This window comes from Giraffa tippelskirchi, chromosome 11 (assembly GCF_054371585.1).
Source record: "Giraffa tippelskirchi isolate mGirTip1 chromosome 11, T2T-mGirTip1v1.2.pri, whole genome shotgun sequence".
In the NCBI taxonomy this organism is placed as follows: domain Eukaryota; kingdom Metazoa; phylum Chordata; class Mammalia; order Artiodactyla; family Giraffidae; genus Giraffa; species Giraffa tippelskirchi.
The window spans coordinates 61,747,064-61,891,242 of NC_137285.1; the positions used below are offsets into that span (position 1 = coordinate 61,747,064).

At 45.0% G+C, this 144,179-nt stretch overlaps 5 long non-coding RNA genes and 1 pseudogene across 7 annotated transcripts; 4 read left to right on the plus strand and 2 right to left on the minus strand.

Moving 5' to 3' along the window:
• Positions 1-23,780: 23,780 nt before the first annotated feature.
• On the minus strand, positions 23,781-63,894 carry LOC145525324 (uncharacterized). Its single transcript, XR_014068107.1, has 5 exons — positions 63,753-63,894; positions 53,654-53,805; positions 36,476-36,570; positions 24,981-25,060; positions 23,781-24,059 (listed from the first exon to the last, which is right to left on the minus strand). It is a non-coding gene; the product is annotated as an uncharacterized LOC145525324 (long non-coding RNA).
• Positions 63,895-63,997: 103 nt separating this feature from the next.
• LOC145525323 (uncharacterized) lies at positions 63,998-71,158 on the plus strand. The gene is made up of 4 exons (XR_014068106.1): positions 63,998-64,027; positions 64,758-64,897; positions 68,713-68,816; positions 70,855-71,158. It is a non-coding gene; the product is annotated as an uncharacterized LOC145525323 (long non-coding RNA).
• Positions 71,159-81,172: 10,014 nt separating this feature from the next.
• On the minus strand, positions 81,173-83,509 carry LOC145525325 (uncharacterized). Of its 2 annotated transcripts, none has more exons than XR_014068109.1 (3): positions 83,280-83,509; positions 82,011-82,422; positions 81,173-81,587 (listed from the first exon to the last, which is right to left on the minus strand). It is a non-coding gene; the product is annotated as an uncharacterized LOC145525325 (long non-coding RNA). The 2 variants fall into 2 exon arrangements; XR_014068108.1 differs by having other exon boundaries at positions 82,011-82,209; positions 83,280-83,487.
• Positions 83,510-84,036: 527 nt separating this feature from the next.
• On the plus strand, positions 84,037-97,645 carry LOC145525321 (uncharacterized). The gene is made up of 3 exons (XR_014068104.1): positions 84,037-84,211; positions 92,094-92,274; positions 96,855-97,645. It is a non-coding gene; the product is annotated as an uncharacterized LOC145525321 (long non-coding RNA).
• Positions 97,646-102,904: 5,259 nt separating this feature from the next.
• On the plus strand, positions 102,905-103,878 carry LOC145525320 (non-selective voltage-gated ion channel VDAC3-like; annotated as a pseudogene). The gene is made up of 2 exons (XR_014068103.1): positions 102,905-103,256; positions 103,486-103,878. The product of XR_014068103.1 is annotated as a non-selective voltage-gated ion channel VDAC3-like (transcript).
• Positions 103,879-114,659: 10,781 nt separating this feature from the next.
• Positions 114,660-124,774, plus strand: LOC145525322 (uncharacterized). Its single transcript, XR_014068105.1, has 5 exons — positions 114,660-114,838; positions 117,210-117,308; positions 118,685-118,985; positions 119,664-119,787; positions 124,598-124,774. It is a non-coding gene; the product is annotated as an uncharacterized LOC145525322 (long non-coding RNA).
• Positions 124,775-144,179: the final 19,405 nt, after the last annotated feature.

The window sequence follows — 144,179 nt, forward strand, 5'->3', positions numbered from 1 at the left end:
GGGCTGTGTGGAAGTGAGAGATCTTGGTGACCGGAGTTGCAGCTCTGAGTCCTGGCAACACTAATGAAGGAACTTGGGCTGATCACTTCACCTCTCCAAGTCCTGCTTTCCTCATCTAGATGAATCTCTTTTACTTAACGGGTAGTTTTGAGAACCAAAGTAGACAATGGATGTGAATGTACTTTGCAGAGACTGTGGTTGACATCTTTGCATGAAATGAGGGACTCACGTGTCTGGAGGAGAGGAGATGTGAAGGGGTGTTCCCAGCATGCCCCACACCAGCCCCGTGGGTGCCCCGCCCACTGCCCCGCCTCTGCACAGCTACCCAGAGATGGCTCCCCCCCACCCCCGATTGGTCTGGGGCCTCCAGATCCTTTCACGGCGCCTCCTGCCTGTCCTTGGAGGCACTTATCAAAATTGTAATTTAGATAGCTATTTCTGCGATCCTTGATTTGTTATATGCCTTCTCCGCTAGACTGTAAACTCTTTGAAGGCAGGGACCACTAATGTCTCACTTACTATTAGAACCTGTGTAGCTCAGCGCTGGTGCATAGTAGGTATTTGGTAAATATTTCTCCAGTGAACAGTGGCACACAGCTAGTAGGAGGGTTTCCAACCAGGTCTCTAGTGTCTCAAAACCACATTCTTTTTCTGCTCTGCCTTTGAGCGTACAAAAGTCTTGTTTATTTATATTTAATGTTTGGACAGTTCTGGAATTTATGTCTCGAAGTCAGTTTTCTGCTGACTTGTTATTTATGCCATACCTGGTGTCCATAAGGAGCCTGCTATAGGAAGTAGCACTTTGGCCCTTTATCTCCAAACCACCTCTTTCAGGTTTCAGAATGTGCCCCCTTTGCACAGTTTTGCAAGTTTCCATGAGCTGGACTCAGTAAAGGACTGGGAAGCCTAGCATGCTGCAGTTCATGGGGTCGCAAAGAGTCGGATGTGGCTCAGCCACTGAACAACAGCAATGACATTAGCTGGACTGTCTCCTTCTTTCCTTCCGTCCCCTTTGTGATACAAACCCTTTGATCATATCCTTCTTAGCCATTGCTTCCAGCTGAAGAATTCCAACTATTTTAGTTTTTTTCCTTCAAAAACTACATTCTCTTGATCATTTCAGTTCTTTTCTTCTGGACATTTCCCAGCTCTGTCTAGCTTTCCTGAGGAAAAATCCAACGTTAGCTGGACTCTAGGTAAGCAATCCCTTTGCTGATCGCCCATTGATTCTCTAGTGAAGGCAGGAGAGGGGCAGTTGTTTCACACCCTGCAGTCTCCTCTCCAGCCCTAAACTCCCCCCACCCAGCAAACTTGGTGGCTAACAACCTTTCACCCTTTGCTTGCCAAGAAGATCTGATCTCCTTAAGAAGGCCCTCAGTCCTGGTGCCAGCCTCTCATCCTTTCTTGTGCTTCCAAGAGAAGAATTGTTCTCCTTTCAAAACTTTCCTAAATCCTACAAATGCTGTTCCCAGACTTAGCCTTTCCCTGTCTTATCTCATCCTTTCCTTAGAATAATTGACATTAGCTGCTGTACCAGACAGCAACCTAAATTTCAGAGGCTCAACACAGCACAAACAGACGTCTCACTTCCACAAAGCCCAATAACAGTTGATCAATAATCTCTAGGTCCATCCACGTTACTGCAAATGTCATTATTTTGTTCTTTTTAATGGTTGAGCAGTATTCCATTGTATATATAAATATATCATCTTCTCAGCTCTTCTGAAGCAATGCTATCTGGAACATGTGGCCTCCAGGGATGCCAAGTGGGGGAAAGCGTGATGGAGAAGGCTCATCAGCTATTGCTACTTTTTAGACTATTAGCTTTAGCTAATCAAATGAAGCATCATGTTAGTGACATACTTTAAAATACTGTCTTTTTCATCTTTATCCTCTCTTTATTTATTTAGTTATTGAAGGATAGTTGCTTTACAATGTTGTGTTAATTTCTGCTGTACAACTAAGTGATTCAGTTACATACACATAGGTGTGTGTGTATCTATATATATATCCTTTTTAATATTCTTTTCCATTCAGTCTATCACAGGGTATTAAATATAGCTCCCTGTGCTACAGAGTAGGGCCTTGTTTATCTGTTCTATATGTAGTAGTCTGACTTGCCAATCCCAAATTCCTAATCTATCCCTCCTCCACCCGCCCTCTCCTCGGCAACCACAAGTCTGTTCTTTGTGTCTGTGAGTCTGTTTCTATTTTGTGCATAAGTTCATTTGTGTCATATTTTAGAATTCCATATATAAATGATATTATATGGCATTTGGATTTCTCTTTCTGACTTGTTTCACTTAGTATGATAATCTTTTAAGTCCATCCATGTTGCTGTAAATGACATTATTTCATTCTTTTTTATGACTGAGTAGTATTCATTTTTAATTTCAATTTTTATCTATGGTTTGTAAAGTATCTATTATGTGTAGTAGTGTATGCTATGTAATTTAAAAATAAATAATAATAATAAATGATGGAAAAACTGGGGGCTGACAAGGTTGTATGATGAAAATATTTGAAGACCATTGGTCTAGAAAGTGCCTCTAGATCCAGCCTAGTTGCAGCTCCATGGCTCAGCATTTTGGTATCAATATCCTAAAGCCACTCTGAACCCAATAAGTTCAAGATGGAATACATATTTTTCCACTAAGAGAACATATTTTTGACAGCCCATTTTCCCTCACTGATACTCCATTTTCCAAGTTCAAGGCTTTTAAGAGAATTCTGACTTTGTCTATTTTAAGACTCTTCCCCCCAGTACCCACTTATTCTGCAGGCTTCTTCCTCCTTCATTTCCCTCCATCCTTTCCATTTCCCTGGCACTATCTTCCTCCCGCCTCTCATCTCATCTCTCCACACTTATTCCAGTAACTTCCCAACAGTGCTCCCTCCCTCCAACACCCCTCTCCTCCACACACTCAGTTAGTACACTTACCTTTCCAGACTGCCCCTGTCCTTCTGCCCCTTTCCCAGCCTTAACTCGAAAAGCACAATAGTCAGTCTCTCATATCTTTGAATCTGAACATTCTTGCAAGTCTTGAAGAAGAATTGCAGGATCTTCTATAATCTGAGCCTTCCCTTTCATTGATTTATTTAGTCAAAACAATATTGATCAAGTATCTCCCTTACTCCCAGCACTGTGTGGATCACTAGGTATATGTTAGTGAATAATAGAACAATAATGATTTGTTAAGTGTCTACTGTGTGACACATAGTACTGAACTGAACACATGAACTGAACTGTGACACATGCTGTGCTGTGAACAAGATAACCAAGTCCCTCTTCACAAGGATTCATGTTTTCTATTAGATCTTATATTTGACTTTTCCCCCATTTAAATCCTTCAGCTGAAACTTGTCATTCTTTACGAACATGCTAGATTGATTTCGTAGTTCTGAGCCAGCTCCACCACTCCCCTCCTACCCTCCACCGCTGATCTCTGTGTTTCACCGCTCTTTAAAATACTACCCATTCCCCACGACCTTTGTGGGGTTCTTCCTGACTGCTAACCTTATTCATTTCTTCCCTCTAAAGACCTATGCCAAATACAAACCATACTGTGCACCGTCCCATTCTACCCATTTCATTTCTTGAGTTATACACACATGTAGGGTCTTCCCACCTCGTGTGTGAGGCTCTGACTTTATGCTTTCGTTGCTATAGTTGTTTGTTGTCACCACGCTGCATCTGTTACTGTAGATGCTCCTTAAATATTGTTAGTTACACCAAGATTGATACAGTGGTCTTGTGAGGGCAGGGGATTATGGGAGTTTTTTCCCAATATATTTTTCATATTCTCTATAACGTGGCTATATTATTTTCATAATGAAAAAATTGCAAATAAAAACAAATAAAATACTTCTTTAATTCAATTTAATTGAAATCCAGAAATAATTGTCCTCATTAGGTAGCTAGACCTTGGCAAGTACTAAAGCTAATTTAGACCAGATTGGAAAAATTCAGAAGTGGTTATTAGCATTCACCAGTTCCTCCTAGTGTAAATTGCTCTTTTCTGATGACAGACCAGCTTTTCTGGGTCACAGCTAATTTTTCCCTAGTTCTGGATTTCCTAGAACACCCTCCAGGGTCAGGCAGGAGTGTCTGTCAAAAATGCCTAATATCAGGACTTGCTTATAGCCTGTTAAGCCTATAAAAACATATTCATATAGGTTTCCAGAGGTTGCCAGATGAATCTTGAAGGATTCTCACTTTCAGTGTCTCCTAAAATGATAGCTGGGAAAATGAAAGAAACTCAAATGATCAGCAATAGCTGGGTTGGATGCAATGCTGGTTTCTCCCACTGCCATCAAAACAGAGAGGCATGATTTGCATAGGATGATGGATGTCCTTGGTTTAACTGGCTAATATTTTAAAGTAACAGAAGTGGGAGTTGAGATAGCTAGACCTCCTATGAAATTAACCACCAGCCTGAATTTTGCAGCTGAGCCAAGCAGGTTGGGATGACAATGTGAAATGAATAGGATCCCTGCAGAGCAGATACACACTCTTCCTCAACCACCAGTCCCTTCCACCTCCTATCTCTCCCAGTGACTAATTGAGCAGTGAGTTTTATTGCTTGGATCATTTATGTCATATCTTTTTATCTCTCGCCCACTTAACTCTCCCTGGTCTGTGAAGGGCAGTTTTGACACCTAGCTGTGTTGAAATTTGCTGGACTGATTCATGCATCATGTATGTGGAGTATGAAATTGGTGGTGCCTCTGCCCATCTTGGTTTGCTGAAAAGCAAAACACATTTTCATCCCACTTTTCCGATAAAGAAAGCCCACAATATGCAGCTGTTTGGGGATGTAGATAATAAATAGGGGAGACAGAAAAACTAAGAGGATGTGAAGACTGGCTGTATCTCTGCTTAGATGTTCTTTGCTTTAAGTTCACATCATTACAGGGCAGATGACGGGTTAGGAATTGAAAACTTCTGGAGAGTGCAACATAATTGCTCCAAATGCTCCGTTTCTCTGAAGAGGTATAATGATCATGTTTGGGAGGGAAGCTGTATCAGATGATAAATGTTCATCCTGTTCCAGCTTCCAGCTCTTCTTACTCCCACGGAAGAGGAAATGTTAGCCATACTATACTGTGCAGCCCTATAAACACCTCTCTGCAGTTGGTTCCAATTGCAGAGTGAACGATGGTGAGAAGAAGATAATACAGGGAAATCGGATGTCCAAGGACTGATGACTTCAGCATCTTCCCCAGGGCCATCTGAGCAAAAGGGCTTCCAGGGGGCAGAGAGGACTCCAAGCGTGAATCTGATTCAGGAAAAACAAGGCAAGCTGCCAATGGCCTCCCCTTTCCTAACAGGGTTACACAAGCACCTTCCCACTTTTTCAAATATTAGAAACTCTATTGATTTAGTGCTCACCGAGCCTCTGTGTGATTTATGACCCAGAAGATGTCTGATGGGAATCAGGCAGATTTGTGAGGTTCCAGGCCAAAAACAAAATGAAGAAATGTAGAAGGTACTCTGCTCACTTACAGATAAGCCTCTGAAAATCATCCCTGTCTCTGAAAACCCCTCTGCTTTGCTTAAGGCCTCCTTTCAATAAATCGTGGGAGAAATTAAACTTCAAATTTGACCACTTTCTCTGCAAATGTTTATCTCCTTGGAACTGAAATACCATGACAGCTGCCTTATTCTGTTTTCTGATGGTCTCTTCAACCCTTTCCAGCCTTCTGGTTGAGATATTTAAGTTTTGATATACTATTGCTTATTTCAACATTTATTGAACATCTGTTTCATGCCAGCATCATGATATATTTATGAAGCTAACAAAAATGAATGCATTACAACTTATAGTCCTCCCTGCAAAGAGGTATCAATACAGTAGATGTATAACAGAAATGGATAGCATAGCTATTCAACATATTTCACGCAACCCTTGCATATTGTAGAATGTCTTTGGGGGGGTATAAGGAGTTATGTGACAGTTTCTAGTTCTAAGTGTGAGCAGAAGTATTGGTTGTCTTCCAGCCCTGGCCCATAACCTGCATACCCAACCCCACCTGAACATACACACATGTGTGTTTATATGCATATATATATATATATATATATATATGTTTCCCCATGTTCTCTTCCTCGGCCATCTGAGAAGAATGAAGATGAGTCCAAGGGAAGCCTTGAAAACCATCATAAAAGCTAAAGTTCTTACTGCAGTTTACAAGACCTTACATGATCCATCTCTGCCTTTTCTCCTACCCTACCTCATGCCGTAATTAGGAGTTCAGACACTGGATGAATTGTTTATCACTGTATCCTAGCACTTCAGAAATAAATTTTGAAAACATTCCCTAAACTTACTTAATCAAGGAATTCTAATTTGAAGAGGATCTTGGAAACCAGCAGTCTATAGAACACGTTTTAGAAAATGCTGGTTTAGAGAAAGCCCTAAACCTTTCCCTGTAACTTCCTATGAAGTCAGATATACACACAAACAGAGGGAAGAACTGTACTTCATCTTATCAGGCACTGGTGATAAAGAAGTATCCTTTGGTGCCATGTGGATGACTTTGGAAGCAACTTGACAAACACTTTTATCAGGTGAAGGGGAAGTGGAGAGCTAGACGCTCCATGCCTTCGTTGCTTCTCTCCTCAACTGCCAAGATACAGATGAGGGGAGTTTTTGCCAAGTCAAGGAATTCCTACTGCGCTTAGTGGCCAAGTGTCAACAGCACTTAGCTGATTTAATCTCTAGTAATTCAACAAAGATCAGACTTACTGGTTGATTTGGAACCAATTTAGTTCTTATCAGTGGCTTTGCTATGGTGAAATTGGGTAGGTTCAACTTTGGCGAAGTCCCACTTTGCTTTTCCACTTTTACAGATTTCTGCCACATTCCACAGTAGATAGGGCTCACCTTCCCCATGTATTCTCCTGCAGGGAGTTTGGCATTTGCTCAGAAGTCAAGTGAGTTTCATTAGCAGCACTATCATCCATTGAATGTTTGCCGCTCACTTCTTCTGAGGCTCTGCAGGCTATACGTCTCGGCATAGCAACCCCTCATGAAGCTGGCATCTTAAGGTCAAAGAAATGAGGGAACAGAGCAGTTAATCATGTGCAACTCCCATCTGTTAATAAACAGTGTAAATGGGACAGAATTCATCATTTGTTTTTGGAGACACAAAGGTTAAGTGCTTTGTCCCACGCTACAAATCAAGACACTGTCAGAGCCCAGAATGGTCTAGGGAGAATTGACAGGGCTCTTTTCAACCCACCAACACTTCCTCCCTCCACAAGAGTGTTACTTGGTTAAAATACCTCCATGGAGGAAATCAGCAAACAGCAGCTACAGGAAAACCTAAAGCACCCAGAGCAATTGATGAATGTTTGTGGTAAAACTGAGAGAGAGTCCAAGCAGAAATGTTCAGTCAACAGATTCCAATGGAAAGGCAAGTTTGATTTGCTAAATTTCATCCCATCCAGCCTATAAAACAAATGAGTGCCATTTAAAGAAAGGGTTTCAAAATTCTCCAATAGTATAGACTCATTTACTTCTCATTTCCAGGCTTGTTAAATAAGGCAGAATGCCATCTCATCACATCTGAAAGTAGTTTGGGCAAGAGCTAGAGAAAAATATTTCCTGGACATTATTCTTTATATGACTTTTTTCTTAAAGTGCCAAGGAACAGAAGGAAATATAAAAAACAAAACAGAGTATATTAGTTGGCTATCAACCCACTCCTTTACCCCTAGTTTCTGTCTTACAAGTGTCATATCATGTGATTTAGGGACTCTCCTAAGAGAGAGATATAGTCTAGGTTCATGGGTTTCTGATGTAGGAACCTCAAGTCTCTGAGGTTAGAAAGATACTTACCTACTCTCCCCACCAGAGTTTGTATTTCAAGATTCTAACTTGGGACCAATGTCTCATCTGATTCCTTTTACCTGATAAGAACCCTTCTTTCCCTGGTGGCTCAGATGGTAAAGAATCTGCCTGTAAAGCAGGAGACCCAGGTTCAATCCCTGGGTCAGGAAGATCCCCTGGAGAAAGGAATGGTAACCCACTCCAGTATTTTTGCCTGGAAAACCCCATGGACAGAGGAGCCTGGTGGGCTACAGTCCATGGGGTCAAAAAGAGTCAGATACAACTGAGCAACTAACACTTTCACCTTTACTTTCTTAGACCACTACATTATTTTCCAACTCAAAGAAACTGCTGCAGGCATGGATACATAGGCCAATGTCAAGGACAAGACTTCACCCTCAGACAGATACCTTAGCTTCCACCTTGTCTGGGAACAGCGTGTGCCATCTTGGAGTCCCATTAATGGAGTGAGCAAGGGTGAGTGAATGAGGAAAAAGAGAAATTCCACTAAAGCCTGCTTGTTATCTTTCAGAGTAAACCCAAATCCCCCAGTGTAGCTGGCAAGATATACCATGACCTGGCCTTAGTCAATATGTCCAGCCTCATCTTTTGTCTGTCTCTCATAAAACCCACATAGCTCCAGCCTTGTTAACAGGCTTACAGTTGCCAGAATGTTCCATGCTGTATCTTCCCCCTCTGACTTTTACATATGCTGTTTGTAGTTTCTGGGAGTTCCTCAAGGAATGTACAAATGTCCTTTCCTCTGGGAAGCATGTGCCAGGCAGAGTTCCAACTTTGCGCACTCATGGTGCCTTGAGATATGCTTCTCTGTAGCTTAGCCTATTTTGTGGAATTCTGGGTCTGCATGTTTCTTTTCCAGTAAATTGGGAACTCCTGGAGGGGACTGGGTTTAGTACAATACAGGTGTTCAACAAATGTTTGCTAAATAAGGGATTCGACTGTTAGAAATGCAACATAAGTGTATTCCCTAAGGATAGAAGGCTGAAAGTTTTATCTCTCTTGCATAATTTTAACTGTGGCTCTTAGATGTTGGTGTTGTCCATCCTTCAATCATGTCTGCTAATGACTCTTTGGAATGATATGATACAGTCTCATAAATTTAATAGAGAAAAAAACTGTTAAAAATTCCTATGCAACAGTGTTTCAAATTACTTTATATTTGCACTCAGTATATCTTATTAGCAAAATTGCACCAAATTACTGCAATCCCAGTTTGTTTCTGTCCATCAACCAGAGGTCCTAGGGGAGGAATTCACCAAGAAAAGAGTGGTAAGGTAAGCTGATGCTACTGCATACTTTTATTAAGCTGCAAATATGGAAGAAAGAATGTTCCTCGATGTGTTATTGCATGATTTATAATCCTCTCTGTCCTTAAAGAGCAAATTAAAGTCTAGCAGATGGTTCTCTGAAGCCCTGTAATGCAGTTTGTCTGTAGCCATAGTTACATGTTTCTGGAGTCAGAAACATCTTAGCGAATTGTTACTGAATTGTAGAGCTTCTCCAAGATGTGGAAAGGCTTCTCCACCCAGAAGTGCTGGGCAGAGAGAAAGTGTGACTCCGAGGCAGCCATCTCCACCAGCTCATTTCCTGACAAATATTTTCCCAGCCCTTAGCAGGCAGCGCTAGTCTCAAGGAACAAACTGCATAACTAGCCTTGGTCTCCTCTGATGGATGAGGCTCAATGTGGAGTGAGGGATCCTCCTAGAATGTACTGATATGTTCTACAAGGAGACAGGTTTTGTTGGTTTTATTCGGTGAAGTGCCACAGGCCCTGGAACAGTGCTGGCACACAGTAGGCCTATAATAAGTGTTTACTGACGGAGGGAGGGAATAAAAGATTCTGAGAGTCTGACCCCTGGGGAGGCCTCTGTGTGACACTGTACTCCCCTAAGTAAGCACTGCAGAGCCCTTGTCAGACGGTAAGTTTCCTTGATCCTGGGGGCTGCTCCTCTCTCCCCACCCAGTGCTCAGCCTGGCTCTTGCCTGAATTCCCAGTCGAGTTTCACTCACCTGATGGACATCTGTGTGCTGTGCTTAGACACTCAGTTGTGTCTGACTCTGCAACCCTGGACTGTAGCCCACCAGACTCCTCTGTCCATGGGGATTCTCCATGCAAGAACACTGGAGTGGGTTGCCATGCCCTCCTCCAGGGAATCATCTGTACACCATTTTTAACTCCCTGAGAAAGTCATTTGCTTCTCAGTGGCTGGGGGTGGTGCTGTTTGCTTTGCCTACTCACTTGACTTCCATAGTCTATCATCCATGCCTCTGCTATGCAGTGTAATGGCAAGTCCTGGTCCTTCCTCAAAGTTCTGCCTCCCTGAGAGTAAACAGCCCTACCTCTCCAGTAAGTCCAGAGATCTAATAAGTTCTGAGAGAAAATAAGAGGCCACTGATGCCCAGAACTGAAGCAAATGAAGTCATCTGAAAGAATTATGGATGCATCTATAATTGGACACTTGAGCTATATCTTTACATCGGTTGGTTTATTTTTTCTGATTCAAGCCTCCTTGCTTGAAGCATAAAATCGCAAGCCCCAGAAGATTCAACTTCTTCTCAATGGTGCTTTTCAGACAAGAACCTTTGGAGATTACCAAGGGTCATTTTCATCAAAATGAAAGACATGTCTGATTATGATGGCTTTGCTGACAAATAATTAAGATGAATCACCGGCATATACTTGTCCCAGCTGCCTCATTGGTGTCCATTTGGAGCTCGCATGGGAAGCTCATAGTCCATGTCTCAGCTCTTTAAAAGCAATTTATAACCTAACTCACCATCCTAACTACCTGAGAAGATTTTAATCCTAAACCTGTCACCACCCATTATTTTTACTGGGTCCTGACAGTTCTACATTAAAACAGTTTATACGTAGAAGTTAACAAGGCCTACAGAGAGAGATTTATGTTTCAGTGTGTGAAACAGTCAACGTTCTTTCCCTGGTCAAAGATAGCCCAGAGCTCTCTGTGGACTGAGAGAAGAAAATTATCTCGCCAAGATGAATGGCCCCTGCCTTTGGGCAGTGGCTGACGTGTGATGCTGGGCCTGAGGCCCCGACATCAAGCAAAGCTCCTGAATATAAGGAAGAGAGTGCAGCCCTGTTTTCCCCCATCCCTCATCCTTTCCAGCATCACCACCCTCCTGGGCCCGTGTCACTTCTCAGGGATTTGGTAGTTTGAAGGAAGCATGAGTTTTTGTCTTTACAAAATGTTGATGACTCAGAAAGTATCCTCGCTTCATTGAAGCCAATGGCGAGGCGTTACAAAGCTGTCCTGCTTGCCATGGGCAAGGATGGATGGCTGAATCAGAGGAGGCAGAAGAGGTATTTGTGAAGCAAACACTTTTCCCTCCCACCAACACCCCACACTTCAGGGAAGGTAAAACAACTGCTGCTTCTTCAACCCTGACCTCCCTCCCCCATGAGCTGATATCACATTTTCTGAGAAGCTGCCCTAAAATGTAAGAGGATGGCCACTCCCACCCCAGTTGCATGAGTTTTCTGGGGCTGCCATAATATTCTACCACAGCCTGGGTGGCTTACACAGCAGAAATGAATTTTCTCACAGTTCTAGAGGCTGGAAGTCTGAGAGCAAGGTGTCTGCAGTTTTGGCTTCTTCTGAGGCCTCTCCCCTTGGCTTGCAGATGGCTGCTGTGTGCTCACACCTGGTATCTCTGTGAGTCCACAGCTCCTCTTCGTATAAGGACACCAGTCAGATTGGATTATGGCCCACTCTAGCAGCCTCATTTTAACTTAATCACTTCCTTAAAGGCTCTTTTCCCAAAGAAAGTCACATTCTGAGGTATGGGGGTTAGGCCTTCACCACGTGACATTTTTTTGCAGGAGGAATGGTGGGGACACAACTCAGACCATAACACAAATCAATTCCAAAAGCCCTCCAGCTGCAAATACCTTTAGGGAAGTACACTGAGGTTTCTCTGACTCAGCAGGGTGGAAATAATCCCATTCTGGGGCATCGAGGACAACCCATCTCACCAACGGAAATGGAAATGCCATCTGAAGGAAGCTATCAAAGGAAGTTTAGCAAAATGAACTCCTCCCCAAGACATTAATTGTTTCCTTCCTTTGATGCATCGTTGGTCAAATCTCTCTTTTTAAAGAAGGGAACTTGCCCTTTCTGATTTTCTTCAAGTATATCATTAGAGCAACATCTTCTCTTTGCCACAACTGCATTCCATTTCAGTACCCATGTTCTAAATGTGACCAGAAGCTAATTTACAGTGTTCCATCTGAGGATGGTATGGTAGGTATGCCTCCATCCCTTACTTCAAGTTATGAGAAGCTGGTGTGATTGGAGCTGCTCCCAAGATAAGCAGGCCATAATATTTTCACAGTCACCATGATCACAGACTGAGATAACAGGCACATGTGCTATATTTACTCCCTATTTTTTTACTCTTGGTGTTAAATACAAGAAGAACCAGTGAAAACCACATCTCCTAAGCCCCTGCAGCAGAATGCAACACATTCAATCCTCCTTTCTTTTTTCAAGTAGGCTGGGATGTTCCTCCAGGATGGCAGAGATCCTATTGAGGTGATTTGGTGCTGAGGAGATGCTTCTTAATTGTGTTTGCAGCCCAGAGCAGAAAGCATGCCCATTCGAGGTACTTGTATCATTTTTAAATCAAGGCCATCTTTTTCTCAGTGGTAAACGTGAAATGTTTTTAAAGGCCAGACTTAGCATAAAATCTATTGGTTGCCATGGATACCACTTACCACACAGGACTGCGCTCTGTGTTCAACTGTGTGATTTTCTCTATTCAAAGGTTCAGCATTGTCAAAAAACAAATTACTTTTTCTGTTGTTTATCTCTAAGTTCATTATGGGGAAGGCAATAAATAAGAAGATATTCACGTATGTAGGGGAGCGATGTGGGGGAGTCGCTTGGGCTCCATGCTTTCAAATTCAGTATTTTACAATAATTATAGCCAAATTGGCTATTGTTAGGAAATAAAACGCATTTTGATCTTTTTTGTGTGTGTGAATATAAAGTAAAGCAAGTACTTGGAAGTCTGCTCCCAACAAAATTACATGGTAATAAGGCTTTTCACACCTACACAGCACTTAGTAACGAAGCTCTGAAAGAGGGAGATTTAGCTGTGATAGGCTTCAAACTTGGTACCTCAGGCTCCTGGTTTTCTTCTTTATGAGAGAAAATGTGGGTTCAGGACCTCATGCTCACTGAATTATTCATGCTGTCTTTCCACCGTGTATCTCGAGGGTTGAGACCTGTTAGGCTGCTATTATTAAGTGCACTGGTCCACCCCGCTCCCACCCCGCCCAGACGGCCTCCCCGCCCTGCAGCTGGTGCCCTGCTAATTAGCTTGAATGTTTGTAGCTGGCAACTCCTTCCAAGCCCCACCTCTTCTTTCATGTCCCAACTTCTCTCCTCAAGGAAAAGAGGGAAAAAGACTTGACAGAAGTAGCAAGAGGGAGTTTCTCACATTACTAGAGGATATTCAAAGATGATTTGGTGTCAGCAAGTTCCCATTGGCTGAAGCCTGTGGTATTTTGCTCTGACCCCCAATTAATCAAGGAATGCCCTGAACATTGACTTGTTACTTATTTAAGACGCTCTCCAGTCACCTCACCGGCACTTTTTAGACTCCTTGATTCGGGCTATTTGCATGACAATGAGGTAAAGGGGAGACCTAATGAAGGCATCGGTTTTTGAATGTGCTCCTTGGTGTTGGATGCCTGTAATAATAGCCTGCGGGGAGGTGGAATTCTCCTTTGGGTTCACTGGGAAGCAGCACACTGATGCCCGCTAATATGCAAATTCTAACTTGTCACCAACCTTCTGCCTGTAGCTGGTGGAGATGTCGAGGCTGCAACGTAACTGTCAAATCGCTGCCCAGGAAAAACTCACTTGTAAGATGCACTGCAATTCATTTACATACTGCAAACATAGCCACAAGGCAAAATAAAAGTGAGCCCACTCAAGGAAAGCACCAGTGGTATTGAAACAGAAAGTCCCCTACATACGAACCTTTAAGCTGCAAACTTTCAAGATGTGACTGTGCATTCACATAAGTTAGTGCACGGGCATACACTGTCACTGCTTGCATCCTCTCCAAGCGGCTGTACTTTTGTGTACTTTACTGTATAGTACTGTATAGAGTACTGCTGCTGCTGCTTCTAAGTCGCTTCAGTCGTGTCCGACTCTGTGCGACCCCATAGACGGCAGCCCACCAGGCTCCTCCGTCCCTGGGATTCTCCAGGCAAGAACACTGGAGTGGGTTGCCATTTCCTTCTCCAATGCATGAAAGTGAAAAGTGAAAGTGAAGTTGCTCAGTCGTGTCCGACTCTGCTACCCCATGGACTGCAGCCCACCAGGCTCCTCCGTCCATGGGGTTTGCCAGGCAAGAGTACTGGAGTGGGGTGCCATTACCTTCTCCGGTATCAAGTACAGGAGTACAGTATCTTTACTTCAAGCCCAGGATGTCTGGAAGCAAGTGTAAAAGCAGTAGTGACATATCTGGTACTGCTAAGAAGTGCCAAGTGCCAAAAAAGGATGAAGAGAGACAAAAGGAAGAAGAAGTGCCTGAGGAATCAGAGATCTGTGACACAGGAAATGGCAGGGGGCTTTTCTTTATCGGAAGAAGCACCGGTTAGCTTTTGTGGCACAGGACCGGAATGTAGGATGCTACATGGAGGTTGCAGCAGCCATTCAAGGGGACAGATGGGATTGAACCCAACAAGGAACCAGAACCCGTGCCATCAACCGTCAGGCATGAGGGAGATTGCAGCTCGCTTATCTCCTACTGCTGACGACCCTTTAGCTCTACCATCTCCCACCTCCTCCCCTCCTCCAATCAGTAACTCTTTCTGCCTGTTCTCTTCATGCCAGCCCTTGTATGTCAGCTGTTGTTCTGTACTGCTATACTTTTCAAGGTACTGTAAGATTTTTTAATTTATTTATCTATTTTTTTACATTACAATATTGTATTGGTTTTTCCATACATTGACATGAATCCACCATGGGTGTACATGTGTTCCCCTTCCAGACTCCCCCTCCCACCTCCCTCCCCATCCCATCCCTCTGGGTCATCCTCGTGCACCAGCCCCAAGCGCCCTGTATCATGCATCGAACCTGGACTGGCGATTTGTTTCACATATGATAATTTACATGCTTCAATGCCATTCTCCCATATCATCCCACCCTCGCCCTCTCCCATAGAGTCCAAAATACAGTTCTATACATCTGTGTCTCTTTTGCTGTCTCACATACAGGGTTATCTTTACCGATTTACTAAATTCCATATATATGCGTTAGTATACTGTATTGGTGTTTTTCTTTCTGGCTTACTTCACTCTGTATAATAGGCTCCAGTTTCATCCACTTCATTAGAACTGATTCGAATGTATTCTTTTTAATGGCTGAGTAATATTCCATTGTGTATATGTACCACAGCTTCCTCATCCATTCGTCTGTTGATGGACATCTAGGCTGCTTCCATGTCCTGGCTATTATAAACAGTGCTGCGATGAACATTGGGGTACATGTGTCTCTTTCAATTCTGGTTTCCTCAGTGTGTATGCCCAGCAGTGGGATTGCTGGGTCATATGGCAGTTCTATTTCCAGTTTTATGAGGAATCTCCACACTGTTTTCCATAGTGGCTGTACTAGTTCACATTCCCACCAACAGTGTAAGAGGGTTCCCTTTTCTCCACACCCTCTCCAGCATTTATTGCTTGTAGACTTTTGGATAGCAGCCATTCTGACTGGCATGAAATGGTACCTCATTGTGGTTTTGATTTGCATTTCTCTGATAAGGAGTTATGTTGAGCATCTTTTCATGTGTTTGTTAGCCATCTGTACGTCTTCTTTGGAGAAATGTCTGTTTAGTTCTTTGGCCTACTTTTTGATTGGGTCATTTATTTTTCTGGAATTGAGCTGCAGGAGTTGCTTGTATATTTTTGAGATTAATTCTTTGTCCATTGCTTTATTTGCTATTATTTTCTCCCATTCTGAAGGCTGCCTTTTCACCTTGTTTATAGTTTCCTTTGTTGTGCAAAAGCTTTTAATTTTAATTAGGTCCCATTTGTTTATTTTTGCTTTTATTTCCAATATTCTGGGAGGTGGGTCATAGAGGATCCTGCTGTGGTTTATGTTGGAGAGTGTTTTGCCTATGTTTTCCTCTAGGAGTTTTATAGTTTCTGATCTTACATTTAGATCTTTAATCCATTTTGAGTTTATTTTTGTATATGGTGTTAGAAATTGTTCTAGTTTAATTCTTTTACAAGTGGTTGACCAGTTTTTCCAGCACCACTTGTTAAAGAGATTGTCTTTTCTCCATTGTATATTGTTGCCTCCTTTGTCAAAGATAACGTGTCCATAGGTGCGTGGATTTATCTCTGGGTTTTCTATTTTGTTCCATTGATCTATATTTCTGTCTTTGTGCCAGTACCATACTGTCTTGATGACTGTGGCTTTGTAGTAGAGCCTGAAGTCAGGCAGGTTGATTCCTCCAGTTCCATTCTTCTTTCTCAAGAGTGCTTTGGCTATTTGAGGTTTTTTGTATTTCCGTACAAATTGTGAAATTATTTGTTCTAGTTCTCTGAAAAATACCGTTGGTAGTTTGATAGGGATTGCATTGAATTTATGGATTGCTTTGGGTAGCATACTCATTTTCACTATATTGATTCTTCCGATCCATGAACACAGTATATTTCTCCATCTATTTGTATCTTCTTTGATTTCTTTCACCAGTGCTTTACAGTTTTCTATGTATGGGTGTTTTGTTTCTTTAGGTAGATATATTCCTAAGTATTTTATTCTTTTCGTTGTGATGATGAATAGAATTGTTCCTTAATTTCTTTTTCTGTTTTCTCGTTGTTAGTGTATAGGAATGCAAGGGATTGGTGTGTGTTGATTTTATATTCTGCAACTTTACAATTTTTAAAAATTTATTTTTTTGTGTTCATTTGTTTTTATGTATTATTTGTGTGAAAAGTATTGTCAACCTATTACAGTACAATATTATATAGCTGATTATGTTAATTGGGTACCTAGGATAACTTTGTTGGACTTGTGAATAAATTGGACTTATGAATGCACTCTCAAAACAGACCTCATTCGTGTGTAGGGGTCTTACTGTAATCTTATTGAGCATTTGCCTTTGTGGGAAACTTGCTGAGTCACAACTGGAGTTTCAGGCTCCCACCCAAGAAATAGAGGAGAGATCCCCCAAAGCCAAGAGCTTTGCTTTCAGGAAATCAGAAGAGGTGGCTCAGTGAGGGCAGGGTCCTGATCTGTTTTACTTAGTGATGTATCCTAGTGCCTAGAACATTGTCTAGCACACAGTAGATGCACAAGAAATCTTTGCTTTTTAGTTAAGCTGTAGGTGGTTCCAAGAGGTAGTTATATCAGTTGCATCTTTCTTGCAAATAATGAACACCATCTCTGGTTAGCCATAAGCAGAGACAATACTTACAGAGGTGCCAGAGGGAGATGTGAAAAACTGGTCAGGAATTAGGGCAGTTCCAGGAGTCTAGCTGGTAGAAATTGTCACCAAACCAAACTTGGATCTGCTCACGTGCATGCAGAAAAGCCAATCTATTGACACTGGGTTGTACTGAAGGAAAGTGCAGCATTTATTGTAAAGGTGACAATATAAGGAGAATGGGTGGCTCATGCTCTAAAACCCTAAGCTCTCCAAAGGCTTTCATCAAGGCAGTTTTAAAGGACAGGGGAGGTGTTTTAAAGGGGGGCAGGTGGTCACAGGGTATGTGATCAGCTTGTTCACAATTCTCTGATTGGTTGATGGTGAGGTAACAGCGTTGTTAACATTATCAATCTTTAGGTGCCAGTGGGTCTGGGATGATCATCAAGTAGTTAATTTCTTCCATTTGGTGGTGGCTTTAGCATCTGTAAAACAACTCAGGGGGTGTGCATCAGATTCTGCTATCTGGGTACTTTAGAAAGGAGCTATAGCAGAGGAAAAGGGGGTCTGTCCTGGGAAGGCCCCACAGAGTCCTGCTTAGTTACAAAGTCAATGCAAGTTTTCTGCCACTGGGATGGATTGGCTTCAACCATTTGCATTCTTCTTGCTTTCTGCTCAATATTAAAATTTCTATGCTTAGGAGAGTATCCTTTACCAAGGTCGGATTATGTGCTTGCCTTTTGGCTGATAGTTCAATTGGTAAAGAATCCACCTGCAATGTGGGAGACCAGGGTTCAATTCCTGGATTGGGAAGATCCCCTGAAGAAGGGAAAGGCTACCCACTCCAGTATTCTGGCCTGGAGAATTCCATGGACTGTATAGTCCATGGGGTCGCAAAGAGTTGGACACGACTGAGCGTCTTTCACTTTTGGCTAGAGTAATGGCTAGAACACATGGAGCCTGGCTAGAAACTTCTACTAGTCCCAGCCTCCCTTGCAGCCAAGTGTAATCAAGTTTGCTCCAGTGAAATATGACTCTATATGACATATAGCCACTCACAGGGCCACAGTTCTCCAGGCTCCCTTTCCTTTCTGCTGGGTGGACAGGACAAAGATGGGGGCAGCCTTGGAAACCACGCACTGAGAGTGGCACATCTACCCTGCTGGCCAGGTCCCTGGATGATGGAGGAGCGGATCCTGACTACTGGCTCTGGATTGTTCTGTGAGAGAGAACTTAACCTTCCATGTTGTTTGAGGTTTGAGACATGACATCTGGAGTCTCTTTGTTACAACTTATAAAACTTGCACTTTATTACCAGAGATGAGAAGGGAAGCATCATCCTCTCCAAAGCAATCTGTAAGGTCAGTTTCATCAGAAGCAGGAGAAATGGTCACATGCTCATTGCAATTGTTGCTATTATTGGCATATGATCATCGTGCAGAAGCTACATTCAGGACAAGTATTCACAGCTCCTGTCTGGTGTGAAATCCGTAACCAGTAAGTGCCTCTTTTTTTGCCCCTCAAACCCATGATTTGCCACAAGTGAGCAGCGCTCCTCCAATCATAGAATTGAAATGCCAATCATAGAATTCCTAGTTGAAGGAACTGGTGAATTCAATCACAACCCACTGTAAAAAAGAAAAGGATTGAAGTTTCGTGCCTGCCATCTTATCTCTGTGGCCATACCACTCAAGATAGGGACTGATCTCTAACACAGATTAGTATAGGTCCAGCCTCAACAAGCACTGTTTTGTACTAACAATCCCTAATGAGAAGCCGTCACTAGAGAAGTAAACAATTCGTTAGTCTGGGGAGAGAATGGTCAGCAGAGGCTGGGCTCCTAATTTGTATTTTTATTTTGTGATTTACTTTCAATCAGTCAGCAAGTACATATTGATTGCTGACTATGTGTTCATCACTGCTTTCATTTTGAGTAGAAAAATGTATTGTTTTCAACATGAGTATTGACATCAGTGTTTAATAAAGAAAAGTTATTGGATTTTTTTCCTAGTTAAAATACACACACACACACACAGACTTTAACTCTTGCTGCATTGTTAAGGGTAACTTTCCAATTCCATGTTGAACATCAAATGGAAAATGGGATTTATTTAAAATAATCCATTCTAGAATAAACTTTTTTCTGAAATGTACATATTTCATTGGTAAAGCCTTAGTTCTTTTCTCATGTTTCCATTTGCTTGTAGCCCATTCCCGGGTCAATCTTTCTACCCACACTCAGGCATCACACAAATTTCAGGCCTTTCCTCACTAACTGGGCTGGTTGTTTCACCAGCTCAGAGTTTTCTTCAAAATAGGGAGTTGGACTCACTGACTACTCTGTTCACTAACGTAAGTAAACAGAGTAGTCAGTGAGTCACACTTTGCCCAAGTACTCGGTTCTGATTAGCCCAGTTCAGATCATCAGTGTCTGGCATCTTGTCCAACCTTTAGATTCTATGTAGACGTAGATGGCTCCATTCAATATAGATGGCTACACTGTCTTGCTGGCCCCCATGGGAGCTAGCTTGCTCTTCTTCCCCCAAAGAAAAGGAGAAATTACTCCAGTGCTCCAGCACCCCCATGGAGAGGTGCAATTCTGATCAGAGGGGGAGAGCCGGTCTTTCGGTGTAGGGAAAACCTTTGAAGGAGCTTTCCTTATGTAGAGATATGTGGAGCCCCCTCTAGGGAGAGGTCTAGACAAAAATAAATTTTGGGTTTTTGTGTACTATAAAGGAATGTTTCTACAGAGGGAGGAGAGTTTGGAGCTATCAGAGTCAAGATAGAAAGTCTAGACCAGAAATGTCTGCAGTGATGGAACTCTTTCATCTCTGCTCTCCAACATGGTGGTCAGAAGCCACAAGTAGCTATTGAACACTTCCAGTTTTATCTAATTTTAATTCGTTTACATTTGAATAGTCACATATGTGGCTGATGATCACCCTGCTGGACAGCATCCGTCTAGATGGAGAAGTCTTTGCAAATTCAAGTTAAAGTCTTAGAAACAGCCAATGAGCAATCACCTGTGGTGAAGATGGCTGAAGATCTTTGGATTTGTGTCCTGTGTTGTGATAGTCTACTGTGCAGGTCTGCGTTGGTTGGGGGGGTGGCGGTTTATGAGACAATGGAAGAGGAAGACAGAAGGTTGGTGTAGCGCATGGGAGGGTGAACAAGGAGACTCAGGCTGACAGCTCTCCCCCCATATGGCACCTGGTTCTACCTCATTTCTCCAGGCCCCTGATGCTTGCGAGGCACCTGTAACCCATCACTGCCCTCGGCTCGTCTGTGACCTGGTGGGGCTGGGAAGGAAGCCAGCACTCTCGGCAGCCCACGGGCAACAGGGACTGGATGAGGAGATCAGAGGCAGAGTTTGATGTGCTTTTTACCCTCAGCCCTAGGACCTGTGCTTCCAGCTAGCCTGGTGCTATCTGAGCGTGAAAGAGAGCAGAAGAATGTAAGACTGTCAGGAACACTAGCTTCACTCTGCTGTTTAGTCCTCTCTTTTAGCACAGATCTTGAGTGGACACCAGAGGTGAGACTCTGTGGGTTCTTGCCAGTGTAAGCAAACAAAATGTGACACCCCAATCGCTCTCTTTGGCAAGCAGATTATTTTGAGTTGAAAACAACCAAGGCCCCAAAGATTGCTGCTTAAAGAATATAGATAGAGAATCTGTCCTAGGAAAGGAGCTAGCGTTGTAGGTCACTATAGTATGAACCACAGCAAAGTCTGTTTGTTTAAGCTCCTCTCTGAGTCCCATTTTCTCTGCAGGGCCCAGCAAACACTTATGTGCCAAACATTTGCTTTTCCACCTCCCTGTCAATTGCCTTCCCTCCCTTGAAAACCCACAACCACTATCCTAACATCTTCTTTTGTCTTAAGTTGAAGATGGTATTTAAGGTGAGGGTTTTGGCTACTTGGGCAAGTTATTCAGTTTTCCTGGATCTTTCCCTTGGATCCATGCTAGTAATTTTTGGTGTGATTTTCCTCTGTTAATCTGCCTCATGCCAGTTTAATTGTTAATCCATCCGGAAGAATCCAGAAGTGGGGAGGAAATTTTCTTCCTCCCCAATACCAGTCATCATCAGAGCTCATCCTAGGGACTTCCCTTGTGGTCTAGTGATTGAGAATCTGCCTTCCAGTTCAGAGAACATGGGTTCAGTCCTTAGTTAGGGAACTAAGATCCCACATGCAGTGCAGCAACTAAGCCTTCACATCAAAACCACAGAGCCCAGATGCTCTGGAGCCCACCCACTACAACTAGGGAGAAGCCAGCACACTGCAACAAAAGATCCTACGTGCTTCAAGGGAAATCCTAAGTACTGTAACTGAAACCCAACATAGCCAATAATAATAAATAAATAAATAAGAAGGACTGATGCTGAAGGTGAAGCTCCAATACTTTGGCCACCTGATGCGAAGAGCTGACTCATTGGAAAAGACCCTGGTGCTGGGAAGGATTGAAGGCAAAAGGAGAAGGGGGCAGCAGAGGATGAGATGGTTTGATAGCATCACTGACTCAGTAGACATGAATTTGAGCAAACTCCAGGAGGTAGTGGAGGACAGAGGAGTCTGGCGTGCTGCAGTCCATGGGGTCTCAAAGAGTCAGACACGATTTAGCAACTGAACAACAATGACAACAAATACTTAAAAAAATAGAAGCTCATCCTAATGTGAACCCTCACGTTCATAAACTCCATCTGGTTCCAGAGACACAGGGCATCAAAGAGGGGGCACTTGGAGGTGAGAGGGGCTGTAGAAAAAAGATTAATCTGCAAGTACAGATGAAGCAAAATCTTTAACTTTTCACCACTTTTGGGGGCAGAAGCGTTACCCTGAGCTGGGAGTCACAGTGAAAGCAGCTCTTTTGCCCCTTTCCTGTTTGCCTATTTCTGTTCTCCTCTAACCTTAAAAGAATCTAATTATAGGCATGAGATCATTAGGTAATTTAACCAAACGCCTTAATTATGCTCTTTCCTGAGTGCACATCATGTCTTGCCTAACCTGTTGATTCTTTTCCTAGATTACTATAAGAATGAAAAATTTAGTAGTAAAGGAATGATTAGCTCTTCACTCCCAATAGCCCCCTTAGCAGTCCTGCAGGCAGACCATGAAGTGATGAGATGCCATCTGAAGAAAGATCATGAGGAGTCAGCCAGCCTGCACATGATGGAAACTGATGTAGAGCTTGACCTCCTGCCTTGATAATTCATTAAGATCCTTCCCCCTTTTCCCTTTAAAAACTGTCATGGCTGACATTAAAAAGAATGAAGTAATGCCATTTGCAGCAACATAGATGGACCTAGAGATTGTCATACTAAGTGAAGTAAGTCAGACAGAGAAGGAGAAATATCATATGACATCCTGTATATGAGGAATCTAAAAAGAATTGATACAAATGTACTTAACAAAACAGAGACAGACTCACAGATTTAGAGAAAAAACTTACGGTTGCTGATGGGGGAAGAATGGGGGGAAGAGATAATTAGGAAGTTTGGGATGGACAGGTACACACTGCTATGTTTAAAATGAATAACCAACAAGGACCTACTACACAGCACAGGGAACTCTTCTCAATGTTATGTGGCAGCTTGGATGGGAGGGGAGTTTGGGGGAGTATGGAAACTTGTATACGTGTGGCTCAGTCCCTCTACTGTTACCTGACACTATCACAATATTGTTAATTGACTCCACTCCAATACAAAATAAAAAGTTTAAAAAAAACAAACTCATGGCTGAGCAGAACCTTAGGCCTTGATCTCAGGACGTGAGTCTGCCTTCTCCTCAGATTGCCTACTTTGCTGTTTGAAACAACTTTCCTTTCCACCAACACTTGCCTCTCAAGTACTGGCTTTTGAGTGGTGAGTAGCCAAACCCGAGTCTGGTAACAGCAGATGCAGCTGGAAGTTGTTGAATCCAGATAAAGAAATAAGCATATCATTTAGAGTTATGATGGTGACTACAATAATACTGAGAATCTTTGCTGTGAGGAAGGGATGGAAAAATGGAGAGAAAATTTTCCTTTTCATTTTATATCTTTTTACACAGTTGGAACGTGAATAATTTTTTCAATAGTCTGGCCGTGTTTGTAATCATGGTGATAATGAGGAGAGGCAACAGTTCGGAAAATAGATAATTTGTGAAGCCTCTTTGGGTCCGAATGGATAGTTGGAAGTCTAATTTTTTAGACTAATTTTTTTAGACTTCCTTTAGACATGTTTTTCTTGTCTAATAATGAAGGTCATGTGCCAATGTTTCAATGAAACTGTGGATTCCAGTGTGAGGAGGAATTCAGTTAGGGGCAGTCTGGGAGAAAGATTCCTCAGAGCCGCCAAGAGGGTTTTAGAAGAGATACCTTCAGATGCGTTCTCTGAACCTTAGTATCCAAAGGGCTGTGACTTAAATGTAGCCAATTCAAAAAGAGGGTGGGGAAATTTAGTAGTGGACCTGGTAAGGACTCTGAACATTTGATCTGAAGGTTAATGTGGTGAAGATAGGCAGGCTCAAGTAATGAGACTGAATTTATATCCTATCAATAAAGTTTATAGGAAGAAACCCCACACAGCAGACCATGGCTGAGCTTTGGAGGGTGTGATGGGGAGAGGAGGATCTTATTGACACCCACTGGGCAGAAGCACCCCCCCACACACAGTAGTGGGAACTGGAGTTACCCCGGCAGAAGTTGAGAAGTCTTCCCTTCAGATGTTGCCAAGCTTTGCTGTCATCCCAAAGGTCCTCTCCTCTTAGGTGTTTCATTTCTCCTTCTCCTCCTCCCTTTCTGCCTCCTTCCTTCTCACATCCTAAACGGTTACAGAGAGGAAATGAGCAGCCTTATTCACCTACAGGTTGAACTTGCAGCTACAGTGGTTGCCTGATAAATCTGGAGGTAAATCAATGTGAACATCCACTGATAAGGGACTGAAGGCCTGAAAGTAGTTCAGAGCAATGTGAGCCACCCAGGTGCTCCCTGAGCGGCTGGACAATCCAGACACAACACTCTTTCACAGGAGGCCGAGGTCAACCTCCAAGACAAGGGCCTCAGCTCATCCTCCTCTCCTTGGGAAAATACATTTTCTCACCCTCAGTCTCCAAGATGTTCATGCTTGATTCAAAATGCTTACACAGCTTACTTCCTCCTGGGCCCCGATGCCAATGAACAGAGGGCTCTGCTCTCCCAGGCTTCCTTCTACCGAACACTCCATTGGCTTAATTATTTTGATTTAAAAAAAATAGACAATTAATAATAATTGTGTCTCTCTTGCTGCTTCTGCTCCTAAGCCGCTTCAATCATGTCTGACTCTGTGCGACCCCATAGACGGCGGCCCACCAGGCTCCTCTGTCCCTGGGGTCCTCCAGGCAAAAACACTGGAGTGGGTTGCCATTTCCTTCTCCAGCGTCTCTCTTAGCCGATACATAATGAAACCACAAAGCTAAAGGACCTGAAGTCCACTCTGAGTTTTTCAAGTCATGCTGCTTCAGAACGGCTCCCATATTTGACTTGGAGCAGGGGCAATTCCTAGTCCTTTGGGACGGACTCCTTAACATAGTCAGTGTCAATTCATTCCTTCTTCTTTTTGTGGAAAACCCACCCCACAGCTCTGCCTGAGTCAATGGGGCTCTGGAGTGCCTATGATTTCTTGCTCAAGAAAAAGAATAGCTTTTTGCATAATTCTGAGAGCAAACCACATGACTCTACCACATCCTGGAAAATTCCGCGATACCTGATGCATAAAATGAATAGAGGTCCCAGCACGCAAGCCGTGATAAGGAGGTATGTGGCATTCCACAGCCAGTCTCCTGCCTGTGAAGCCACATAAAAGCCCAGTTAGTGCTGTGTAACAGTTGTATTTTTCTTGTCTACAAATTTCAGTTGTAGGAGAGTAGCATGCAATGAGGAAACACTGTGTCTGCCAATAACGGAAATTGTTTGAGGTTTCTGAGGAACTAGCGAATGGGCGGGAGGGCAGAGGTGGCTTTGGGAGTTCATATCTTGGCTTCAGATTTTGGGTACAGGCATGTTGCTCTTAATTTAGCAGCCCCCAAGAAGGGTGAGAGGAAAGTCAGTATGAACGTGGAGTAGGGGGATGTTTGGGCGAGGAAAGTGGAATCTGAGGGTGTATAGAGGCCAGAACTGCAGTGTGAGGAAAGATGTAGAAGACAGACGTCATGCCCAACTAAGGATCAGGACACCCCGCAGCAGAGTCTCCCCACCTCTGCGCAATGGCCACCACACCCTGAGTACTTCTGCTCAGAGGGCCGTAGAAGGGCCAGAGCCGGGACACATAAGTAAGAAGCCTCTGGATCAAGCTGTCCCCCAAGGTTAATTGTTCTATCACCTGCAGCTCTAGGACCTTCTCCATCTCAGGTTTATGGTGACGAGAGTCACATGGTACGGTGTCTCACAACCATCTGTGAGATGGCCATGAGTGGGTACCACTATGCTCAGCTGGACAGATGAAGAAGTAGGGACTCAAGAGCTTTAAGTGCCCACATCTGTGCACCTAGCCCAACACCAGGGGAACCAGAATCAAATCCAAGCTTTTTGAAGTCAAGCTGGTTTCTCTTTATTATCTGTACTGCCTCTTCTGGGGGTATGCTAATTTCTGACCATCGAGCCACTTTTTCGGCCCCTAACTTAACTGCCTTTCAACGTGCCCATCTGGCCCCTTACAGCCTGCTCACCTCAGCATCCGGATCCACCCATGCTCCTGTTTCTGCTCACCCGACTGGCTTCAGAGAGTTTGCTGGTTTCCCAGGCTGCCAAACTCCTGGGAATCTATCTGTCTGTTTTCTGACCCCCCATTTCAGCCTGCTCCATGTTTAACCGTCTCAGAGTTTTGCCCTGGGTATGCTCCATTGGTCAGGTTTTCTAGAGGATGGCCCATGAAGCTGGGCTGTATTTGATGGGAGCTGGGCAAGACGAGCAGATCATTAGCCAGTGACTGCTCCAACGATATGCTGGACCAGATGAGAGAGGCCAAGTCACCTCAGCCATGAAGTGGAGCTGGAGTGCATTAGGCGCAAGCCCTGTGGGCAGAGGCAGCAGACCGCGTTCACCCTGTGACCCCTGGGCATCTGTCCATGGAGTGTTTCTTGGAAACATGGACAGACAAGTTTTACTAGTATTTCAACCATATTAACCTGGGTAAGACATGGGGGGGCCAGATGCACATCAAGAGAGAAAAGCTGGGAAAGAGTTTTACAGTTGGTTATACTCAGAGCCGAGTTTCCTGGGAAGAACACAGTGCCCTGTGCAGGACCACGCAGGAAAGCACCAGGGTCAGCCACAGGAAGAGAGAGAGAGCGAAACTATGGCCAGAGCCATTACTATCATTTCCTTGGGAAGGAACAGGAGTCGTGAAAAGCGACCTATGGTACCTGGCCCTGGGGCAACTAGGGGAGGTGGAGTGGCCTAGCGTTGTGAGAGCCCCACAAAGAGGTGGCTGTGGGTGTGAAATTAATTGGCTGTTCAAGAAGGAAAACTGACCAGCCTCTAGCCAGGACCTCAAAACTAGGGCAAGACGGGATTTGTACAAACCAATATTACAACCAGGTTGGGAAGCATTCTTAAGGAGACTTTTGTTTGTTTATAATTATTAAAGTACTACACAGAGATTGAAAATTTCAACAATACACTGAAAACTGACTTTAAAAGTGACTCTCCAACATCACAAGGAGAGAAATTTAATAGATAAATATGCATTTTTCCAGAATGTTGGCTCTTCTCATATAAAATGTTTCTCCATGAATATATGCACATAAACTAAACTCATGTATATACAAATGTTTTATAATTTATAATAAAGAATAAAATGGAATTATACTGTGGCATAAATTTCTTTTTTTAAGTGCAGTATTATAACATGGACCTTCTTCTATGTCAATACATGCAAAGGAATACCAGTCTTTTAATGACTGCATAGTATTCCACAGCACAAGTCAATCATAATGTATTTTGAATCATTCAACTATTAATTAATATTTATGTTGTTATCAGATTTTTTCCTATTGTATTGACTCAGTAAACATTGTACACACTTGCCAGATTTTTCTGTGGAATAAATTTCTATAAGTGCATTTTCTGGGTCAAAAATTATATGCATTTTGAATTTAATTAGGTGCTAGAGAATTTCTCTCTGAAAATATTACGTCAGTTTATATTCCCACAACAGTTTATGACTAGACATTAGACATTATTGATCTTCATTTCTCTAATCTATTTGTAGAGAAATGTATTTCTGTTTTAGCTTTTATGTATCTGATCACTAGGGAGGTTTGTGGGTTTTCTTAAATATTTATTGCTGTTTGAATCCCCCTCTGTAAATAAACTCTTCAGGTCTTTTCCCAATGTTTAAACTTTATTTTTGTACTTTAAGAATACTAACTTTTACTAATGTAGATTATAAATATTTTTATGAGTTTATCATTTGCTTTTAATTTTGCTTGTAGTGTTTTTCCTGTGTAAAAACTTTTCTGTTTTACATCATAAAATTTGTCTATATTTTCTTTTATGAACTCTGGGTTTCCTGTTTTGCTTAGGAAGTCTTTCCCACTGCGGGTAGACTTTCGAGGAGACTAGGCTGTGCTGGGCAATATTCCTACCACTGATATTATCCTGATGTGGAGTTAGTTCAGCTTTCCCAGAAGTTTCCTGGTTGCTAGGGTCTGGGGAGGGATGCCACACACACAAGTCACCGATTAAGTGGTCCTTAACTTTCCAAGTGCCATTAATACCTCTTTATTGTTGTTGTTTGGGCGCTAAGTTGTGTTGACCCTTGCAACTCCATGGACTGTAGCCTGCCAGGCTCCTGTGTCCCTGGGACTTCCCAAACAAGAATACTGGAGTGAATTGCTATTTCCTTCTCCAGGAGATCTTCCTGACCCAGGGATTGAACCTGCATCGCCTGCATTGGCAGGCAGGTTCTTTACCACTGAGCCACCTGGGAACCCCAATATCTCTTTGAGATTCTGATAAAAGCTATGGACCACACCTATGATTTTGACAATGATTTCAGAGGTTTTGTAAACTATCTAAAATCTATCGTGAAGCTCTGTTTATTCCTGCTCGTTTTAAGAGCCCATCCCTACTGCATTTGTTAACATCTGATCTAGGGAATTCCTTGGTGGTCTGGAGGTTAGGACTTGGCACTGTCACTGCCCAGGTTCAATCCCTGGTCAAGGAACAAAGATCCCACAAGTCATGTGGAATGGCCAATAAATAAATAAATCAGATGATGTTAAAAATAAATAAATATCTAATCTAGGAAAACATTTCAAATGATTTCTGCCATCTAACATATGGTCCTGATTGTCTCCTCCTCTGAAATTTTACCTAGGAAACTCTTTATGCAACCCCCTCTTGTCCACTCTGGAATATCATGACATCCTCATGGCCCCAAAAGGGCAAGTGTCACCCCAGATCAGGACTAGTGTCCCAGTCCCTTCCCTGGAGAGCATCCTCCTCACTCTCCCCTTGGATCACTCTGATTTCACACCTGAGTTTAGACCCGTGCAGGTGACACTGGGGGCTTCTACACAGGACACACTCTGATGGCCGTGGGCAGGGATGGGCTGAGGGGGAGGTTTGCAGGGAAGAATGCCAAGGACTCCAAGAGAGTCCTCTAGAAGATTAGACTCTATCTACCCTTAGAAAGACCATAATGAAGAACGATCAAGTTAGCAGCAGGATCTTACAAGGACTCTGCAGGGGAGAAGAAAGGAACTTGGAGGTTCAAGGCCTCTTCTGGGAAAACCAATAAATTGTCATTGAAGAAAAAGTTTCAAGGACCTCTCCAGAGAGTTGGGCCTCCCCAAGTTCCAGGGGGGAAAGGAGGTCCATTATGGAGATCTCAAGTCCTTGCACGTCTAGGAACTTATAAATAGATGCAAACATCCTCTGCAGTTGTCTCTCCCTCTGATAGAAAACTTCCCTGGGCAAATCTAATCAATACTTCAACAGGAGCACAAAGGAGCTGCTCTCAGCTTGAGAAATGTCAGTTTTAAGTGGTTCTGATTGCTTTCCATGGGACTTTGGTGGCAGGAGTGTCAGCTCAGAGCATAAAGGTCAACTCTCGAATTCAAGGAGATCATCTGGATGCCTGCAATGGGAATTCAAATCCCATTAGAAGCTGGCCCCAGCTCTCTGTTGATCTGTTTCTCCTGGACTGCCCTTCTCTGGGATTCCCAGTAGCTCAGTGGTAAAGAATCTGCCTGCCAATGCAGGAGATATGAGTTTGATACCTAGGTTGGGAAGATTCCCCTGGAAGAGGAAATGGCAGCCCACTCCACTCTTGCTGGGAAATCCTATGGACAGAGGAGGCTGGCAGGCTACAGTCCAAGAAGCCGCAAAGAGTCAGACCCGACTGAGCATGCACATGTGCCCCTTCTCTACCTTGACTTTCCTTTCAGTATCTACATGCAATGAATAAAATGTTTGTTTGGCTGTTTGTGCCTCCAAATGTAACTCCGCTTGATCATAATCCTCCCAGAGAAATAATTAGCCAGGATTCAACTCTTAGAGAAACATGGAGAATAAACTACCCAACTCAAAGGAATGCAGGTCAATCCAATTTCAGCCATAGGCTTTATTTCTCCCAATGGGCTGTATTTGTTTAAACTTCCATTTCTCATAAAGCTTTTCAAGTGAAGAGGAGGAAGATTGCTACCCACAAAGGAGATATGGATGAAGTGGTGAAGAGCTGCTCGGGTTCCAGGCACCAAGAGGTGGTTGCTAGAGAGTGTGTTGTGCTGGTCGCTTCAGGGTGTCTGACTGTTTGCATAGAAAAGCCTGAGCTGCGCCTAATTCCTGCCCTCCAGGAACTTTCCATTTAAGAAGTCTCTTTTGACAGAAACATATGGGTAAAATACTGGCTAAGTGCTACTCAGTGCACTTTGAGATGAAGTTTTCTCATGCCCCCATCTACCACAAAGCAGCTGGTACACAAGTTAGCCCTGCTGGGGACATGGTCTGGAAGGACTTCTGCTTCCCTGTGTCTCTGGGCACTGAATCTTGACCACAATAGTCTGAATGTAATCAGTAATTTGAGTCTACATATTCATAATCAGTAGCACAGGTGGGGTTTTTTTTCTTAGAGATTTTTTTTAAAAATGTGGACCATTTTTAAAGTTTTTATTGAATTTGTTACACCGTTCTTTCTGTTTTATGTTTTGGTTTTTTGGCTATAAGGCATGTGGGATCTTAGCGCCCTGACCAGGTATCAAACCCACACCCTCCACACTGGAAGGTAAAATGTTAGCCCCCGGACCAGGGTAGTCCCCTGAGGTGTGTTTTTTTTTGTTGTTAATTTTGAGATTTTATCCAAAGACAAGAAGACAATCACTGGACCTACATTCTAGATCGAGAACGTTCTAGAAATACCAGCTTTACTTCAGTGTTTATTAATAGGCAGCTCTGTATATCATTGTCTGCCTACAATGTGGGAGACCCAGGTTCGATCCCTGGGTTGGGAAGATCCTCTGGAGAAGGAAATGGCAACCCACTCCAGTATTCTTGCCTGGAAAATCCCATGGACAGGGGAGCCTGGTAGGCTACAGTCCATGGGGTCACAAAGAGTTGGACACGACTGAGCTACTAAACTTTCTGTATATCATATCTTGGAGATCTGATAGCAATTTCCAGTTTCACCTTCTCAAAGAATTCAGGTTCTGAATATACATTCAGATGTGTAGTCCAAACGTCAAAGAGAAGCATCTGTTCCGGTTTGAACTTGATCCCTCTATGAGGAGATGTTGCCTTTTCCCCTTTCATAAGACCTATGATACTATCATTTTGTAGGGACTGAAGATAGTCTTTCTTGTTCATTTGCAGGAAATTTTCTTTTCAGTTTACATTCTTTATCAACCATTATAATTCCTTCAAAGGTAGTCTTTCTAAAATCCCTTCAAAGGGCTGTTTGCCTGCAGCTCATACATCTCTCTTTCTCTTTCTCCAGCTCTGTCTCTCTCTGCCCCTTGCTATCTGCTTATATTCTCTTTTCATTCTCTGCTGCGAACAGTGTTCTCCACACTGTGAAGATGGAAGGAGAATTTTACATTTCTTTTGGTGGAAAGAGTCACTTTCTACCGGAGATACAAAATAACAATTAATTTTCAGCTTCCTTTCCTTTTGGGGCAGAAATAAGAACATTTGGTGACTCCAGTGTAACACAATTCAACACACACTCCTGCAAATATACACAATTACATAAAACTACTGTTCTCTAAGAAGAGTTCCTCCTTAACATTTTACACCTTGTTGTATAAGCCAAGGGGCAAACCTGGTGGGCAGTGATTTTAGCAGCACAGATTCCTGAGGTCACCCTGGACCTTTAGAATTAGAATCTTTGGGGTAAAAGCCCTAAGAGTCCTTATGTCTAGCTAACTCCTTTGGTGACTAGCTTGGCACAGATGTAAAAACTGGAGTTTTACAACAGCAAAGAGTAAGTATATAAAGGATGTTGCATAATTATGCAAAGTAAGAAAAGCAGAGAAACCCCACCCCCCACCCCTTTCTTGAAATTGGGGAGCAATTCATGGAAGACTGGGCATTTCAGACCAGCCTGAATGAAGACAGCTGCTGGTGGCATCGGGCATTCTAGGCAGAAATGCAGGGAGGGAGAGATTCAGAAGTGGGCTGGGAATAAAGGGGAATTTAGTCTTCTCCTGGGAGGAATAACGAGGACAGACTGAATGACTCCAGGATTTGGGATGCTCCCCTCTTCTGGAGCCCTCAGTCTTTGAGGAGGAAGTATTTTCATCCCCAAAGCCATGAATCTATGTAGAAGACTGTGTTGACAGTGATGAAATCCCCAAGCCCACACATCCCCTACTACCTCGGGAAGTCTGCACCTCCTGCCTGAGCAGCCCACCACTGGGTCTCCAAGCCCCCCCTAACCATCATCGCAGTCACACGGGAGCTTTTGCAAACACCAATGCCCACTCCCTTCCCCAGTAATCTGACATGACTGGTCTGGAGTGGGGTCCCAGCATAGGTATTTGTCAGAGTTCCCAGGGGTCACCAACGTGCAGCCAGAGGTGAGAACCACTGAGTTGGCCGGTAACAAGCCACCAGTTGGGAAGCTCTCGTTTGACCTGGTGCCTCAGTTTCCCCATCTGTCCTGAAGGATGTGCCAAGGTGCCACTCGCCTTCAGAGCTGCTCCGCCTCTAGAGGGTCCTGCTCTCATCCCAGGCATCTGGTTCTCTGCACTACTCTGCTGCTTCCAGGGGTGTCTGCCTGCCATCTTTCCCCTTTCCCATCTTATCTGTTCTGTTTAGTGTCCTCTGGACCCCTGTTCTCTGCTAAGTGACAAAGAGTGCTGACTGCTTAATCAGAGAACTAATCGCTGCTAACACTACCTGGCCAAAGCGTTCTCCAAGACAGTTAGAATTCATTCCCCTAGGGAGCTGTCCCTACAAGAAGAATTTCAGGCAAGGCCAACAGTAAAGGGACCTTGCTTTCATTCCTACCCCAGTGGGGCCATATCTGTGCAGAGAGGAAAGAACAAGCTGTGTGAAACTGGGCCATGATGGAGGCTTTTCTTTTTTTTTTTAATTAATTTTTATTGGAGTAGAGTTGCTTTATAATGTTGTATTAGTTTCTACTGTACAGCAAAGTGAACCAGCTGTACATATACATGTGTGTGCAGAAGACAGATGCTCAGTCATGTCCAACTCTTTGCAACCCCATGGACTGTAGCCCACCAGGCTCCTCAGTTCATGGGATTCTCCAGGCAAGAATACTGGGGTGGGTTGCCATTTCCTTCTCCAGAGGATCTTCCCAACCCAGGATTAAACCCAAGCCTCTTGTGTCTGCTTCATTGCAGGCAGATTCTTTATCATGGCACCACCAGGGGAAGCCCACATATACATATATCCCCTCTTTTTTAGGTCACCACAGAGCATTGAGTAGAGTTTTCTGTGCTATAGAGCAGGTTCTTATTAGTTATCTACTTTATACATAGTGATATATGTCAATCCCCATCTCCCAAGTCTTCCCACCCCCCTTTCTTCCTTGGTATCCATACATTTGTTCTCTATGTCTTTGTCTCTATTTCTGTTGTGATTCAAGGGATAGTAAGACTTATCTTCTAGAATCACCGTAAGAGCCCATCAAAGAGTATGGCATATTGCAGGTGTTCTATAAATATTAGCTTCCTTTTCCTTCCTGTCAAAGGCCAGATCCAATTACATCTTCTCTGAGTCACTTCTTACTTTTAACACGTGGAGATTAAATCTGCAGCTAAGCCATGGCTCTTTGATCCTGCACTTGTGCAGTTTGCTTTTTAGATCTAAGTATTGAATTTTAAAGTTTTTCCTGTTAAATTTTCTCTTCTTATTTCTGTCCAGTATCTTCACCTTTCCAGGACTTCTGGTTCCTGATTCATGGTAGCTAAAATTCCTGGTCTGTGCCATCAGTAGAGATGGGCAGAGGGTTCTAAAAGTCTTCATCTGAATTATGGATAACATTATTGAACAGAATGGAACAAAAGATAAAGCCCTTTTACAGCCCCAAGTTCCTAGCTTGGTGCTGGCAGATTAACCCTATCTTTAGCTTTAATGTTGGTTTCAAATGAAACAAACTGCATCTTCATTCAGTTTACATGTCCACATTTCTCCACTATTGCACTTGTGGCAGAAACTAGTTTCTTGCCCCAATATCCAAGCTTTCCTTCCTCCTTAGCAACAGAATCCTATGTTATAGCTGCACTGAGCCCAGCCTCACTTGTAGCTAGGTATGGCCATGGGCCTCCATTCTAGTCAATGAGTTTAAGTAGAATTGCTTTGTGGAACTTCAGGCAAATCTCCTTAAAAGTGATTCAGCAGGAAGAAGCTAGTCCTTCTTCCTGGAGCTTGAATGTAGATGTAATGGCTGAATCTCCAGCAGCCATTTTGGGATGTGAGATTAAGGATGACAGATAGACAGAATTTGGTCTTTGCTGAACAGGGAACCATGACAGCAACCCACGACTGCCTAAAGATTTTCTAATAGGAGAGAGAAATAAACTTGTATTTTGTTTTTAAACTGTTGAATCTATTCCTAAGGAATATGCCTTGTTAAAATCCAAATACTCTGTGTCATGCAAGCAAGAAAGAAATTCTAAATGTTCTGATGAGAATCTGGGGTATCTTCCATATCTGGAAGAGTTCTACACATCCACAGCCTTTCCAATCTTTGGAAAATAGCTTGAGAGGTCATTATAAAAGGGAGAAAAAACAAAAAGGGAAATTTGTCAGCATGTGCTTGAGTAGATCTCCTAATGTTAAGAGCTAGAAAAGGCTTTCTTTAGAGACCTGGGCCATTTCTAACAGCTTCCTTTGAAATCACTAATTATGCTCTAAAAGAGAAGGCATTACTGGAGCCAGAACCAGCAGCCAATTACCCACAAGAAATCACTCACTGTGTGGGCTGCTTTCTCTCTCTGTTCGCATAATTTCAAAATGTAATTTCTAGAATCATGCTAAATACTTGTAAACAGAGATTGGTTTAATTGCAAGGAGGAACAATTTCAGGGGATAAAAATGAGAGTCGTTTCTCATTTGGCAGATAACAGAGCAGTCCTCTTTATGTCCTATGTGCAGTTCCCATCTGTCTTCCCACCCAAGTCAGGTCCCTCTGTCACTCCCATGAGAGGTGCTGACTCCAACAGAAGGTAGAGGTTGCTATGGAAAGGGTGTAACACGTGGACTCAGAAGACATGAGTTCAGATCCCAGCTGCAGCACCTACTAGGTTGTTATCATCAGCAAGCAAGTTAACTTTCTTGAGTCTCCATTTCCTCATCCCCAAAATGGGACTGCCACCTGGGCTTAGGAGCACAGAGCAGGTGATACACACCTGTGAGGTGCTCTATCGGAACGTAGGTTCCATGAGAGTTGTGGCTCAGGTTTATTTCCTTTTACTTTCTCCAGGGTTCTGAACAGTTATTGGAAGATAGTGGGAATGTGTATCATCTTGTACTGCCACAGAACTGTGACATGACAAAACTTGTGTATGTGCTCAATACTGTCTGACTCTCTGCAATCCCATGGACTGTAGACCATCAGGCTCCTCTGTCCAGGAAATTTTCCAAGCAAGAGTACTGGAGTGGGTTGCCATTTCCCACTCCAAGGGATCTTCCAAACCCAGGGATTGAACCCGCTCCTCTTGTATATCCTGCATTGGCAGGCAGATCCTTTACCACTCATGCCACCTGGGAAGCCCATAACAAAACTTAAACAGCAGTAATGGCTATCACCATCAACACTGGCTCTTCACAGGTCTGCAGGGTCTAGTTAATTTGGGCTGGGCCTGGTTTGTCTTCACTGGACTGGTTCATGCTTCTGCCTCAGCTGGGGCAAGCCTGACCCATGGTTTCTCATTCACCTCTGGGGCCTAAGGGCTAGTCCTTCTCATGGTGATGGCAGAAGCACAAGTTGAAGCAAGATGGCACGCCTGTGCCTTGTCTGCTGTTGTCCCATTGGTCAAGGACCAAAGGTTACACCCAAGGGTGGGAATTTCACTCTGTCCACAGAACAGGAAGAGACTGCAGAGTTACAAGCCAAAGGGCATGGATGAATGGAGGGCAAAGAATTGGACCATTAACGCAATCTGCCACAAGATGCGATCAACTATTGGGTTAGCAAAAAAGTTCATTTGGATTTTTCCATAAGACATTGCTTACAAATGAACATTTTGGCCAACCTAGTATCTACCACTGACATGAATATATGTTTTTTAATATAGGAAGACAAAGGTGAGATAGTTGAGGTTCTTAAAGCAGACCCTCTCCTTGCCCATCAAGGGTCTCCTTCTCCCATGCTCATACTCTTTTCATTAATGATAGGAAAACCAGCTACACGACCTGACAAAGCCATGCAGAAATAGAAATTCACTGCATCCTTCTCTCTTGTTGGAGTTCCCTCCTTTCTCTCTACCCTTTCCTGTTTGCTCCTCCAACTAAGTGTTTTCAGCTCAGTCTTGACTAATTGTTGCTAAGATTGAAATTCACTCCAACATGCTACCTAGAGACCTTGCACCAATTTAAAGAGTAGGGGGACAACCAAAGTGGAGAATATCTTTCTGTCTTTCCATCACAGGCAGTCCTTAGATAGCTTCTTGAGTTGAAACTAAGAATCATTTAAAATCATAGTAATTATTTTTAAAAAACCAAAACTGAAGCTGTTCATGGTGGCTCCCTTGAGGAGTTAGAAAACAGGTAGTCAAGGGGTAAGAAACCTACTTTGGGCTTCCCAGGTGGCTCAGTGGTAAAGACTCCACCTGCCAATGAAGGAGACACAGGTGACGCACGTTTGATCTCTGGGTCAGAAAGATCCCCTGGAGAAAGAAATGGCTAAGTTCAGTTCAATTCAGTTCAGTTGCTCAGTCGTGTCCGACTCTTTGTGACCCCATGGACTGCAGCATGCCAGGCCTCCCTGTCCATCACCAACTCCTGGAGTTTGCTCAAACTCATCTCCACTGAGTCTGTGATGACATCCAACCATCTCATCCTCTATCGTCCCCTTCTCATCCCACCTTCAATCATTCCCAGCATCAGGGTCTTTTCTAATGAGTCAACCCTTCACACCAGGTGGCCAAAGTATTGGAGTTTCAGCTTCAGCATCAGTCCTTCCAGTGAACACTCAGGACTGATCTCCTTTAGGATGGACTGGTTGGATCTCCTTGCAGTCCAAGGGACTCTCAAGAGTCTTCTCCAACACCACAGTTCAAAAGCATCAATTCTTTGGCACTCAGTTTTCTTTATAGTCCAACTCTCACATCCATACATGACCCCTGGAAAAACCATAGCCTTGACTAGACAGACCTTTGTTGGTAAAGCAATGTCTCTGCTTTTTAATATGCTGCCTAAGTTGGTCATAACTTTCCTTCCAAGGAGTGTCTTTTAATTTCATGGCTGCAGTCACCATCTGCAGTGATTTTGGAGCCCCCTAAAATAAAGTCTGTCACTGTTTCCACTGTTTCCCCATCTATTTGCCATGAAGTGATGGGACCGGATGCCATGATCTTAGTTTTCTGAATGTTGAGCTTTAAGCCAACCTTTTCACTCTCCTCTTTCACTTTCATCAAGAGGCTCTTCAGTTCTTCTTCACTTTCTGCCATAAGGGTGCTACCCACTTCAATATTGTTGCCTGGAGAATCTCATGGATAGCCTGGTGGGCAATCCATAGGGTCGCAAAGAGTCAGAAAAGACTTAGCAACTGAATTGGTGAAGGACAGGGAAGCCTGGTGTGCTGCAGTCCATGGGGTCGGAAAGAGTCGGATATATCCGACTCTTTCCGAATTGCCAATATCCGCTGGATCATCGAAAAAGCAAGAGAGTTCCATAAAAACATCTATTTCTGCTTTATTGACTATGCCAAAGCCTTTGACTGTGTGGATCACAATAAACTGTGGAAAATTCTGAAAGAGATGGGAATACCAGACCATCTAAACTGTCTCTTGAGAGAAACTTGTATGCAGGTCAGGAAGCAACAGTCAGAACTGGACATGGAACAATAGACTGGTTCCAAATAGGAAAAGGAGTACGTCAAGGCTGTATATTGTCACCCTGCTTATTTAACTTATATGCAGAGTACATCATGAGAAACGCTGGGCTGGAAGAAACACAAGCTGGAATCAAGATTGCAAGGAGAAATATCAATAACCTCAGATATGCAGATGACACCACCCTTACGGCAGAAAGTGAGGAAGAACTAAAGAGCCTCTTGATGAAAGTGAAAGAGGAGAGTGAAAAAGTTGGCTTAAAGCTCAACGTTCAGAAAACGAAGATCATGGCATCTGGTCTCATCACTTCATGGCAAATAGATGGGGAAACAGTGCAAACAGTGTCAGACTTTATTTTTGGGGGCTCCAAAATCACTGCTGATGGTGATTGCAGCCATGAAATTAAAAGACGCTTACTCCTTGGAAGGAAGGTTATGGCCAACCTAGATAGCATATTTAAAAGCAAAGACATTACTTTGCCAACAAAATTCCGTCTAGTCAAGGCTATGGTTTTTCCAGTGGTCATGTATGGTTGTGAGAGTTGGACGGTGAAGAAAGCTGAGCAAAGAATTGATGCTTTTGAACTGTGGTGTTGGAGAAGACTCTTGAGAGTCCCTTGGACTGCAAGGAGATCCAATCAATCCATCCTAAAGGAGATCAATCCTGGGTGTTCATTGGAAGGACTGATGTTGAAGCTGAAATTCCAATACTTTGGCCACCTCGTGCGAAGAGTTGACTCATTGGAAAAGACCCTAATGCTGGAAAGGATTGGGGGCAGAAGGAGAAGGGGATGACAGGGGATGAGATGGTTGGATGGCATCACTGACTCGATGGACATGGGTTTGGGTAAACTCTGGGAGTTGGTGATGCACAGGGAGGCCTGATGTGCTGCGATTCATGGGGTCGCAAGGAGTCGGACACGACTGAGCGACTGAACTGAACTGAATATATATATATATGATGGGTTTCCCTGTAGCTCAGCTGGTAAAGAGTCGTCCTGCAATGCAGGAGACCCTGATTTGATTCCTGGGTCAGGAAGATCGCCTGGAGAAGGGATAGGCTACCCACTCCTGTATTCTTGGGCTTTCCTGGTGGCTCAGACAGTAAAGAATCCACCTGCAATACAGGAGACCCGGGTTCGATCCCTGGGTTGGGAAGAGCCTCTGGAGAAGCAAATGGCTACCCACTCCAGTATCCCTGCCTGGAAAATCCCCACAGACAGAGAAGCCTTGTGGGCTACAGTGTACGGGGTTGCAAAGAGTCAGACATGACTGAGTGACTAAGCACACATAAAATGATGGAGGAGATATTCCCTTTGTATTTTATGCCTTCCTGTGCTGTTGGAGGTGGGGGGAAGTCTAACATGTTATTTTTATAATACTTGTTTTTTTAAGAGGCTTGAAGAAGCAGTTTGTGAAACGCCCTTCTTGGATGCTTGGATGTGTGCTTTCAAGCCCCAGAGAGATGAAGCAAGTGCTGCAGGAAGCAAACCCTGTGTTGAATGGAAGCTTGCCTCCCTTTCTCACAGGGCCTCTATTTTGAACAAGAAAAAGAGCCATTCATGCTATTCCATAATAATATGGAAGAGAGCATGAACAGAATTAATATTCTCATCTGCTCACCTAGAGTGAAATGTCACCGAGTGAGTAACAAAGCAATGACTACCAACGCTGAATGAGCAAACTAGTTAGGCAGATGGGGAAGTCTTGTTGTACTACTGATTTGGGGGCTATTTCACTTGTCTTTTCCATTTCTTCCTGCCTCCTTCAGGCTTCCTGTGGGCCTGGGCTTGTATAAGGAGTGTGTTTGGAGGAACATATTCTGGGAAGGCACAGGCCTCTTTTTAGAATTTGCAATTTGGTTTTTAAATGTTGCCATCCAGCATGAAGGCACAGTAGGAAAAGGCATAGGAGATAAAGAGAGATTTTTTTTGGGAAATGCTGTTCATGGCTCTCATTTGGGTAAGGCTTGGATGGCTCTCTTCTCAAGGTTTATTTCTGCTGCAGAGTTTAAGACTGTGGACAACAATCTGCTCACAGTTTTACTTTGCATAATGCTGGATAGGGTCCTTCGGCTACTGAGTCCAGCTCTGACATCACAGCTGATCTGAAAGCTGCTGACTTTCTCCTGGGGAGAGACCAGGCCCAGCCTCCTCTGAAATGATGAGAGAACAGACCCCAGGAGTCTGAGTTCCTCACAAAAACCTGGTGAGTGTGTGCACGTAGTTGTGTGTGCTGGAGTGGAAGGCATTTGGGAAGAGAAAATTCTGGAGCAAAATGACTTTTCTGAAGAATCTGCCTTGTGTTCTCGTAGCTCAGGCCAGAGTGAACAAAGCAAACCATAAAAAGGAAACCTCCAGCCCCCAATAAACTAAGACAAATTGAGACAGGCTGGGACCTGGGACCGTTTGCTGCAGTGCTACACTGCTCACACATGCACACACCTTTCCTCTAGCAACAAAATACAAAGAAATTATATGAGACTAAAAATAACTGCTTGCATGGGTAGTTGGGGCAAAAATATGGACAAAAGATACAAAGAGACCAAAAAACCCAACTGCTACTTTTGAAGAGCCAGGAGCAAAAGCAGGGTACTGCGCATGCCCCTTGCACACAACACCACCAAAGGGATGCGCAAAGCATCTAAGCTACCCCTCCTGCCAGACCCCTGGACACACACCTACCCTTACCCCGTACAAGGAACAAGCTCCCTGCTCCCTACTTCCTTGATTTTGCTTCTAGAGATTTTGCTCCTTGCTGCTGCCACTGGAGGGGAGGGGATGTGAGGGGGTGGGGGTTGGGGAGGGGTTGGGAGGTGGTAAAAGCCTTGCCTGAATTTCTTGTCTGGCCTCGAGTCAATTTCTATTGATTGCAGAAGGCCAAGAACCCTGGTTAGTATCAAAATGACCACCTGCCTCAAAGTCACTCTGACCTTGCGGCCACTCATAATGGGCCTGGAGTGCCAGGTGACCTTCAAACTCACAACTTGGCCAAAATCTTTTGTAAACTGGGAGCCACACAAGTGTTGGGTTGGTTGTCAGTTGGTCAGGACTTGCTGTCCCAGGCTCAGGGCCTGGGAAGGAGACAAGGGTTTGCTTGAGCCCAGGTCACAGTCCCCGGGGTCCTCCCCACCCGCCTTGCTTACTTTCCTTTGCGGAGATTTTCAGTCTATTGCAGCATCTCCCCATTAAAGTAAATAGTGCTTTCCCAAGAGCACATCTTCGATATTTCTGCAATTGTGCCATAGCCAGCTAATGTGTAATGCTGTAGTTTAATAGTCTATTAAAACTCAGCACTGCACATTAAAATCTCTACTGTATCACTGCAGATCTACTTAACAAAGGCGAGGTCCCCAGAAAGCACTATTCACTTGCTGGGAGTTGCTGCAACAGAACAGAGGAAGTCTTTTAGGGCAGAAAAATTTAAAGGGGAAATGGGGTGGAGAAAAGACCAATAAACACCTCCCCTCTGCTCCCTCCCCCCTGAAGAGCAACCCCTTTGCTTGCCTAGAAGGAACACAGTCTGCTGGTACTCTGGATGGAGGCTGGAAATTCTTAACAGTTTACCACCAAATCCCTTCAGATCAAATCTCATCACTCAGATCTTTATTTGGAAGCACTTCAGTTTCCCTTCTCTCCTTCTCAGAAAGAAACAGGGTTCAGGAAATCTGCCCCCGGCTGGGAAATTGCACCAGCCGTTCCTCCCTCCAGAACAATTGCTGGGGCGGAGGAATTCTTCAAACAGCTGTAAATTCTCCCACCAACAACTCCCTCCTTCAGAAACTACAACAGCCCCGCATCAAAGCCTCCCTTCAGCTGCCAAGAGGAAGAATCAATAGTTTAACAGAAAGGAAGCTGGGTGTGTGGTGTAAACACCTGTATTGCAAATAACCCAAATGTCACCTAAGAGACAGGAGAAGCAGATGCCTGGTGCTTTGGATTCTGAGGAGCCCCAGGGAGGAGTTCCCACCCCACACGTGAGCAGTCAGAAGACCAGCAGGCAGTGGCTTTGCTGCAGAGGTGGGAAAGCAACAGAAGATGGAGAGAAGAGGATGTGTGTTGAGAGTGGGATGTCCACAACCAAAGGCCTGGGGAGAGAAAAAAAGTGGAGAGATGTGGTGAAACCACACAACTCAGATGGGACTTAAACCCATAGTCTTTTAGTTGAGATCACATGCCTGGTCTCAGGACTTAATGAAGCCTTGGTTCTTCATGTCTCATCACAGAAAAAATTCAGTGAGAGACAAAGTGATAGGTAAGAAGTGCATTCATTTAGAGTGATACACATTCCACAGACAGAATACAGCCTCTCAAAGAGGCAAGAATGGCCGTGAGAGAAACACACTTCACAGACAGAGTGTGGGCCATCTCAGGAGGCGAGAGGCCCTGAAATATGAGGTGGTTAGTTTTTATGGGCTGGATAATGTCATCAAACCAGTCAATCCTAAAGGAAATCAGCCCTGAATGTTCATTGGAAGGACTGAGGCTGAAGCTGGAGCTCCAATATTCTGGCCATCTGAGGCAAAGAGCCGACTCACTGGAAAAAACCCTGATGCTGGGAAAGATTGAGGGCGGGAGGAGAAGGCGGCGACAGAGGATGAGATGGTTGGATGGCATCATTGACTCAAGGGACCTGAGTTTGATCAAACTCCAAGAGATTGTGAAGGACAGGGAAGCCTCGTGTGCTGCAGTCTTTGGGGTCCCAAAGAGTCGGACATGACTGAGCAACTGAACAACAATGAGTGGGAGGCTTATTCCAACAATGTTGGAGAAGGGGCAGCTATTTCCAGGAACTGGGCCACTGCCCACTTTTCGGCTTTTTGTGGTCAGCCTTGGAACTGCCATAGCGCTTGCGGGTGTGTCATTTAGCAGCGAATGGATTACAATGAGCTTATAATGAGTTTCAAGAGCTACTGGAAGTTGAATCTTCTGTCATCTTGGATCTAGTTGATTCTAACCAGTTTATGTTGTATCCTCAAGGGCTATGCCATCCTTTCAGAGGTTATGCTCTGCCCACTTCCCTCCTGTTTCCGTGAGAGAGACATACATATTGGAGTGGGCATCAGGAGCTCTGCCAAGCTCCGTGCCACCACCAGGGACTGATGGCTCAATCCGATAACCTTGGGATTTTCATCCGCCTGAGAAAACCAGAATATGTCAACCCCAAGTATGTCTCTTTGACATAAAAATTATTTTGAGCTGAAAGTAACTCAAAAAAGCAGTAAATGTAGATAAAACTTCCCCTTTTCTGCTTAAAGGCAGGAAATAAATTTTCCTCTTGGAGACAGACTCTTATCATTCCAGGGAAGTCACCAGAGGAATCTGCGGACAGACCTTGATAAACTAACCCTTATCTTCTTTCTAAGAAGGAAGATAAAGGCTCCCTAGCCTTAACTGGACCACCCCCAACTCAAACTCCTTTGTCTTGTCAATTCTTTACAAATGTATCATTTCTTGGTCTGCTGCTGCTAAGTCACCTCAGTCGTGTCTGACTCTGTGCGACCCCACAGACAGCAGCCCACCAGGCTCCGCCGTCCCTGGGATTCTCCAGGCAAGAACACTGGAGTGGGTTGCCATTTCCTTCTCCAATGCATGAAAGTGAAAAGTGAAAGGCATAAAAGTTTCCTACTCTGGTCACTCCTGGTCTTCATTTTTTCATGAAGGCTGCCATGTACATGTACAAATTCAATAAAATGTATATGCTTTTCTCCTGTTAATCTGATTTGTCAGTTGTGTTTTCAGACCCTTCTAGAATCTGAGAGTTGAGGGACATTTCCCTCCCTATAAAAGATGCTCTCAAAGTTTCCCTCCAGCTCTTTAACCTACGCAGCAGATGAGAGAGGGAGAGGGAGAGGGATAGGGAGGGAGAGAGGGAGACAAAGTGTAGGGGTGCTCATCTTTGATCATAGTGGTTTTTTAATTCTTAGTGCCACCTAATTTATTGGATTACTATGATGTCTATAGTGGTTCCATGTCAAAAAGTCACAGCTAGCTTCAACTTGTGATAAAACTGTGTTTCTGGAGCAAAGCACCAAGCTATCTAAATTTGGTAATGTCGGGGGGTGGGGGGTGGGGTTGTGTAATTTCCTTGTTTCTGTCTCGTCACAACAAAAATTTGAAGCGACTGACCGTTGTTACAGCTCTGTGTTACAGCTCAGTTTTATTTAGAAAATAAAGGAAAATAGATTTTTGAGGTGTGAGGGCACGCGGACCCAAAAGATGCCAAGAGAAGAGAGGGAGACCCCAGCCCTTTGGCTCCTCTTTATCTATGTTTTCTTTCTCCCCCTGGGCCTGACCTATGCAAACTGGGCTAGCCAGGAGCGCTGCTTGTTCTACCTGAGCTCCTCACTACGGTCCTCGGACTTCCTTTGTTCTATTTTTCAAGGGCTTTTCCCTTCCTTGTCTTTTAGCCAGCGCCATTCTGGACTCCTTTTTCCTATTCTAACTACCTAACAGTAATTTAAACCAAGAGTGTTTACTCCCTGAATGCAAATACTTGACCCACCTTTGACAAGTGATGATCCAGAAAGCAACCATGGTTCCACCTCCTCCTGACTCCACGTGGAGACTTCAGTGGCCCCAGAGCTTGCCAAGATCATCATTTTCTGTGGCTTTCTCTTCAGATGCTTTCCCCAAGATGCCAGTTGGGACAGGGAGCAAGTTGCTGGATTTTTATCAACCATCCAGTTCTTCTCAGATCTCACATAACTGACATGGTTTTGTGTGCTGATTCCACTCCTGGTTTCCTCTTAACTCTCTAACAGCTGGTCTCCAAGGCCCTCGCCTGCTTACCTTTCATTTCATCTAAGTTTGTATCTTATTGTAGTGTACAGTTGGGGTTACTTGAAATCCTATTGAGGATAAGGTGGATACAAACACATGAACAACCCCTTGAGATCTTTTCCCCCAGCTGTACATGCAGGCATGTATGAAATAGGCAGACTGGGGCAATAAGAAAAGATGGCTAAAGTAGAATTGCCTTGAGGGACTTTGCTGGCAATCCAGTGGTTAAGATTTTGCCTTCAAGGCGGAGGTACAGGTTTGAACCCTGGTCGGGGAGCCAAGATCTCACATGCCTCACTACCAAAAAACCAAAACATAAAACAGAAGCACTATTGTAACAAATTCAATAGAGACTTTAAAAATAGTTCCCATTAAAAGAAATTCTTTAAAAAATATTGCCTTGGTGAATTGGGATAGAAATGAGGTAAACTCTAAACTTAAGAGTTGAAGTGAAATTAGGTGGGCAACAGTGATAGAATAAGTGTGACATCTTTGTATGCATGACAATGTGTTTATAGGAGGAGAAATAAAGAGCTATAAGGACAAAGTGATTTCCAAAGGGAAGAGTGATATTTTCTTTTGGTTTTCAATTCAGTGCAAAGGCACTGAGGCTCTGCTCAGGAAGACCCTGTGTCAGGGAGGGGCCCTCAGCTTCACTGAGCCCTTAAGGGGGGGCAACAGCTTCCCATGTGTTATCTCACTGAGTCCTTACAATCATCCTCCCAGACAGGACTTGTTTCTAGGTTATAGATGGAGAAATTGAGGCAGAAATGGGTGAAGTAGCAGCCTGCAGGATGCAGAGTTGATGCTTTTGAACTGTGGTTCTGGAGAAGACTCTTGAGAGCCCCTTGGATTGAAAGGAGATCCAACCAGTCCATCCTAAAGGACATCAACCCTGACCATTCACTGGAAGGACTGATGCTGAAGCTGAAGCTCCAATACTTTGGCCACCTGATGCAAAGAGCTGACTCATTGGAAAAGACCCTGATGCTGGGAAAGATTGAGGGCAGGAGAAGGGGATGACAGATGGTTGGATGGCATCACCAACTCGATGGACGTAGGTTTGAGCAAGCTCTAGGAGATGGTGAAGGACAGGGAAGCCTGGCATGCTGCAGTCTATGGGGTCACAAAGAGTTGGACATGACTGAGCCCCAACTGAACAACAGCAAAATGGGCTGCAGGATGCACACCAGCAAGGGACAAAAATTAATATTTCAATTTCTGATCATCTTCTTACATTACATTATGGGGCCACTTAGTCCATTAAAAACTATAAAATCATGAATAAGCCAGTGTCTTCTCCCTCACCATGTAAAATTTGGAAGGCAGAGGAAGAAAGTCCAGGAAAGTCTACCGCATAAATAAGGGACAAGGAAGGACAAAACAAGTTGTCTTCAGGAAGATGTTTCCTCTGAAGTTTCTGAGGTTGGAGGGAGGTAGGGAAGCAGGCCCTGCTCCCTGCTCCGGGACCCACCGCAGTCTTAGGTCTAGAAATGTCCCAGATAATCAAACAGGGCTACGCTGTGTCTTCAAGAAGGCCTCAGACAATTGTAACAGTATCTGTTTGTCTTTAGGTGAACAGCTGACAAATGGAAGAAGGGAGAGCTCCACCCACAAACCCAGGGAAAGGGCATTGGAAGAGGAATGCCCTTATCTCTGCCCCCAGCTGTGAGGCTGATTGATGCTATTAACATTCCCAGGAGTCTCTGCTACATTGGAGTTGGGGTGTGGAGGGAGAGAGGGAGGGATGGGGGGAGTGGAGAGTGACAGAAGCTGCCTGGGAAATGCTTGGAGATTCCCTTCTTGAAATAGTCCAGGTGGGAGAGGTGATAACCCAGGAATGAGAACGCAGGATACAAAGGATTTTATGGCTGGTGCTCAGGATAGTGTGGGGTAGGTGAGGTCCAAAGACCAATGTCTGAAAAATATTTTGCTTGCTAACTTAGATGCAAGAACTATGCACCATGTCTCTAAATTAGAATACTCAAATTAAATGCAAAAGTCTCTTTCCTCGGGCTCCTCTTTAGGTTGCCAACCCAGAATTGGAGGAGAATTGAGGAATAAAAGACCTGCGCTCAAGTCTATCAGCTGTGCGACCTTGGGAACTCCTCTTAATAACCTCTTTCATCTAGATTGCTCATCATCAACTTTAGTCTTATTATTAACAGGAGACAGTGAGATGAAGGCACTGTGCATGCTGTGGAGTGCATGCTGTGGACTGCATGGTGAAAAATGCCTATTTATAACAACCCAGGTTTAGCTGTGAGAGGGCCACACTTTGGGCCATTTTCAATAGATATCCTGTGATCTTGCCCAGCTGCTGTGGCTCCCTTGGAACTCACTTCATGGGGGTCCATATAGCATGTGGTCCAGGAATTCTCAGATGCCCTCGGCAACTTTCACAGGGCTCTGCCAGGGAAAAGCCAATGAACTTACTCCCAAGAGACCTACATGCCATCAACAGAGGGACCCCCCCCAAAACTCTGCTCTCTGAATGAATTGTCAGCAAGTCCATGCAGGGATGAGGCGTGTAGGAGAGATTGCAGTGTGGTGTAGTTTGTCCTTTGTCCAGGCAAATGGAATGGGTCAGGGAACATTTTTAAAGGGGACCCTGGTTTCCTCTCTGCCAAGTCAGTTCAGTTCAGTTTAGTCTCTCTGTCTTGTCTGACTCTTTGCGACCCCATGGACTGCAGCATGCCAGTCTTTCCCGTCCATCACCAACTCCCAGAACTTGCTCAAATTCATGTCCATCGAGTCGGTGATGCCGTCCAACCATCTTATCCTCTGTTGCCCTCTTCTCCTCCTGCTTTCAATCTCTCCCAGCATCAGGGTCTATTCCAATGAGTCAGTTCTTTGCATCAGGTGGCCAAAGTGTTGGAGCTTTAGCTTCAGCATCAGTCTTTCCAATGAATATTTGGGACTGATTTCCTTTAGGACTGACTGATTTGATCTCCTTGCAGTCCAAGGAACTCTCAAGGGTCTTCTCCAACAGCATAGTTCAAAAGCATCAATTCTTCAGTGCTCAGCTTTCTTTATGATCCAACTCTCACATCCATACATGACCACTGGAAAAATCATGGCTTTGACTAGATGGACCTTTGTCAGTAAAGTAATGTCTCTGGTGTCTAGGTTTGTCATAGCTTTTCTTCCAAGGAGCAAGTGTCTTTTAATTTCATGGCTGTGATTTTTGGAGCCCCCCAAAATAAAGTCTGTCACTGTTTCTACTGTTTCCCCATCTATTTGCCATGAAGTGATGGGATCAGATGCCATGATCTTAGTTTTCTGAATGTTGAGCTTTAAGCCAACTTTTTCACTCTCTTCTCTCACTTTCATCAAGAGGCTGTTTAGTTCTTCTTCACTTTCTGCCATAAGGGTGGTGTCATCTGCATATGTGAGGTTATTGATATTTCTCCCGGCAATCTTGATTCCAGCTTGTGCTTCATCCAGCCCAGTGTTTCTCATGATGTACTCTGCATATAAGTTAAATAAGCAGGGTGACAATATACAGTCTTGATGTACTCCTTTCCCAATTTGAAACCAGTCTGTTATTTCATGTCCGGTTCTAACTGTTGCTTCTTGATCTGCATACAGATTTCTCAGGAGGCAGGTAAGGTGATCTGGTATTCCCATCTCTTAAAGAATTTTCCAGTTTGTTTTGATCCACACAAAGACTTAGGCAGTCAATAAAGCAGAAATAGATGTTTTTCTGGAACTCTCTTGCTTTTTCCATGATCCAACAGATGTTGGCAATTTGATCTCTGGTTCCTCTACCTTTTCTAAATCCAGCTTGAACATCTGGAAGTTCTCTTTTCACGTACTGTTGAAGCCTGGTTTGGAGAATTTTGAGCATTACTTTCCTTGTGTGAGATGAGTGCAATTGTGTGGTAGTTTGGACATTCTTTGGCATTGCCTTTCTTTGGGATTGGAATGAAAACTGAACTTTTCCAGTCCTGTAGCCACTGTTGAGTTTTCTAAATTTGCTGGCATATTGAGTGCAGCACTTTCACAGCATCATCTTTTAGGATTTGAAATAGCTCAGCTTGGATTCCATCACCTCCACTAGCTTTCGTAGTGATGCTCCCTAAGGCCTACTTGACTTTGCATTCTAGGATGTCTCGCTCTAGGTGAGTGATCACACCATCGTGGTTATCTGGGTTATTAAGATCTTTTTTGTATAGTTCTTCTGTGTATTCTTGCCACCTCTTCTTAATAACTTCTGCTTCTGTTAGGTCCATAGGAGCTCAATTTGACATCATCCATTCTCACCAGGAATGCAAAATAGTCTATCCTTTGGACTAGCTGGATAGACAGTGCAGCATCGGATGCCATCTCTAGATCTCCTTGGACCTTTTTTGGCAGGTAATTCAGGGTATAGACCGGCATTTCTCATCACCAGTCATTGTGATTGGTCTTAGGAGCTCTTCTCTGTGAGCAAGCGCCTAGGTGCCTCTCTGTGTACTTTATTCCGAAGTGAAGATCCTGGCCCCTTGTTCCCCACTCAGTTTTCCTCACTGCTGTCTTCCCCAGGTTTCTGAGCCACAGAATACACGGGTGTAACCAGCCCAATCCCTTCAGTCCTTTTGGTACTGAACTAAACTTGGGTCTACTTGCCCACACATTGTAAAGCCAATCTACCAACACCAGGTTGTGGTGGAGGAAAGTGTAGCATTTATTGCAGGAACCCAGCATGAGTCCAGGGCAGCTAGTGCTTAAAACACCAGAACTCCCTGATGGGTTTCAGTAAGGCATTTTTTTTTTCTTTTTTTTTTTTTTTATTTACTTTACAATATTGTAATAGTTTTTGCCATACATTGACATGAATCAGCCATGGGTTTACATGTGTTCCCCTTCCTGGACCCCCCACCCACCTCCCTCCCCATCCCATCCCTCTGGGTCATCCCATTGCCCCGGCCCTGAGCCCTTGTCTCATGCATCGAACATGGAATAGTGTTCTGTTTCACATATGATAATATACATGTTTCAATGCTATTCTCCCAGAACGTCCCACCCTCACCTTCTCCCTCAGAGTCCATAAAATTGTTCCATGCATCTGTGTCTCTTATTCTGTCTCGCATATAGGGTTATCGTTACTATCTTTCAAATTCCATATATATGCATTAGTATACTGTATTGGTGTTTTTCTTTCTGGCTTACTTCACTCTGTATAATGGGCTCCAGTTTCATCCATCTCAGTAGAACTGATTCAAATGTATTTTTTTTAATGGCTGAGTAATATTCCATTGTGTATATGTATCACAGCTTCCTTATCCATTCGTCTGCTGATGGACATCTAGGTTGCTTCCATGTCCTGGCTACTGTAAACAGTGCTGCGATGAACATTGGGGTACAGTAAGGCATTTTTAATCGCCAGGTGAGGGAGGGAGGGAGGGTCCCAGGATCAGAGATCAACTTGTGTACAATCCTCTGATTGGTTAACAGTGAGAACATGGCAGACCCATGTCACAGGGGTTAACATTTGATCTTTAGGCTCCAGTGAGCCTGGGGGCTTTGTGGTGGTGTAAGAAAACTCAGGAAGTGAGCATCAGATTCTGTTATCCGGGTACTTCAGAGAGGCGCTACAGCGGAGGATAAGGGGAGGGGCCGTCCTGGGGAGGCCCCACAGGGTTCTGCTGGGTTGCTTTCCTTCTGGGAACCTTCAGTATGCGCCTTACACCTTGACTATTCCTCCTTCCTATCCCCCTCTGTGTTTTTCATTTCTTTTCTACTGAAACCTGTCTCAGGGAGAGAAAAGGTGGTGCATCTATGGAACCCATTGCACTGGCAGGTACACTGCGGTTCTTTTCCGATGTTCTTAGCTGAAGGGGCTCCCTGCCCACCTTTCCCCCCTCCCTCCCCTTTCTTCTCCTCTTTCTCTCTTACTCTCTCTCTCTCTCAGTGTCCCACCTATTCTACTTTGATGTGGAAAGAAACCCCACATACAAGAGGTGCACTTTGGTTTCTGAGAGGAAGATGTGAGTGATATAACCTGGATGTCTTGGGGGAGGTGGCGGGGGTTGCTCCCTCTGGGATGAACCAGATGGGAGGTGGGGGATGGGAGGGAGCCCTGTGGTCAGGAGGAACCCAGCTGTGCCTGGCTGACCCTGGCTGAGTGGAAGCACATCGTGTGTGTGTGTGTGTGTGTGTATGTGTGTATGTCTATGTGTGTGTCTGTGTGTCTGTGTGTTCACGCATGCTCACTCACTGCTCTTTGAGACCCCATGGGCTGTAGTGTAGCCCACCAGGCTCCTTTGTCCGTGGGAGTCTCCAGGCAAGAATACTGGAGTGGGTTGCCTTTTCCTCCTCCAGGGGATTTTCCTGACCCAGGGATCCAACCAGAGTCTCTGGAGTCTCCTGCATTGGAGGAGATTATTTACTGCTGAGCCACCTGGGGAAGCCCCAAAAGCACATCCATGGGACTGTCTTCTCAACTGACCTACCCCACCTCCCTTTGACCTTCACCCACCCCCTACCTCACCTCTCACTGTTTTGCCCCAATCTCCGCTTTTCTATGGAGAAGGAAATGGCAACCCACTCCAGTATTCTTGCCTAGAGAATCCTGTGGACAGAGGAGCCTGGTGGGCTGCTGTCCACAGGGTAACACAGAGTTGGACACGACTGAAGCGACTTAGCAGCAGCAGCAGCAGCAGCAGAGGTTTTTGAAATATCGCGAGAATTGCGGCCTCTGTATTTGTTCAGTAGGTAGGTTTGTGAGGAAGCGGACCGCTCTGTGGCGAGGTCGTTCCCTGCTCCTGAAAGCCCACTGCAGACCCTCTTCTATCCTGAGCTGGTATTGGCTGTTCTGTATACAGAGTTCCAGCCAGTTCAGAAGCCTTGGTGGGGTGGGATTCAGAGAGAACAGCTTGGCTTTTCCAGGCCGGAAGAGGCTCTTCGCTGTTCATTGACTAGAAACTTGCTCAGAAAGAAGAAATCCGAGCAGGCGCAGTTCAGCCTCTGTGAGGACTCCTGTTCTCTCTCTTTCTCTCTCTTCCCTTTTTCACTGTCTCACAAGACAGTATCATCAATAACAGGATTTAGAAAAAAATGAACTGCAGAGAGCATAAGAAGTCTGGAGATGGGCTTTTTATCTGCATTGCTCCTCTTGCGGAGGTTTACTTTTCTATCCATTTGGAAGATGGGCTGTGTTGATAGCAGCCCATCACCCCATCATGGGCTGGGCTGACAGGCAGAGTTCGCAGAGGCAGACAGGTAGGTGGGCTTCCCTCCTGCTCCTGACTCTGGAATTCCCCAGCACGCTGCTGGGAGTCAGGGCTCAGCTCTGCAGCCGTTATCTGGTAAACAAGAACGTCCCCAAACATCAACTGCAGACACTGACTTCTCCCTCTGCCCTTCTGCCAGTAGGTAAAGACTGTGCAGAGGAAGAACACTGCGTGTTCTTGAGTGTTCACTGAGGCATGCTCTTTCTGTTTCACTGTCTCTAGGGGCTGTGCTTCATGGGCACAGGGAAGACAGCAGGAGGGACCCGACTGAATGCTGAGTGATGACGTGGTCCAGCCACATGGCACAGGGAAGGCCATTTCAGCCACTGAATGGGAAAAATGTCACATGACGGTTCTGCACCTCCTTGCGCTTGCAGACCTAAACCCCAGCATCCCCCAAACTGAACCAACCATCTTCCGTCGCATGGTGGTCCTTCTCTCCACCCAGGGCACTGTCACCCACCCTGTCTCAATGGAGTGCTAGGAGCTTGGGTCCTCCCCAACTCCCCTCTGCTTTATCCCCATGTCTCATCATCAAACCACCTTGATTATGTTTTATAAGATTATAAAGTCTCTGGAATCCTCCATGCTCCCATCTCCACTTTTCCATCCTGGTCCAACCCCCAGCACCTGGATGATCACAATGGCAGCCTTCTCACTATCTTCATACCCATCCCTGACCCTGCAGCAGAATTAACTTGTTCACGAATACAAATCATATTATTATCCCGCATTCTGTAAAGCCCTCAAATGTCTCCCCATTCTCTTTAAGCTCCCCTTAAGCACCTGTAAGTTTGAGTGCAAGTCCCCAAGGTCCTTAACCAGGGTTTCCTGGGCCTTCATTTCTCAGTCCATTCCTGCCCCTGCTAACCTGCCCATCCCCGCTTCGCTCCACTCCTGGGTCTTTTCACGCTCCACACTTACCCTAGAGCCTTTGAATATATTGTTCTCTCACCCCAGAAGCCTTTCCCCATCCTATTCCTCTTCATAGCTCGCCTCAAGCTTGGTGGGATTTATTTTTGTAATTTTGTACTCTCAGTTCCATGGAAGAAGGCACTATATCTGCTTTACTCACCACTGTCCTTAGCACACAACACAGTGCCTGACACCTAATAGATGCTCAAAAACATACAGACTTATTATATTATCTATATGTATAAAAATGAGATTTTAGTAAAACTGCCTTAGAACTATAAAGTCTGTATAAGACTGGTGATTTTTATTCCCTCTAGCTCAGAACAAGCAGGATAGACTAGTCTATTATCATTTAGTCTTGAAGGGAATTTATTTATATCTCTGTGTTAAGGCTTCCAGGCATTTGCATCTTAAGCTTTTTATTTCTACCTGCAGAATGAAGGGTTTTGTGCTTCTTTAAAGGAATTTCTGGCAATAGCCAGCAGGTGGGTTCATTAAGGAAGAAACAGAACACTCTCATGCTATTTTTATTTCTTTTTTTATAGTTTGGAAACTGGAAAACAAAGAGACAAGCTGAGGCCAAGGAAAGAACGTGTGTGTGTGTGTGTGTGTGTGTGTGTGTGTGTGTCTGTGTGGAGGGGACTATACTCAAGATTTGGATAAGGAGGTACCCCCAAGCTGCCCTTCTGATGGGATGGGGCTGTTGGGAAAGCAGCCTGGGGAGTAGGAAGCACCAGGACTGCCCTGACACCATGAGTTAAAAGCTTCTATTAACCCTGGGACTTTGAACAGCCACTTCAATGGTGCCTCAGTGTCTTCATTTGTAAAGCAGAGATCAAGTCCTGGATATCATGATTACTGTGAGGATTAAAAGAGATTGTGTTTTAGAAAGCACATTGTAAGTTGCAAATATAGATTAAAGCTGACATGATGAGACCACTAAACCAAACACCTCAAATACAAAAATACAAGCTCACATTTCTCTCCCATGAGCCAGCCTTACCTATGCAGCTCCATGGATGTGATCACATGTCAGCAGCTTCAAGATCAGTGATGAGTATTTGCATCTCTTTCTCTTCCAGTGGTCAGTAAACTCAGAGACGGGCCCTGGTCATCTTACACCCCTAGTAAAGAGCAACGGCAGACACCAAGTACCTGTTGAATGAATGAAGAGATGGTGAGAAGCAAGAAGAAAGAAGGTCTGAAGAAAAAGGTGAGTGAAGGAGGGGTGAGCTGGATCCCTGGAGAGGTTTATATTTTCTTAGAAATCCAGAAGAGGGCTTCCCTGGTGGCTCAGTGGTGAAGAGTCCGCCTGCCAACACAGGAGACATGGGTTCAATCCTTGGTCCGGGAAGATCCCCCTTGCCACGGAGCAACTAAGCCGAGGCATCACAACTACTGAGCCACATGCCCTAGAGCCCGTGCTCTGCAACAGGAGATGCCACTGCAGGAGAAACCTACGCACCGCAACTAGGGAGGAGCCCCACTCGCCTCAACCATAGAACAGCCTGAGCAGCAACCAAGACCCAGCAGAGAAAAAAAAAAAAAAAAGTCCAGAAGAACAACTGAAGGCACCAAATTCATGGGAGTGCCCTCTTAACTTCCTTGGCTCACACCCCAACCCCTAGCTCTCCTGGCCTACGGCCAGCTTCAGGGATGGGATGGGGCAGGAACTCTTTGTCTAGGCTTCATTTGACTGCAGGGGCCTCTCCTTGGGGGCCTTGCTGAGCAGCCAGAGCAGTGGTATAAGAAGAATGCTCAGATTTCCACATTTGGAAGCCTTTCAAGAGATGCATGCCCTGGTCTCACCCTCAAACAAAGGGGACAGAGCCAAATACAAAGAAATGTTTTTTCCCAGTCCCCCAGCACCAACTAAATATCATCCATCCATCCATTAAATAGCTGTGAAGCGCCCACTGTGTGCTGCGCTGGGTGCTGGAATGACATAGAATGAATCGCACCCTCATCTCAAGCAAGGAGAACATAGCTACTTTCCACAGGGAAGACTCAGTGGGGAGGGAGCAAGAGCCAGGCCCTGGAAGGGGAGGAACACAGCCCCCACACCCTGACAAGCCTGACCCTGTCATCTCTCTCTCCACCACTCTTATGCCACCCTTGGCCTGGGTGCCAAAGGTCCATGGTGCCAGGCACCAAGGGGATACCCTTGAACCCTCCACCTTGCTGGGAAACTTGCAAATCACCTACCAGGATGTTGGCCAGACTTCAGGAATTACTCAAACGTTTTCTGCACCAAATTCTTTCTGGAGCTGACAAATAAGGAATGATTATTCCTTTTGGATCAAATATATAGTTTTAAAGGGAAACAGTTTTCTATTGTGAATGGAAAGTAGGTCTCACCTCAGAATGGAGCCCATTTGTCAGTGCTCCTTGAGGCCTGGGAGATGATGACCTAGATGTTTCCAGGGTCTGGGAAGAATGGTCTGAGGACCCGTCTCCCCCACTGGCTGTCCCCTTACTAAATAGCTTCCAAGTTTTAGGTGGTGAGGTTGGAGTCAGAAAGAGAATGGCCTGGAACTTGACACCTGAGTGTCCTCCAGCTGATCACTTCAGGGCAGATGGAGTCACCCCAAAAGAAAAAAATTGCAATTACTCAACAGGTCCTGGGCCCCATATTGAATCCATCCTGCTCTATTCTTCACACACAAAGCAAGAGGCTCTTAGTCATTTGAAGAGATGGCCCACAGCAACAGTGTTGACTGAGGGCTCTGTCGGAGCCACTTTCTCAATTCAGTTAACAAGCAGGGGCTGCCAAGGGCCCCTGGCCAGCAGCCCTGGATGGCACCTGAGTGAGGTATTGCCATAATTCTGGCCGCATCCTTCAAGCTCCACCTGTGGACGCAGTACAGCCAACTAGCTTTCAGCGAGGAGCCCCCTCCACCCCCAAAGCTGGCTGATCAAGCAGCCGGACTGCAAGGTCTTTCTTCCCAGGCCCTGAGCAAAGGACCAGAGGAAGCTGCCCCTGCTGATGCGAGCAGAGCCTCTGAACAAATGGGCCTGTGTGAGCTGCCGAAACAGCATCTGTGGGTCCAGAGCCGAGTCTGGCTGGAGTGCTTGCAGCGTGGCAGAGAGCGTGCTGTGGAATACAGATCCCCCCCGAGCCTTGGGGGCTTTGCTTGTCAAGTGGCGGGGCCTGGCTCAGGCAGCCCAACATCCGGCTGTTGTCAACAGCTTGCAGGCCTGTTTGCAGCATGGCCAGAGTCCTGTTTGGTGATTTGACAAGAGTCCCAGGCTTTCCTGGCACATCAGAATTCGGGGTTTGGTGCTGCCAGCGTGGGCTGGCTGCTTCTGGAAGCTGCGGTGTTCTCCGCCATGGATCAGCTGCTGGCTGAGCTCAGGAGAGGCAGCTGGAAGGTCCCTGAAATGCCTCCGCTTCCTGCCCTCCATCCTCAGCCCTCCCTCCATTACTCACAGGAAGACACGATGAGATGTTCCAAGATACTGTCTTGGAGAAGGGCTGAAACACATGCCAGATTCTTATAAAGATAAGAAAAACAAGAGGTTATAGCAAATAGATTCCTCTGATTTTTGAACAATCACACCTCTTTAATAATAATTAGTCACATCGTCGTGGGACCCAGTCTAAAAAACACTGTCTGAGTCAGCTGAGACGCCTCATATATTTTCCCCTTTGATCCAGCTCCTACGCTTCTGTGTGAGCAATTTGGAGAGGAGGCACGTGGACTCAGTATGAAGGGCTGCTGCTCATTTGCTTCCCACTCACTAAAATCATAAGCAGGGGAAGCGCCTCTCCTCCTTGATCCCATTGCTCTCCGATGTCCTTATTCTGTTAACACCTCCATCTTCTCTCCATTCACCTGGCTCATCCTGCCCCCTCTTCCTTCACCTTCCTTCCTAGGTCAGATCGCTCCGTGCCCCTCAGCTCACACCAAGCAAAATCCCAACCTGGGCACACAGAAGCCCTCACAACCTTGGCCTTTGTTCTAGTTTGGAGACTGAGCACTCGGGGAAATGGACGTTCCCGGGTAGGCAGGGCCAGCCCAAGTTCAAGGTCCCCCAGCTCCCCTGGGCCCTCAGTGCCCTCTGTCACTTTTGCCTGTCCTTGGAGAGCTCTCACCTCTGTGCCCCAGGTGACCACTCTGAGCTTCCAACTCTCTCATCAAGGTTCCTGCCAGCCTTTAGTGTCTCAAACTCGACTGCAACTTCAAGGTCATCAGGTTCATTGTCTCCCAAATTCCCACCCCCCTCCTATGAACACCTCCATCTGCACGCCATCTTCACCTTCAGTCTCAGAGACATGGCCCTCTTTCTGTGCTATTTCTTCTCTGCCTTGATGACCGCGGACAGACTTAGATAGTTATCCCCTCTGTTTCATTTTTGTCAAATCTCTTCCATCTCCCTTGAAGCTTCTACATATACAGGAGTCAGACTTCATTTTATTGGGCTTCACTTTAGTGCACTTTGCAGATAATCACATCTTTGCAAATGAAAGGTCTGTGACAACCTGGCAGCCAGCAAGTCTGTGGGCACTATTTTTCCAAGTGAGCTTTTGCTCACTTCCTGTCTCTGGGTCACATGTTGGCAATTCTCAAAATATTTCAAACGTGTTCATTCTCAGTACCCGAGTCTCGTGGGCCATGTCTTCCTCTAGTTACTTCTCAACGTCCCCTCTCCCCTTCTCTTGCAAACATCTTGCCGTCTACACATCCATTCATTCCCAGCTGTTTGTACTCTGCTTCTGTCCACAGCCCACTACCAAACTCATAACACCGAGGCGACCAGTGACTTCCTAGATAAAAAACTGAATGGACTAGTTGCAGTCCTTTCCTTACTAGACCTTTCTGAAGCATTTGAGGATACGCGTTATCCTTTGAAGCTTTGTGATCCCTTACATCTGTTCTCCCTTTCCTCTGACAAGGACTCCTCTCCCACTGCCTGTCCCAGGTACCTGCCTATTCTCTGGGAGTCTGTTCTGAATACCCCTTGCTTTCCATACACAACTCTGTTGAAGCTCATCCTCTTTCGGGGGATGTGCGGGTAACTTTCATTCCCTCTTTCTAACCCAGACATTTATCCCCAGCTTCTCCCATAGACACAATATTAATCCAGCATTTCCAAAAGGGCAGTTGGGACACTTCCTGGCACCTGAGCTTCTGCTCAAAATCACCATGGCTGTCTCTAACTTTCCCCTCTTGCCCTGTCTTCCTCCGCCACTGCCCACTCATCTCTTCTTTTTGTCTGTTACTCATACTTTAAGACCAAATATGTTGCCTTCTCTTCACTCATTTCCACACTCATCTTGTGTGTGTTCCCATAATACCCTGAGTCTGTCTCCACTGCTGTGGAGTAGAAGTCTGTCCCCCAGATTGACACTTGAAGTCCTAACTCCCAGTACCCTGGAATGTGATCTTCTTTGGATCATTATAGATGTGATTAGTTAAGGTGAAGTCATACTAATCCAATATAACTAGTGACCTTATAAAAAGGGGAAATTTGGACACACACAGACACATGGAATATGCTGTGTGAACATGAAGGTAGGAATTGGGATGATGCTTCTAGAAGCCAAGGAAAGCCATAGATGGCCAGCAAACCACTAGAAGCTAAGAGAGGGGCATGGAGCAGATTCTTTCTCACAGATTCAGAAGGAATCACCCCTGTCAACACCTGGATCTCACACTTCTAGCCTCCAGAACTTTGAGACTATACATTTCTATTGTCTAAGCCACCCAGTTTGCGGTACTTTCCTACGGAGCCCTAGGAAACTAACATGCCCACTGTCACACTGTTGTGAGTGTGTTCTCAGTCACTCAGTCATGTCTGACTCTTTGCGACCCCATGGACTGTAGCCCTCCAGGCTCCTCTGTCTGTGGGATTTCCCAAGCAAGAATATTGGAGCAGGTTGCCATCTTCCTTCTAAGGATTGAACCTGAGTTTCCTGCGTCTCCTGCATTGGCAGGTGGATTCTTCACTACTGTGCACTTGTACTGTGGTTATTACCTTTCAGGGTCCCCCACTCCTCCCTGTATCCTTTTATCTCCGGAGCCAAAACCACTGTCTCCAAGCATAAAAAGTTTCAAGTATTTGATGAATGAACTAATGAAAGTTCAGCCTTCCAAAAAAGTCAAGCTGCAGACTAAGTAGCTTCACTGATTTGCTGAGTTCTAGTGCACTGAGAGGAGAAGACAATGGCACCCACTCCAGTGTTCTTGCCTGGAGAATCCCAGGGACGGGGGAGCCTGGTGGGTTGCCGTCCACGGGGTTGCAAAGAGTCAGACACGACTGAGCGACTTCACTTTCACTTTTCACTTTCATGCATTGGAGAAGGAAATAGCAACCCACTCCAGTGTTCTTGCCTGGAGACTCCCAGGGACGGGGGAGCCTGGTGGGCTGCTGTCTATGGGGTCTCACAGAGTTGGACACGACTGAAGCGACTTAGCAGCAGCAGCAGCAGCAGTGCACTAAGGTTCTTTTTTCCATGGCTTGCTGTGAAATCTGTCCATGTCTTCCTATTCCTTTGGGTGGATGTGCTGCTGGTTCTCTAGTTAGCCTTGCTGCTGCTGCTGCTAAGTTGCTTCAGTCGTGTCCGACTCTGTGCGACCCCATGGACGGCAGACCACCAGGCTCCCCTGTCCCTGGGATTCTCCAGGCAAGAACACTGAAGTGGGGTGCCATGGCCTTCTCCACTAGTTGGCCTTAGAGGAACATTAGGCCCCTTTCTGTCCATCTCATCCCGTGGCTACAGATCCTGCTGGGCAGCCTCCTCTAGGTTCCAGCTCCCTGGCCATGCTTTTGATCTCTTCGGGCCCAGGGATGACTAGGACATCACACTGGGGCTAGTCTCAGGACTTCATTCCTCGGTATCCCCTTCATTCTACCCACCCCCTGGAAACGATTTCTCCATTTGACTCTGGTGAGCCGTCTGTTTCCTGCTGGGACCCTGAGGAATACAGTCAGTGGGCAGGTAGGTAGGGAATGAGATGAAAAACATGGTGCAAAAATAATTTGCTTGGGTTTGTTTTTTTTTAAATAGTCTTTTAAACCCCAGTGATTAAGTCCCTCCCAGTTTTGTTTGCAAAGTACCACCCAGCATTTTTACTTAAAGCCTGCTGTTTGACCTTATCTGGCCTTTGCTTGTGGCTCAGCTGGTAAAGAATCTGCCTGCAATGCAGGAGGACCTGGGTTTGATCCCTGGGTTGGGAAGATCCCCTGGAGAAGGGAAAGGCTACCCACTCCAGTATTCTGGCCTGGAGAATTCCATGGACTGTATAGTCCATGGGGTCCCAAAGAGTTGGACATGAATGAGCAACTTTCACTTTCACTTTGACCTTATCTACGCATTTGACTAAATGTAGAAATTAACATTGAATACCTAAAATTTACAGGCAGAGTGATAGGCACTGAGAATCCAAAGAGGAAAAGACCCTGTTTCTGCTTGAGAAGACCCAGAATTTAGTGCTGGAGACAGACGCGGGGAGGGCACTGCACCTGGCCCTGGGCTTGGTCCCACATCCATACTGACACTGGAATGTGGATAATTGCCTCCCGGTCTAGACTCCTAGAGTAATACTGGTCCTTCAACTTCAGCTATTTTTCATAGAATCATCCTCAGATTTTTTTCTTCAGATAAATGCCATCTGACAGCCAAATACACACAAGATGATTATATAACACGTTTTGGAGTCAAACTTCATCTCATATTTTCTCTTTTCTTCACATTATAGATTCCTTGTGTTGGCAGTAACTTTAAATCATCAGCTGGACCGGCAATTGCCAATTCTGGATGGTCCTGAGAATGGCTCTATAAAAACAGATTCCTGAGCCTTATAGCCATCCGATGAATCAAAACCTTTGGGGAGAACAAGTGCATGGGGAAAAGTGAGGCCTGGAGATCAAGATTTTTCCTTTTGAAACACTTGTAAGGATTCTGATGTTCAGTCTGTTCGGAAATTGCTGGTTTGGATTAACTCTTACTTACAGCGAATATAATTTAGGCTAAGTTTTTTCCAAATGTGGCTCCTTGGCCATCTGGGTATTATATTGGCATAGGGATAGACATGTAGATCAATGGGATATAATTGAGAGTCTCAAAATAAACCTTTATATTTATGGGCAACTGATTTTCTTCAAGGGCATCAAAACCACTCAATAGGGGAAAGAATGGACCTTTCAACAAATAGTGCTGGGGAAACTGTCCAGTTTCATAAGAATGAAGTTTGGACCCTTACCTTGTCTCATACACAAAAGTTAATTCAAAATGGATCAATGACCTAAATGTAAGAGCTCAAACTATAAAACTCAGAAGAAAACAGGCACAAATTTTCATGACCTTAGATTAGGCAGTAGTTTCTTAAATATGACACCAAGTGCTCAAGAAATTTTTTAAAATAATTAGGTATATATTTTATTTTTTTTTTGATAAGTTTGACTTTTCAAAAATTAAAATCTCGTATGCATCAAAAGACTGTCAAGACAATGAAAAGATAACTCACAGAATAAAAGAAAATATTTGCAAATCATACATCTGATAAGGGATTAATATTCACAATATATAAAGAACTCCTACAACTCAACAATAACAACATAATATCCAAACAATACCTAGTCAGCACTAGGTAATCTGCCTGAAAGACCCCTGCCATCCCCCAAAGAAAGGTGACCTTGCCTGAAACAATTAATTCTCTGCCAGAATAACTTCCTTGCTTCACCTCCTCCTGCCTATAAAAATCTTCCATTTGCACAGCTCTGAGGCACTCCTGTCTGCTATGCTGGAATGATGACCGGGTCATGACCCATTCAGTAAAGCCAATTATACCTTTAAATTAAAAAAAAAAAAAAAGCTAACTCAAATAACCCAATTAAAAAAATGGGCAAAGTACTTGAATAGACTTTTCTCCAAAGAAGATCTACAAATGGTTAATGAGCACATGAAAAGATGCTCGACATCCCTAGCCATTTGGGAAATGCAAATCAAAACCACTAAGAGCTATCACTTCACACCCACTAGGAAAGCTGGGTTTCCCAAGTGGCTCTGGAGGTAAAGAACCTGCCTGCCAATGCAGGAGACATAAGAGACAGGAGTTTGATTCCTATCAAGATCCCCTGCGAAGATCCCATGGAGGAGGCCATGGCAACCCATTCCAGTATTTGTGCCTGGAGAATCCTATGGACAGAGGAGCCTGGCAGGCTATAGTTCATAGGGTTGCAAAGAGTTGGACATGACTAAAATGACTTAGCACACACAGAATAGCTATGATTTAAAAAAAAAGATGAACAATAACAAGTGTTGCTGAGGATATGGAGAAATTGGAACCCTCAAACATAGCTGGTGGAAATGTAGTCATTCAGCCTCTGTGAAAAACAACTTTGCCAGTTCCTCATGATCTAGAAATTACACTATCTTAGGCATATACCCACAAGAGTTTGAAATATATGTCCATACAAAAACTTGTACACAAATGTTCATATTAGCATTATTCATAATATCCAAAAAAGTGTAAACAATCTAAGTGACTATCAACTGATGAATGGATAAATAAAATGTGGTATTGTCCACACAATGAAAAATTATTCAGCTATAAAAAGGAACGAAATAGTGATACATGCTATGATATGGATGAACCTTGAAAACATTATGCTACGTGAAAGAAGCCAGTCACAAAAGAATTCGTGTTGTGTGATTCTATATATTCTATATATTGTATAACTCTATATTCAGAGTAGGCAAAGCCAGAGAGATCAGAAAGTTTAGTGATTGCCAAAGGCCGGGGGATAGGGGTACATGGAGAGTGACTGCTAATGAATATGCGTTTCTTTAGGGGGGGATAAAAATGTCCTGGGATTAGATAGTGGTGATGATTGTACAACTTAGTGAAAGTACAAAAAAAAACCAAAAAACAACCCTGTGTATTTGAGGCCTGGGAACGTGCATTTGAAACAAGTCCTCAAAATGATTCTTAGGCCACTGAGATTTGAAAACTGCAGCATTTCATTTGTAATTACTTTATCTCCTGAAAATTTGAAGAATTTAAAATCTGTTTAAAAAAAAAGGCAAAAAGCAGACAACCAGGACATGGAAAGCAATCATTCAGTGAACAACTATTTAGCTGCTGCCTGCTATGTAACAGGTAGCTTGCTGAGTCCAGTGAACTAATCCCAAACCCTGTCTTATGGGAGTTTAGAGCTTGGGAGGGATCCAGCATGCAAACACATAGCTACAGTACCAAGACAGTCATGACATCTGCTTTAATGGAGGTTTGTACAAAGTACGGCAAGTCAACAAAGGAGTCTCAAGGTGGGCCTGGAGGAGCCAAACAATGAGGTAATATCTGAGTTGGGGCTTAAGATCTGCACACTTGGAAAGGTAGAAGAGAGTATGAATGAGGGAAGTGGGGGATGCTTCCAATTAGAAGAAGTGAAAGTGTTAGTCGCTCAGTCCTGTCTGACTCTTTGAGATCCCATCGACTGTAACCCTCCAGGCTCCTCTGTCCATGGGATTCTCCGGGCAAGAATACTGGAGTGAGTAGCCATTTCCTTCTCCAGGGGATCTTCCTGACCCAGGAATCAAACTGGGGTCTCCTGCATTGCAGGCAGATTCTTTACCATCTGAGTCACCAGGGAAGCCAATCAGAGGAACAGGATATGTAAAATGCACAGAGGTTTGGGAGAACTTGGCATATTAAAGCATCTGTAACAAGTTGGAGTCTCTCCCAAGGGAGAACAGTCAGGAGAGAAAGCAGAGAGCTGGCTTATGGTGCAGAGGAAGCAGAGAGCTGGCTTATTGTGCAGCAAGGAGCCATTGGAGAGTTTAGAAAACAGAGACAGCAGTCCTAGATTGGGAAAATCTAGGCAGGATGGGAGACTGAGGCAGAGAGAACAGAGGAGCTGAGAGGCTGGAGGGAAGAAGGCTTGCATGATACACTGAAGGTCTAAACTAAGGCAATAAAAGACAAGGAGGAGACAGAGTGAGGCTATACATGTTTAGAGTCCCTGGGAAGCGACAGAATGCTTTGTACGACACTTAGCAGCCTCACTGACCTCTACCTTCTAGATGCTAGTTGCGCATTCCAGTTGTGAAAAACAAAAGTAGCTCCAGAAATTGCAAGGTGCTTTCGAGTGCCTACCTGAGAGGCCACTGAGACTCCAATAAGCTTAGACTCCGTTGATCTGGTTGCAGGACCATTTTTGTGTTGTTTGCTAATAAACATCTGAGGGGAGGCAGAATCCATGCTGAGTTGTGCTGTGATTGTGAGGGCGTTAGGGAGCAGACTTGTAGCCTCTGCTTCCTCTCACAAACAGGAAACCCCATCGGTTACCAAATAGAGGGTGATTGTGACCGACCAGGGGGCGCTAGTAGTGAAGAACCCACCTGCAGGTGCAGGAGACATAAGAGACGCAGGTTAGAGATGCAGGTTTGAACCTTGGGTCAGGAAGATCCCCTGGAGGAGTGAATGGCAACCCTCTCTAGTATTCTTGCCTGGAGAACCCCATGGACAGAGGAGGCTGATAGGCTACAGTTCATAGAGTCGCAAAGAGTTGGACACGACTGAAGCGACTTAGCACACACACGTGAACAACCAACTTGACTGAGGTCGGTTGGCACCAGGGCAGTTTTGTTGTTTTCTGGCTGGACAAGGGTTGCCATTCCTTGCTTTAAATTAATTAAACAAGGAGGTCATTAGACTGAAGTAACTTTTAATATCCTGGTAGCAAACTAATACTTAAGCCTAAAATCCCTTGAGGTTAAGAAATCAGAATTTAAGGACAACCAGTCACAACCAACCAACCAGCCTTTCTCAAGTAAGGCAACTACTTAAGCTACAGCCAATCGAATCAGTTCCTTGCTTTACTTCCTCCTCTTCTTTATAGAAGTTTACCCCTCCCATCTATTTCTGTCAGTGGAGTGTTCCTAATCACTTCTGGTTTGGTGTTACCAGACTGGAATTGATTTTTGATCCAGTGAACTCTTAAAATTTTTAATGTGCCTCAGTTTATCTTTTAATACTCAAAATAGAGAATCCCCAACAGAGAGCTCATGGCCAAGTCAAAGAGGAGAGACACAAGCAGAGTGAGCTCCAAGACTAGAAACTTCAGAATGCACAGCATGGATTTCCTCTGGGTTTCTCCAGTAATTGTTTACAGGAATTCTCACCCCAAACTCATGGGTCTGTGACGATGATCACAGCAGGGCCCAAGGATAGCTCTGCCCAGCTTTGAGACCAAGCAGACCTCCTCAGGAGACAGCTCACCGTGACAGCTATGGCACCAGGTAACAGTCATAGACTGTCTGAGTGGGAAAGGATCCCTGAGAGATCTTGCCTGTTATCACTCCTAAGAGTCCTGTGTCCACATCAGTGCTAGGTCTGGAATCCATCCATACCTGTCTGTTCTCTCTACCACCACCCTGGTCCATGCCAGCATCACCTGCCACCTGCAGGGCTGCCATTGCTTCCTAACTAGAATTCTAGTTTCTTTCTTCTTCTCTTAGATCCTACTCTCTACACAATCTCCAGAATGATGATTGTAAGTAAATCTATCTTGTCCTCTCCTGGTGAAATCCCTTCAGTGGGCTCCCATGGTATTTAGAATAATTCCACAATCCTTATTTGTTTTTGCAAAGCTCTGCAAGTCTGCATCCCAATTTCATCCAACCCTTAGCCCTTCACCAAACTCCAGCCACAGTGGCCTCCTTTTGGTTTCTGAAACGTGCTTAGATCTTTCCCATCTGAGGGCATTGGACTCTGATGGACTTTCTTCCAAGAGTAGTTTCCTCCAAGTCTTTCTGTGGCTGCCTTCTCCTCCATGTGGCCCAGCTCAGATGAGACCCTCCCAGAGAGGTCTCCCTTGCCTGCCCTAGCTAGCAAAGCTCCTGATGTCCCTGCCCCCCCCAGTCACACCACCCCTTCCTCCTGTGCTGTCACTTTCACTGTAGGGAATTATCTTGCTTGTTGGTTGGTTGACCCTTTACTCCTCCTTCTAAAATGCAAGATCCTCCAAAGCAAAGGATTGCCCAGACCTAGCACATGGTCTGGTGTGTCCCAGGCACTCTATGGTATTTCATGAAGAGATGAATGACTTTAAGATTGGAGCCAGAATAAATCCATTTAACATGTTATGTGCACAATGATGACCAAGACCAGATCTCTTGATATCCTTGTCTTCACTATAAATTAAGAGCTGTCTTTACCGATGACTGTGAGGGCCTAGCTGCAGGTCTCTAAATGTTTTGGATCTCCCCCTCATCCTCCCCACTGCAGAAGAGTGGGGAAGTCCTTGTTGACAGTAGACCGCTGCTCCGTTCCCGTTGCTCCCTCCCTCTCTTCCTCTCTCTGGCTTGTTCCTGAAAAATTACTTGTTAGCCAAATAGCTTAACATCAAATCCTTCTTCCTGTTAACATACAGAAGCCTGTGATTCAGTGCGAAAGACTCCAATTGGCTGCACTTTAGCTTTTGGCCTCTTTTTTCAAATGATTAATGATCTATAAACAAACACGGAGAATGGTTAAAGCACTCGCTATTTAGAGGCCCCCTGTGGTGAATCCTTTTTGTAAATGGAAGGACTGATGGGTTTGTCTTCTGTGTAACCATGGATTTTCTTATTTTGGAGGCTGTGTTGGTTACACCTGCACCATTGATGTGAAACCAACACACCCTGCTGTCACTTCCGTCTCTTTTCACCTGATCACGCCATTTAGTCCCTCAACACACCTTTACTGAACACCTGCTATGTGCCAAAGAGACAAACAAGGAAGCCCCTGTCCTCAGTGATGCCCTATCTGTCAGGGGAAATGGACAAGAGAATGATCAAACAGAGTCTGACAGGAGAAGAGCCCCTCACCAAGCCCCAGGTGAGCAGGGAGGACTTTCATGATGATCCTTGTGCCGTCTGGGGGGAGATGAGCGGCAGGTTGCCAAACAGAGGGAAGGCAAGGCACCCAGAAGGGCAAAGGGCCTTCATGTTCAAAGGCAAAGAGATGTGAATGGGCTTTTCAGAAGGACTCCAGCCACGTGTGGATGTGGAATGCTAAAGGGCTAAATCTGAGAAATAAGCAGAACCATGAAACTACACAGAGGACTTGGGATTTTATTCTTAAAGTGATGGGGGACCACTGATGGACATTATAGGGAACACATGAAAGGCCATGGACAATCTGCACTATTAAAAGATGACTTACGCAGCTCTTGTGGAGCTTAAGAGGGGGAGGATCGGTGTCAGAAGATCTGTTAAAGGACATCATCTTAGTCCATCCAGGCTGTTGTAACAGAACATCATAAGTTAAAAAGTGAAAGTAGAGTGAAAGTCGCTCAGTCATGTCTGACTCTTTGTGACCCCATGGACTGTACAAGTCCATGGAATTCTCCAGGCCAGAATACTGGAGTGGGTAGCTGTTCCCTTCTCCAGGGGATCTTCCCAACCCAGGGATCGAACCCAGGTCTCCCACACTGCAGGTGGATTCTTTACCAGCTGAGCCACAAAGGAAACCCAAGAATACTGGAGTGGGTAACCTATCCCTTCTCCAGTGGATCTTCCTGATCCAGGAATTGAACCAGGGTCTCCTGCATTGCAGGTGAATTCTTTACCAGCTGAGCTACCATGGGGTGGGAGTGGGGGTGGTTTATAAATAACAAACATTTATTAATCACAGTTCTAGAAGCAGGGATGTCAAGGATCAAGATGCTGGCAGGTCTGGTGTCTGATGAGAACCTATTCCCCACTGATGACTATCTTCTTAACACAGCCTCACATGCAGGCAGGGACAAGCAAGCTTTCCAGGGTCTCTTTTTATAAGGGCACTAATCCCATTCACAGGGGCTCAGCATTCATGATCTAATCATCTCACACAAGCCCCGCCTCCAAATACCATCACGCCAGAGGGTTAGGATTTCCACATTGGTGTTTGAGGAGGATTCATTCAGATCATAGCAGACATCAGAGTTATCTAGGTGAGAAACAAGAAGACTTTGGACCTGAGATTGTTATCCTTGGACACAGTGGTGCCCGGGGAGGGGTGTCCTCACTGAGCTTTGGAGAATCTAGAAACTCTTCTGTTGAAAATGTGGTTATCTGTGTGCATAAAGAGGACCCACAGCTTTAATGAATGTGCAAAGGGATCTGAGACACTCAATCAAGGTCGTGCAGTGAGGACAGAGAAATCAAACTCCACAGAAGAGAGATTTAGATTTACTGGGATATGTGATAGATGGGAGAAGGGTGGAGAGAATAGGAAGGGGTGAAGCCAAAGGTGAAGCTTCTGACCTGGGATATGACCTAGAAAATTGTGTATCTTTCTAGAATCCTGGCAAAAGCATAGTTTTTGAGCAGCGGGTAGGAGAGGGGGAGGAGATAAAGTACTCATTCTTTCATCAATTACTGGGTTCTTACTTTGTCTTCAGTACTATCCTCGGTGCTGAGGATTCAGCTAAATAAAGATACTTGCATTGTAGTGAGGGTAAACAGACAAACACCTTCATAGAAGGTGGTGATCACTGGTGGGATGGTCAGTGGGCTTGCTACTTTGGGATGGACAAGGGGTTGCTACTTTGTTAGGATGGTCAGAGACACTTCCATGAACAGCTCATATTTCAGCAGAAACCTGAGTTAGATGAGAGAGAGAGGTTTGTGGCTATTCGATCTGGGGCTGTCATATTCTAGGCAGAGGGAATAACCAGGACAAATGCCCTGTGATGAGAACATCCTTGGCTTACTGGAGGAAGAGCATGGAAGCCAGCTTGGGTTGAGCAGAGTGAATCATGAGAAAAGACCAGGTGATGAGGTGGAGCATGGTGATAGAGGCTGGACCATTCAGACCTCAACCCTGGAGGATTATAGGAATAATTATGGGTTTTTTTCCCCTAGGTGAAATGGGAAACCATTGGCAAATGCTAAGTAGAGAGAAGGACCCAACTTCAGTTTGGGACATGTTGATTTTGGAAGAGTGTGTGAGACATCCCGGTGGAGGGGTGCAAGAGGCATTGGATAGGAACCAACAAAGGACTGACGTTTGGGAGTATTTGTGAGTGTCATCATCACATAGATGGTAGTGGAGATCATGGTTGTGAATGGATTTCTCTTGAATTTTGTAGAGTACGATGAGAAGGGGAGGAAGCTGAGGAAACCAGGAGAGAGGGAGTTTATAAAGAAGCTTGAAAAACAGGAGCAAGAGAGGAAAGAGAAGAATTAGGAAAGAGTGAGTACTCAAAGTAATGGGGAAGAGATTTTGAAGATTAACCGTCTCAGATGTTGCAGGGAGTAATACAAGTTTCAAAGAGTATGCTTTGCATTTCTTAGACTGTAAGATAGTGCAGAGGGATTGGAAGTGGGAAGATTACAGTGGGCTAAAGAATAAATGAGCAGTGAAGTGAGTCCGTGTAGACATCATCCCAAATTGATAAGCCTGGTCCAGATACTTTACCGTCTATGCTTTCTGGGCCATGACCATTGTCTCATGGCCAAACTGCAGGCTCAGTTATAGTCAGGAGGACAGAATCAAAATATCTCATGTCAAGTGGTGGGATGGCGGAAAGATCAGGAGGTTGTGGTCATGGGCTTTATGTGGATTGGGGAGCAAGCAAAACTGGGAAGATTCTGATAAAGGGGAGCTAATTAGAGTAAGTGTCCAAAGCTACTGATAAGCTTGAAGTGTAGGTAGAGTGAGTATAACAGGGTTGGGGGGCTGGAAGAGCGGGAGCCTGAGGTCCAAGGAGATACTGGAATTATGATTTGAAATGTGAAACAGAGAAAAGCCCAGGGTGTAGTTTCAGGAAAATCTAAGTAAAGTGGAATGGAGGTGAAGTTCACTGGCTTCAAAGAGAGAAAAAATAATTCTATTAATGTAAGCTAGTAATCGGGGAAGCTACTAATAGTAGATTACAACTATGCCAATCTAAGGAAGATGGTTTGCCTAAACAATTTAGTGGCTCCTAAGCAGCATTTGGGCTTCCTGGGTGGGCACTAGTGGTAAAGAACCCACTTTACAATGCAGGAGACATGAGAGAAGTAGGTTCGATTCTTGGATCAGGAAGAGTCCCCTGGAGGAGTTCATGGCAACCCACTCCAGTACTCTTGCCTGGAAAATCCCATGGGCAGAGGAGCCTGGCAGGCTACAGTCCATAGGGTTGCAAAGAGTCAGACATGACTGAAGCAACTCAGCATGCACAAAAGCAGCATTTATGTATTTTTCCAATGTAATAAAACAGAAATTATCAGAAAGCATCATTCTTAATTTTAAAAGAATATTTCAAGAAAATTACTCTATATGTGTGTGTGTGTGTACATGCAGTTCTGGATGAAAATGTAAAATGTATTTCCAGTTGTGCATTGTGATTAAAAAAGATGAAGCTAAGATGACATGAATTCCAGAGCAGGATTTTTGCAGAAAGATGGAGGAGGGTGGAAGATGAGAGGGGGAGCTACAGTCTGAGCTTCTTTTGGCTTGAGCCACACGCACCCCAAAATGGCCCAGTGGCAGACCCACAGGAGTAGAGGGTACCTGGTTTCAAGCTGCCGATAAAGGAAGCCATTCCACTGGGGTGCAGAATTGCTAATACCTGAGCTCACCCAGAACAAGGTATGATCATTACAAATGGTATGATTTGGGGATGTAGGCTCGAGTCGCAATATCCAGAAACCAAAATACAGAAACGATCAAATACCCTTGTTTTGAGAAAGAAGCGCCGTCTGGCTTAAATTTAGCCGATGCAGCTTTGTGAATGCCGCCTCGGTTTCTCAGAAGCTTCATCCTCGAGAGTCTTGTGTAAGCAGAGAGAGTGAATGTTGATTTTTCCCTCTCAGTGTAAATTTCACTCGACTTTTCCCTTTCAGGGTTCGTATTACCTTTTTTTCACTTTTATTATCCTGTCTATTTTGTTACTGTGCTCTGTGAACTTTGCCTGTGGACTATAAACCTGGGGACTAAATACTTGGCTTTAGCTGCAAGAATGAAGACATTAAAGAAACAGGTCTCAGGCTTCTCAAACAGGTTTTTGTGTCCTTGGAGTTTGCACTGTGCCTTTTGTGGCAGAGACCGATTGCTGTTCTGAAAACCCATCTCCATTTCCTCGCGAGGAAACAGAGACTGTTTTCCCAGCCTCCCTTGCAATTAAGTATGGCCACGTGACTAAATTTTAGCCAATGGAGTGTGGAGGCAGCGAGGGCAGGCGAGGCTTCCAGGCCCCTCCCCTAGAAACAGGCTACATTCAATCTTGTTCCCCTTCCCCCACCTGCAGGCTGAGCATCCGTGCAGTGGCAGAAGTGGGAGCTTTCTGCTGAAGAGGGTAGAGACGCAGCCAGCCTGGACCCTGCACTGCATGGAGCAGAGGCTCCTTCCACACCCCTCCCATCCCTGGTTTGTAGGACTTTGTTAGAAGGAGAAAGATACATTGTTTATTGGAGTTTATCTGTGATAGCAGTCCGCATTGCTTTAACTGCTACACCTGTGTCTACTTAGATGCTCAACCCTGGGTGCCAACTGGATCTCCATACTCATTTAGAGTTTGCCTTTGAAACTGAAATAAATTGGTGATTTCATTTTATCTCTCCACAGAGACATCCTTTAGTGTTTTGAAAAGAAACTTTCTTAGTTGCTTTCATTTTCATTTATGTTTTCTTGCCATGGTTAAAAAAAGCAAGCCGTGGATCACTCCCTGCTTTCCTGGCCCCACTGAAGTCCAGAAAGTTGGTATCTACTCAGAAGGTGCTCCTTAAATGTTGCCCAGCTGATGGTTGAGTTTGCTCTAAGAAATTATTTTTCCTCGCTTTTGCAAGTCCTCGACTTAATTTATAATGAAGACAAGCCAAGTATTAGTGGAAATTCCCAGTGATTGTAAATAATGATGACACACATATTGGGCAATGCAAGATGCCAGCATGGTTCTCTACATTTTACACACATCATCAGTAATCTAAAACCCTGCGAGGTGGGTATTAGTATATCCTTTTCTTTCTTTTTTTTTTTTTTTTTTTTGCTATTTTGAAACAGAACCTGAGAATAGCTACAGGACTCATCAAGGTCACACAGCTAGTGATTGATTTGAGCCAAGATTCTGAATTAGATCTGAACAGCTCTAAAGCCCAATCCTGACGCACCTGCTTCCCAAATGTGTGCTTTTCGCTTGCTCACCTTATACCTGCTCATCCCTTTCTTCTACTTTCCATTGATACCAGTTTTCCTAGTTCTGCTCATTGACTGGTCAACACAGTGTACCCTGAATTCAGCCAGGGTCACTTAATTTTAACAGAGGAGACAGAACTCAAGCCAGCCAGTGCAGGGAGCCTCAGGCCTGCTCTGATGGGTATTAGAATTTATAAATATTTGCATAATTCCTCCAGCAGACATATGAGTAGGCATTGCTCACTATTAGAGAGCAACAGCGAAATACATTATCTATTGCGCTCCTTTTAAGGCAATGGCAACCCACTCCAGTACTCTTGCCTGGGAAATCCCATGGACGGAGGAGCCTGGTAGGCTGCAGTCCATGGGGTCGTGAAGAGTCGGACACGACTGAGCGACCTCCATTTCACTTTCATGCATTGGAGAAGGAAACAGCAACCCACTCCAGTGTTCTTGCCTGGAGAATCCCAGGGACGGGGGAGCCTGGTGGGCTGCCGTCTGTGGGGTCGCACAGAGTCGGACACGACTGAAGCGACTTAGCGGCAGCAGCAGCAAAGTAAAAAAAAAAAAAAATGCTGGTAGATGTTAAAATTCTGGAGGTCACATACCACATTTTAGAAAAGAACTGGCACCCCATCCTACTTCAAGCCTTGCACAGGCCTGGAACGTGGATTGTGCTTGCAAAACTCACTTACATTTGAATATGTTTTTGGTTAAAAACTGGTGTGTGTGCTAAGTTAAGGCAGGGCAACCAGGAGGTGTGCATGGGTGTGGAGAAGCAGAAAGGAGGAACTACTTAGTTGGGGGTATGAGGGGGTCATTTTAAGGCTCACTTTGTTATTGTTCACTTGCTTAGTTATGTCTGACTCTTTGCAACCCCATGGACTGCAGCATGCCAGGCTTCCCTGTCCTTCACCATCTCCTGGTGTTTGATCAAACTCATGCCCATTGAATCACTTCCATTAAGGCTTACTAGATTGCTAAAAAAGTGATCCTGGCATGTTTCAGGACTGCAGATGTTTGGCACTCAAGTCTAGTACCTCTCTTACCTCGGTTGCTTTTCTAACTCTCCAGGAATAAAAACTTGTCTGTGGACGTGAGCTAATGCTATGAGTCCCTTCCAACTCTAAGACTTAAGAGGACTGGCTCTGAAAGCATGCAGCCCAGGTAAAAATTCTGACCCAATCAACCTGGGTCAACGGGCTTAGCCTACCTGAGCCTTTCTCTTCAGCGCTGAAATATATTTGATGCTATGACCTCACCACAGGGTTACCTTTGGGGCTAAATAGCCCCTGTAAAGCATTTAGCATAGTGCTTGGCACACAGAAATTGCATAGTGAGTGTGAGCTGTGGAACCTGGCTTTCATTTTGTCCTGTCACTGAAATCTTAATGCATCTAGTGCAGGAAGGAGTCAGCTCTGGGTGCTGGGACTGGCCCAGACCTGGAAGAGCCTGGTCTTTGGGCCATGGAGAGTTTGTATTCAGGATTTCACTAGTAAGACTCACAAGATCGCGAGCAGGAGACGTTACCTGTCTGGGCCTGAGCTTCTGCGTGTGGAAGGAGAGAATGGACGGGAGGGAACCTTCCAACACAATGTGTCCCCGAGCCTGGACGTTGGCTGGAACTCAATTACGGACAGGAGGAAAGAATGGTTAGTCATTCCCCTGGCAAACATGGCAAAGTGATCTTCTCCTTTTATTAATAGACCAGGCTATGCAAGCCATAAAAATAGGGCGGCTTCAAAATTGAAGTTCTTTGAATTTGAGTTTTTGTTACACCCGATGGAATGTGAAAAGAGAATTGTGTTATACATGGACTTTGTATAATGATCTCCTATCTCATGCTGCAAATCAATTACTTATTAGCTTTCATTGCCAAGGAAAGGAAAATATATTACTATTCATTTTAGCCTTTTCCTTATTGATTTTGAGAGTACACTACTAGTTCTTGAAGAAAGATTATATTCATTCTTTCATTACAAAAGACCTAGGCCACATTACACAATATTAAAATGGGAGAAAAGCAGAAATAAAATAAGCTTATCATACTCCTCAGTGGTAAAGCATTAAGCTTCCATTTTTCTTCTGCATATTTTACATTGAGGATTGCATTTTTCACTCAGTGCTATGTAAGGACCAATCACCATGGTAGTTCATAGAGTTTGTAATAGTTTTAATTGTAAAATAATATCCCCAGAAGCATACTCTGGTTTATTTTACCATTTCCCCTATCCTTGTCAGAAGGTAGCAGAAAGGGAACATGGGAGTTGGTGTCACATTTCTTAGCGGTGTGACCTTGATCAAGTCACTTAAACGCTTCAGCCTTCAGTGGCCTCAGCTACAAAAATTCAGGCTGTCTAGTGCCACTCTCGCTGGGCCATTGTGAAGACTGAATGAGATCATGTTTGCAAAAGGCTCACCGCTCTCTGGAACGTAGTAGGGTTCACTGATGGCAGTGGTACTTTCAACTTTGTGACCTACATTCCAATTTAATGAATTATCTGATTCTTATCAACACCCCACCAGAAAATGCATGTAACGTATCAGACCACGTCACTCCCTCTCTCTGGGCCTGCCTCATCACTTGCAAAGTGAGGTGGTCAGACTATAAAGTGTGACCTCAAAGGCCCCTTCCACCATGGTCCTCTGTTGTTACTAAAAGCAGCCGCAACCATCTCAGGGAAAGGACCTCTGGAAAGGTTCAGCCTCACTGACAGAGCGAGTGCCCTGTGAAAGCCTGAGGGCTTGTGGACATTAGTTTCTCTTTTCTCCCAGATAAACACCTGACATTCCTCTGAGAGGGCTCTCCTGGCCCAGTCTGTGTGCCCTTCACATCTCCATTCTTCAGATGGGTTCAGCAGCCAGCACGCTCACCCGAGGTTTTATTTATCCATTTCACATTTCTAATGTTGCGTCGCTGAGGAGATCATTTTCCAATGTGGTCATTTAAGGAAGATAAATCGGACTGCAAATCTCAGGAGAGCAGGCATTCCTTTCAGTCAGTCCTCAAGGGACAAAGATTTGTTTCCCCACTCTTACCACCACCTGCTTTTGCCCTCCCTAAAACCTCTCACGAAGACTTTCTGACTAGAAAAAAAAAAAAGAAAAATTTGGCCTCAGAGTAGTTGGATAGGCCCCCTCCCTGGTACATGCACTGTTACCCCTAATAGATTTCTCAGATTCCCCAAACCAAGGGCAAAAACCAAAGCAAAACACCTATTGTTAGGGTCAGAGGTGCCACTGCGAGGAAATAGTGTCATTAGCAGAGAGCTGCCACCTGCCCCCTCTGATAGCCTGTTCTCAGGGAATTTCAGTGCAGACAGCCTCCCCCCTACCTCATTCACTCACAGGGTCTGGGGGTGGGGGGGGACCCACACTATGGCTGGGAGTGGGGGAACTCACACCGTGGAGACACAGGATGTAAAGAGGCCTGGCACACATGGGCACCCACTGGGAGCTGGTACAGCATGACATCAAGCATGTAGGCTCTGAATCCTGGCATTTTTGCTTACTGTGTGATCTTAGGTACATTATTTAACATCTCTGTGCCTCGTTTCTGAAATGAGGTGAACAGAAGAGCCTCTCCTAAGGTATGAGATAAATAAAGAAGTGAAGGCGTGTGAAAGCTATAGACTGTGCAGGCACATGTTTCATAAGTAGCGCCTTTTGTGCTAAATGGACAAATCCGATCATCACTTTGAGGGACAGTCAATAGTAGTGGAAAGAGGATGGAATGGGTTTTAGAGACAGACCTGAGTTTGAATCCCAACTCCAGTTTGTGTTTCAGTTCAGTTCAGTTCAGTTCAGTCACTCAGTCGTGTCCAAATCTTTGCAACCCCATGGACTGCAGCACGCCAGGCCTCCCTGTCCATTACCAACTCCGGAAGTTTACTCAAACTCATGTCCATTGAGTGGGTGATGCCATCCAACCATCTCATCCTCTGCCATCCCATACTCTTCTCACCTTCAATCTTTCCCACCATCAGTGATTTTTCAAATGAGTCAGCTCTTTGCATCAGGTAACCAAAGTATTGGAATTTCAGCTTCAGCATCAGTCCTTCCAATGAATATTCAGGACTGATTTCCTTTAGGATGGACTGGCTGGATCTCCTTGCAGTCCAAGGGACTCTCAAGAATCTTCTCCAACACCACAATTCAAAAGCATCAATTCTTCGGTGCTTAGCTTTCTTTAGAGTCCAACTCTCACACCCATACATGACCACTGGAAAAACCATAGCCTTGATTAGATGGACCTTTGCTGGCAAAGGAATGTCTCTGCTTTTTAACATGCTGTCTAGGTTGGTCATAACTTTTCTTCCAAGGAGTCTTTTTATTTCATGGCTGCAGTCACCATCTGCAGTGATTTTGGAGCCCCCCCAAAATAAAGTCTGTCACTGTTTCCACTGTTTCTCCATCTATTTGCCATGAAGTGATGGGACTGGATGCCATGAAGTGATGGGACTGGATGCCATGATCTTTGTTTTCTGAATGTTGAGCTTTAAGCCAACTTTTTCACTCTCCTCTTTCACTTTCATCAAGAGCCTCTTTAGTTCTTCTTCACTTTCTGCCATAAGGGTGGTGTCATCTGCATATCTGAGGTTATTGATATTTCTCCCGGCAATCTTCATTCCAGCTTGTGCTTCCTCCAGCCCAGCGTTTCTCATGATGTACTCTGCATATAAGTTATATAAGCAGGGTGACAATATACAGCCGTGACGTACTCCTTTCCCTATTTGGAACCAGTCTGTTGTTCCATGTCCAGTTCTAACTGTTGCTTCCTGACCTGCATACAGATTTTTCAAGAGGCAAGTAAGGTGGTCTGGTAATCCCATCTCTTTCAGAATTTTCCACAGTTTATTGTGATCCACATAGTCAAAGGCTTGTGCATAGTCAATCAAGCTGAAATAGATGTTTTTTCTGGAACTCTCTTGCTTGTTCAATGATCCAGTGGATGTTGGCAACTTGATCTCTGGTTCCTGTGCCTTTTCTAAAACCAGCTTGAACATCTGGAAGTTCACGGTTCACATACTGTTGAAGCCTGGCTTGGAGAATTTTGAGGATTACTTTGCTAGTGTGTAAGATGAGTGCAATTGTGTGGTAGTTTGAGCATTCTTTGGCATTGCCTTTCTTAGGGATTGGAATAAAAACTGACCTTTTCCAGTCCTGTGGCCACTGCTGACTTTTCCAGATTTGCTGGCATATTGAGTGCAGCTCTTTCACAGCATCATCTTTGAAGATTTGAAATAGCTCAACTGGAATTCCATCACCTCCACTAGCTTTGTTCATAGTGATGCTTCCTAAGGCCCACTTGACTTCACATTCCAGGATGTCTGGCTCTAGGTGAGTGATCACACCATTGTGGTTATCTGGGTCATGAAGATCTTTTGTGTATAGTTCTTCTGTGTATTCTTGCCACCTCTTCTTAATATCTTCTGCTTCTGTTAGGTCCATACTATTTCTGTCCTTTATTGAGCCCAGGTTTGCATGAAATATTCCCTTGGTATCTCTAATTTTCTTGAAGAGATCTCTAGTGTTTCTCATTCTATTGTTTTCCTCTATTTCTTTGCACTGATCACTGAGGAAGGCTTTCTTACCTCTCCTTGCTATTCTTTGGAACTGTGCATTTAAATGGGTTTCTCTTTCCTTTTCTCCTTTGCTTTTGGCTTCTGTTCTTTTCCCAGCTATTTGTAAGGCCTCCTCAGACAGCCATTTTGCTTTTTTTGCATTTGTTTTTCTTGGGGATGGTCTTGATCCCTGTCTCCTGTGCATTGTCATGAACCTCTGTCCATAGTTCATCAGGCACTCTGTCTATCAGATCTAGTCCCTTAAATCTATTTTTCACTTCTGCTGTATAATCATGAGGGCTTTGATTTAAGTCATACCTGAATGGTCACACCCACCATAGAACTGCCAGAACTTATATAGGACTGGTAAATAGACTCTTGGAAGGCACAACAGAACCTTGTGCACTAGGACCAATCACTAGAACAGTGATCCCACAGGAGACTTGCCTGTGGTGTCTGGGAGCCTCCGGCAAAGGCGTGGGTCAGTGGTGACCTACTGCAGGGTTGGGGGCACAGACTGTAGTTTGTGTTTAAGGTTTAGTAAATCACAGGATCACAGGTCTTCTGGCACCCTCAGTGTCCTCATTTGTTCAGTGGGAATGCTTCATCTGTCTTGGAGGCTGACCAGGGGGACTAAACAGGAGAAGGTATGCTAAGTGCTCAACACAGTGCCTGGCGTGTAATCGACCTTGGAGAAGGTGAGGTCCCGCTGCAGCCCAACCCAAGGGCAGACCCTCCCACCAGCCTCACCCCATCTCACCTCTTGGAGAGCCTCAGTCGTGCCAGGGTTTGCATTCTTGCTGCCACCCTAGCTGTGGCAGTTCCTGGGGCTTGGTTCATCAAAGCCATTTCGAGTCTCTGTTTTCCTCCAGCATCTTCCTCCTGGTGGAGGGAAGACTGCCCCCAGCTAGGGTAGCCCACGTGTTTGGGGTCGTACCATTCTGGTGCCTGAGCTGCTTTGCTCTTTTACAAACCAATCAGCAAGAACCCTTCTCCGCAGGCACACGCTTCCTTCCTCCCACTGCCTCGTGAGGCCCCTGGGGGTCCTGTTCTCTGTGCTCCTCCTGCTCACCTCTGTGGCGGGTTGGGAACTTTGAACAGCCTTTCCTTCCTGGTCTTATTCTTTCTGGTAGTTTCTCCTCCTCCTACTGCTTTGCTTCATGCTCTTTGTCCCCAAACCTGGCCATCTCCCCAGCCCGTAATGTTCTGCCTGTGAATCCCCATCCCACGCCCTTCTGCGGGTAAGCCTTCAGGGCCCAGCTAAGGTTCGTCTTTATCCCAAACACTTCTAGAACTTTCCAGGTTCCAGAGAGCTCTCTCCTCTGAATTTCTAAAAGATTTATCCTTCACATGGCTCAGTAAGGCCTTGGCAGGACGGATGCTCTGTGAATTTTCCTGTGTGCGGTGCTTCTTGGTTCTTCTGGTTTGTAAGCTTCTTGAGAACAGGGAACCTTCTATATGAGACACAACTTGGTCAATACTGATCTTTTAGTTGAGATGCTATGAATAGCTCCTGTTTGTTTAGTGAGACCAGGGTATGTGTTTGTGTATGTATGTATGTATGTGTCTTCCTCTCTCTGATCTCTATCTTCTCTATCTTATTTGGTCATCACATGTCCCCATGATGTGGCTATTGCTGTTTATTTTGCACTTGAATTAACTAAAGTTCAGAGAGAAAAAAGAACTGACCAAGACAAAACAGCTAGAAAGGAACAGGGCCCAGTATCATAATTCAAGCACATTTCCCAGGTCTATGCACCAAACATGTGGTCTCTAAACTTTCCTTACTGAGTATCCCTTTCAGGAAATATGTGTATCTTTGTGTGTTTGTTTGCCATTTATAAGTAATTATGTCTTTGGAAAAGACCCTGATGCTGGGAAAGATTGAGGGCAGGAGGAGAAGGGGATGACAGAGGATGAGATGGCTGGATGGCATTATCAACTCAGTGGACATGGGTTTGGGTGGACTCCGGGAGTTGGTGCTGGACAGGGAGGCCTGGCGTGCTGAGGTTCATGGGGCCGCAAAGAGTCGGGCACGACTGAGTGACTGAACTGAACTATAAGTAATATGTATCTACCATAGTGTACACATTATGTACATTATGAAGCGTATATTACAGAAATATAAGTCAAAGCATAATATGAACCTAATAGATTGTGACCTCTGAATACCATTTCCCACTAAAAGAAACCAGCTCCTTGGAGAAGTTTGGAAAGTGAGCTTGGAATATCTTGTCATATCAGAGAGCAAGGAAGAGATCAATTATTATTGGGGTCACATCAAAAAAATCAAGAGTCAACTTGAATAGATTCCATTGGCCAAAAATGGGTTGCTTGGAGCCACTGCAGTGGATTAAACCACAGTATACACACTGAAATCCACATGTTTATAATAATACTAAAAAAAGATAAAAATGGTGATCATTTTTAGAGAATTCTAGGTGATTAACTTATCATTTTGAAAACTGGTAAAAAAAAAAAAAAAGGTGGGGATGGGGGAAAGAGAAGCGTTTATCTTACCTTTCCTGAAAGAACCAGGACTCAGATTAGCACATAGCTAATGAGAAGATTCTCTCTACAGAAGTACTCCACCAAATAAATGAAAATAGGATTAGAATACCACACTTTGTAACCACCAGTGAATTAAAGGATTTGGCAATGATCATCGAAAATTGCAGATATCCCCCCCATAAAAAGAGATGACCAAATATTATATTCTCCTAATAGATGTCCATAACACCACCTACAAAATGTTCTTGCAAAATATTTAATTTGAACCTGATGAAACCTCTTGATTTTTCATTTATGGGAAACACAAGGGATGGGGGCGCATGACAAATGATAGTAAGGGAACATGATCAGCAAAATCCAGCCTGTAGAAGATTAGTTAGGAAAAACAATCCAAGTTCTTTAGCCAAAAAATTGCAAAGAGAGAGAATGAGAGGTTGAGAGGGAGATCAATAAATTAAAAAGGATGGATTTCAGGTACATATTTATCCATCACAATGTATGGAGCCTGTTTGGATCCCAGTTCAAACTATAAAAAGTATTTATAGAATAATTGAGGAAATGTTAACACTGGATATGCAATTATATTGAGGAACTCTTGATGTTTTGGAGTACAATGATGGCATTGTGGTTGTTTTTAAAGAGGGAAGACTTGGTCTTTATAGGCTTGTTTTCAGATCCATGTGTTGGAATATTTATAGCTGTAATGACAAGTGTCCAGCGGAACATGGAGTGCTGATTATCAATTCCCCAGAGCAGAACACTGTGTACCAGTCACCAAGCCCCAAGGGAGGACTACAAACACTTCTGCCCACTGCACCTTGGTATCGGAGTTGCCAGGAAAAATACTGGGTGGAACAACACTTTCCTTAGACAGAGAAGAAACAGTAATAGCAGCTTCAATAGTGGGCATGGGTCTCCACGGCCGTCAGTCTCTCCCAGGAGACAGTGAACGGGCATGCACGGCAATGCACACACGCTTCTTGGGAATTAAAGAATCCCAAGCCCTCTTTCATGGAGTCTGAAATATGAAGGTTGGGGGCATCTTTGGAGGAGCCATTAATATACAGACAATCAGAACAAAGGAAGATTCACTGACCCTGAAATAGGGAAAGCTATTCCCACAGGAGGCAATAAGCCCCATGGGCTCTTTATCTCTTGATAAGGAAGTGCTCCAAGGGCATCTAACGTCTGCAGGCACAAGATGGCCTTTGCAGCATATGGTGTCTGGAATTTGCTTCAAAGAATGTGGAAGGAGGAACAGGCAGGGCGGGTAGGAGGCTGCATAGAGGAGAAAAGACTAGCCGTGAATCACCAATTTTTGACGTTGGATGGTTACATGGGCACATGGGAAGCTCAGAATCTTATTCTACCTTTATATATATTTGAATTTTAAATAGCAAAAGTGGCTTTGTAATGATAATATAAAGTATAAAAAGTCTTAATATTTTCTTCCTTTTCTCCCAGTGGATTGTCTGGGGGAGCATCCTCTGGGTGTGATCCCTCCTTGGGAGACCACCGACTTGGGAGTCTGCTGTGCAGCGTCGCCTCTCAACCCAGGGCCTCCAGGAAGCATGGCTGTCAGAGGGAGCTCTTTCAGGAGGAAACCAAGGTCTGCTCCCCATCTAAAGACCTTCAGACAGAGCCCGGACAGCCCACCTTGCCAAATCAGCAGTGCTTATAGCCTTGTCATCAGAATCCCTTCACTCTGTGGGACATCAGTCCCTTTCATAAAAGTAGAAGATTTTCAAGATCCCTTCAGAAGGAAAGACTGGCACTGTTTAAAGAAAAAAAAAAAATTCAATGTTTAAGAAAAAAGACAAAGTTCTCCTCCAAGAAATAACAACCCTGCTAGCTTACTCCGGGTGTGAAATAATGCTATTGGCAATGAGATTGGGGTGTTCTATTACTGTCTCAATAAACTTTCTCTCCCCTGGGTAGTATTTTATAGTTACTGCTTCTACGCTCCATTGGCATAGGCATAATTTATTATGTGTTTACATGTTTCACTCACTCTGCTAAGGTGGGAGCCCAGTGATACATTATTACTGTTCGTGCCTCTGTGTGTGCACATGTCTGTGTGTGCACACTTGCACAAATATTGACAGGCTACTCAAAGACACCTGACAGGTGGTGGGATTTCTACTTTTCACAGCACCAGTCACCCCCACTCCCCCGGCCGCCCCAGGACGACAGGCACCTCCATGGGCTCTTGGCTTAGATCAAATGTGTCCTGAGTCGCCATATAATCCCTTCTTCTCTAAAAAGGAGCAGGACAATTCCAGGATAATGCTGTCTCCCTGTCACTGTTCAGCTTCTATATTTCCTCCTTTGACTTGCTTTCCTGTATGAAGATGAAATTCCTCCTATTTCTGGGTGGAATGTCAGCTTGCACAACACTTTTCTCAACAGAGTCATGTGAAGGAAATAAAACAGATGTTATTATTTGCCCTTTTTCTCCATTGGAGACACAGCAAGGGCAATGGTATTTGCAGGTCAAACAGCAAGGAAGGAATCTGGCCCCAGCCAGCTCTGATGGGAGAGCCGCGATCACTTGGCCCAGTCACGGGCTCTCTGACCTGGGGGACGTCACTAAATGCTCAGGTTCTTCACTGTTAAAAGATGGAGATGATGGTAATTACTGCACAGAGCTGTTTCTGAAATGATACATTATTTAAAATCCTCAGCAGAATGACTGGCATGACAGAAAGTGCCGTAAATGTTACCAAGTATTGTGTTATGGGAACTTGTAATAACAACAACAATTGCTACCCTTAGATAATAATAACAACAATAATAAAATAGGTGACTTACTACATACCGGCATTGTTTGAAGCCCTTTTTGTGAACAAACTCATTTATTTGTCACAACAGACCTATGTAGTAGGCATTATTATTGTTTAGTCGCTAATTCGTGTCCCACTCTTTTGCGACCCCATGGACTGTATGTAGCCTGCCAGGCTCCTCTGTCCATAGGATTTCCCAGGCAAGAAAACTGGAAAGGGTTGCCATTCCCTTCTCCGCAGAATGTTCCAGACCCGGATCAAACCCCTGTCACCTGCATTAGCAGGCAGACTCTTTACTACTGATCCACCAGGGGAGCCCATGGGCATTATTATTAATCCTGTATTATAGATAAAGGACACAGAGATTGTTAGGTTGAAGTAACCTGATAATTCCCTTGTCTTTTAAAATAGAATTAGCCCATACTTGAAGTATTTCCTCCTTCCCGCATCTTTTCTAGCATCATTCCTGACCGGTGACTGCCTTGGGGTTTCCAAATTCCCCATCAGCCCTTGCTCTGAGTTTACCACTTCTGTAGCATCCACTCCCCAGCTTCCTTCTTTGTATGTGATATTCCTTTATCTTATGTCTCAAAGGTTCCTTTGGTGAGGACCCTGAGCCTCGGAGTGGGTAGCGAACCGTCCAGACCTACAGCGTGAGCTCCGAGGGTCCAGTCTGTCCTTACCCTCCCATCTGTGTCCCTGGACGCTGTACGCGCGCCAAGCGCCGCGCTGCCTGCAGCCCCCGGGGTCCTCAGGAGGCCTGGACCACTGCACCAGCCGTGGCCTGGCCTGCATCCGAGCCGAAGGGACAAGGACACTCAGTAGGGGGCACCCGAGAGCCCAGATGGCCTCCAACTCCCCTCCCTCCGGCCCCGCCGCCGGGAAGGGCTTGGAATTTAATCCTCCGCATTCCATTCTGGGTTCCTGTGACATAATAAAGCCCAAGGAGGGATCTCGAGTGACTCGTCAGCAGAACCCTCAGCGGGATTTTCTATAGATAGCCAGGGCGTGTCTCGGGCTCGGTCCTCTCTGCGGGAGGGAAGTGCTTCCCTGCCGGGCTGGGCAGCGCCCTGTGCGGCAGGTGGGCGACGTGGGGGACCGGCTAGGCCCCGGGCTCGGGGGGATTTTGTCCGGCAGCAGGGGAAGGGACGCCAAGGATCCCGGGCCGGGGGAGGGAATTCCAACTATGGCGTTTTGGAGAAAACTCTTTAGTTATTTGCCCTCACCGACCTCACCCCGAGATGGGACTGCGGCTGCGATGAGATGTCCCAGATACTGAGCCTCCAGCAGCCTTTGACGCCGGCTCTGCAAAGATTCCGCGGTCTAAGCCAGGCTGTCCTTGGCGAGAGAGGCGTGTTTGGAATGTCGGTGCGGCAGCCGCTCTGATTGGAGGTTTGGGGTTTCAGAGTTCCTTAATTTGCATGGCCATGCGGCTTGCTTATTACAGTGCACAATAGAGGGTTGGAATTTGAAACTCTGTTTACCTTCCACATTCCAAACAAGCAGCATTCCTATCGGTAATGTCACATAAAGACCGGCATGATGGTATAGAATCCTAACATTACTAACATATTTTATTTTATCCTGTTTAGCGGTGGAAAGGACTTCTCAGGAGGTACATATCTCTTTTACATAAAATAATAGCTAAGCTGCCAAGGGCTTTAATGACATAATTTCATCATGGGATTCTGGATTCTTTGGTTTATGCGACCATCAAGAACCCCGAGACCAAATTAATTAATGTAACTGGGACAAGCCCAAGTGATGTGTTTCCATTCCCCTTATAAGTGAACTCAACTGTTTTAATTGCCCAAACATTTGGTGGGCAGGGAGGTGGAGAAAAGCCTGTATGATGTATTCATTAGCTGCAGAATAAATTCCTTAGAGGCAATATACTGTTGTTAAAAATATGAGTGGTTGGTCAGACAGCCTGGGTTTGAATCCTGACTTGGCCAGAAAGCTGTGAAAACTTGAGTGAGTTATTGATGTTTTCTAGGCATATTACTCATCTGTGATATGAGGTTGCTGATATCTGCCTCTCAGGGTTGTTAAGAGGATTAAATGAAGTCAGTACTGATGGGCTGGATGAATACAATACCTCTGAAAGGCCCTGGGTCCAGTGCTTGGAGCACAGTAACTGCTGATACAAGGATGCTGTATTGTTAATCCCACAGCGAAAGCAAAACTATTCCTGAAATGGGTCCCTGACACCATGGAGGTCCAGGAATCTTAGCCACTTCCAGCCAGGAGCTTCTCTTTTTAGCTCCTGAATTCCCTAAATGCCCCACATTTGTGAGTTGTATTATTCCCAGCTCTCCACCCTGTCTGGAATCCCAGAGTACCTCTGAGACTCTGACCTAGCACAGCTGCCTGTTGCAAATAATTTAGGAAACATGAAACAGAACATATTGCAGTTCCACAGAGAGGTCTGAAGGGTGAACTTTGTGTGTCTGTCATGGATCTGCTTCCTCCTGCAGAGGACTGAAAGCAGGGCTCTGTCTGGAAGAATATCCCCTTCCTCCCCCACCAGGCGAGGAAGAGGAGCTCCACAAACTCGAAAGCTGGGGTCCGTGAAGGTCCCCTTTTCCCCTAAAGTCTGTTATCGTGCTACTTTGTCCCTGGTGTCTAGAAGGTCTTCTTGGTAGATGTAAACAGAGTGCCTGCCTGTAAGTGGACCTCAGCTTTGTAATTCAAAATTATGATGTCACACCTTGCCTACATTATAGCTTTGTGACCTTGGCACAGAACTGCGTGTTTCTGCACCTGTTTACTCTTCTTTTTAAAGATATTTTGATGTGGACCATTCTTAAAGTGTTTATTGAATTGGTTACAATATTACTTCTGTTTTATGTTTTGTTTTTTGGCCTCAAGGCTTGTGACATCCTAGCTCCCCGACCTAACCAGGGATCGAACCCACACCCCCTGCGCTGAAAAGTGAAGTCTTAACCACTGGGCCGCCAGGGAAGTCCCTGTCTGTTCTTAAAACCTGCAGGATGAAGGGAATGGAAAGCCCTTGCCTGGGTGATCGGGTAGATTCAATGGCTTATTGCATGGCAAGTGCCCAGTACAGCTCCTGGCATGTGGTAGACACCCTGTGAACCTCGTTTCTCTTCCAGAGGGCCATGAAACCTGAAGCAGAGAGGCAGTGCCCACTCAGTCCCTTCCTGTTCTTTCCCAAGGAGGAAGACCACAGACAGAGAGAGAATGCCGTTTCAGAGAGGACCGCGCGGTGACGTGATGTCACGTGCTGGGGGGTGGGGATGTGAAGGGTGGCAGCCCACACCTGACCAACCTGCAGGGCCCTTGTCACCAGCAGCAGCCCAGTTATTCATACACTTCCTCTGTTGAGGCCTTCTCTGAGTACACCAACCTAAACGACCCGAGAACAGGGATTTTTAAGGATCCAGGTATTGCTGTTAACTATCAGAGAGAAAGGCTGTTTTATTTCAAAATTGTTTTTTTCTTTTTTGCTTGAAATCCAGTCACTCTTTCCTATCTGTGATCTCTAGATCTGGGAGTCCCACTTCCTCCAGAATAGAGTTTAGAGTCTTTAAGTATGCCCACCCATATTCCTGGTCAAGCAATGGCAGCAGACAGTCATTAAATTGTGTCTGGGGCGGGGTCCGGGGGTGTGACATGTCCACAGGCTGTTGGCAGGAGCCTCTATAAGATGTATGTTTAGATCTGTCTTCATAACTGGACTGACCATTCCTTTTTAATAGCTAAGCATTCGTGTTGGATGTATGCTCTTTCAGGCCTTTCCCACTTATTCTGTGTGACTTTTCTTATGTGCCTCTGCTCTCTCTGAAAATATTTTCTTCTCACCTATGTGAGTGAGCAGGTCACAGTCATTCTTAGGAACTGTGAATGGAGCTGAATTTATTTGCAGGTCAGCTATGCAGCTGCCAATTCCTTGCAACAGATATTTGGAAAGAAAGAACCCTAGCTGCAAATAAATAAGTAAATGTAGACGTGCTGGTTTTCACCTCTAAAGCGGGTACCATGCCTGTTAAGTCTTGTGTATTTCCCCAGGGCACCTAGAATCGTTCTTTCTAGTGGTTGGCATTCCATAAATGGTATAGTCTGTTTACCTTCCAGATTCCAAACGAGCAGCATTACGATCAAGAGGAAGAGTCTCAGAGGCAACTGGAGTGGGAAGGGGGCTGCAGAAAATGGATTCCCCTCTTTTTAGTGACCCATTGTTTGTGATTGACACCATTATACACCCCAGAAGGTCAAGTATAGACTTTACATGAAATTATTCCAAAAACATACAATATAAAAGATGCTACATATAATAGCCACTGGACACTCTAAGATTGTAATCACTGAAGAGGCTGAATCTTTGCTTGGTCTGCTTTGTATCACACCTAGCACCATGTTACACAGAAATAAATAAATGTATAATTTTATAAAGAATGAATGCTGGGGCTTTCCTGGTGGCTCAGTGGTAAAGAGTCCACCTGCCAATGCAGGAGACATGGGTTCGATCCCTGATCCGGGAAGATCTCTCATGCCATGGAGCAAATAAACTGATGCGCCACAGCTATTGAGTGTGTGTTCTAGAGGCTGTGAGCCACAGCTACTGAGACCAGGTGGTGCAACGTACAGCCTGTGCTTTGCAACAAGAGAAGCCCTCACACTGCAGCTAGTGAGGAGCTACTGCTTTACAACTAGAGAAAAGCCTGCACAGCAACAAATACCGAGCACAGCCAAAAATAAACAAATAAAATTAAGCATAATAAATGCTATTAGAAACTGACAAGGATGCTGAAAAGATCAGTGGGCAGAGTTGCCTCCATATTTGCCTTGAACCAACATGTCTCTTCGGTAAATTTCTTGATTGGGCTGGGCCTCAGTTATATTTGTAAAATGACCAGATTGTTGCTTCCTAAACTTTTTACCATCAAAAACAATTCTAGGACACCCTCTCAGCCCCACCACCTCATTCATTTGCTTCACAAATATTTACTGAACACTTAATATGCACCAGGCACTCTACTAGGAGTTGGAAATACAATTTGTGAGGAAAAACAAATGCATTCCTTGCACCTCATGGAGCTTATAGTCTAGTGGGAGAGACAGACACAAAAGAAATGGCCATGCAAATAAAAATGCAATTCAAAATTGTGTTGAGAGCTCTGAAGGAAAAGATATAGAGATTATGAATCTAACATAGAAACCTGATTAGAGGTTGGGGGATCATAGAAAAGGCCTGTGTTTGTATTTTCAATGCCTTTTGAGAAACCACATACTAATAAAAAGTTACTGACAATTGAATAAGGCTTTAAAAGTATTTGTATTTTATTAGGCACTACAGCGGTGACAGAGGATGAGCTGGTTGGATGACATCACCGACTCAATAGACCTGAGTTTGACCAAACTCTGGGAGATGGTGAAGGACAGGGAAGCCTGGTGTGCTGCAGTCCATGGGGTCACAAAGAGTTGGACACGACTTAGCAACTGAAAAAAACAAGCACAGCAACATATATACACACATACCTGTGGAAAAAACACAGTTTACATGTCCAAGGCAGCTAGAATCCACGAGTGCTTTGTACATGAATGTACACATGGCACCCAGTGTCCTGCAAATTCCACAGCCTCCCAGGGCACTGAGGACACTTATGCAGAATATACCTCATCTACAACTGCCTCTAACGGCAATTTGCTTTTTGAAATCTCCAACTGCTTCTAATGGCAATTTGTGCATGCTAAGTCAATTCAGTCATGTCCGACACTTTGCAACCCTATGGACTATAGCCTGTCAGGCACCTCTGTCCATGGGATTCTCCAGGCAAGAATACTGGAGTGGGTTGCCATTTCCTCTTCCAGGGGATCTTCCCAGAGATCAAACCCCTGTCTGTTATGTCTCCTGCATTGGCAAGTGAGTTCTTTAGCACTAGCCCCACCTCAGCCAGTTTAGTCACTCAGTCGTGTCCAACTCTTTGCAACCCCGTGAACAGCAGCATGCCAGGCCTCCCTGTCCATCACTAACTCCCAGAGCTTGCTCAAACTCATGTCCATAGAGTCAGTGATGCCATCCAACCATCTCATCCTCTGTCGTCCCCTTCTCCTCCTGCCTTCAGTCTTTCCCAGCATCAGAGTCTTTTCATATGAGTCAGTTCTTCGCATCGGGTGGCCAAAGAATTGATGCTTCAGCATCAGTCCTTCCAATGAATATTCAGGACTGATTTCCTTTATGATGGACTGGTTGGACCTCCTTGCAGTCCAAGGGACTCTCAAGAGTCTTCTCCAACACTACAGTTCAAAAGCATCAATTCTTCAGCACTCAGCCGCTCTTCACCGTCCAACTCTCACATCCATACATGACTACTGGAAAAACCATAGCCTTGACTAGACGGACCTTTGTTGGCAAAGGAATGTCTCTGCTTTTTAATATGTTGTCTAGGTTGGTCATAGCTTTTCTTCCAAGGAGCAAGTGTCTTTTAATTTCATGGCTACAGTCACCATCTGCAGTGATTTTGGAGCCCTAAAATATAAAGTCTCTCACTGTTTCCATTGTTTCCCCATCTATTTGCCATGAAGCGATGGGACCAGATGCCATGATCTTAGTTTTCTGAATGTTGAGTTTTAAGCCAGCTTCTTCACTCTCCTCTTTCACTTTCATCAAGAGGCTCTTTAATTCTTCTTCACTTTCTTCCATAAGGGTAGTGTCATCTGCATATCTGAGGTTATTGATATTTCTCCCAGCAATCTTGATTCCAGCTTGTGCTTCATCCAGCACAGCATTTCTCATGATGTACTCAGTATATAAGTGAAATAAACAGGGTGACAATATGCAGCCTTGACGTACTCCTTTCCCGATTTGGAGCCAGTCTGTTGTTCCATATCCAGTTTTAACTGTTGCTGCTTGACCTGCATACAAATTTCTCTGGAGGCAGGTAAGGTAATCTGGTATTCTCATCTCTTGAAGAATATTCCACAGTGTGTTGTGATCCACACCGTCAAAGGCTTTGGCATAGTCAATAAAGCAGAAGTAGATGTTTTTCTGGAACTCTCTTGCTTTTTCAGTCATCCAGTGGATTTTGGCAACTTGATCTCTGATTCCTCTGCCTTTTCTAAAACCAGGTTGAACATCTGGAAGTTCGCGGTTCACGTACTGTTGAAGCCTAGCTTGGAGAATTTTGAGCATTACTTTGCTAGTGTGGGAGATGAGTGCAATTGTATGGTAGTTTGAACATTTTTTGGCATTGCCCTTCTTTGGGATTGGAATGAAAACTGACCTTTTCCAGTCCTGTGGCCACTGCTGAGTTTTCCAGATTTGCTGGCATATTGAATGCAGCACTTTCACAACATCATCTTTTAGGATTTGAAATATATCAAGAGGAATTCCATAACCTCCACTAGCTTTGTTCATAGTGATGCTTCCTAAGGCCCACTTGACTTTGCATTCTAAGATGTCTCACTCTAGGTGAGTGATCACACCATCGTGGTTATCTGGGTCATGAAGATCCTTTTCTGTATAGTTCTTCTGTGTATTCTTGCCACGTCTTCTTAGTATCTTCTGCTTCTGTTAGGTCCATACCATTTCTGTCCTTTATTGAGCCCATCTTTGCATGAAAATTTCCCTTGGTATCTCTAATTTTCTTGAAGAGATCTCTAGTCTTTCCCATTCTGTTGTTTTCCTCTGTTTCTTTGCATTGATCACTGAGGAAGGCTTTCTTACCTCTCCTTGCTATTCTTTGGAACTCTGCATTCGAATGGGTTTGTCCTTCCTTTTCTCCTTTGCTTTTGGCTTCTCTTCTTTTCACAGCTATTTGTAAGGCCTCCTCAGACAGCCATTTTGCTTTTTTTGCATTTCCTTTTCTTGGGGATGGTCTTGATCACTGCCTCCTGTACAATGTCACGAACCTCCATCCATAGTTTTTCAGGCAGTCTATCAGGTCTAATCCCTTGAATCTATTTGTCACTTCCACTGTATAATTGTGAGGGATTTGATTTAGGTCATACCTGAATGGTCTAGTGGGTTCCCTACTTTTTTCAATTTAAGTCTGAGTTTGGCAATAAGGAGTTCATGATCGAGGCACAGTCAGCCCAATTTGCTTTAAAGATCTTAAGAAAAGTAGCTGGTCTTCTGACTGGGATTCGTATGAATACTCAATGAAGGCTGAGTCAGCTGCCTGCTCTCCAGAAGTCAATATACCCATCAGCTGATGACCGCAAATGGGTGTCCTAACTGGAAGTTCAGGACAGCTCCCCACCACCTGGCAAAGTTTATTTACCTTCAGGCAGGTCTGATCTAGATCATCAGTTCAGTTCAGTCACTCAGTTGTGCCCGACTCTTTGCAACCCCATGGACTGTGGCACGCCAGGCTTCTCTGTCCATCACCAGCTCCCAGAGCTTGCAGAAACTTATGTCCACTGAGTCACCACAAGTCCTTTTGCCATTTAGTCCTTAGCTCACCAAGAGGAGGCAGCAAGGGCCTCTTCAGCATCCCTCACCTAACCCCAGTGTTGTCCATCTATATTTTATTTCCCAGGGTTCACCTGGCTGATTGTATGTTATGTCCCAGAAACAAATGTGTTTCTGCCATATCAGCCTCCTAGCTATGGAAATGGCTGTACATCCTGGATTTGTTTCTGGGTGGGCCAAGCTTCCATCAAAAGTAGAAAATTTCAATATTATAATCCCCCTGAGATAATCAGGGAGTAACAAGTTCAGATAAGAAACTAGGTCCAGGATGGGAACAATCCCCTTGAACAGGCAAAACCACCTAAGGATGGATGAGAAATTTACATTCAGCTTGCCAGCTACCTGTCCTCTCCAGGAGGAGGGGAGAGGAGTTTGAAGTCTATGCAAGGACCAGAGCTGAAGTTGAGGCAGTTCCATCCCTCCCCTGGAACAGAAGTGCAGAAAAGGAAGGTCCTTGCAGTGTTGGTGACCTTACTTATATCCTAATCCCTGGATGGCAGAGATGGCAGTGGTGGCCAGCCCAGTGGGCTGCTGCTGCTGCTGCTAAGTCGCTTCAGTCGTGACCGACTCTGTGCGACCCCATAGATGGCAGCCCATGGGCATATAGTCACTATTTGTTGAAAGTGTAAAGGATCTTGAAAGGTGTTGGGGTAAGGACACTGAGCCAGGGATGGACTAAAATAAACCTTAGATATACTAGAAGTGAGGCAGAGAAGCAAAGGAGGGCTTGCCAGGGAAGTCAAGCAGGGGACAAGTGGAGGCACTGGCTCCGCACTGTTCCACTGAACCCAGCTGGGTGATGGAATGAAATGCATTCACAGAAAACACAGTGCAAGCTGCTTTGGGCCTCCACACACCCAGTGGAGTGCTCCCGTTGCTAAAGGACTGTTCCCCTTGCAGAAAGTCTGACCTCACCATCTCTTTTGGAAGGAAGTGCCTCACATTTGTTTGAAATACGATTGCATTTAGAATTTACTTTTTAGAGATAGCACCTGAGGACATTCCAAATATGTAAAATGCACATATATCTGTCACCTGGGCCATTTCTGTTTTTATTTAGGTCCCATCAAAGTCTGAAATGGGATTGGAAGTGACAAAGTGCTCACAGATAGCTGCCGAGGACAGCCAAATGGGACCATGGAAACCCTGTTGTACGAAACACATCCTTGTTCAGCTCTGCTCCATTGGCACCGCGTCCTGTGAGTCAGGCTCCGCGCTTGGTTCAGAACCCACGAGCTGGTGTGAGTTGGGATAAGTCATGTAACCTCTCTGAGCTTCTCTGCTTTCTCTCTCTTTACTGTGATTATTTCATTTATTTTCATAATCATTTTTTGTGACATGAAAGTGAACACACTTCCAGGACTTACATTCAGACTTTCCCAGAGTGATTCACGTACGTGATTAAAATATCAAATAGTCCAAACGGTTTTGGAAAGTAAAGAAACGGTTCCCTGGCCCACCTCCCTCCACCCTCCCTCTGCTTCCCATAGACAACAGTCTGCAACATGTTTCTATTTTTAGTCCTGCCTGCGGTTTCTCTTTTCATCTCCAAATGCTATGTTTACACCGCCCTGTCTTGATCAACAACCTTAGTAGACATTGTCTATCCACTTCCTTCTAGGGTAGATAAAGTTTTAATTCTTATCCCCCACTCCCTCCCACGTTTTGAACGTCTTAGCTCTTTTGGTTTCTCTGTTACTACTCAAACTGAAGACAAACCCCTAATTCTTGTCCCGCGGAAAGTCAATGATACATCTGACTACTTACTCAGGAAGATGAGGATAAAAGCGGCAAGTCTTTCTTCTACCTCTCTACCCACTTCTGCCTCCCAAATTCTATCTATTCTGTACCCGCAATTAAGTTTCCCCGGCCTTGTTTATAGGCTGATTCTAAAAACTGAAAACCAGAGAACAGTCTTTTCATTATGACTATGTAAATATCGTTACCAAGCTAAGCAATGTGCCATGATTATATTTCTTCTCCCTGGTTCCAATGTCATGACCCCAGTGCCACTCAATGCAAAATGCTTCAGACATCAGGAACAAATAGGCTTCTTTCTCATACTCATCCAGTTGCTCAAAATATGGCCAGCTTTTAGTTGCGTTCCTATTTGGACTATGACTTAAGTGTACGTTTTGTTTTGTTTTTTTCTAGAGTTTCTGATTGTCTTTTCTCTTGTTGGTAGAAGAAACCTATATCTTCTTTACGATATTTTGCTTTTATTCATTCCACTCTTTTCTTGTGATCCATTCCATTCTTCTTGAAAGGTTTTTTTTTTTTTTTTTCCCCTTAGAGTCCACTGATACTCTGTTTGTAGCTCAGTCGGTAAAGAATCTGCCTGCAGTGCTGGAGACCTGGGTTCGATCCCTGGGTTGGGGAGATCCCTTGGAGAAGGAAATGGCAACCCATTCCAGTATCCTTGCCTGGAAAATCTCACAGACAGAGGAGCCTGGTGGGCTGCAGTCCATGGGGTCGCAAACAGTCGGGCACGACTGAGTGACTAACACTTATTTAATTGCTTGCTAGATAAGCTGACAGCTGGCATGCAGGAATTTCCTGGGTGAATTATATTATTTCTTATATTAAAAACTTCTCCTTTCTGGGGTTTTGCCTTAATTTTACTGAAATTGACACACTCAAGGAACTTCCTCAGAAAGGATATACAGAAGCAAACTTAGTTTATAATATCTGGAACTGACTTTATTAGGTGTTCACACTTAAATGTTTGGTTTGATATGGAATTCTAGTTTAAAAATAATTTGTTCTCAGAGCTTTAAAAAACTTTACTGCATTTTGGCATCTGTGGTTTTGAATTTGAAATCTAATGCTAGTCAGATTCTCTTTCCTTATAGGTGACTAATTTGTTTTCTCTTTAGAAACTCTTAGAATTTTTCTGATCCCCAGTGTTCTGACATTTCACAGTGAGTGTGTCTAAGGAGAAGAATTGTTTCTTTGTTTCTTTCTGGGCATTTGGGAGCCCTTTTGTTTTGAAAACTCTGAGGCTTTTCTTTGTATATTTACTAGGTTACTTATCCTTTGTGTTTCCCTTGTTCTCTGCTGTGAACACCTAACGGGCAGATGTTAGATTCTGCCTGGAATTGATCTTCTACATCTTTTTACTTCGTATTTTCCATCTTATTTTCTTTCTCTTCTATGCCCTAGAAGACTTCTTCATCTTTATATTCTATCATTTCTATTAAACATTTAATCTGGCAATCACATTTTCTAATTTCTGAGAATTCTTTCTTGGTTTCTGATTTGTCCTTTTTCTTAGCATTCTGTTCTCATATATTTATGTAATATCTACCCAAATCTTCCTGGAGTAATTATCTTAGTTTAGCCATAAGGCTTCCCGGGTGGCACAGTGGTAAAGAATCCGCCTGCCAATGCAAGAGATGGGGGTTCGAGCCCTGGGGTGGGAAGATCCCCCGGAGATAGAAATGGCAACTCATTCTAGTATTCTTGCCTGGAAAATTCCATGGACAGAGGAGCCTGGTGGGTTACAGCCCATGGGGTTGCAAGGAGTTGGACACGACTGAACACACACTGCGCTTCAGGCTCCTATAACAAAGATGCTATAGACTGGAGGCTTAAACAACAAACACTCTGGAGGCTGGGATGTCCCAGGTCAAGGTGCTTGTAGAGGCAGTATCTGGTGAGAGCTCCACCCTGGTGACTTTCCAGAGGTCCCTTCTCCTAGTACCATTACATTGTGGCTTACGATTCAACATACGAATTTTGAAGGGACACAAGCATTCAGTCCATAACAATGATTGTATATCCTACTTGTGTATCAGGGATAGCCATGGTTTATGCCTATTGTCCTGGCATAATTATTAACATCTCCTCCACATTGCTTTCAAAATTGTCCTAGGTTGGATGATAAATTACACAGTTTCTTTACTGTGAAGATATTGAGAATTATTTTAAAAATCCTCTTTTGTTCTTGAATTATTTGTTTCTTCCGGGTGACATTTTTAGGTTGTTTGTTATTTTTTAAGCTTGGTTGTCCATTGATATTTAAGAATGAGTTAGGGATTAGGAGCTTTGGATCCATAGAGCTAGAAGTAGAGTGGAAGTCAATATAGTTGCTTATTAAATACATTATTTCAATAGTTATTGCATTTTAAAAACTATTTCAAAACCATAAAAAGACAAAAGAAAAAGTGTTAAGATACTTTCAGCTCATTAATTTCCCTAGAGAAGAAAGTGCTTCTGAAAATAGAGAAAAAAGACCAAGGAGATTAAAAACTCAATTAAAAAAAAAAAGCCCAGGACATGACACTGAAGGCAAAATACAAATTGTCCTGAAATAGAGAAAAAGATATTCAACCTCACTCATGACAAGACATATATATAAATGAAAAACCATATAAAAATGCAATTTCTCACTAATCAGAATAGCATTGTTGGCAAGGATACAGCACAACACTGAGCTGTGATGGACAATCAAGCCACAGCTACCAAAATGTAGAAAATTTATCCATTCACTTAGCCCTTCTTCTCCTGGGGCTCTAGTCTATATATCCGACATCTGTACAAGGTTTTTTATTACAGCAACAGAATAGCAAAGTATGGAAAACAACCCAAATATTCATTGAAGGAGTAATTTCAAAGAAATTAAGATATATTGTACAAAGGAATACTATACAGCAATAAAAGAAAAAGGGAGGAGGATCCCCAACTGCTGATAAGGGGAGATTCTTAGGATGCTTTCTAAAGTGAGAAAAGCAAACAAGCTACATATATACACACATATACATGTATATACACATATATATGTACATAATGTTGCTGGGCTTCCCTGGTGGCTCTGATGGTAAAGAATCTGCTTGAAATGAGGGAGACCTGGGTTTGAGCCCTCGGTTGGGAAGATCCTCTGGGGAAGGGAATGGCTACCCAATCCAGTATTCTTGCCTGGAGAATCCCATGGACAGAGGAACCTATAGTCCTATAGTCCCCATCGTGGGCTATAGTCCATGGGGTCACAAAGAGTCGGACATGACTGAAGCAACTCAGCAAGCACGTGTATATAATGTTACCTTTTGCATCAGTAAAGGAAGAAATTTAACATATTAATCAGTATTAGCATAAAGAAATATTAGAAAAATAAGTAAGTTACCTAATAGGACAGAGATTAATAGAGATTGATGTGAGATTTCTCAGTTTTATTTTTGAATCATGTAGCTGAAATATATATTTGAAAGAATGTAGTTAAAAATAAATACGCATGAAGGTTAAAAAATTATAATTTCCTATTACATAGTGTCTAAAGGATTGCAGGCCCCACTAGAATTCCCAGACATAGAAACATATTTTCTGTACTAGCTTGATTTGTGTAGTGTTTTGGACTTAAATAATCAAAGACTATTCAAATTGGCAGAGACCTAAGGGTCTGCTTGTTCCAATCCCCTCATTTTGCAGATGAATAAACTGAGGCCCAGAGAGATTTACTGACTTATTCATGGTCACATCATAGGTCAGAGGAGAGTCAGATTTTACTCTCGTTGACTTTCAGCTCAGTATTCTTTTTTCTGTCTTGTGCTCCCCAGGTATTCAAGAAATGAATACCTGGCACATATATTCATACCATATTGCTTTAACTGGAACATAATACAACTGACCAATTTGTTCACTGAATATTTTATCATACCGCTCTTATACCCTAGACCCTTTGCAGGGGCTGGAGCTACAACCAAGTCAAGGAGATCTTTACTCCCTCTTACCTGTACTCTATCTCCCACGAAACTGGATCCCCCAGTGAGATTTAGCCCGTTAGTCAGGGCATGTTCTTGTCTGATCTCTCTCTTCTACCTCCTAGGTGATGCAGGACCTGCCTCCCCTCCAGATCCTTCAACTCTCAGACTTAACCATGGCCAGCCAGGCAGAGGGCAGATGCTGAAAGTCTGGCTGGGCATGGTGGCATCAGCAAACACATCAAGACCGCGTTCACTGGGTTTCTAAGGCTTGGAGCTGTCAGGTGAAGAGGAACTGAAATGTGGATCCACAGTTGAGAAGCAGTCAAGGAAACAGGCAAAGCAAGACCAAAGAGGAGGGAGTGGACAGTGGGTGTGGAGCTGCTGCAGAGATGGATTTGTACTGGGACAGCCTATGGAACAAAGGACCCCTCAAATCTCAGTTGCTGATTACAACGAAAGTTTATTTGTTGCTCCTGAAACGTCTTCTCTAACTTCAGTGACTGTCCAGAGCAGCTGACGGGACCCGGGCTTTTGCATTGGCATCCCGAAACCTTGGCTTAAAGTCGACGTGGCTGGAGAGATGGGGCAAAGAGAACTGGGGGAATGGGTAGAATGGAAGCAGTGAAATGCCTCAGCCCAGAGTCATGTTCGTCACTTCGGTTCATGGTCTGTTGGCCAAAACTGGTCACAGACCCCACCCTAACTACAAAGGGGCTATTTGGTGAGCAATACTGTCTGCCGCAGGAATGACCACTGTGGCCGCTTTCATGTCGTCTCCATGGCAGTGGGTGGGGCTCTTCAAACGTGTAGGAACAAGACTAAAATGGGCTGAATGGGTCCTTCCTTTCTTTTCTAAGTGCTCACACATTGCTTTTGTAACATTCATTTTTTTAAGAGAAGGAAATTTGAAAAATTTTTAAAAGATTTATTTATTTACTGCTTCTTTTTGGCCGTACTGGGTCTCTGTTGCCATACCAGGGCTTTCTCTAGTTGCAGCGAGCGGGGGCTCCTCCCTAGTTGCGATGCTCCGGCTTCTCACTGCAGCGGTCTGTCCTGGTGCAGAGAACAGGCTCTGGGCACATGGACTATAGTCGCTCTGGCATGAGGGCTCAGCCACCCCACAGCACGTGGGATCTTCCCGGACCAGGGATCGAACCTGTGTCCCCTGAACTGGCAGAAGGATTCCTAACCACTGGAGCACCAGGGAAGTTCCTTAACATCCATTTTAAAAGACTTTATTACACATTTGAGAGTGTCAGTCACCCAGTCGTGTCCGACTCTTCGAGACCCCATGGCCTGTAGCCCATCAGGTTCCCCTGTCTTAGCATTTATTTATAGTTGTGCCAGGGCAAATTCTGATTCTTTAAAATAACAGAGCTGTAGAAATTTCCTGCCTATGAGAAATTTAGACCCAGGAAGAGTCTTTCTGTTGTCCTTTTAGATTTCAACCCCAAGCAATATTTGGATGTCATCTACACAATTTAGAGCTTCTTCTGGTGAGATTTGTTCTTCCTTTTTTTATTTTCAGAAGTCTGAGTAGTCCTGGAGTCCCCATTTTTTGAGGGAGCAGATAGAGCATTTTGCTCACAGAAAGGAAACTGAATGGACCACTTTTATTACAACTTCTCTGGGGCAGAGATGAGGGTCTATGGTAAAAAGTTAATTCCATGTTCTTTACTACAAAATTAAGTGGGTAAGTCACCTACATATGAACGAGTTCCCTTCTGAGAGTGTATTCATAAGTCCAAGTTGTTTGTAAATCCAACAAAGTTAGCCTAGGCACCCAACTAACACAATTGGCTACATAGTACTGTACTATAATAGGCTTATAATAGTTTTTGCACAAAATAACACATAAAAAACAAACACAAAATAAAGACAGCCCACTTTTAATCTTATAGTACAATACCTTGAAAAGTATAGTCGTACAGTTCAATGGCTGGCATCGAGTGAACAGGCAAGAAGAGTTACTGACTTGAGGAGGGAGAGGAGGGGGAGACGGCAGAGCTGAAGGTGGTCAGCAATAGAAGATGGAGGGTAAGCTGAGACGTCACTCACGCCTGGTGCTGATGGAACGTAAGTTCACAACTTTGAACGTGTGCAACTTGAAGGTTTGTATGGAGGGGACTTTCTGTAATCACAACATCATTTTGGACACAGAGTATCTCACTTCCCATATTCCCTTGTGAGTCCCTGAAGTCAGAGCACGTACACAGACACACACATCCTTCAGGGTGTCCGCCCACAGCAGGTGCTCAGTCAGGAAGCATCTTGAATGGGCGCTCGTGTTCCCCAGGGGGCGGGATGCACCGCAGCCCCACAGGCAGGAGACTGGTCTCCCACAGCCCAGCCCCCAGCTCGTCTCCGCTCCCCTCTAACGGCTCTCCTTCTCAAAGCCTGTGTCCAGGCTGGTTCCTCACCTTGTTTCAACAATACAGATTCTTACTATCGCTTGGGGGTCATTATACGACCCTCTTCCCCACGTGGTTTTCCCACACCAGCCCACTGGTGCCCAACTCTCCTCCACACTTGACAGTCAGCCTTGAATGGCTTCAAGACATCTATTTCCCTGTGGTGTTGTTGATCAGCCACCCTTTTATTGCTTATTATTCCTCATTTAGCCAGATCTTTTTGTAAGCATGAGACCGTTTCACTGTTTTGAAAATGTATGTATTCAGCTATTTTACCCATATATGCCACATATCATCCTAAGTACTCCACAAATGTAAACTCACTTAATTCTCATGACAACCCTATGACGCATTTGACGATATGTAACTGAAGCACTGTTTCACCCGCTGAGGCACAGAGATGTTAAGTAACTTACCCAAGGTCACACAGCTAGTGAGTGGCAGAGTTAGGATTTGAACCAAAGCAGTTACTATTTAACCCCTAATAAAATGCCTGCTGCAAAGTGTTTTGATATGCGATGGCATTTAGTGATCTTTTTACTTGGATACTTTTTTAACCAGACAATGACTTCAAGTTTTTAAGCTGAACTACTCTCCAAGGCAAACGATGCAATGGCGACTAGGGTCTTCCCTTCTAGCTCAGTCGGTAAAGAATCTGCCTGCAGTGCAGGAGACTCAGTTTCGATCCCTGGGTTGGGAAGATCCCCTGGAGAAGGAAATGGCAACCCACTCCAGTGTTATTGCCTGGAAAATCTCAAGGACACAGGAGCCTGGTGGGCTGCAGTCCATGAGGTCGCAAAGAGTCGGGCACGACTGAGCGACTAACACTTACTTACTTAGTGGCAACTGAGCTTCCACTGCTATTTGTTTGGTAGTTTAACAGAGGCGAACCCCTTACAAAATGTTCGCCATGTAAATTACAACTATACTAACACTCGTGCCTGGGTTGTAGGATTCAAAACCACTGCGATTCCCTGTTGTCCTCTCAAGGCTTAGCCCCCCACACGGTGCTCCATGTCTTTTCCAAGTGGGAGTGATCTGGGGGGCAGCTCACGCTGGAATACTGTGGTTCTCAGTTGGCCGGTGCTGTCCCCTTGGGGACATTTGGAAGTTTGAGGGGAGGCAGTGTTCTTGGTCTGTCACAGTGATCGGGTGTCTGCTGGCATTGAGTAGACCACTGCCCAGAGGTGCTCTCACAATGAAGAGCTGTCTACATCCCGCATGACTCTATCTGTCCTACTGGACAATTATGTGGGTGAAAAACCTGTTTCCAATCATACGAGCTTAGAAGCATAACACAGTGTTTTAGGGGTTTTAAATTTTGTTTACTGCTTAGGGTACAGTTGATTTCCAAAGAATGCAACCGCTGTGTAAATCAGGGGATGACTGTTCTTTGTTTTGTTAGGAACTTTATCAAGGGACTATTGTGCCATTGACAGTGATTCTGCTTGTCATTTTGGGGCCACCCATGTAAGATACACTCAATCTACACTGGTAGCTGGTGTGTCCGTGGGAATTTCTCATGGGTACAAGCATCTGATCACTCCTTCATGACTAGCAGTGTGGTCGTTTGCATGTTGAGACATATGTCATTGTATTGTACATTACCTTTCTTGTATATTATATACATATATCACCTACATTTCTGGATTTGGAGCATGCTGGTGAAATTCTACACCTCTGGATTGATTTTCCAAACACAGAGATGTTACTGGTGAAACACATCATCATGCTCATCATCAACAATTTTCCTGAGTGTATAGATTTTACCATTGGGCAAGGTATTGATTTATTTGAAATTATCTATGCATATAGGTTCTATAATCTGTGAATTTCACTTCAGGAAGGCAAAAAGGCATGATAAACAGTTCTTTTAAGAGGGGCCATTGTGTCTGGTGGGCCAGAGACTCGCCTCTCAAGACCCCATAGCAGGAGGTGGTATGTGCACAGCAAATCCACAAATGCACAGTGCACTAGGGAATGAGCAGGGACGACACCTGTGCCAGTCACAGCCCAGCTTAGTCACCACATTGCACATAATGATCAGGTTGCTGCCATGCTCTGCAAGCAGCTGCAGGAAATCAGAGTGGCTGAGGGCACGCTCTTCTCTGAGTTGCTGGAGTCAACTGTGGCTTTGATTTACAGGAGCTAGCAATTGCGCTAAGTAGATGACAGATCAACAGAAGTCTTTCCATTTGCAAGCACCTGGGAAAACCTCCTAATAGGCCTACTACACTCTTGGCACTTAATGAATATGGAATAGAAGTTCATTTTGATTGAAGTAGGAGATACTGGTCTATTTTTTCTGGGTTTTGGAGGGAATGCTGATGAAATTCTACTCTTCTGGCTTGATTTTCTAACCATAGTGATTTTCCTGGTCAAACACATCATCATCATCATCATCATCATCATCACCATCATCACCACCATCATCATCGACGCTTTTGCTGAGAGTTTAATTACCATTCATAGCAGCAATGCATAGACAGCTCATCTTGATAGCACTGAGGATGATCACTACAATTTATATTATCCAGCTCACTTTTTCCGCATTCAACAGATGTCTACTGACATCTACTCTGAGCTAGTCTGTGCCAGGTACAACTCAGAAGATGCAGGCACCTCTATAATGAAGTTCACAGGTTCAGGAAAGAATGGATATTAACAAATAATTACACAATTATGTGTGCTGCTGATTTAATTATTAAAAAGAGTTAAGGTTTTTATTGAATTTCCCGTAGGTACCTGAACTCATCTTCCTTATCCCCAAAACTTGCTTCTCCCTGAAAGTCCTGATCTTAGTTATCTGGACTTCTCTCCAACTGATTCTTCAGAAAACTGAGTCATCTTAGCTATCAATTCTTTCTCACTTCCCACTCCTGACACCCAGTTAATCAGCAAGGACTGCTAATTTTACCTCCCAAATGTTGTTCCAATGTGTCCCTTCCTCTATGTGCCCACACCTCTCTTCATCGTCAGCCTGGACACTTGACAGCTCTGTGACGTGTCTCCCCAGGGCCTTCAGTCCTGCCTAGGTATCAATCAGGATTCAGGTACAAAGAATGACATCCACTCCATCCGGTCTGGAGAGAAGGTAATTTGTTGGAGGGCACTAAATGGTTTACAGAATTGCTGGAAAAGCTGACGAAACACGTTGAGGTTTTGAAAATGGCTTTGGAGCCACATCGCAGAACCTGGATACCAAGGGAACTACAGCCTCTTTTATGATCAGGAAGCTGCTTGCCAAACAGAGAAGCTTGTGCTTCAGCTGCCAGTACCAGAACCGTGGCTCCGCTGCCATCATGGGGATGCCAGTGTGATCAGGAAGCCATGACAATTAGCAAACAGCCATAATTAGAAGCCATCTTGATAGAGAAACCCCTGCAGAAAACCGCGCCATCTCCATGCACAGCATGACCGGCAGAAACCCAGCCCCTGCTTGGTTTCCACTTTCTAGACCTTGGACAGGTGTTTCCGACTGAAAAAAACCTAAATCGGATCCAGGGTCCTTGTCATGATGGTCTCAGGAGTGTAGCTTGCAGCTGGAAAGCTGCAGTAGGGGAAGCCTCTCCAGGGGAGGGTTGGAACAGATGTGCAAAGTCCCCAGGCCCACCACACTCCTTTTAAAGCCACCAGTTACGGTGTTGGGCCGCCTCTGGCCCGCAGCGCGTGCCCCCGGCGCGACTCTCCGGTGCAGCCGCAGCGCGCAGGCGCCGCGGGCGTGGGGCCGCGCAGTCCGAAGACCTTCAGCGGTGCCCTGGCGGAGCGGACGGGCCCTCCGGTTGGAGATATGTGTAACACACCGACTTACTGTGACCTAGGAAAGGCCGCCACAGATGTCTTCAACAAAGGATATGGATTTGGCATGGTCAAAATAGATCTGAGAACCAAGTCATGTAGTGGAGTGGAATTTTCTACTTCCGGTCGTGCTTACACTGATACAGGGAAAGCATCAGGCAACCTAGAGACCAAATACAAGATCTGTAACTATGGACTGACCTTCACCCAGAAGTGGAACACACACAATACTCTTGGGACAGAAATCTCCTGGGAGAATAAGCTGGCTGAAGGGTTGAAACTAACTCTTGATACCATATTTGTACCGAACACAGGAAAGAAGAGTGGGAAATTGAAGGCCTCATATAAACGGGATTGTTTCAGTCTTGGCAGTAATGTTGATATAGAATTTTTCCGGACCAACCATCTATGGCTAGGCTGTGTTGGCCTTTGAAGGTTGGCTTGCTGGCTATCAGATGAGTTTTGACACGGCCAAATCCAAACTGTCACAGAATAATTTCGCCCTGGGTTACAAGGCCGCAGACTTCCAGCTGCACACTCATGTGAATGATGGCACTGAGTTTGGAGGGTCGATCTACCAGAAGGTGAATGAGAAGATTGAAACGTCGATAAACCTCGCGTGGACAGCCAGCATTGACAACACCTGCTTCCGCATCGCTGCTAAGTACAAGCTGGACTGTAGAACTTCTCTGCTAAAGTAAACAATGCCAGCCTGATTGGACTGGGTTACACTCAGACCCTTCGACCGGGAGTGAAACTGACCCTGTCATCTCTAATCGATGGAAAGAACTTCAATGCAGGAGTGCACAAGGTCGGTCTGGGATTTGAACTAGAAGCTTAATGTGGTTTTGAATAAAGCATCAGCTTTGTCCCTGGAGGTGAAGAGAAATGAACCCACTGTGTTTTGGCCTTAAAATTCTTCTGTGAAATTTCAAAAGTGTGAACTTCTTATTCTTCCAAAGAATTGTACTCCTCCCCACACTGAAGCATAGGTACCGAGTCCACCCTAAGGGAGGTGCTTGAAGGCATGCCCGGAATTGTCAGGTTCGTGCCACATTTCAGTTCAGTTCTGCAGTGTTATTTTCAATGTGTTCCTCAGAGACGGTGTAGTGTCATGTTCAAGGGAGACGACCCGACTCTGTTGTCCATCACGCCCTGCATGTCCCACACCACTTTTTCATGACCTTGTAATATATTGGTCTCTGTATGGTGGTAGAATCTTTGGTTTTGCATCAGAGTAAAATAAAATAAACCTATCACATTTGGAACATTAAAAAAAAAAAAAAGTCACCAGTTATGAGTCTACATAGAAATCTGACCACGTGGCCCTACCGCTGAAACCCTTTCAATGGCTGCCCCTAAAATCAAGTCCAAGGGTCTTTGTCTATCTTTTCTCTTGTATCATAACAGCCTTTCACACTTGACTCTCTGATGGCACCGGGGTGTTCTCTGTGCTCTGTGGGGTCCCCGTCTTTGTGCCTGCTGTGCTCTCTGTCTGGAGTGCACGCCCCACCTCACCTGACTAACTTTTACTCGTCCTTCCAGATTCAGTGCCAGGGTACCAGGAAACCCTTCTTGAACCTTAGGAGCTCCCAGTGCAGCTCCCTGGGCAGGCCTAGACCTTGAAACTATCTGCTCATATTTCTGCCAATGCCATTAAATGCATCTTCTCTTGGAGCAGCAACTGAGTCTGAGACCCCACGGACTGTAGTCCTCCAGGCTCCAGAGGAGGAATGGAATTCCAGGCTCCATGGAATTCTCTAGGCAAGAATACTGGAGCAGGTTGCCTTTCCCATCTCCAGGGATCTTCCCGACCCAGGATCGAACTGGGATCTCCTGCATTGCAGGCAGATTCATTACCATCTGAGCTACCAGGGAAGCCCCAAATAAAAATCTGTTAGCCTGAAAGGAATGGTACCGAAGTAAGCATGTCTTCATTTGGGGTGACCAGGAATCAGCCATTGAGACCAAGTTTGCATACAGGACATATTTTTCTCTTTTTTAATTTTTAAATTGTGGAAGTATGATAACACACCTACAGGAGACTTGTAAAATACAGAACAGAGTTACGTATAGTTCCACTCTATATTACAGTTATTTTTTAAGTAGATAAACTAATATTTTTAGTTGGAGTTTCAATATCAAACTCTCAAAAATTAATAGAATGAATATACAGAAAGGTAGAAGGATATAGTAGACCTGAAAAGCACTATGAACCAATTCAACATAATTAAGATTTATACAATTTTCACACCACAGTAGGATACAAATTCTACTCAAGTTCCCATAGACTATAAACTAGGAGACACTGGAACATATCCAGGGTCATAAAACAAGGTTGCATGCAGGAAATTTATTGGAAATGTCCTGGGCATCAGTTTCTGCAGTGAAAGGTGAGTGAGTGTGTGTGTGTGTTTGTGAGGGGGTGGGTGCTGGTGATTGAAGCAAAATTGGGCAAAGGGAGATGCTGGAGTGTTATGTTAGACCTCAGCCAATCCCACAGTGCACTCAAGAGCTAGGAGCCCCTTTAGAGTTGTCCCACTTTGAAGCAACAGGACTGGGTCTTTATATCCCCATGTCAAGCAGTCATTAATGGTGGGGGAGACGGTGTCACTGTGGGCTCAGCAGCTCCCTTCAGCTGAGGGCAATCCTAGAAGGTGACTACAGTAAGTCCACTACATACAATCAAGTTCCATTCTGAGAACATGTCCATAAGTCCTATTTGTTTGTAAGTCCAACAAATTTAGTCTAGGTATCCAACTAACAGAATCAGCTGCATCATCACTGCTTTTATGCTCACTTCTGGACATCCTGGACTTGAAATAAAGATACTGTACTACTCTAATCTATATGGTACTGTACAGTATAGTACTTTTGCTTTATTGACTATGCCAAAGCCTTTGACTGTGTGGATCACAAGAAACTGTGGAAAATTCTTCAAGAGATAGGATTACTAGACTACCTGACCTGCCTCCTGAGAAATCTGTATGCAGGTCAAGAAGGAACAGTTAGAACTGGACATGGAACAACAGACCGGTTCCAAATCGGGAAAGGAGTACATCAAGGCTGTGTATTGTCACCCTAATTATTTAACTTATACTCAGAGTACATCATGCAAAATACTGGGCTGGATGAAGCACAAGCTGGAATCAAGATTTCTGGGAGAAACATCAATAACCTCAGATACACATATGACACCACCCTTATGGCAGAAAGTGAAGAAGAACTAAAGATCCTCTTGATGAAAGTGAAAGAGGAGAGTGAAAAAGTTGGCTTAAAGCTCAACATTCAGAAAACTAACATCATGGCATCTGGTCCCATCACTTCATGGCAAATAGATGGGGAAACAATGGAAACAGTGAGAGGTTTTATATTTTGGGGCTCCAAAATCACTGCAGATGGTGACTGCAGCCATGAAATTAAAAGACACTTGCTCCTTGGAAGAAAAGCTATGACCAACCTAGACAACATATTAAAAAGCAGAGACATTCCTTTGCCAACAAAGGTCCATCTAGTCAAAGCTATGGTTTTTCCAGTAGTCATGTATGGATGTGAGATTTGGACTATAAAGAAAGCTGAGCACTAAAGAATTGATGCTTTTGAACTGTGGTGTTGGAGAACTCTTGAGAGTCCCTTAGACTGTGAGGAGATCCAACCAGTCCATCCTAAAGGAAATCAGTCCTAAATATTCGTTGGAAGGACTGATGCTGAAGCTGAAACTCCAATACTTTGGCCACCTGATGCAAAGAATGACTCCTTGGAAGAGACCCTGATGCTGGGAAAGATTGAAGGTGGGAGAAGGGGACGACAGAGGATGAGATGGTTGGATGGCATCACCAATGCGATGGACATGAGTTTGAATAGGCTCCGGGAGCTTGGTGATGGACAGGGAAGCCTGGCATGGCTGCAGTCCATGGGGTCGCAAAGATTCAGACACGACTGAGCGATTGAACTGAAGTATAATACACAAAAGCACAGCCGCTTGTAAAGGATGCACATGTGTGACAGTGTACACCAGACACGTGAACTAACTTATGTGACTGAACATGCAAACACACTTTAGCATCTCTGAAAGCTCATAACTTGAAGGCTCATATGTAGGCGACTCACTGTACATGACTACGTTAACCAGAGTTTGATCACAGAAGATGAAGCTCTAGGATGGATATGTGGATAGAAGGAGGGAAGATGGATTGATAGATACATAGATAACATTTATAGTTGAGGTAATTAAAAAGAAGGAGCTAGATAGATAAGATATTTATTAAAGGTATTTGACTTTATGCTATTGTGGAGACTTTTACATAGTTCGTGTGAGATTGTTGTTTCTGTTTGGTGCTGGAGCCTGAAGTTCGAAAGACAGGCAGTCAAGAGAGAAGATGGAAGTGAAGGGGGGAAAGCAGGACAAATTGGAACCTGAGAGGTTGAGCTGGAACCCACCTCAGTTTCTCTATCCAAGCAGCCATCTTAACTAATAGGTGGTGAGAGAAAATGGCGCCCTTTATCATGGAGGTAAGAGCTGTGAGCCATGAACTCTCCCAGCATCTGGAGAAATGAATATCTCAGGACTGAAAGTTGAAACCTGGGCAGACAGCCACAGTTGCCACAAAATATACTACCCATGTGTTTCACTCCCTCTAGGGCCTCAGTATCCAAGGATGACAGAATCTCGGCTGCAGGAAAAAGACAAAGAAATACATTACAAAAAATGTATGATGTGTTGTTATTTTCATGGGGAATGTGGAAAGTGGGGTTTGGAGGATGCAAGTCTGGGAAACACTAATTTGAAAACAGTGTCTTCTGCTAGTTAGTTGTACGTTTCTAGGGGACCTCGTAGAGATCTATTCACTCTTCTTCCAGTCCTTTCTATTCCTCACCTTCGTCAAAGATGGCGCAGCGTGGCTTCCTCTCACTCCTTGCCCATGGTAGACATTACTAATTAATCCTTGCATTCTTGCCCTGATGTACCCAAAGAAGATTTCAGAGTCCTTCTTAGCACAGCTTCTCAGATAGGCATACCAACTGATTGGCTAGAACTTAATAGTCATCCCTCTGCATAATCAATTCCAGTCATTTATTCCTAACTTGTTTCCCCTAAAAATTTGTTTCTCACACCATCTTTACCTACTATCACAGAGCTGAAAACCCAGGACTCTACTCTCTGTTGTGTATCCCTGGCCTTAAAATCAGGTAGAGAGAAAAGATGGAGACTTTCAATCCTGTCACTACAGCTACTTCATTATTGCACAGTCCTGCTTCTTGGGGACCTGGATATAGGACCAAAGATAAAAGCTAATGAGAACAAAGGCAAGTGTGAGGGGATAAGCTCACCTGCCATTTCTGGAATAGAAACTGCTCTTAAGAAGCAGGCATTGTAAAGAAATTAGGGGAAAGGAAGGTTAAAATTAAAATGTATGCAAGAATACCAAGGAAACTTCAGCTTCCGTTAATAACAATTCTGAGGAAGATATCTTTAGAGGTGTGCTTTGCTTTCAGCAATGGATAGATAGGTAGTGAATTTTTAAATTCAACCTGCTGGCTTAGATGATCATTTCAGAAACCTTGATCTCGGGTTTATTACCTTAATATTTTAACAATGCATTAATAGTGCGGTCCTCTGGCCTTATTCCCTAATTAACTTTCTGTAAGCAAGCATTTACATGTTAAGAAATCTCTTTGTAAGGCAAATGGCTCCTTTGTAGTGTAAATAACCCCCTCAGTTTATCTAATATTGATATCACCTGCTGCTGTAATAGAATTTTATATTTTTCAAAGCACAACCATGCTTGAACACATTTGATCACCTAAAAGACTCTGTAGGGTAAGTGTAGGGCCACTGTGGCTTCCAGGCTCTGAAGAAGAAACAGGAAATGTGTTGTGAAAGTACTTTGTTTAACCAAGTTCACATGGCTAGTTAATGACAGTTAGGACTAGAGTCCATGTCATCTGACTTGTGGCCAGAACTAACTGTGTTTCCATTGGAGTGTACTATGTCAAGTTACATGTCTGCTCATTTATTTTTTGATATGACATCAGCTGTATCGAGTTCTCTGAATTCAAGCCTATTCTAAACTGATCTGCTTGCAGAGGAATTAAGTAGTAGTAGTTTAGTCACTAAGTCATGTCCAACTCTTGCAACCCCATGGACTACAGATTCCTCTGTCCATGGGATTTCCCAGGCAAAGATACTGGAGTAGGTAGCCATCTCCTTCTCCAGGGGATCTTCCCAACCCAGGGATCAAACCCAGGTCTCCTGCATTGCAGGTGGATTCTTTACCCACTGAGCCACCAGGGAAGCCCCTTTGGTGTTCATCAGATTCATCTGAGATGCTTCTTAAAAAGGCAGGTGGTGGGTCCCACCTCAAACCTGTCAAATCTGAATCTCTGGGGTGGCAGTAAAGAAGACATCTGCATTTCAACAGCATTGTCAGTTAATCCTAAAAAATATCAGTATTTGGGGACCGCTGGTTGAAACCTGTCTGTCTTCAGATGAGAACACATGACCAACTCAAAGTTAGCATGCAGCCATTAGCTACAGACTTCACTAAATACACCGTTACATGTGGAACACATGGGCCGATGAGGGACTTTCTCCATAGGAATACAGATCAAAAGGGTTTTTATTACAGTGCTGTTTGCCACCACCAAACCATGAAATTGCTTTTCTGTCTACCAGAATACTGAAATGGGTAGCCTTTCCCTTCTCCAGGGGGTCTACCCAACCCAGGGATCGAACCCAGGTTGTAGGTGGATTCTTTACCAGCTGAGACACAAGGGAAGCCCGAGAATACTGAAGTGGGTAGCCTATCCCTCCTCCAGCGGATCTTTCCTACCCAGGAATTGAACCGGGGTCTCCTGCATTGCACGCGACTTCTTTACCAACTGAGCTATCAGGGAAGCCCCTTAGATATATACCTAAGGGAAAAGGTAGGGCTCCCTGACACACGTTTGAGACCTTCAGTAGGAGATCCTATTTACATTGAGAAAGGTCTTGGGAATCAATGTTTGAGGAACCCAGAAGGATATTATGGCAGGAACAATGTCATGGGCTCACCCACCCCGCTTCTCATCTTGCTGGCAGCATCACTAGGCTAACCCCCAGGCTCCTTGTATGTAGGTGAGGCTGTAGACCAGTTCCCACATTGGAAGAGGAGAGGAAGCATGGGATACGATAGAGGAAGTTAGGGCAAGGCTGCCTTTTTCAACTGATCTCTCTTCCCTCATCTGCTGAGTGCAGAGGACGGAGCGGAGAACTCCCAGCCTTGAGGGGAATGCCAGAGACACGAGGTAGAGGGAGCCTGGATTCCTAAATGATTAAGTGGAGCAGCCCCGCTACCTTCTCCGCAGCCCCAGCCTCCATCCCATATTGAGTCTGATGTCGATGAGGTTAGAGAAAGATAAAGTTTGGGGGAGGGGGTTTGTCAGCAGCAGACAGCCTGTCATCCAAGGTGCTACTCTGTATGTGATGATGAGCGCACATTCTCTTCCCGGCTCTCTGCGTGGCTCCCTGGAGGCAATCTTGTGACCGAAAGGATACTTTTTTACTGTCTCAGGCCCACTCCCTTCCTCATCCCTTTTCAGCACTTGGACATCAGTTCTTTTCTGTTCCCTCTCTGCTCCCTGGAGCCTACACTAGTTTTCTGGTAGTTGAATATTGCCTGGAAAATGTTGACCACAATTAACCATCAATGGTAGGGCCAACTCATTTTCTACCTCTCCGCCGAAATTTAAATTCAATATATATAATCAAAAGGGAAGAAAGGGGGACAAACCCTTCCAACATTAATTTCCAAGATGTGCTTCTCCAAGAGGGCTAATGGCGACCTCCTTCAAAAGGTCCCATGCACGCACTGCCACACTCAGTGCCCCCGACCCTGCAGCAGGCCACCGCTGACCCATGCCTCTGCCGGAGACTCCTCAACACTCACGGGCAAGTCTGGGTCAGTCTCTTGTGGGGTCACTGCTCCTTTCTCCTGGGTCCTGGTGCGCACAACGTTTGGTTTGTGCCCTCCAAGAGTCTGTTTCCCCAGTCCTGTGTAAGTTCTGTAATTAAATCTCACTGGCCTCCAAAGTCAAATTCTCTGGGGGTTCTCAGTCCCTTTGCCAGATCCCCAGGTTGGGAAATCTGCTGTGGGTCCTAGAACTTTCTTAACAATGCAAGAATTTATTTGGTATAATTGTTCTACAGTTTGTGGGTCATCTGCTCATTGGCTCTAGTGGCGACCTCCTGCAAGATGGATTATGCTACACCCAGGACTGCCGCACTCAGAGCCCCTGCCCCTGCAGCAGGCCACCACTGACCTGTGCCTCTGCAGGAGACACTCAGACACTCAAAGGCAGGTCTGGCTAAGTCTCTGTGAAGTTTCCTGGTGCACACAAGGTTTTGTCTGAGCCCTCTGAGCATCTCTGGTGGGTATGGAGTTTGAGTCTAAATGCAATTTCGCCCCTCCAACTGTCTTGTTGGGGCTTCTCCTTTGCCCTTGGATGTGGGGTATCTGTTTTTTGTGGGATCCAACATTCTCCTGTTGATGGTTGTTCAGCAGCAAGTTGTAATTTTGGAGTTCTTGGCAGAGAAGATGAGTGCACATCCTTCTACTCTGCCATTAGAATAGTGTTGTTAGGTCCAACAGAACAGTATGGACCTAACAGAAGCAGAAGAGATTAAGAAGAGATGGCAAGAATACACAAAACAACTATACAGAAAAGATGTTCATGACCCAGATAAACATGATGGTGTAATCACTCACTTAGAGCCAGACATCCTGGAATGTGAGGTCACATGGGCTTAGGAAGCATCACTACGAGCAAAGCTAGTGGAGGTGATGGAATCCCAGTTGAGCTATTTCAAATCTTAAAAGATAATGCTGTGAAAGTGCTGCACTCAATATGCCAGCAAATCTGGAAAAGTCAGCAGTGGCCACAGGACAGGAAAAGGTCAGTTTTCATTCCAGTCCCAAAGAAGAGCAATGCCAAAGAATGTTCAAACTGCCGCACAATTGCACTCATCTCACATGCTAGCAAAGTAATACTCAAAATTCTCCAACCCAGGCTTCAGCAATACGTGAACCATGAACTTCCAGATGTTCAAGCTGGATCTAGAAAAGGCAGAGGAACCAGAGATGAAATTGCCAATATCTGTTGGATCATCGAAAAAGCAAGAGAGTTCCAGAAAAACATCTACTTCTACTTTATTGATATGCCAAAGCCTTTGACTGTGTAGATCACAACAAACTGTGGAAAATTCTTAAAAAGATGGGATTACCAGACCACCTTACCTGCCTCCTGAGAAATCTGTATTCAGGTCAAGAATCAGCAGTTAGAACCAGACATGGAACAACAGACATGTTCCAAATTGGGAAAGGAGTACATCAAGGCTGTGTATTGTCACCCTGCTCATTTAACTTTTATGCAGAGTATATTATGTGAAATGCCAGGCTGAATGAAGCACAAGCTGGGATAAAGATTGCCGGGAGAAGTATCAATAACCTCAGATACGCAGATGACACCAGCCTTATGGCAGAAAATGAAGAGGAACTAAAGAGTCTCTTGATGAAAGTGAAAGAGGAGAGTGAAAAAGCTGGCTTGAACTCAACATTCATAAAGCAAAGATCATAGCATCCGGTCCCATCACTTCATGGCAAATAGATGGGGAAATGGTGGAAACAGTGTCAGACTTTATTTTCTTGGGCCCCAAAAATCACTGCAGATGGTGACTGCAGCCATGAAATTAAAAGATGCTTGCTCCTTGGAAGAAAGGCTATGGCAAACCTAGACAGCGTATTAAAAAGCAGAGACATTACTTTGCTGACAAAGGTCTGTCCAGTCAAGGCTATGGTTTTTCCAGTGGTCATGTATGGATGTGAGAGTTGGACTATAAGGAAAGCTGAGCACCAGAGAATTGATGCTTTTGAACTGTGGTATTGGAGAAGACTCTTGAGAGTCCCTTGGACTGCAAGGTGATCTAACCAGTCAATCAGAAAGGAAATCAGTCCTGAGTGTTCATTGGAAGGACTCATGCTGAAGCTGAAACTCCAGTACTTTGACCACCTGATGTGAAGAACTGACTCACTGGAAAAGACCCTGATGCTGGGAAAGATTGAATGCAGGAGGAGAAGGGGATGACAGAGGATGAGATGGTTGAATTACATCACTGACTTGATGGACTTGAGTTTGAGCAAGCTCTCAGAGTTGGTGATGGACAGGGAGGCCTGGCGTGCTGCAGTCCATGGGGTCGCAAAGAGTCGGACATGACTGAGCGACTGAACTGAAGAGGCCTAATGGGAGAAGCCAGATGAAAGCCTGCATGTTGAAACTCACCTGTTTAGGGGACCCATTTCCCAGGGCTGCTCTCATGCTCAGGTCCCATCCTCAGGTGGTCTGAAAGGAAGACTCCAGAGGCCAAGGGTCCATCATCAACTGGTGGTAGAAACTGCATTTGGGAAGGTTGTTCTTGTGCTAACCCCAGTCATTGTCTTCTCTGGAGCTCTTGGTGTGCTGGCATCAGATATAACGTGCCTGGTGGGCAGAGAGGGCAGGGAGAGATGCCTCAGGCTCCATCACCTAGGAGCTGTGTGGCCTCAAGTGAGTTAATTAGCCTTTCTGGGCTTCAGTTGCTGCATCTAATAGGGGTTGTGTTGGCTCCTGCCTCACAGGTCTGTTGTGAGAATTCAGTGAAACCATGCCCACAAAAGGCTCAATGCCTGAACACCTAGCAAGTACCAAAACATGTTAGCTGTGGTGGTAACTTTGCCTGGGGCCATCATATCATCTGAGCTCCTTCCACTTTTGTTTTTGATGGCTGTCCAGTCTGCCCTACGGGAAGACTTTGTCTCCAGCAACAGCAGATCTATAACTTTCTAGATGTTTAGAGATAGATGGGACCTTTGGGAAACCCCTCGTACAGGAAAGGAATCCATGGATGGTGAAGGGGTGCCTCAGTGATGCGGTGGTGTTGGCAGTATTCTTCTGGCCACCTCACCCTTCCGTTGGGTGTTTCCTACAACCCTCAGGCTCTGACACCAGATTTCTGGGTTTGACTCCTGCTTCTTCTACTGCTAACAGCACAGTCACAGGGAAGAGCCTCAATCTCATCATGGCCTTGTGGACCCTCATCTGCAAAGTGGGGAGAATGGCTTACACCTCATGCAGCTTTGAAGAGAACTGACTGGAGCCATCTCTTGTTCATGGAAAGGCCTCAGGGAGTGTAGATCGTGCTTAGCGATCCAAGTGCTTGGGATACAGGCTGAGCTGCCTTCACCTCGAAGGCCCCGAGGACTTCAGAAAGCCCCAGACCCCAGCTCTGCTGACTTGCCACGCTCCATGGCCACGGCTGACCCATCACCCTAACAGTCTTTAGCGGTTCTAGCAAGTTCTCCCCGGCAGCTCTGCTGAGTGGCACAGCCTAACCCTGTCTGCTAGCTTCACAAAATCAATCTAAAATGACTCCACGAGGGTGACCGGCCAGAATTAGCAGTCATTTCTGAAGGACAAGAAAACAGAGAGTCAGACAGAGTAAAGCCCGTGTTGCCTGTGTGTGCTGCGTCAGCGACAAAAGGCAGTCAGGGTTAAGCTGTCCATGGGGTCTGCTTGGGACCCAGGAGCTGTTTGTCTGAACCCCACCTCCACCCCCAACACCCCTGCCCTCACACTTCTGACCCCAGACACCCCTGATGAGCTTGCGCCCAGAGTTCTAAGCTGGAATTCCCAGGACTTCACCTCGCTTTGACGTGTCACAGACAGAAGGCCCTGAAGTTAAAAAACTGTAACAGAGTCCCCAGAACTCCCCATCAGCAGAAGGGGAGGAACAGGTGGCAGGGGATGAGCGGAGGAGAGGGAAGAAGCCTTCCAGAAACACTCCTAAACTGTACTTGGTGATCAAAGGAGGAACCACAGTAGTGGTAAGACACTTGAGTTAGATTCCCAGAAGGTGGATTTGATCCTGGTAAAGGTAGATTGGGTAGGTGGGCTCAGCCTCCTGGACCCCATCATAACAGCGATCACCCGAGGCCACAGAGCAGGAATTTTCTTAGAGGAAATCATCGACCCTGTTTCTCAGGCTCCTTGTCTTCCAGGAGCTGGCTGCTCATCATTTCCACTCCCATCACATCATGCTGGTGTGACCCCTTCAGAAAAAGCCTGCAGGCCCGCAGAATTGCAAGCAACTCCTCTGTTCCAGATTACTCTCTCTCTCTCCCTCCCTGTCTCTCCGCCTTCTGAAGTGGATCGGCCTTCTCTTTCAGTGGCTAAATGACAGCAGTTCTTTCTGGGCCTCCACCCCTGCCCAGTCTGCGCTATGCCAAGCTGTGCAGACCTCCTCCTGTGGAGAGATTTGTGGCCCCTGGGGTCAGGGCAGAATCATCAAAGACTCTGATGATAGCACCAGGGAGCACATCTTGGGGCCCCTGCGCGCTCAGATCAGACTGTTGAGCTGAATGAACAGAAATAGAAAACTTGCCACTTTCGACCTCATCGTATGCAGATTTCATCTCCCCATTCTGAGGTCACCCCCTCCGGCTCCCCCTGCCCTGGAAGCAGTGCGTGTCCTAGGCTGAGATCAGGAAGGGTATTTTCAAGGTGTTGGAGATGTCCCTTGAATGTGTACAGGCTGTACAGCTCCTCCCCTTCCCTCACCCTGCGCTTTTACATCAGTGATTCAGGATTATGAGTCTGGTTAGAAAGGATGTTAAGTCACGTGGCCAGCATATCAAAGTAATCCCAAGGCTTCCATAGCAAGTAAAAAGCGGTCTCTGAGGAGGCCTTGAATCAGCAGGCTGGGATGTGATCCTCAGTACGAGCTCCTGCCGGGGCACCTCTCCAAGGCGCGCATCGTGGGCACTTTGTAAAAGAAGGGGAGAAAAGCCCAGGACAACTCCAGGATTGTCTCGGTTTTGTTAGCAAAGACGAGATAAGCGAAACAGCCTCTCTAAAAAATTCAATTAATTTTGTTCCTGGCTAATTCGTTTAGCCTTGTTTATCACGGAGGCTGAGACATCAAATCTCAGCGGGGGGTGCTCCCCCCAGCGCGATATTTTTGCCCTAGGAAGGAACAAGCCTCCCGACCAAGCTCACCCGTCAGTCACGTGGTGCCGCCGGAACCGCACCTCCTGGAGCGCTGCGTGGAAGCAGCTGGAGCGGGCTCGCAGCCGAGCCTCACCTTCCAGGTTTGGGGAGCTCACCGCTCACTGTGGCTGCAAGCTTCCTTCTCCAGGGCCCCTGCTCTGCGATCTGATAGCCATCTTCCTTCCCAGCCAGTCTGCATAGAAGGAGACCTCTCCCTCCATCACCTGGCCCTCAGTTTAATAAAGGATGTTTGCAATTAAAAAGCTAGAGTAACCGTTCATAGACTGTTTGGAGAATACTGTAGCATATAATGGAGAAGGCAATGGCACCCCACTCCAGTACTCCTGCCTGGAAAAATCCCATGGATGGAGGAGCCTGGTAGGCTGCAGTCCATGGGGTCGCTAGGAGTTGGACACGACTGAGCGACTTCACTTTCACTTTTCACTTTCATGCATTGGAGAAGGAAATGGCAACCCACTCCAGTGTTCTTGCCTGGAGAATCCCAGGGACGGGGGAGCCTGATGGGCTGCCATCCATGGGGTCGCACAGAGTCGGACACAACTGAAGCGACTTAGCAGCAGCAGCAGCAGTAGCATATAACCTTTGCCCAGGGCATCCCAGTGTTAAAGACATTAGTTAATTACATCTCGGAACACTCTCATCACTCTTTCCTCTGCTGGCTCTGAGACTATAGAATAAGATACATCCAGTCAAGGCCAAAGGAAAAGGCAATGGAGGATGAGATTCCTCTGATCCTAGCATTCAGCTTCCTAGGTCTTCTTGGAAAAGTCTGGATTCCATATTTAGGTGTCTGAGAGTGGGGTGCCATGGGGGGAAGTGGACTGTATCCTGGACTCAATTCAGAAGAACTGCAAATATGGGGCTCTGCCCCTTCCCAGCTGTGTGGCTTTGGGCAAGCATCCCAGTTTCCCTGAGCTTCAGTTTCTGCACCTGAAAAATGTAACTCATAATAAATGCTGCATAGGGTTTCTAAAAGAACTACATATAGGTATATATATGAAAGTTTGTGTGTGTGCATGCTCAGTCATGTCCAACTCTTTGTGACCCCATGGACTCAGGCCCAACAAACTCCTCTGCCCATGGGATTCTCCAGGCAAGAATACTGGAGTTGGTTGCCATGCCCTCCTCCAGGGGATCTTCCTGACCTGGGAATCGAACCCACCTTTTCTGCATTTTCCTGCATTGCAGGTGGATTCTCTACTGCTGAGCCAAGGGGGAAGTCCTATGAAAGTTTAGAATGATAGAAATGTTTGCACCTACTAAGTCACCTGGGCCTCAGGGATGCAGGTAACTTTTTGTTTTTCTGTCATTTCTTAAAAAAAAAATATTTATTTTAATTGGAGGATAATTGCTTTACAATATTGTGATGGTTTTCGCTATACACCAACATGAATTGGCCATAGGTAAACAAGTGGCCCCCCATCCTGAAGCTCCCTCCCACCTCCCTCCACACTGGCTTTGGGTGCCCCACTTCATGCAACAAACTCGCACTGGTTATCTATTTTACATATGGTAATATACATGTTTCAATGCTGTTCTCTCAATGCAAGTAACTTCTGAGGCTGCCTTCAGATTTCCTGGGTACAGCTAAGAAGTCTACTGAAAACTCCAGAACAGGCCAGAGCTAAAGTTTTCACCTTAGACGGAGACGTGGCAAACTTTTGGTCTCTTCCCAAAACTCTTTTTAATGCATCTTAAAAAAATAATAATGACTTTCAAAGATAGATTCACGCGAGTGAGTTTCTAAGCTCGTTCCTCAGCATTCAGGTTTTTAAAGTCGAATTTCGGAAGCCAATTTCTCTCCTGGGAGTCTGCTGAGCATGCTGAAACATCTTTTGCTGCTGTGACGCACCTCCATGGAGCCATCCCAGGCTTGCATAGACGGTCTGCTCACGTTTGTGACCAAGTGACATAGCAGTCTTTCAAGGTGTGCTAAATGAGAAACGTGCTATTTAGGCAAAGCATTCACATGTTTGAATGAAAGATGGGAACTGTGGAAGCTGCTGCCATGGACAGGAAATTGATGTCTGCATTGCTATTTACCTAGCAGAAATTAGTTCTCCAAGATCAGTCTTAGTGAAGGGGAGAGGAGGGCACATGTTTGGAGGAAAGTGGATCCCTTCTAGCAGGGTGGTTCATGGGTCTTTGCTGGGTAAATCTGATCCAAACTCCCATGCAGAGCATAAAGCGGCAGAAGCAATAGCAATGGAGGTCAAGGGACATCCAGCAGAGAGCCAGATCTCTCATGAGAATCTGAGATCTAAGAATAGTACAATTATAAACGTACCTTAAGCAGAAGGCTCAGTGGGAAGAGGCAGCCTCTTGACAATTAGCAAGGCTTCTCCCGTTGGCTGTAGCCAGTCAGTAGAGGAGGAAGGGGGTCGCTGGGGGTGGAGGGAGCCCCTTGGTGTGGTCCAGGGCCCCCTGCTTCTCATAGTCCCATCCTGGGACCCAGGAGGGGCCAATGGCCCAGTGAATTTGAGGGGTCCCGCCTGCTGGGAGGCTGACTGCCAAGTCCAGGTGTGTCTAGGACACAGCAAAGCTGGAAGGCCCCCGGCTGAGACCTCTCAACCAGCCCTCGGGGAAGCAGTAAAGCAGACATGCTTTACTTTGCTGCGATTATCAAGCTTGAAACACTGTCTGTCTCCTCTCTGTGTCAACAGCAAAAGAGTGTTCAGCCACCAGTCCTGGCCTCGTGGTTTTAATGCCTTCCAGATCCCTGTGCGCTGACTTTCTGATGCTGACAGTTTTTACATCCGTCCCTCACATGCCAGACACAGCACTCCATACGAGAGGAGCCTTATGGAAAAAGTGACCCCCGTAGGTCTCCCTCTGGCATTCAGTCATCACACCCCCTGGCTGTACGTTGATTCTCAATGCTGTTGTCGTGTAGTCGCTGAGTCATATCTGACTCTTTGTGAGGACTGTAGCCCTCCAAGCTCCTCTGTCCACGGGATTTCCCAGGTAAGAATATAGGAGTGGGTTGCCATTTCCTTCTCCAGGGCATCTTCCCCACTCAGGGATTGAACCCGCATCTCCTGCATTGGCAGGCAGATTCTTTACCACTGAGCCACCAGGGAAGCCCTGTCCATTCTCAATAGGTCTTGGCTTTGGGTGGTGGGTGTATGGTAGGTGATGAACAGGGGGCGGGTGAGGTTGTTCAGAGTCCCCTTTGGGAGTTTGCTGATGCCAGCTGCAGAAAAATGAACACATGTGCTAAAATTTGTATAGAATATAAAGGGGTTCACACATTCTTTGGATTTCAGATTAAGAACCTCTACTTCAGTTGTTGTCAAACTTAGGGAGGTAAGTAGACCACTCTCACCTGTCCTTGGACCAGGACATCTGTAAAGCATTTTGGTAAAGCTAGTGATTATATGCACACACAATCCCCATCACATGGTCCGACTGAATACTGTTTGATTCTGGCCCTCTGCTATTTATGGAAACACACTTTTATGGGTAACAGGAGCCTCATCTATAAATGAATGGAGCCAGATTGTGGAGGGTGTGTGTGTGTGTGTGTGTGTGTGTGTGTGTGTGTGTGTGTGTAGGAAGGCATTAAGATTTAAAAAATTCACTCCCTCTCATCCATTAGAAAACAACGAAATCTGATGGAAATGGATTTTTCTTCTGCTTTAGGACTTTAAAAATAAAAATGTAAACTGGATGTTCACAAACTGCTTCTTAAAAGCTCTCCAAGTGGCTTTACACTGCGAGTCAGCCTCGTCCCCATCGACACATGCTGCTGAAAACCTACGATAAGGTAGTGCCTTTTCCTGGAAGCTTGGTTCCCTGGTGAGCTATAGAGAAACAGTCATGAAATACCTAAAGGGACTGCAAACCCTGGGCCAGAGAAAAGACTTGCTGAGTGATTTCTTGCCTGCACCTGCGCTGTTTCTAGAACTAGGGATTCAGCAGCTCCAGTTAGTTGGCTGAAGATCCAGAACTCAGAGAGGGAAGAGGACTCCAGGGCTGACAGCCCCTTTCTAAGGCAGCTGTGTTTGAACTGGGTATGCAGAAGAAAAAGTGATAGCTGAGAAAGAATACACAGACCTGTAGACAGAACAGAGGCAAAGTGCTGGGTGGAGAGAGAGGAAGGAGAGCAGCCTCAGTGCCCACGGCTGGCTAGGCAGAATCTCTGCAAAGGCCAAGTCAGCAGTTCCTCCCGCCTCACACTCTCCATGCATAGTGGGGGCTGCCTCCCCATCAGGAGGTGGGGTCTGTTTGCCTTCCCCTAGAATTCCAGCTGACTTCTGACTTGCTTTTCAAGTCTGACTACCATGCATGGAGAGTGGTACTGTGTGATGTGATGTCTAGGACAGGCCTTCAGAGGCCCTGCAGCTTCTGTTTCCACCCCCTGGGAAGCCAATGACTGTGTAAAGATGCAAGAGCTAGGTTACGGAATGAGGAGAGATCACAAGCTGGAGAGAATATATGTGATGGGGAGCTGAGGGGCCTTGGCCCACCGCCACCTGAAGCCCCAGACATGTATGTGAGGCTGTCTTGGATCCTCCAGTCCCAGTCCAGACACCCTGGGTGATAAGAAGGAAGAGTCGGCTCATTTTTAAGCCATTCCAGGTGAAGCCTCTGCTGTCTCAGTGGGTAAAGAATCTGCCTAAAATGCAGGAGACCCAGGTTCGATCCCTGGGTTGGGAAGATCCTCTGGAGAAGGAAATGGCAACCCACTCCATTATGCTTGCCTGGAAAATCCCATGGACAGAGGAGCCTGGTGGGCTATAGTCCATGGGGTCCCAAAGAGTCAGACACGACTGAATGACTAAACTACCAGCACAGCTGAAGCCCCAGATATTGCAAGACTGAGATACACCGTTCATCCTAAGCCCTGCCCCCACAGGGTCATGAAAAAAAAAAAGAGGTGATTATTTTAAATCACGAGATTTGGGGTAAATTGTTATACATCAAGAGATTGGAGATAACTAGTACACAGTAACCCTTGATCTATCTTCTTCACCAGTTGCTATCAGACTACACTCCAGGTAGCCATATGTCCACTAAAAAAGTAGCTTCTTCATCTTCCTCTCCACTGACCTCTCTCATCTTTCTTTCTAGTGACCATGTGACTACATTCTCACCAATGAGAAGTCATCAGGTGGAGCCTCTAGGAGAGCTTACCAAAAAGTTAGCTGTGTCCAACCTCCCTCTTCACTTGAAACCCTTTGTCCCAGGTGTGGCAGTGGTTTAGTCGCTAAAACCTGTCCAACTCTTTGTGACCTCATGGGCCGTAGCCTGCCAGGCTCCTCTGTCTATGGGATTCTCCAGATAAGAATACTAGAGTGGGTTGCCATTCCCTTCTCCAGGGGATCTTCCCAATCCAGGGGTCGAATCCATATCTCCTGCATTGCAGGCAGATTCTTTACCACTGAGCCACCAAGACCCTCACCCCCCTCTCTTCTTCCAGACTGGGACACAGACTCTGTGATTGGATGGGCAGCAGCCACCTTGCAACCATGAGGACAGAAATCTCACCTCTAGATTCCTAATGACCTGGATGATGGCCTACTTTTGAAATTATTTCATGACAAAAATAAGCCTTTTAATCATTTAAGGCAATATTACTAGTTTTGGGTTTTTTGTGGGTTTTTTTTTTGCGATTTTGTCATTGTTTTGCTGGTCTGTTGATGTTATCTGTTCTGTTTACTCACATCAAACACATTTGTAATTTACATGTGACAAGGCTTCATGAGATCTAGCTGCATTTCTGCTCTTGCATTCTGTGAGATACCTCTGGTGCCTAACATTTAAAATTCTTTTCCTTCCCCTAACCTGAGTAGACGCTTATCCTTGGAAGGAAAGTTATGACCAACCTAGACAGCATATTAAAAAGCAGAGACATTACTTTGTCAACAAAGGTCTGTCTAGTCAAAGCTATGGTTTTTCCAGGGGTCATGTATGGATGTGAGAGTTGGAATATAAAGAAAGCTGAGCGCAGAAGAACTGATGCCTTTGAAATATGGTGTTGGAGAAGACTCTTGAGAATCCCTTGGACTTCAAGGAGATCCAACCAGTCCATCCTAAAGGAGATCAGTCCTGGGTGTTCATTGGAAGGATTGGTGTTGAAGCTGAAACTCCAATACTTTGATCACCTGATGCGAAGAGCTGACCCATTTGAAAAGACCCTGATGCTGGGAAAGATTGAGGGCAGGAGAAGAAGGGAACAACAGAGGATGAGATGGCTAGATGGCATCACCGACTCAATGGACATGAGTTTGGGTAAACTCCGGGAGTTGGTGATGGACAGGGAGGCCTGGTGTGCTGCAGTCCATGGGGTTGCAAAGAGTCGGACATGACTGAGAGACTGAACTGAACTGAACGTGAGTAGATTACTGTTGCCACTTTGCCAGCAATAAAGCAATCCCTGGCCAAGACAAGGATGGTACCAAGGCAGAGTTTTGCAAAGAGAGCATTCTTTTACACTGAAGACAAGGCCAGAAATCACCTTCCAGTAGCACAAGGGGTTAGGGCCACGACTTACTCAGGTCATGAGTCACTGCCAAGGGTCTTTGAACAACCTGCTTCCTAAGAAATCACTTGAGTAGGGGAGTCGGCTGCCTTAGGGCCTGGATTCATTGCATGTGGCCCTCCCTGTAGGCAGGGGCATCAAAATGCTCACCTTGGATGTAAGATGCCATGCTTCTGTGAAATCAACAGGCAGGTCAGGCAGACTTAAAGACATACTCTGGGTCTCCATCTACACTCTGGTGAGTCTTCAAAGGAGAAGTCACCAGTTAAAGGGGATGCTGGGTACGGCCCTACTCTCTCGTGCTCTGTGACCCAGGCTTCAGTGCTCTGTTCAACGGCCGAGAATGGATTTAGTCCACTGACCCTGATTCATTCTGGCTTCCTGGAAGCAGCTTCTCCAGAAAACCCTCCAGCATCAGGTTTCCTCTTTCCTACCTTACGGAAGCAGTGTTCTAAGAGTTGTAGATCTGACTGCTCTTGTCACCTCTAGGGAGAATGATCTGGGGGTCAGACTCTGTTAGCTGTGCTGCAGAAAATGCAGAGACTCTGGGAGCTCTGGGTCTGTCTCCGCGTGGTCTCCAAACTGCACCAGTTCAGGCCTCCTGCTGCGGCGAGGGGCAGCCTTTCCAAAATCCAGGGCCAACCCTAATCCTAAGAAGCTGGTGCACCCCAAGTTGCTGCTACTCCGCTGACAAGAGGACACTGCTCTCTGCTTTCCTCCTTCAAGATTTCTCCCTCCTCCTTCCCAAAACCTCCAGAACACCTTCACAGAACAGTTGAAAGCCTCCTTTTTTTGCACAATCACAAACTTCCTACCAATAAAACCACTGATATTTAAATGTCATCTCAATGGTAGCAGACATTTTTAACTTCTTAGTTATTTGAGGGGAGGAGAGGTGAAGATGAGAAACAGTGGATAGCTCTTTTTAAAATGCCTTATGTGAAAGCATTTTCTGAAAGATGTTGGTTTGCTACCATCTAGCATTTGACCCAAAGAGAAAATTGCATCCTGATGGAAAACTAGAAACTCATTTCTGAGCACTAGATTGTAGACATTTATCTGGGAAGATGCTCAGCATGAATTTTTAAGTGAAAAAATGTGGGTTATGAAACTGCATTGAATGATACTAATTTTGCTTAAATAGAGGAAAGAAAGAAAAAAAGAAGGGAGGGAAGGAAGAAGGAAGAAAAGAAGGAAGGGAAAAAAGGAAGGAAGGAAAAGAAATTATTGTAAAGATACATTTATGTATTTCCAAAAATGACAGGAAATTTCAAATATTAAAAATCATGATAGTATATATTGGGGGCAGAACGATTTATGATTTAAATTTCTTTTACTTATTTATCAGATTTTCTATCATGAACAATTGTTTCTTTCATGTTGTTAAAATGTTATTTTAGTTGATATAAACTAGCCTCAAACAATTTCTCAAAACTGTACATTGTTGATTTCTTAGACTACTAACATGCACTCGGGTTTCTGGCTTCTTTTTCTAACTTTAGCTAGCTATGCTTTTGCTAACGAGTGGGGCAAAGAATGAAACAGATGAACTAAAGCACCTCAAAGTTTCAAAAATATTTTGAGCACCTACTATGTGTGGAGAACTAGAGAGAAACTAGTTAGGCTGTCTGGGGTCTGCTCTGCATGGACAGTAAGTTCCATCCTGAAAAGCAGCTTCTACTGCTGCTCAGAGGTTGCAGAAGCACTTGGAGGGAAATGCTCTAAGACCATGCATGAGGGGGAAAGCATGACAGGACTTGCAAGGAGGGACCTATGTGACCCCCGTGGCTCGGAGGGGATGTGAGGTTGAGTGTGCTGGAGATGGACTGCTCCTGATTGATGCTCAAGATCAGGGAAAGAAAGAGAAGCAGAGGAGGAGCAAAGGAGAGTGGAAAATCTGAGTAAGCTCTGTAAGAAATAATCTGCCTTGGCCCAAGAGATAGCCTGCCTTGCCCGCGCCCACTCCCACCTGTGCTGCTGCTGGCTTCCATTTGCTTTTCTCCTTTACTGCAGGTCTACACAGGAGGTCGAGAACCACAGTTGCTGAAGTGTTTTCCCTTCCCGCCCCTTTCTCCCTTGTGCACATTCATAGGGAGAACCTTCAGACACACGATCGATTGCTCCAGGACCTGGGCACACTGCATCCCCATAGCATCCTATCTGTAACTAGGGAAGTATGGACACCCACTGGAATCTTGTTTCCATTCAAGAAAGCAACGATCAAGGTTAGGTACTCCGTTTTGACAAAAATAAAACAAATTTGAAAACACTGGAGATATGTGGTTTGCTGTTTCCCACCTCGACAGCCACAACCATTTACAAATCTTTGTAATGTTCTGTCAGGTTCCGGATCCAATACCTTGCAGTCATGCAGAGATGCACATGATGGTTATTTATGTGCTTGGCGAGTTTATTTCTCCCATTCTGCTACGGTCATTTGTTTCCACGGGAGGGTGATACATACATTATTGGTTTTCATTTAAGATGCTGCACTGACATTTTTGTGCTCCAGGAGGGATGGGAGCTGGGAGATAGACCGAGTTCAAGGGTACTCAGCTTAGGAACAGATCGGAGTTGAGGAGTCTGAACGTTCCCCTCCTTCTTTTATCCATGTCCTCTCCTTACATTGGTGGCAAACTCTAAGCATTGTGTTTTTGTTCTTCTCGAGCAGGGTCCCAGAAGTGCCAAATTTAGGAAGGAACTACCCCTACCTCTGTGCTGGGCTCATCTCAGCCCTCAAACGCTTGAAAGTCTGGAGTGATGGAGTTTCAGCAAAGGAAATCCCGTAAACAAGTTAACTCAGTGACCTTAAGAATTCCTTAGGAAATGTGTGAAAGCCAAGGGGCTCAGAATTCAGACAGGCAAAACCTCTCTCCAGTTTGGGACACACCTCGTAGGCTGGATTCTACGTCAGTCTGCATCTTTAAAGGCTGGGGTGCCTGAGAGAAAGGAATATTTTTCTTTCCCAGAGAAAATAAACAGTGGAAGTTAGGGTTGGATGGTCTTCACTGGTGGCTCGGATGGTAAAGACCCTGCCTGCAATGCAGGAGACCTGGGTTCGTTCCCTGGGTCAGGAAGATCCCCTGGAGAAGGGAATGGCAACCCACTCTAGTATGCTTGCCTTGGAGAATTCCATGGACAGAGGAGCCTGGAGGATGGGTTGTGTGAAATTACCAGAAGTCTCGGGGCATTAAATAGTACAGTAGATTAAAGAACACCAATTACCATTATATTGCCATGAGAGAAGGATTAAAGTGTAAACCATCACAAGGAATTTGCATGATCTACACGACTCAATCAGCAAGACAACCATGCCATTTTGGAAGCTGATGGAGGTGCCCCCTGCATGCCAAGTAGCAAGATATCCAGGTTATGATTCAGCCTCCCTAGGAACAAGGATACCCTCCAGCCCCTGACACAAATATTAATATATATCATCCCTAAAAATTAATGCTATGGTATCTTAATAACTTACATGGAATAGCTCTTTGCAGACACTCCACATAGTAGTTCTCATTAAAATGTTGACACATATTATTGCAAAGCATTTCTCCTCCAATGACAATTCATCATACGGATAGAAAACCCACAATAGAAAAACATTATTAATAAGCATTTATTAGGCCCCCACTTCTTGCAACTTGCTGAAGAAGATACAGGCCGAGAGGGGAGTTGTACACCCAACTAAATTAAAATCTAAATAAAGGAATATTAATAAAAACAATAGGCGAGGCTGCTTGGGTGGGTGCATGGAGCAAAGCGCTGGTTATGGAAGTCCAGAGCCTTTCCATTTGGCGCAGGGGGATGCACCTGAATGTGCATCTTCAGTTAATAATGACTGTGAATGAGAGGACATTCTCTCTAGCTTATTTCCTTCCCATCCCAGTCCTGTAGGAATAGAATTGGAAATGTAACAACACATAGAATTTTTCCCACGTTAGCAGTTATGTCTGAGATGGGCTGCGTATGCCAGCCTTTCCTGATGACATTTCATATCAAAACTGTGAATGTCGCTGCCTCAATGGAGGATCGTGATATTACCTAGGTGAACAGAAACACTGTGGCATCATTGTATTCTTTCCATCTTACTTTAATTTCCTCCGCCCAACACAGCACCAACATACCCCAGCTCCTGTGACCCACTTTGACCAAATGAAATAACATCTATATTTGAAGTGGCTTTTCCCCCCCGATCAGGCAAATCCTCTTCAGAGGAGATGCTAGTGTGCAATTCAGTCTTTCCATATTTCTTAGGCCATAACCTGAGGTTTGTCTTGCAAATTAAGAATGATTTGGTCTAGGTGAAAGATACCCTCTGGGCCATTTTTCCCATTCTGCCTGAGTTTTTACCCTTTCCTGTTCCTCTGCTCCTCAGATGTCTCAGATAGTTCCTCACAAGGCAAATGGCTTGGGGCATGGATTTTGAAGGCCAATGGCTGGAGGTATAAGTCTTATAAATCCCTTTCTGCTGCTTCCCAGCTGTGTGGCCTTGGGAAAGTGACTTGACCTTTCTGAATCTAGTAAAATAAGCACAATAATTCCTCCTTCAAAGAGCGGTTACAAGGGTTACATGAGATAATACCTGTCAAGTTTGGGACACGTAATTGACAATCAATATCAATCACCAATGTTTTGCTTCTATAATAATCCTGGGGGCTCAAGACCTGTTTGACTCATGCTCACTTGGTTTCATTGCAATCAGTTACTCAAGGCTGTCTTTGTTTGTCTGTTTGCTTTTGTGCATGACTTTAAATTAAGAATGCAACAGTTTAAAGTATATAAAGAATAAGTGCACAAAATGTGAACATTTTTCTCCATTTCAAAATATTGGTATATTTTGTTTAACTATATATTAGAAAACCTGGGTTTTTCTGTGGGCTGCAAATTTAATGACTACAACAATTTTTTTAAACAAAAAATTATTTTTTGGATATTGAGACTAGGCCAAAAAAAGTGGAATTGTCCAATATTACAAAGAAAGGAACGTTTTTAGTGCTGTATATGTGGCCAACTGGAGGGATCAGAATGATTTTTAACAATATTAGTCAAACTTTAGTCTGTATGGGAATCAGCTCCATATTCCCAGAGTGGACTGAACAGCAACGTGCATTTCAGACAAGCCCATCACGTGAGTCTCATGCAGGAGAACCTCACTAGCTCTGAAGCCCATGATTAGAAAAGGAGATCAGCAACATACCCCAAATGTCAAAAGTGTTCCTTGGCTCCCACCTCCCTCTCCCTCCTGGTCTTCCTTTCCTTCCTCTCTGTCTCTCAGTATGGCTTCACCATGAGGCTAGAAGAGATGGATTTGGAACTTTTTCCCCTGTATAAATAATTGAGATAGGAGTAGAGAGCTGGGGAGAAGTATTACAGAGCTGAATGAGAATATCCGTGACAATCAAAGGCTTCTTTTCCTGAGTAAAGTTAAAATCCGCAGCATCAGAAAAGCTACAAAAGTTAACTATTTGCTGAAACTCCAGAAACTTTTAAAGTCCCAGACAAGTATGAAGGGTGAGCATCTAAGAGAAAGAAAAGATAAGTAAACCCTAACTCAACCTAAGGCCACAGAAAGCAAGACTTGATCAAGCAGTATTTAGATGGGTTAAAGATCAGTGAAGAGGTACCTGGATCGACTTAAGCATTTCTATATTCCCCAAATAATGGTTTTCACGCTTTTAAAAAGCTATGTGTATCAGTCAGGATAGGCCAGGTTATGCTGCAGTGACAAATCAACTCTCAAATTTCAGTGGCTTAAAGCAACACATTTTTATTTTGCCCTGTTCTGGAGGCTGGGGAATTCAGGATCAAGGTGCTGGCAGATCTAGTGTCTGATGATAGAATTCTTCCTGGTTCATAGATGGTTGTCTCCTTGCTGTGTCCTCACATAGCCTAGAGCAGAGGGAAGCAAGATTTCTCTTGTCTCTTCTTACAAGAGCATCAGTTCCATCACAAGGATTCCCATAGTTCTTATCTCCAAATATCATCACATTGAGGACTGGGGTTTCAACATATGAATTTTGGGAGGACATAGGATGCAGTCCATAACACCATGGCAAAAGGAAACAGCAGGGGCAAGGGTGATCTGGAGGGTCTTTCATTGGGAATTAAATGCTCCAGACCACAATGACACACTTGTTGGCCAGAATCAGTCCCATGGCTTTACCCAACCATCAGAAATTCAGGAAGCACAACTCTCCAACGTCTCTAGAGGAAGGGAGGGCCAGAATATTTGATGGATAGCACTAATGACACCACACTATGGAAACTTTTTATTCAAGAAAATATCATGCAGGAGCCCATAATATGAGACAGACAACTGGAGGTGCTCTGACTAAAAGCGGAGGTGAGTGAGGTGGGCATTTAACTTGCCCAATGCCCTCCTCGGTGGCCCCTGACGTGTCTCTGAGGACCTGGGGGCGGTTTGACAACCACTACTCTAAAACACACAGGGCACAGTCCATCTTACTTAAATACTGTTCTCTATTTATTGATGATTAATTGTCTTAATAAATAATTTTATTTTAATGGAAAAAGTATAATTAAATGGAAAAGCACTGCTCTGTGGTAAGCCCCACTGTTTAAACAGGGTGGTTATAAGCAAAGCATTCTTTTTTACATATTATAAATACAGACAAAATGCTCATGAAAAAAATCAAGCATCTCTAAAAATAGGCCCTGGACTTTAGGCTCAGCCCAATCAAACAAAGCCTATACAAAAGTGGGTCTGAAAACACGTGTCCATTCGGCAACATGGATGAACTTTGAGAAAATGATGCTGAGTGAAATAAGGCAGACACAAAAAGGAGATTCCACTCTTTGAGGCATCTAGAGTAGTCAAATTCATAGAAGCTGGAAGTAGAATGGTGGTTTCCAGGGGCTGGGAGGAGAGGAGAATGGAAAGATGTTCAGTGGTACAAAGTTTCAGTTTCATAAGATGAAAAAGTTCTGGAGATCTGTTGTACAACAATGTATATATACTTGACATTACTGAACTGTTCATGTGAAAATGGTTAAGATGGAGATTTTCCTGGTGGTTCAGTGGTTAAGAATCTGCCTTGCAATGCTTGGGATGCGGGTTCCATCCCTGGTTGGGGAGTTAAGATCCCATACGCCACAGAGCAACTAAGCCCATATACCACAACCCCTGAGCCTGCATACCGCTAGACATTCTGTGTGCGCTGCAAGGAAAGATCCCACATGATGTAATGAAGATATGATGCAGCCAAATAAATAAATTGATTGATACCGAGATAAATAAATTAAATAGTTAAGATGGTCAATTTTATATGATGTCTATTTTACCATAGTTGAAAAAAAAAAACTTAAAAAAAATGTACCAGTACTTCCAAATTCATTCTTTAAAAAGAAAAGGGTTTTTTTTTTTTAACCTGACCATTAGCTAATATTTGAAACACTTTTCTTTCTGTTCTATATCTCCTGTCAAAATTAAACTTAAAGCTTAATGTCTTGACCATAACAATGAGAAATCTGCTAAAAGCCCAACCTTTATTTGCCGGAATCTTCACCCTCCATCGTTAAGTCAAAATAACAGGTTGAACTTGTTATCACAGCTCTGTCAGGCAGAGAGATGGCTTACCCTTCTGTCCACCAACCCAGGACTGCAGTGGGCTTGCACCCAGAGTTCACGCAGAATCTGCACTTTCTGAGCTTTTCTGGCTGAAATGGGAAGGAGAGGCTGCCATGTCTAGACGTTATGCCTGTCCATCGTCAGGCATCTTAGGGATCTGGTGACCCTGCTTTGGGGGGAGTGGCCACGCTCTGCAAGTCCTCTGCCTGAAGACACAAGCAGGCCGTGGAGCAGGTGCAGCATCATGCCTGGAACAGTCATTGTCATGCGGGGGGCGAACACGTGTTGGGAAGAAGCCCATGAGGACCAACTGTGTGATCTCAGGAAAGTGGCTTCCCCTCCCGTTTCCCCACCTGTAAAATAGGAATGAAGTATGATCTGAGCACATATGCAAAATGCTTGTTGAGTCCCTTATCATGTGCCAGGCACAGTGCTAGGCACTGGGAAAAACTGTTAAATGAACTGTCTGTTCATTTATTTAAATGAAACAGACAAAAATCCCTATCTATATGGAGCTTGGATTCTTTGTTGGGGGATATTGATATACTAGCTAACAAATAAGTAAAATATATGACCTGCTAATGTTGGCAAGTATGAAGGAAATAAATAGCGTATGTGTATGTGTATGTATGTGTGTGTACGATTGATTTTAAATAGAGCAGATGGACAACCCTCACAGGGAAAGTGATATTTGAATAAAGAGAGACTTGAAGGAGGTGAGCGAGCCATATGAATACCTGGCAGAGAGAACCCAGTGCAGAGGCCCTGGGGCCAGCACAGCTGGATCAGAGCAAGGAGGGCTGAGTGATAAGAGTTGTGGTTAAGAAGTGACCCGGGGCATGAGGGCAGATCATTTAGGTCAGCGGTTCGCAGCCTCTAGGATCTAGTGCCTGATGATCTGAGGTGGAGCTGGTGTAATAATAATAGAAACATAGTGCACAATCAATGAAATGTGCTTGAATCACCCTGAAACCATCCCCTCCTCTCCACCCCCCACCCCAGCCGTGGGAAAATTGTCCTTCATGAAGTCAGTCCCTGTTGCTGAAAAGATTGGGGACCGCAGGCTTATGGTATTATAGCTCATTGTAGAGACTTTGACCTGGACTCTGAATCCGAAGAGGCCAATGAGGAATAATGTCACTAATTCACATTTTGAAGCATCTTTCTGGCTGCTCGGTTGGGAGTTGGCTCAAGGGGGCAAGGACAGAAGAAAGGAGGCCTGTTTAGGAAGTTTTTCAGTGGTCCCAGGGTGACAGAGACTTGGAACAAGGTGGTGGCTGTGGAGGCAGTGAGATTAAATTTACATGACACCTGTGAAGCGCTCACTTCTGTTTCTGGTACATGGTAAGAGCTCAGTGAAGGGTGATGGTGGTTATTATTTTTAACAAAGAACGTGGGTGAACGTGTCAAATTAGGGGCAAAAATGACACAATGTTCTGTGTGCCAGACGTTATCTGAATAAGCAGAAGCAGGGCCAGAACCCTGGGATAACAGCAGGGCAGCAGGGGTAATCACAGCGACACTATTTTAGGACCAGAAAAAAGATTGTTCTAAGCTTCAAAGGCACCATGCGGGCTCTTCAGGGAGGGATTGGTCCCCATGCCAAAGCCTCCAGAGAAGCAGAGAATTAAGAAAAGTCAAGGTCAGCTGGATTTAGGTACACAGAGAGACAATGGGGAGACCTTTTTGTTGGTTTCTTTATATGCAGTGAGATGTATAAAGTAGAAACCTCCCTGGGAAGTTAGAGACTACATAAGAAGCATCTAATACCCTATTGGACACTTTAATTTCTCTAAATCAACATAAAAGGGAGCAAAGTTAGAACAATTTTGGCCTTTCAGAAGCCATACTAATGCATATATATGGAATTTGAAAGATGGTAATGATAACCCTATATGCGAGACAGAATAAGAGACACAGATGCATAGAACAATTTTATGGACTCTGAGGGAGAAGGTGAGGGTGGGACGTTCTGGGAGAATAGCATTGAAACATGTATATTATCATATGTGAAACAGAACACCATTCCATGTTCGATGCATGAGACAAGGGCTCAGGGCCGGGGCAATGGGATGACCCAGAGGGATGGGATGGGGAGGGAGGTGGGTGGGGGGTCCAGGAAGGGGAACACATGTAAACCCATGGCTGATTCATGTCAATGTATGGCAAAAACTATTACAATATTGTAAAGTAATTAGCCCCCAACTAAAATAAATAAATTTATAAAAAAAAAAAAAGAAGCCATGATCCTTTTGTTGGGGGTAGATATTGGGACTTCATGCCATGGGCCATGCTAGAAAGAGCTCCACCTAGAAAGTAAATGGTTTCCGGGCAACACTTCCAATTTGAGATGGTGAGTGGGTGGGTCACAGCCCTGAACACACATGCACACATATTCAGACTCAGACAGTTGCCAGTTATTCCCAGGGCCCCGTAACTGCATGCAAGGCCCCAGTGCAGAACATGAAGGCACCCAGACAGGTAGACCCAGGGGTGGGTCACCACCGAGAACCCCTGTCACAGAGGCCCTGCTCCAGAAAGAACACTTACTTCGGAGCTGTCAGAAGGAGTGGGCATGCCATGATGTCACTGTTCTATGTCAAGCCCCCTGTAAGTAGAAAATGGCTCTAGAAAGCGTTGTTGAGTGGTTCTCTCTGTGATGACACAAACTTCCACCTTCTACCTCTGCACTGTGCAAGGTGGGTCCCACTAGCCACATGTGGCCGTTGAGCTTTTGAATAGTGGCTGGAGAAATGGAGGAACAGAATTTTTAATTTCATTTCCTCTCAATTAACAAAAACATAAATTTAAAGAGGCACACAGGGCTGGTGATGACCATATTGGATAGCACCACGCTGGAAGGTTTCCTAACTTTCACCTCCGATCTCCTCCTCTCAGCTCAGTAAAGAAAGTGTCTCTGGATTTGGGTCTTGGTTTTAACAGTTTCAAGAGCCTGGAACAAGAGTGCCACGTGGTCCCATGAGGACTGCCATGGCCCTGCAGAACTGGGGCTGCTGCTAGTGGCCCTGGGGCCAGGACAGGCCGTGGTGTCTCTGGGAGCCTCAGGTCCTTCCCCATCTTCATCTCAAGTTGTGAGAATCAAACTATTCTCAAAATTGAAGTTTCTTTTTTCAAAGGCATTAGCGTTTTGTTGTTGTTGTTCTTTTTAACTTTTTCAGGGCCTGTGGGCTTCTAAACAAATGGGAAACCATTTAGTGAAAAAGACATGATTTTCACTAAAAAACCATTTAGTGAAAAAGAATATCCATAATACTGGATATACTTCATGGGGTTTCTAAATTCATACCATCCTAAGGCAAGAAGAACAACAAGTAGCCTTTTTTGGCCATATTCCATATATTTACAATGTGAAACCTCAAGGCCAACCAGAAGCCTAAGTGGCAGAAGCGTGAACACTGCCAAGAGCTGAAAATAGCAGCCACAACGGCCAATCAAAGGGGCTAAAGTGAAGTCCGTGTGCGTTTACATAACTTACCTTTGGAAATGAACATCCCAGGAATGGAACAACCTATAAAGAATTTGAAAATGAATATATACATGTACCTATAACTTAAAATGAATATATACATGTACATATACATACATGTAACAGTACATATAACTGTTATATACACATACTATACAACAGTACATATGTACACAGCTGTACTGTGCTGTACAGCTGAAGCAAATCAACTATACTTCAATTTTTTTAAAAAAAAGGAAAGAAAAAATCACAGGAACAGAGAATTTTAACTTCCCATCAGTGACATTACCTTTAAAGTTACATTACCTTTAAAACTATAACCATCTATGTTAAAGTGTAAAATTGTTAGTATTACTGAAAAGTGGCCAATATTAGTCAGAGTAAATACCAAACTGGGCTTTATAAATGATGCCAAGCATTGAAACAGGAAATATACATATATACATATAGCAGGAAATATCCCAGACAGACAGAAAGATGTCTTCACTGACATATCACTTTTTTTTTTTTAATTGTGTTGGACTATAGTTGATTTAGGAAATGGCAACCCACTCCAGTATTCTTGCCTGGAAAATCCCATGGATGGAGGAACCTGGCTGACTACAGTCCATAGGGTCACAGTCGGACAAGACTGCGTGACTTCACTTTCACACCGTTGATTTACAATGTTGTGTGAACTTCAGGTGTAGAGCAAAGTGAATCAGCTCTACATATACCCACTCTTCGTATTTTTAGATTCTTTTCCTAGGTAGGCCTTTACTGAGGACTGAGTAGAGTTCCCTGTGTTCTACAGTAGGGCCTTGTTTGTTATCTATTTTATACATAGAAATGTGTATATGCCAATCCCAATCTCCCAATTTGCCCCTTCCTCCCTTACTCCCTGGTAACCATCAGTTTGTTTTCTACTTCTGTGACACTACTTGTGTTTTGTAAATAAGTTCATTTGTACCTTTTTTTTTTTTATTCCACCTATAAGTTATGCCACATGGTAGTTGTCTTTCTGTGTCTAACTTATCAGCTCTTATCTGATCTTACCAACAATGTCCTGCAGTAGTTCTTATTATTCCAAGAGAGGTTTAATAACAAGCCTAAGGGTGCATGGATGATAGAGAAGAGCTAGAATTTTAACCAGGTGGCCCCACCCCCTGAATCCTGGTCCTCTGGGCCCAAAAGGAGAAGATGGCTCGAAATGACATTGAGGAGGTTTTTTTGTGTGTGTGATGAAATTTACCCTACTTACTTCCCAAAGACTTGAGGCAGCTTAAAGATTAAAACACAGTGCAAGAGAAGGCGTTTAAGGATAACACTCCTGCTGAAGAAAGCAAAAGAAATAGATAGTTTCAGACACCTGAGCTGAGCCGATTCTAACACTTGGATATTGAATTTGGTTCTAACTTATCTGACAGCTAAGCCCAAAAGAGAAGCATATTGGGTCGCATAGATTGTAGTTTTCTTGACAATAGATGACACATATGCATCTATGGAGACAGCAATGTTTCCTGGAATTAAACTTAGATAGGAATTCATCATGTAGGTCCTTGGATAAAGGGCATGGAATAACATGGAGAAACTTACTCTCATCATTTACAAGCCCAAGGGGCTGCAATCAAAGTCACCTTCTTCCCTGGTGGCTCAGACAGTAAAGAATCCGCCTGCAACGCGGGAGACCTGGGTTCGAGCCCTGGGTTGGAAAGATCCCCTGGAAGAGGGCATGGCAACCCACTCCAGTATTCTTGCCTGGAGAATCCCATGGACAGAGGAGCCTGGGAGGCTGCAGCCCAGGGGGTCGCAAAGAGTCAGACACGACTGAGCAGCTAAGCTCACAGCAGAGTACAGTGTGAAACGGTACTAAAGGAAGCTCCACAGAGGAGGCAGGAACCCTGCTCCATGGAGCCCTCCTTATATTGACCCTCTATAAAGAGAGTAGGCTAAAGCATAGTTTAGTGAAGGAGTTTCTACAGGGAGTGGAGACAAAATGGTCTGGGACTTTGTGGGGTCCTTTGAAGCAGGGAGGGACCCAGAGAACATCAATGATGAAGGGTCCCCATGGCCATCAGCTCTCCTAGCGATTCCATGTGGCCGCCAGCAGGAATATTAAGAGGAGCACGCACGTGAGAGATCACTCTTTGGGCAGGAGGCCCCTCCATATAGGCTCCAAACAAGACACGCACATGTATATTAAATATTTATAGCTGTTCGTTTCAAATAGTTGAACAAGCTTCTATCTCAAAGCTGAGTACTCTGGAGAACAAAAAGAATAGGAAATACCGTTTCAGCCCTTAGGAAGCTTATAATTGAACACAGGGTGTCTCAACCTTGGACTATTAGCATCTTGGACTGGATAATTCTGTGTTGTGGGGGCTGCCCTGGTGTTGTGGGATGTCTGTCAGCATCCCTGGCCTCTGTCCCAATACCAGTGGCACCCTCATAGCATGACAACCAAGAACGTCTGCCAAATGCACCTGGGTAGAGACGGGGCATCACCGCCTGGCTGAGAACCATCACTCTCTTATGTAAGAGAAAGAGGAAGAAATCATCCATGAAGCAGAAAACCATTCTTGTACAACAAATATAAATCGTTACAATCATCCAAATGCAAGAAAGTTCTCTCCCAGTGAGGAAAGCAGAGGCCGAAGGGAACTGAGGAGGCATTTAAGCTGCACCTTGATGGATTCGGTCAGATTCTTTGGGGTGGTGAAGCATCACTGAAGAGGGAAGCATTCCTCAGGGTGAAGTATCACTGGAAGAGAGAACAGCCTAAGAAAGGCCATGGAAAAGAGTGCATGGTTGGAGAGTCATTTCCATCATGTGCCTAAGGGGGAGATCCAGATCAGGCTGCACCCTTGAGGGCAGAGGGAAAGGCTTGAAAATTTCAGGCCACAGACTGGGGGCCTGATTCAGTAGTCCAGGGGGACGTTTGAAAGTCCTGGGTAGAGAGGAGGATTGTCTATCTTGCCTAAAGAAAGTAACAGATGGCTGTGTGGAGACTGGGTCCGAGGGAGAGATGCAAAATGGGGAGGCAGGGAGGATGCAGCTGTGTAGCCTAGAGGGTGCGAGGGTGCAAAAGCAACAGCATACAAGCAATGTGATTGGCAGAAAAAGGCAGGGCGGAGGGGGAGGCCTAGGATGTCTGCAGTGTGAAGCTTCCACCAGACGCACACAAGCACTCTCCAAAGGACTTGACTGTAACCCCACAACTGCCGCCCTCAGAATGTGGACTCTCTGATGGTATGCCCTGATCCGAGAAAGATGAGCGGCCCCTGGAGACACAGGGACGGTCTGCATTTGACATGAGCCACCAAGAGGGCAGGGTGCAGCTGCGTCCAGAGCTCGTGTCCGTGGGCCTGACCTGGTCCCCGGGCAGTCCTGGTCCTCCTCCGCCGGATCGACCTAGCCCCGCCCTTTTCTTCCCAGGGGCACCGAGGCTCAGCTGTGCCAAGCACTGTTTGGCAGCGAGAGAACAAAGAAGGCCTTCCCTCCAGCAAGGGCTTCAGCACAGGAGACATTTTACAGTCTCTCTGTGCCTCTCCAGGCTCCACCACTGCTCTGCCGGGAATGAATAAATATTGATTAGCCCACAAAACCTAAGGCCTTTGATTTATATGCCCTCTTGCTCTGAGCGCTATGCTGGAGCCCGGCTTCAGACAGCATCGTGTGTGTGTGTGTGTGTGTGTGTGTGTGTGTGTGTGTGTGTGTGTGTGTGTGTGTGTGTGTGTGTGTGTGTGTGTAGCATGGGTGGGGGTGGAGGGCTGGGGCTACCACTGTCAGGTAAGCAGCGCCCACTGCTGTGGGGACAGGGACTGCCTTTTCTGGGGGGCAGCTCGCAGTGGCAGGTGTGAGGGCTGGGCAGGCACCTATGAGGGGGCCGTGATCGTGTCAATTAGAAATGGTGTTACTTTTGTTGTAACAACAGAATACCTGACTACGACTCTGGAAGAGCCCCTGGAGGAGGGCATGGCAACCCACCCACTCCAGTATTCTTGCCTGGAGAATTCTGTGGACAGAGGGGCCTGGCGGGCTACAGTCCATGAGGTTGCAAAGGGCTGGACGCAACTGAACGCCTGAGCATCTGAGTGACACAAGCAATAAAAACGGTTTTTTATAATGGTCATCCCCGTACAAGAAGCGTGGAGATGGGCGTCTGGGACTATGGAATGCCATGGAGAATCAGCTCTTCCCGATTCTTGGCTTTGTTGCCCTTGTTGTTGTTCAGTCTCTAAGACTCTGTGTGACCCCATTGTGGTCCTTAGCTGTTGGGTTTTCATTTTCAATAGCGTCTTCTGGTCCTGAGAGGCAGCTGGAGCTCCAAGCTGGAAGGAGCAAGGTGGAGTAGTAGCTTTCTTCTCACCAGAGGGAAGCCCCTATAGATTTTCCTTTTTGCCTCATTTCTGTCTGTCCTTCTGTCTCGTTGGCCAGAACCAAGTCAGATACCCAATCATCGGCAAACAGAAGGGACACAACCATGGCTGGCTTGGATCAATCTCGATTCATCCCCGGGGCTTGGGAAGAGGGTCAGTTTTGCTCAAGACCCAGTGACCTCTGCCTGACCCAAACCCCAGGACCCACTGGCAGGAAAGAAGCAGGGGGATGGCTGTCGGGTAGCTGTGAATAGGGTACCACCAGCGGCTCTCAGGGAAGGCAAGGCCAGGAAGGGAAAGCTGCAGGCTTTTTCAGCAGCCAGGTGCCTTCCCCCCAACCCGGAGAGTGATCACCTGCATATGATCTTCCTTCTTTATCACGGAGGGTGAGCCAGTCATCTTGGGGGGTGCTCAGAGGTCAGAGGCTACCCACCTCACCCCCACCCCCACAGACCTGCAGCGGAGAGACATCATCGGTGTGTAGAGCAGAGGCTTGGCTCAAATGGAGCAGCATCTGAGCCCGCTCTGCCGCCTTCTCAGCATCAGGCAGGGCCCAGTCAGGAGACAGGAACAACGCCAGTTATTTTGACTGAGAGGGTTTTAAATAAAGAATTGTTAACTAGAAAACTCAGAGAATTTAAAGAAAGAACACTAATATATCATAGGGGCTTCCCTGGTGGCTCCATGGTAAAGAATCTGCCTGCCAATGCAGGAGACATGGATTCAATCCCTGGGTGGGGAAGATCCCCTGGGGAAGGAAATGACAATCCACTCCAAAATTCTTGCCTGAGAAATCCCACGGACAGAGGAGCCTGGCGGGCTACAGTCCATGGGGTCCCAAAGAGTCAGACACTACTTAGTAACTAAACAACAACAAAATATATCAGGAAGGTAGCAACTTTAGGCTACACTGCCCGCTCCCTGCCCAGGCCTAGGGAACTAAGAGTCAGAATTAGGAGCCTCTAGAAGTTTGGAGAAGAGGCCCTGTGGAACTGAGGTTCAGATCTGGTGGAAGGGGGAGCTGCTTGGCAAGTGCTGGGGAAGGAATGCATTGCGTCTGCTTCTGCGGACGTTGGAAAAACCACAAACTGGATTTAACCGCTGCTGCAAATAGCAACGGAGAAGGCAATGGCAACCCACTCCAGTACTCTTGCCTGGAAAATCCCATGGATGGAGGAGCCTGGTAGGCTGCAGTCCATGGGGTCGCTAGGAGTGGGACACGACTGAGCGACTTCCCTTTCACTTTTCCCTTTCATGCATTGGAGAAGGAAATGGCAACCCACTCCAGTGTTCTTGCCTGGAGAATCCCAGGGACGGGGGAGCCTGGTGGGCTGCCGTCTATGGGGTCGCACAGAGTCGGACACGACTGAAGCGACTTAGCAGCAGCAGCAGCAGCAAATAGCAACCACTAAGCAGAAGAAGCAAGGAAATCCTCAGAAGGCACTCAGGAGGGTGCAGTAAGTCCCTTCTCTGATCCAGCTCCCAGCTCCCTCTAGTGCCCCCTATTGGTAGAACCTACCAGCGGCAATTGCCAAAGGCAAAATAAACAGGGCTTCCTGAGTCCTGCTCCAGCATCATAAATCACGGTCCCCTGGAGTGACTGAGCTAACAGGACGTGACTTAACTACAGACGGTCATGGCAAGTACTTCCCACGTCATAACTTAAGTTCGCGAATGGGAATGACCTTGGCTGTAGAATGGAGACAATAATGCCCATCTGAGGATCATGAGCTGTAAGTTCCTTGAAGAGGGCACATTTGTTTCTGCGCACACCATTTTCCCAGCCGCTACAACAGTGCCTGACCCATCATGGGCATCTGAGGATAATGGTAGTATTTGTTATGCTGTATTATTACTAACAAATGTGAATTCTACAGCCTAGAGTTTTAAAACAGGGCTTCCCTGGTAGCTCAGCTGGTAAAGAATCCGCCTGTAATGCAGGAGACCCCAGTTCGATTCCTGGGTTGGGAAGATCCACTGGAAAAGGGATAGGCTACCCACTCCAGTGTTTTGGGGCTTCTCTGGTGGCTCAGCTGGTAAAGAATCCGCCTACAATGTGGGAGACCTGGGTTTGATCCCTGGGTTGGAAGATCCCCTGGAGAAAATCCCCTGGCTACCCACTCCAGTGTTCTGGCCTGGAGAATTCCATGGACAGAGGAACCGGGCAGGCTACAGTCCATTGGGTTGCAAAGAGTTGGACACAACTGAGCGACTTTCACTTTCATTTTCAGATTTTAAAGCATTATTTTTAATTTTTTTTTAAAAAGTGAATGGATCTGTTCAAGATTTCTAAGTCACCAAACTAAGTAGGTGTGTAGGCCTCGGGGTCAAGAATGGAGCCTGACGCCTGTACTCTGATGAGGGCACTCTGCACTGGCAATGGTTTTATTCTTCAAAATAGTGCCTGGGATGTTGTAAAACAATGCAGCCATGCAGACAAGAGGCGTTATCTGCTTTCCTAAGAGGATGTTTGTTCATCCATCGCCAGTACTGGTGTCCATCTCTGCTGGTGCTACGGCTGAAGATGTGTGGCCCCAAGGTCCTTTGGGGGGTAAGAGTGGATTTCCCGGGCTGGATGTATGGCCCTCGTGGTGCCAGAGAAGGGATATGTCCTTTCAGTCTGGCTCCCAGGCATGGATGTGCTCTGTCGGGCTCAGTCCCTGTTGCTCTGCATCCTTCATGGACATTCCTGCCTCCAGGCCAACAACAGCCTGCAGAAGGATCCATGTCTGGCCTCCTCAGACTGTGCAATGAGCTCCCTGGCCCGTGGGACGGGTCCAGACTGTCTCAGAGGCTGCTGGACATTTGCTGGGTTGACTGTGGGTAACTTCCCCTTCTTGCTTTGTGAAAGAACTTCAGGGGAGGAAAAATGGCTGGATAATCCTGGGACCTCTTCCTAGGGGCTGGGCAGCGGAATTTGTTCCAGCTGATGGGGAGGAAGTGAAATCCAAGCTGCAGCTGTTCTAACAGCCAGTTCTGGCTGAGGCTGCTCCGGGAGTGGGAGCAGGGCCTGGCTCACCTTCTCTGGGGCTCTGGGGGCCTCGCCCAGCAGGGTTCAGCCAGCACACCCAGCCACACTCCCCTCCTAGGTTCAGGGAGGAGCCTTCCCAGCAATATTCAATTCAAACTCAGTCTGTTTCTGCCCAGGCAAGGAGTCAGGAGATCTAAAGCTGGTTCCTCTGTCTCTGTCAAAAATAAATAGAGAGGTGAAAATAAGTCAGATTTGGGATTAATTGGGGAATGGACCAGGAGAGGACAAATGGAAATGGAAGGTGTGGATGAAACCATCTCCTTCACCTTCTTTGTCCTAGAAACAGTCTTTCCACCCTTGTGGTGATGGCACATTGAACATTCCGCAGAATTCCAACACTGGACAGAGAGAAAGAGACTCTAATGGCCTAGGAGAAAATAAGTTGTCACCCAAGTCCTGTGTCCCCAGGGTCATGGCCTCCTGGGCCTTCTACAGGAACAAGGCACTAACTCCAGGGAAGGGCCAAGTAGGATCCCTCCCAGGCACTGTTGCAAAAAGGGAACCCCTGAGTTGGGATTCCAGAGTCTCGGGTGAGCCCTCCAGCCCCAAATCTCACAGGAATTTCTCTGTCCCCCGTGTCTTCTGCACATCCCTAGCGTCAGGCATCAGGGAGATGGACCATTTCTCTTTTCTTTCCCATCCTCCTGGCTTCTTTTCCCAGAGCAGAGTGTGGGCTTGTCGTCCCAGCTGCCTGGGCTAAAGGGCCTGCCAGGCCAAGGCTTGACTTGAGGGGACATAGTGAAGGGCTTCTTAGTAGGGGAGCCAGCCCGTGAATCTCATTTTTCTGGTTTCCAAATCATCTCAGTCCTAAGGAATGGTGAGATGCCTCCGATCCTTCTCAAGTGATGGGGTGGTGGGCATGGAGGGTGGAGTAGACCTTTCCATCCTCCCCCCACCGCCCCCCAACTTCAAAAAGGCAGTTTCACTTGTATCTATGATATATACTGGGGTTATGGTCATTCATTCATTCAGTAAATAATTATTGAACACCAGGCATGTTGCAAAACATCCTGGTAGAATACAGAAGTGAAACAGACAATATCGCCACTATGGAATTCTCTAGGCAAAAATACAGGAGTGGGTTGCCATTCCCTTCTGTAGGGGATCTTCCTGACCCAGGGATCAAATCCAGGTCTCCTGCACTGCAGGCAGATTCTTTACCAGCTGAGCCCCCAGGGAAGACCCAAGTCTTAGCTGGGGAAATAGAAAAGAAATGAGTTAACAAACACATAATTTTAGGTGGCGGCCCACAGGTCAGGTTCCATAGGAAGTCAACTCTGAGACAGATGTGCAGGCATTTTTGGGGGAGCACTCCCAGGTGTGACACGTGTGAGGGGTGCAGGATGGGCAGGGGGAAGAGGTGATTGGTGATGCATGTGGAGAAGTCTCACCCCCTCCTGCAGGGCTAGCTCTAGTGCATGAGCCAGTCAGCGGAGGAGGCCCAGCTGAGACCAGAGGATTGGGCATTTGTACCCACACAGGACCAGCCACTGAATATAGGCTTCTCCAGGGAGTGGGCATAAAACGTGGGTGAAGCTGATTATTTGGGCAAAGGTCAGAGCCTGGAAAGTGCTCAGTGTGAGAGCTGTTGGCAGCTGACCAGGGACTAAATCAACGAGGGCCTCCCAGCCCTGATTGGGGAGCTGGCGGCACACCCCAGCATCCACTACAGGAGGGGCCCCAAAGTTCCAGAGAGCAGGAGCGAGGCAAGGGTGAGGGAAGCCTCCCTGAGGGGTCATCTGGGCAATGACTCAATTGGTGTGAGGAAGTGAGCCATCCGAAGTCAAGGGCACCCGTGGCTGTAAGCAGGGCCCCCAGGGAATGCAAAGCAGCGAACAAGCTTGGCACATTTGAGGAGCAACAATAAGTCCAGTGTGTCTGGAGCCAAGAGAGTGAGGGGGAGAAGGGCTCAGTGAGTGAGGTGCCAGGAAGCAGGATGGTAGACCCCAGTAAGGGGTCTGGATTTTACTCAAAATCTGGCAGGAAACACTAGAGCCCTGTGAACAGGGGAAATCAGGATCCAGCCACATTTTCACACATTACTTCAGTGCAGAGAGAATGAACATACAGACACAGGAGCGGGATCAGGAAGACCAGGACAAGGCAGCGACCCAGGTAAGAGAGGCTGCCAGCCGTAAGCAAGCTTGCAGAGCCCTGGCTGGGAAGTGATGGGTCTCTAGATGGATTTTGTTGGTGGAATCAGGCGCTTGAGAAGAGAGAGCCTGAGAACGATTTTAGGTTTGAGGCCTGAACAGGAGAGGAGAGGCAGGTGTAGACAAGGGCAGGGCATTCAGAATTCCATGTGGACCTTGTATGTTTGAGGTGTTCAGCTCATTCCCACAGAGAAGCTGGTATATGGATCTGTTTACCTGGAACTTGGAGAACTTTGTGAGATTTTATTTGAAAATAAATTTAGTATTACTAAAATCACAGAGGATGAGGTGGTGGGAGGTCATTGTTGACTCAATGGACAACGAGCTTGTGTGAACTCTGGGAGATGGTGAAGGCCAGAGAAGCCTGGCATGCTGCAGTCCGTGGGGATGCAAAGAGTTAGGAAGGACTGAGGGACTGAACAAAAGTCACACACGCACAAACAGAAAGCCACTACATCATACTGACCAGTCTCCAGTTAAATTTCACATGTTGTAGAAATTCAGCCAGAGATTCTGTAGGAAAATAGCAACGGTTCTCTTGGACCACTGAATCTAAGTTGGAAAGAGGGGTTGGTGGATAAACAAAAAGTCCTTCCGTACAGCACAGGGGACTATATTAAGCAACTTGTGATAAACCGTAATGGAAAAGAATATGCATATGTATAGCTGAATCACTTTTCTGTACAGCAGAAATTAACACAACATTGTAAATCAGCTATCCGTCAATAAAACTTTAGAAAAAAGAAAGAGGGGCTGGCCAGCTACTTCCAAGAAGTATTTCCATGAGGCAAGTGTGGGCTTTTTGTCAAAACTGAAGTATAGTTGATTTATAATATTGTACTAACTTTAAATGTACAACATAGTGATGCCTGTGCAATAGAAATTAACACAACATTGTAAATCAACTATGCTTCAATAAATTTAAAAAAAGAAATAAAAAAAAAAAATTGACAACTGCAACAGAGGGGGGATAAAAGAAAAAAAAATCCAAAAGAATCTACAAAACAAGTCAAAACAAGAATAATAAATGTTTTCCTTGAAAAAAAAAAAAAAAAAA